The 142428-nt window shown below is 47.3% G+C and overlaps 4 protein-coding genes across 12 annotated transcripts; all 4 read right to left on the reverse strand.

Annotated features, from left to right (window-relative positions):
* Positions 1 to 7297: 7297 nt before the first annotated feature.
* On the reverse strand, positions 7298 to 36244 carry IFT52 (intraflagellar transport 52). Of its 5 annotated transcripts, XM_036826989.1 has the most exons (15): positions 36032 to 36244; positions 33506 to 33630; positions 32744 to 32831; positions 28677 to 28805; position 28574; positions 28312 to 28387; positions 27189 to 27260; positions 24404 to 24530; positions 20983 to 21069; positions 19619 to 19687; positions 16699 to 16853; positions 12714 to 12801; positions 11620 to 11728; positions 9363 to 9508; positions 7298 to 7568 (listed from the first exon to the last, which is right to left on the reverse strand). In XM_036826989.1, the coding sequence occupies exons 1-15, from the start codon at positions 36050 to 36052 to the stop codon at positions 7521 to 7523; spliced, it is 1341 nt and encodes a 446-aa protein (XP_036682884.1). In that variant the 5' UTR covers positions 36053 to 36244; the 3' UTR covers positions 7298 to 7520. The 5 variants fall into 5 exon arrangements, with proteins under 5 accessions (XP_036682884.1, XP_036682880.1, XP_036682881.1 ...); XM_036826985.1 differs by lacking the exon at position 28574 and having other exon boundaries at positions 36032 to 36233; XM_036826986.1 differs by lacking the exons at positions 28312 to 28387; position 28574 and having other exon boundaries at positions 36032 to 36234.
* A 2000-nt stretch (positions 36245 to 38244) lies between these two features.
* On the reverse strand, positions 38245 to 59734 carry SGK2 (serum/glucocorticoid regulated kinase 2). 2 transcript variants are annotated; one of them, XM_036827297.1, is made up of 15 exons: positions 59587 to 59734; positions 54045 to 54290; positions 52840 to 52899; positions 52252 to 52301; positions 51686 to 51743; positions 51395 to 51478; positions 49976 to 50107; positions 48784 to 48896; positions 48451 to 48487; positions 47317 to 47403; positions 44779 to 44874; positions 43956 to 44111; positions 41735 to 41824; positions 40138 to 40343; positions 38245 to 38342 (listed from the first exon to the last, which is right to left on the reverse strand). In XM_036827297.1, exons 3-14 carry the CDS (start codon positions 52873 to 52875, stop codon positions 40179 to 40181), a joined length of 1104 nt encoding a protein of 367 aa, XP_036683192.1. In that variant the 5' UTR covers positions 52876 to 52899; positions 54045 to 54290; positions 59587 to 59734; the 3' UTR covers positions 38245 to 38342; positions 40138 to 40178. The 2 variants fall into 2 exon arrangements, with proteins under 2 accessions (XP_036683192.1, XP_036683191.1); XM_036827296.1 differs by lacking the exons at positions 52840 to 52899; positions 54045 to 54290; positions 59587 to 59734 and adding an exon at positions 52478 to 52581.
* An 8814-nt stretch (positions 59735 to 68548) lies between these two features.
* On the reverse strand, positions 68549 to 101284 carry L3MBTL1 (L3MBTL histone methyl-lysine binding protein 1). 4 transcript variants are annotated; one of them, XM_036827530.1, is made up of 21 exons: positions 101149 to 101284; positions 100751 to 100977; positions 100277 to 100418; positions 99802 to 99955; positions 99538 to 99670; positions 98783 to 98867; positions 90408 to 90496; positions 89810 to 89914; positions 88833 to 88968; positions 88402 to 88493; positions 86997 to 87148; positions 84534 to 84610; positions 83885 to 83970; positions 83591 to 83701; positions 82999 to 83113; positions 82107 to 82206; positions 81401 to 81598; positions 81261 to 81310; positions 76662 to 76819; positions 76147 to 76209; positions 68549 to 69375 (listed from the first exon to the last, which is right to left on the reverse strand). In XM_036827530.1, the coding sequence occupies exons 1-21, from the start codon at positions 101282 to 101284 to the stop codon at positions 69313 to 69315; spliced, it is 2472 nt and encodes an 823-aa protein (XP_036683425.1). In that variant the 3' UTR covers positions 68549 to 69312. The 4 variants fall into 4 exon arrangements, with proteins under 4 accessions (XP_036683425.1, XP_036683424.1, XP_036683423.1 ...); XM_036827529.1 differs by having other exon boundaries at positions 68549 to 71306; XM_036827528.1 differs by having other exon boundaries at positions 68549 to 71342.
* A 14569-nt stretch (positions 101285 to 115853) lies between these two features.
* SRSF6 (serine and arginine rich splicing factor 6) lies at positions 115854 to 121696 on the reverse strand. Its single transcript, XM_036825831.1, has 6 exons — positions 121439 to 121696; positions 121065 to 121213; positions 119647 to 119771; positions 119292 to 119500; positions 118960 to 119043; positions 115854 to 118861 (listed from the first exon to the last, which is right to left on the reverse strand). The coding sequence occupies exons 1-6, from the start codon at positions 121543 to 121545 to the stop codon at positions 118498 to 118500; spliced, it is 1038 nt and encodes a 345-aa protein (XP_036681726.1). The 5' UTR covers positions 121546 to 121696; the 3' UTR covers positions 115854 to 118497.
* Between the last annotated feature and the right edge of the window lie 20732 nt (positions 121697 to 142428).

Here is a 142428-nt window from a genome sequence, read left to right on the forward strand (position 1 = left end):
ATTTTCCATTTAATGCTCATCACTATGAGAGGCAGGTATCAATCAATAAGCTCCCCATTCTAAAGATAAGGAAACTGAGGCACACAGGTGTTAAGTTGCCATGATCACACAGCTAGTGGGCAGGTGGCTTGAAGCAAAGCACCCATACTTTGAAATGTAAATTGAGAGTACAGTTTGTGAAAATATGTTGAAATGATTGAGGCTGGGCTGCACCTCAAAGGAGCTAGTCATCAGGAGACAATTCAACATCTATACTCTCCAGAACCTCACCAGCTGATAGGAGAGACAATGAGTAAAAAGAAAATTAGATCTATCAGGGTGAAGATAAAGGCAGGGGCTGTGGGTATCAACCAAAGGGGTCACTGAAGGCTCTTCAAAGCTGGGTGATTTAGGAATCTGCAAGGTGGCCAGAGGGAAAAGCCAGTGCATGTCAAGGAGAGAAATATTAGGAAGTACTCAGACTGCCCAGAGTTGAAGTCATTTTTTTCTTTGACTTTAAAAAAAATTTTTTATTGGGAGTATAGTTTCTGCTGTACAGCAAAATGAATCAGTTATGCATATATCCACTCTTTTTAGATTTCCTTCCCATTTAGGTCACCACAGAGCACTGAGTAGAGTTGAGTTGAAGTCATTTTTGATTCTTCTCTCACATCACTTATCTGACCCATCTGCAAATCCTATTGGCTCTACCCTCAAACTCTACCTTCAAAATACACCCATTGGCAAAGCACACGAAAAGATGCTCAATACTATTTCATTTGGGAAATACAAATTTACAACCACAATGAGATTTACACACCTATTAAAATCGCTGACTAAAAAGACTAATCACGTCAAATGTTGAAGGTGGGGAGTAATCAGACTTCTCAAATACTGCTGGTGGAATGTGAAATTGTACAACCACTATGAAAACAGCACAGCAGTTTCTTAAAAACATATACACCTACCATATGACCCAGCCATATGGAGCCAAGAAAAATGAATGCACATGTTCACACAGAGCCTTTTACATACTTTTATTTGTAATAGCCCCTAACTGGAAACACCCCAAATGTCCATCAACAGGTAACTGGATAAACAAATTATAGATATAAAACAAATATATCCACTCTGACAATAAAAAGGAATTACTTATACAATGTGAATCTCAAAATAATTATGCTGAAAGAAGACAAAGAGTACACACTGTGTGATTCCATTTACACACGACTCCAGAAATTGCAAACCAATCAACGGTGACAGAACCAATCTAAAGTGACAATGGTTGTAGAGAAAGGATGACAAAGGGACACGAGGAAGTTTTGGGGGAGTGATGGATATGTTCCATTTGCATGACTCTAGGGGTCCCTCTTCAATCACTGGGAGAAGTGTGGGGTCATTGACCACAGAACAGGGCAATCAACCCTGCGTGGGCTTGTCTAGACTCATGCCCACCCTAGCTGTGTCCTCATTTATGCAATCGCAAAGAGTGAGAATTTGGTTTCTTAGAAACCTTCTGGGAATTCTCTGGCGGTCCAGTGGTTAGGACTCCGCGCTTCCACTTCGCGGGGCACGGGTTCCATCCCTGGTCAATCAGGGAACTAATGCAAATCTCTTGCATTCCTGATGAGGGGGATGAGACTCCAAGAGAAGAACCAGGATCCTGGGCTGCTTTAATACACACACCACGTCCAGCCCACACCTCTGACTTCATATCCTGGGCCTTCTGGGGCATCAGCTTTCACAAACACTTAGAGTTCTTCCTTTTGTAACATGGCCACTTGCAGTTCAGCAATCAAGCTGGAAGGAGTCGCGGACTAAGGAGTTAGGGCACAAATTCAGGGAGGGAACGGACGACGGACACCAAGACCTAGTCGAGAGGCGGGTGGAAACCACCTGCACGGCCCAGCCAGGCCAGGTCCCGCGGCCGCACTTGAAGGTAACATCACCCACCTCTGTGAAGATGGAGAGGGAAAATCAGGCCTTGGAGTCCACCTGGAAGTCTCTCGCCGCCCACAGTGACCAGGGACAAGAGACGTGACCTGTTTCGAGGGGGTCCAACTAGTGAATAAAGGCCGAAGATCCCAGGCCGTCTGACCACAGGGCCCGCGCCTCCGCCCACAGAGGGCCCACTTCCAGGCGCGCGCTCCGGCTCAGGCTCCGCGCGAGGCATCGCGGGAGTCGCACCGCCTGACGTCACTATAGGGCGCGGGCTTAGGGTCAGGTTGGAACTCGGCTGCTGGGCTGTGGAACTCCCGCAGAGTTTCCCCGCGACCCGGGTTCGCACGCTGACCCCGTCGGCCCCGCGCCCTCTGAGCCATACTCCCTGGGAGCCATACTCCCTGGGAGCCTGATCGTGAGAGGACGGGTGAAAGGCCCAGGGGAGGAGAGGGAGCAGGGCAGGTACGTCGCCGGCCTCCGACACTATGGCGGTCACGGCCCGAAGCCAGGTTGACCCCCTTCTACCTCGAGCCGTCCCTGACTCGCCGTGTGGCTCAGCAAGCCCTGCACAACCCCCTAACACTGCAAGTTTCCTTCACGCTATTTGTCACCGTCAGCGACTCTTAGGAGGTTAATTTCTCTCTCGGGTTGTGAGCTGCAGGAGCGCAACCCTAGGATGAAACATTAGTGGGCTTCGTGTTAAAATTTGGTATAAGCAAGATTTATTACTCTTTTTAAAGTATATATTTCTTCCTGTCTCTTGAAGGCAGCGGAAGAAATTAATAACATTGGTTGCAGAAAGAGGAACTGAATGGCTAAAGAGGGTGAAATTCTCTTTCAACATCCTTCAGCGCCGTGCTTACGTATTACCTAAAATTTTTTAAATTAAAAAAATTTAAAATTCCTTAAGGCATACGTAGCGCTCTAGGACCTTTTACGGGAGAGTTTGAAAACCTCTCATATATGATTTTATGAATAAGAAGTAACTTAGCAAAAGCCACACAATGGATCTATGATCTATCATAAGATACTGCAAGTTTTCCTCCGTGCTCTTGGGGGAGGAGAGACCTTTTGTCACCCATACATCTCTCTCATTATGTTATCACCTCTTAGTTTGTTTTTTTTTTTTTAAGATTTATTTACTTATTATTTATTTTTGGCTGCATAGGGTCTTAGTTGTGGCACACCAGCTCTTCGTTGCGGCCTGCAGGCTTCTCTCTAGCTGGGAGGTGCGGGTTTTCTCTCTAGTTGTGGCACGCAGGCTCCAGAGAGCGTGGGCTCTGTAGTTTGTGGCATGCGGGCTCTCTAGTTGAGGTGTGAGAGCTCAGTACTTGTGGCCCGTGGGCTTAGTTGCCCCACGGCATGTGGGATCTTAGTTCCCCAGGCCAGGGATCGAACTGGCGTCCCCTGCATTGCAAGGTGGATTCTCTACCACTGGGCCACCAGGGAAGTCCCTACTCTTCGTTTTTTTTTTAAATAAATAAATTTATTTATTTATGACTGTGTTGGGTCTTCATTGCCGAGCGTGGGCTTTCTCTAGTTGTGGCACATGGGCTCAGTAGTTGTGGCTTGCGGGCTCTAGAGCTCAGGCTCAGTAGTTGTGGCGCACGGGCTTAATTGCTCTACGGCATGTGGGATCTTCCCGGGCCAGGGATCAAACCCGTGTCCCTTGCATTGGCAGGCAGTTTCTTAACCACTGTGCCACCAGGGAAGCCCTTTCCTCTTCGTTTTGATACTAACATTTCTCTGATGAGAGATTTTTTGAGTTCAACAAATAAAGTCTCCAACAATTTTTTTTTCATTGCTACCTGCTAGGACTGGTACTATCACTTTATTGTTGTTTTGTGTGTATGTGTGTGTGTTTTTTTTAGAGTGAAGTTGAAACACTTGTTCGAGTCAGTTAACTTTTTCATCTCAAGTGGCTTATGTGCCAGAAAAAGGATGTGCACATAGGTGAACAGCATCTGGGATAAAGGGCTCATGTTTGAATTTAAAAACAGCCCTGCTCGTTATCTTAACCAATTGTTTAGACTTAACTTCACTAATAGTGGACCAATCTGACATTATACATAGCATCACCTATGAAATATTCTTGCCAAAAATGTTTAATTCAAAGCTAGCCTTTTATGTCTAACTTCCAGTATGCAGGAAATAAAGGAGATAAAGGGACAAGTTAATAGACATCGGATAAATCTAGAATGTGGGACACCTAATTTAGTCTCTTCAAAAAGTCAATGTCATTTTTAAAAAAAATGGAAAGAAAAAGGAACAAAAGAAAGAGGTAGGGAGCCTGTGTATTGGATTTAAAGAGACTAAAGAGACATCCAATATGTGAAACTTGACTGGATCCTGGATTGAAAAAACATCTATAAAACATTTTGGGGACAGTTGGGAGACATCTGAATAAATATTAAATATTAGATATGATAATGGTGTATTGTAGTTATACAATGATGTATATTAAGGGGTAAAGTATTATAATGTCTGAAATTTAATTTCAGATGTTCAGTAAGAAAAATACACACATGAAGTATATATGGCAATATGTTAACTTTTGAAAGTAGGTGGTGGGTACTGGTGTTTATTGTACTATTCTTACCACTTTTCTGTATGTTTCAAGTTTTTCATAAGAAGTTGGGGAAAAACATACATCCTTGCCACAAGTCACCCATAGATGAAGGGGGAAAGGCGGCTGACGCATGGTAGGACAGGCCTTGCTCCCTCCGAGGAACCTTCTCGAGTCAGGAGTGTGGGGGGAGAACCTCCAGGTTAGCAGGCAGGCAGTGCTCCTCTGGACCTAGGTCTCCCTAGTCCTCTGTGTCCCAGTTGGAAAGTGAAGTTGGATTAGATTCAGATCCAAAAAGTTCCTTCTAAAATTGTAGGTATGGGACTTCTCTGGTGGCGCAGTGGTTAAGAATCCGCCTGCCAATGCAGGGGACATGGATTTGAGCCCTGGTCTGGGAAGATCCTACATGCCGCGGAGCAACTAAGCCTGCGAGCCACAACTACTGAGCTCGCGCGCCACAACTACTGAAGCCCGCGCGCCTAGAGCCCGTGCTTTGCAACAAGAGAAACCACTGCAATGAGAAGCCTGCGCACCGCAAGAGCAGCCCCCGCTCGCCACAACTAAAAGCCCACGCACAGCAATGAAGACCCAACGCAGCCAAAAATAAATAAATAAATAAAGTAAATTTATAAAAAGATAAAAAATAAAATTGTAGATACAAAGAACAGAGTAGTGGTTACCAGAGGGGAAGAGGCAGGGGGGAGGGCAAAATGGATAAAAGGGATAAACTGTGTGGTGACAGATGGAAACTAAAGTTTTGGTGGTGAGCACATTGTAGGAAATAGAGAAGTAGAAATGTAATGTACACATGAAACATAGAATGTTATACACCAGTGTTACCTCAATAAAAAATAAAATTGTAGTTATCTATTGCTGCGTAACAGTTTACTCCAAATTAATGGCTTAAAACTGCCATTTTATTATGTTCATAGATTCTGCGGGTCAGGAACTCAGGAAGGTCAGAGCAGGGACAGCTTGTCTCTGCTCCATGATGTCTGGGAACTCAACTAGGACAACTCAGAAGACTAGGGGTGACTTCATGTTTGGAGTCCTCTTCATTCACGTGTTTAGCAGGTGATGATCGTATAGGTTGGGACCTCGGGCTGCTGGCCAGAACATCTATACATGGCATATCCACGTAGCCCATCCAGGTGGCCGCAGACTTGTATGGAGGCTCCGAGTGCCCCAAGTGAACCAGGCAGAAGCTGTATAGCCTTCTATGACCTAGCCTCAGAAGTCACAGTGTCAGTAACATACTGCCAGATTGAGAGGGAGGGAACAGATCTCACCTCTCAATGGCAGGAGAACCAAAACTACAGTGTAAGAGAAGAGCACATGGGATGGGAGGTAATGGTTGAGCACGTTTTTGGAATGTATTCCAAATACATTACCATGACACTCCCTGCTGTTCCACAGCTGCTTGTTCTCAGCTGGCCCCCAGGTTCTGCCCTTTGAGCAAAGTGGCCTCCTCCATCCCTAACACTGTTCTGGCTTGGCTACTCTGAATAAGCCCTGCACTAGGGCTTCAGTGTGAGAGAATGGAAGCCTACAGAGCTTTAACATGAATAAATCATTTGAAATTCAGGATGTGACTTGAGCCTTTCTTCCCAAGGTTTTAAATTTCCAAAAATGTATAAAATAGATAACTAATGAGAACCTACTATATAGCACAGGGAACTCTACTGAATGCTCTGTGGTGACCTAAATGGGAAGGAAATCTAAAAAAGAGGAGATATATGTATACGTATAACTATTCACTTGGCTGTACAGCAGAAACTAACACAACACTGTAAAGCAACTATACTCCAATAAAAATTTTTAAAAATGAACTTCCAAAAATGTTAATTCCTCGACAGACTATTTTCCTGGCTTCAATTATCAACTCCATGTGAACCACTCAGATCTTGAGACTGGACATCTTTCCTAAGCCTTAGTTAGGTATTTCTAGCTATTTACTGGTTATTACCACTTGCACGAATTGCCATTGTCTCAACTGGTTCTTATGCTCTGAAACAGCTCGCCCTTCAGAATCCCCGTCTTCCAAAAACTCCACCACTGTCCCAGGCAATCAGGCTCAAAATCTTGCCAACCTGACCTCTAACGCCCAGACCAAATCTATTTCAGAATGCCACCTTTCCTACAACAGCATCTTAAATCCAAGCTCTCATTACTTTTACTTCCTCTTGGAGTTATACGACACTCTCCCTAAGGGCCTTCCTTCCAAAGTTCTATCTTTACAGAACCCACCAGCTAAGCTATTCCCATTGCACCATATCCCTTACACACTGGCAGTGGTTCTGCAATCTTCTATCTGGCTTTCAGGCTTTCCCCAAAGCTGGTTCCCAGTGTATCCAGTACATTTACACAATGCACAAATGCTGTTCATTTCCACATCAACTGCTCCATTCAAGCAGGTACAGTCTCTCCCATTGTCCTTGGGACAGATGATCACATTTTGCCCTGCATTATAACCTAAAATGATGATAGAACTGAGTGGTTCAGGAGCTCAGAGGAGAGGGACAAAGTGTGGGTGAAGGCAACAGCCTCCAAATGGTTGTGCCTGTGTGCAGCTGGGAGATGAAGGAGTGAGTGAGCTATGTAAGAAAGATACCTATCAACTATTTTACCTTTCTCATTAGGTACAGTGGGGCAAACAGACAGTGGGTTAAGTTTGTTTTCTATCCTTTTGAGCTAGTCCAAAAGCTGTACAGTATTCATAAGCTTGAGAGTTACTTATGCTTCTGATAAAAGAGACTCAAATCTAGAACTGGAGTCGAAAGAAAAGACTTCAATGAGAGACTGATGCATAAGTTTAAAAAGTACAGATTCAAACAGATTTAATTTAAAAAATGGAACATATCTTACAGAAGTTAGAAATGTTATCCCTCTCTGGGCACTATAGAAGATGCACAGACCTTCCACAGCTCATAGAAGAAAGACTGTATAGACAATTTTGATAAAGAATTGAGGGACAATTCAAAAAGTTTATAAAGAGAGAATCAGGAGGCAGAAAATGCTGGAAGAGGCTTGGTCCTCAGAAATTGTTCTGGAATGCTGTTTCACTTGTATCAACATCATGTTCCTGGATGAGGGAATAAGATATAGAATTTTAGAATTTCAGTTCAAAACCTGAAATGTGAATTCTTTGTTGTTTTGGACTTTGATTAGAGATTCTAAATCATCATTAATTGGGACACATAGGTAATCTCTGGGCTTTAAGGCTAAATCCAGCCCAAGGATTAAGTTTTCACGACCGGGACAGGGCTTTGACCACAGCCCACCACCCACCGTGAGGAGTGGGGAGCAAATACATTTGAAGGTACTGATGCAGACACCACACCAGACTTCTTACCTTGGCCTTAGGGGCCTGACCCTGCCTTGCCACCAAGGTAAGTACTGTTGGGAATCTACCTGGCCCCCATCCCACATTTCAGTGCTGAGCAAGTATACCAACACCTTGCCTCTGAGTTGCTTTCCTGGTACTGATCTCAGAGCACTCTAATTGCCCAGATGTTCCTGTCTCGCTCACTGCACGTAGCTCAGGCAGACAGCAAGGACTGCATTCACTGCCACAGACCTGACATCTAGCACCGTGCCGGCACATACGAGGCGTATATTATAGTATGAGTACCCAGAAGAGCCAGACCCCGCCAGTAGGGGCTCAGATCCTAATCAGTCTTTCTGTTCAGCATCTAAAATCCTGTGTGTGTGTGTATGAAAAATGGACTTTCTCTTTATACTGTTTTATAGTCCTTTCCCCCCACCCCATTTACTCTATCATGAATGTCTTCCTAAGTCCTTAAACATCCTTCTAAACATTCTTAATCTTATGGATGCACCCTACATACTTAACTAGTTCCCTACTGATGAAAGTTTTTCTTCTATTAAAACAATGCTTCACTGAGCATCCTGACTGGTAAATCTACACACATTCAGGAATATATATATATATTTTGGCCATGCCACACGGCATGCAGGATCTTAGTTCCCCACCCAGGGATTGAATCTGTGCCCCCTGCAGTGGAAGTGTGGAGTCCTAACCACTGGACCACCAGGGAAATCCCAGGATTATATTATTAAGACAAATTCTAAGCATTAGAATTGCTGGGTCAAAGGTATACATATATATATTTAGGGCTTCTGAACGATATTATAAAAAATATCTCCATAAAAGTGGAACCAGCTTATTCTCTCATCAGTAGTATATAAATGAATGCCCAGTTACCAACCTTGGTTGGACATTTAATTTTAGAAATCCTGTCCAGGGATAGGCAAGATGAAGGCCAGGCATAATTTTTAAGTTCTTGGTCCTCAGCCCTGGGCAAGAGGATTTCTAACATAAGGTGCTGACCTCACGTCCTGCTGCTCCATCCTTAGTTCAGTTATCTCCAGCCACACAGGCATTACTGCTGTCCCTCAAACAAGCCAGGCAGAGCCCAGCCTTAGGGACTCTGCACAGGTCTTGTCTCTGCCTGGGATACTTGTCCCCCAGCTATCTCCATGGCCAACTCCCTCAACACCTTCAAGTCTTTGCTCCCATGTCAGCTTTGTAGTGTGGCCTATCCTGACCACCCTATTTAATATCACCACATTCAGCACACTGATCCCTCTGACCCTGCTCTACTTTTTAATAGCGCTTATCATCTCCTAGCATCCTATGCGATTTACTTATATATTACGTTTATTGTTTACTGTCTCCTCCAGCTAGATATACGTCCCATAAGTGCACGGAACATCGTCTGTTTTGTTCACCTAGTAGATAGTGAAATGCCTGCAGAATGAATGAATGAATGGCATGGAACATGAGAAGTCCAGTTTACGGATGATATCACCACTGGAAGGACTCCCACTTGAGTGGGCCTTCTGGGTTCTGTACCTGGTTCAATTTCTTGAATTCCACCACTTGGAAGAAGATGTGCTCGAGGATATGTTTGGCATCTTGCTGGTCCTTTGGTAGTTTATTGGTGACTCCAAGGATGTCACCACACTTCCTGATGTAGAATTCCAGGTCTTCTTCAGTACCTAAGCACAGTTGGGGCAGTTAGATTCACCCTTGACTCTGCCCTTCCCCAAGTACAGACTCACCGTGGTTTGGGTATCCCTTTCGGGTTCCTACATCTCTCAAGATCACTCACCTCTCCCTTGGGTAATGTGACCAAAGGACTTAAACAGTGACAAACTGTAGAGATCTCTGATGTGATGTTTTTGTAAATTAGGACAAAAGTGTGACACTCCTAATTAGAATGAAGCCAGCCAGGTTCTGGCTCGCTATTACCAGATCTGGCATTCCTACATTACAAAGAACAGGAGCAACCAGCGGGGAATCAAATTACCATTCTCTGATTGCCGCAAGGATCATTCTGTGAAGGACATATGGGTATTTTATTTTATTTATATTATTTATTAAAAAAAATTTTTTTGGCCGCACCGTGCAGCTTGCAGGATCTCAGTTCCCTGACCAGGGATCGAACCCGCGCCCCTAGCAGTGGAAGCGTGAAGTCTTAACCACTGTATTGCCAGGGAAGTCCCAGGGGTATTTTAAATAGCATTTATTATAGCAATATTATAGGAAAGGAAATAAAAGAAAGAAAAAATCATCCATAATTCTCTGTGTAACCATCCCCAGCCCTGTATCAAGGATGGACAGCCATTACTGCCCTACTTACACTATTTTCTTTTCCAGTAATTTCTTTTCTTCCCCTCTGATTTGCATTTTTAAAGTTATGATAGAAATGATCTCTCACTCTAGCTCTACCCCCACCAATACTTCCTAGGGTAATTACTGCCATGTATGCCTACATGTCTACATATGTGTAAAAAAACGGGATCAAACTATAACAGTTCTGTAAGTTGCCGTCATCATTTAACGATGTAACATGGACATTCCATGTTAAAGCTTATGCTCCACATCTTTCTTTTAACAGATGTATAATATTCCACTTTGTCTCATTTTTTTAAAACCAATTCTCCTACTGATGGACTATTAGACTGTTGTCTATTTTTTGAATACTACAATTAATATCTCTATATCTTTTCTGTTATGCATTTCTACTAGGATTTCTGCAGGATAAACTGCTAGAAACAGAAACACAGGGTCAAAGGGTCTGATCCTTCACAGGTCTATTACTCCCACTGGACTAATTACTAGGTCTTGCTAATTTCGGATTGCCTAGGCCTACCACAATGCCTGGCATGGAACAGAGATGCAGTAAAGGTGTCTGACATTGAACTATTTTCATTTTTGCACATTCCTTTCTGGTCTTCGAGCACATACAGATGTTCACATAGTTCACATAGGGATCCTACTCTAAGTACAGTTTTATATCTTGCTTTCTTCATTTAGGAATCTCAGTGTCACCCCCTGGCCTTTGTAACCCTCTTTTGTAATGACTACATACTGTTCCACTGATTGAATGTGGTGCAATTTACTACCATTTCCCTGTGAGTGAACACTAAGGCTATTCCCAATTGTATTTTATTTTTTAATAAGTAACGTCGTAGTCATCTGTGTACCTTCATTTATCTCCCTAGGTTAGATTCCCAGGAGTGGGGTCACTGCCTCAATTTTATGTCTCTGAGTCCACGTGTGCAGGCCCACCTGCTGTGCTGGAGGAAGGGCATGTCAGGAGGGGCACGGGGCCGAGAGTCAGGAGCACCACTCACCCTGCAGCTGTGCGGCCCGGAGCCTCATTTCCTCACCCACAGGTCAGGGTGGGCACACTTGACTCTCTCTAGAATCCCTTCCAATCTGAAGTCTCTGTAATTCTCTTGACCCTGACTGAATTTTTTTATTCAACGGCTCCTGTGACCAATGGCCTAGATTTGCTAAGAGGCAGCCAGAGTCAGAATTCATCCTGGGGTCACCCAACAGGTCAGAACTAAAGACACACAGGAATTAAAGCTGAGACCCTGGCCTCTGCTTGGCACCATGCTCTAGCTCACTGAGCTAACTGACCCCTAGGGAAACAAGCCACATCATTCACATGAAATAAACAAAAATTGTGCTTTTATACTTCCATTCATATTCTGTTCTCCCTAAGCAAACTCTAAGCTTTCTTTCACGGCAAATCTCAGAAATTCACAATTTAATAAAACTCACAAAAGAAAACAAACAAGAATTTGACCACACTCACACTTATTGGTGATCTGAGCAAGCCGGGCCTTCTCAGAGGAGAACGTCTCATCTAAGTCAAACAGCTCCAGTGGAGGGGGTGATAATTCCCTGAAACTAGGAGGGAAAACCTAAAAGGCAATAAGGTCTTTCATGAAAGAGCACATCCAAAGCCATAACTGATGGTAAGGAGACATAAGGAAAATGAGACGGTGAACCGCCCAGCGCCCATCACCTCCTTCCGCCCTAACCCATGAGACCACAACAAGCAAGACGGCGGCCCAGTGCAAGCAACCCAGCAGAACCAGCTCCAAGCACACCGCCAAACTCGCCAAGCTGATGTACCAGCGCCCATTAACTCATGCAAGGACACACAGCTTGGGGCTTATCCGGCTTATTTGCATTTTGTGCAAATTTGTGTTGAACATTTGATTGCATGAGTCGTTTCTCATCTGATGATGAGTTCTTCAGGGACAGAAATTGGGGAAACAGATGTAGATTAATGTAGGAAGTGCTGAACTTATAGCCAGAATTCGCAGGTATGAAGCAGTGGTGTGCTGATAAATGTTGAGCTATCACTCAAAACAAGAGGCCTGATCTGTAGCATTTGTCATTTCCTGTTTTGTAAACACTTCCACTGTGGCCGATTTTCAGGTTACCAATGTGAAGCCAACTGGCTCATAACATTCCAGAATGTGGTGGGATAAGACAATTTTGAAGGCGAGTGGAGCTCACGCTGGACTGGAATGTTGAAAAATAACCTATAGACACATGACTGTCCCCTGGGCTCTTAGAACTGTGCTGTGAATCTAAGTGCCTGTTGCCTGGAGAGCTCAAAGCTTTCTAGCACAAAGCTCTTCCTCCTTTTCAGCCAGGAATTCTCATACATGCCCTTCAACCCCACAAGATAGGAAATGTTTAACAGCCAGAGAGGCCCACACCCTTGATTCCTCAGTTGGGAACTACACCAAATGGAAGTCCCTGTAGAATACTAACATGTTTGGTCTCTATGCATGTTTCAAGCCAGAGAAACATGACCCCATGAGGAGGCCAGCTCCACACGAGGCCAGCAACAGCGGGGCTCTGCGGCAGGATGCCCCCCACACACCCACTCACCGCTGGCTGAAGCGCTGGCAGCGGCGTCTCAAACTGAGGTTGGATGAGCTGGAGCGGTTCACGTTTCACGTTTAGCTGCTCGTGAGCCCTGTGTTAAGAAGAAGATAAACAAGCAGGAATCAAGATGAGACACTGATGCAAAGCACGTCTAATTGATCGCACGGTGCTCGTCTCCAGCGATCAGGAGGCTCAGCACTTTGGCAAAAAAAATAAAAATCACACAAAATGTATTGTTACATGTAATGTAACGATCCTTTCAGGAATCTTCTCTACTGCAACAGACAGTGTGACTTTATTGAGAACTGAAAGGGAAAGTTCATTCAAGTTTCCTATCGGGCTTCTCCTAAATAGGCTTTTAATTTTTACTCACTGGACACCGTGAATCTTGTAACTCACTGTGTCTCCTTATTTGTTTTCACCATCAAGAGACAGGAGTCAAATCTGAAGTCTGCTTCTGGCGACTGAACAGATCCACAGGATATGCACTTCTGTGTGCTCATTCACTCCACAAACATCTACTGAACACCTACTGTGTACCAGGCAGTTTTATCTGCCAGGAGTACAGCAGCAGGGGAAAAAAGAGACCAAGGCAGGCCCTCATGGGACTGACATTCTAGCGGAAGAGAGACACACAATAAACAAAAGCCAAGATGCCAGGGATTAATAAGCATTAGGAAGAAAAGCCAATCAGGAGAGAGGGACAGACAGGGAAGGGGCAGGGAGTGGGGCTTTGCCAGAGCAGCCCTGCGTGAGGGGAGGGGCAGGTCAGGCAGTCTCCCTCAGAGGCGTCCCAGGCAGAGGCCAGAGCAAGGAGAAGGGGGAAAGGGGAGAGAGACATTTTCACGGAACAGCAGGGCAGCCAGAGCAGCTGTGGCGGAGTGAGAACGGCACGAAGAAGTTAATGGAGTCAAGGGCTGACCTTCCCCCACGGTAGTTTTTTTATTGCGGCTTCCCCTTTGCCTCCGTTCTCCCAAACCTTAATTTGACCTTTTGCATCGGGGTATAGATTGTACAAGCTCTGTGACCTCCTCTGGGAATGAGGCAAATTAAAATATACTCACTCACCCAACTTAAATTGTGTGCTCATTTGTGGCCTTTCAAAATTCATCTAAGCAAGCAAATGCCAAGGGGTGTGGACAAAGTTCATGCCCGTTTCTTTGTAGGGGTGCTTTCAGAAAGGAGACAGGTCTATGACCGCAGAAAGACGGCTAGCTGAGCTTATGCCGTCACCATCTCCACTAGTTCCAGATGCTTGGGGAGAGTCTTTCCTAGCAATGAGCAGATGATCCCCATGGAGAGAAGAGAAATAACTTTCCTTGAGCATCTACCACATGCCACGTGCTGTGCCTGACCCTGTGCGAGGCACTTATTTAATGTAATCCTCAAAACAGCCCTGGACAGTGGGTGTAATCTCTGAAGAGGAAACAGAGGTATAGAGTTGAAGTAGCTCCCCAAGGTCATGTGCTCAGGAAGCAACAAAGGCAAGATCAGAACTCAGACCTGGCTAATCCCTGCCAACCAGAAGCCCCGTGACTCAGTCTACCCAGACGGCAGAATTAGAGGCAGTTCTAAGCTAAAGGTCCTAGTACCCACACACAAAGAACCCTGCTGCCAAGTCCTAGCCTTGGTCATTCTAGCCATGATATTCTGTTTTCTGTCCCTAGATAGAGCTGACTGTGCTGAAGCCCTGTGTAAGTAATAAAATGAATTCCATTAAGTCTTCCCTTTCTCCACTCGGCTCACCACCTGCCCAGATCTTCTTCCTTCTAGTGGCCAACATGTACTTGATGGGGGTGGGGAATGGGTGGAGAAGCTAATCTTAAAAGCAAGCAAAACCTAATTCAGAAAGATGATCAATATGGGGAAAGGGGAAGAATAAATGCCATTGCTATACACAAGTCTGTGAAATGGGGCTGCTCTATATTCCAGAATACTCTGGCCTGACCTTTGGTGGTGCATTTTCACTGCCCATGTCTCACTCTCCATCCCACCATGAACTCTGAGGGCAGGGACGCCACACTGTTTGTCTCTACCTCACACCCCACAGGCATCAACAGAGACCGGCTGGACAAATGAAGTCACTTCAGAGCAATACCCTACAGCTGACATACATATTTAATGACGAATGCAATTTTTACTCAAAAAGAAAAACTGCATTCAAAAGTTGTTACATGTGAATAAAAATACCTCAGAGCTCCACACAGAAACTGTAAACCAGTAACTCCTGCCCTTTGCTGTGGTATGAAAGACAAATACAATCAAAAGAGCCGTCCAAGCCTCTGAAACATCCACCACCTGACTCTGCCGACACTAAAATAGCAGACAGTTCCAAGCAATCTCTCATTCAACACCGAAGAATGGTCGCGATGGCCTGGTCCACCTGCATCGGGGGAGAAGCGAGTCAAAACGGCAGCAGCCGGTTAGACTGGAAGCAGCCAGTGGAGCGGCCTGATGGAACCTCTGTTATTCCAAGAAAAGCCCTGAGTTAGAAGGAGAGCGTCGGAGCTCAAAACCAAGCAAATGAAGAGCCAAATGTGCAGCCAGGATTTACAACCTGGCTGTCACCTGCAGGCTGCAGGTGCTGAGGGGGTGACAGAGATGCCCTGGCGGCTCTGGGGATGTCAGTGTTGCTCTCTTTTTTTAGAGACTAACTTCCTACAGTAATAAATCTCCAGATAATTTCTTCCCAGGTTCAGGGTTAAGATTGGCTGGATTCAAATTCAGGTGCCACCGAAAACTAGCCGTGTGACCTTAAGCAACTCACTTATCTTCTCTGTGCCTCAGTGTCCTCATATGTAAAACAGGGAGAATAACTGTATTATGATTATTACATGATAAAGCAACGTACATAAAAAAATTAACATGGTGCTTGTTAGGAGGCAAGGCTAAATGCAGTTCAAATGGCAACTAGGAATGAACTTCCCTGCCTGGACATACCCTGCCTTTGCTCAGAAAGCAACCTCCCTGCAGAATGTTCTCTCCCAACACCCCAAACCATCTCCTGAAATCCTCTCACCCCTTAAAGTGCACCACCCATCAGAGGGCCAAGCAGACACAAGTCACCCAGAAATGTTTTCTGAAATCCTCAATGCCTGGCTAAAACGGCCCCTCTCTTTCTTAAAGCCTTCCCTGCTCACCCGTCAGAATCGAATTCTCTTTCCTCATGATGCCATGGCCTCCAGTTTTACATTTCACATTTAGCACTAGATTAACCTTGCATCACAGCTTTTGTCTGTCTCCTCCATAAAACCATACACTTTAGGTACGGTGCTCAGCACAGCCAGAGCTCTATGAGTGCTTGATGACCTTGAACATAAGTACAGGGCCAGGACGTTAGACAATCATCTGTACTGTGCCTTCAGCCTTTGGTTTATCCAGATGTAGATCCTGTGCCAGGCCAGAGATGCTCAAAAATGTTAGTCCCTGCCCGTTGTTAGGGATGCAGAACAACACCAACAAAGCCGGCAGGAAACAGAGTCAAGGACTGGACTGAAAGACACTCAGGCCTGGCTCGAGATCCCTGCTCCCACCGTGGGAGAATCCTTTCCCTCTCTAAACCTCAGTTTCCTCAGCTGGAAGTGAGGCAGGTAACTCAGAGGACCACTGAAAGTATTAAATGAAGGCACAGTGTGGAGTGCTCACAGGGTGACTGCCCACCTTGGTTTACTGAGGGGGGTCTCTGGGACGTGGGACTCTCTGTGCTCAGACCAGGAATGTCCTGGGCAAACCGGAACAAGTTGGTTTCTCTAAATGTCCAATACAGAGCCTGGAGCACAGCAGGAGCTGACAACTGCTGGCAGTTTCCTCTGTAGCAAGCCCCGCCCCAAACTCCCAGCTGTTTTGGCCAACCTCATCACAGGTCTAGGTCTGAGAACACGTTTTGCACACCGCACTTGCCGTGCCCCTAACTCCCGCCCCCAGGCTAGTGTTTTCAAACCGAACACCCAGTGGAATGCAGAGCAGCTGAGAGAGCCGAGGTACTGACTTGATGACCTTGGGGAGGGAAGTGGTATCCAGCTGGTAAACGGACAGGTCGAAGAGGGTGGTGAAGTCCCGAGGGTTCTCATCGCCCTCCTGGAGACACACTCGCAGCCGCTCGGACAGGGTGGCCGTGTCGGGCAGCATCGTGTAGTCGGAAATCTGAAAGCCACAAGAGGGTTCCTTTCAGCAGAGCAGGGGCAAGAATCTACTCTGTCCGGTCTCCAGCGCCTCAGGTCTAAATCTGCAACATTTCTACTCTCTTGCTAAGACATCTCACTGTTCATGATCACTGACAGCTAAACCTTAAATAAGCCACTCTCGGTGGAGAGAAGGACAAAGGTCACCTGGGTAATCCCCAACGCTGACAAAACCCAGCTCTGCAATGATTCATGCTGGTCCGCACACAGCTGAATATGGCTGGAGAAACGCACAACCCTGCTGACTGGTCTCCTTTTCATTACACACTGATCTTGAGTGCTCAGCCATCAGTTAAATTCTCAAGTTCATTCCCTTTTCCCATTCTCGTAGGCAACACTTTCCTTCTGTCACTTCAACCATCTAATGTGATTTTCTACCTCTTAATTTTAGCTGATGACCTTATTTTCTACATCAGTGAGAAAACCGACACAATCATAAAAGAAAGTCCACAAGCTCCCATTTCAACATCTATCCTCTCTCCACCCACTAGCATCTGGGTCATACACTCTGCTTTCTCTCCTGTCCTGTGTACAAACCACCTGTGACCCCAGCACAGGCAACCCCTCCTTGGACACTAGACCCCAGCCCTTCTCACCTAGCCGAGGACATGCCTGCAGCACTGCTGAGAACCCTTAATGATGACATGTGCTGTCTGTTGGTAACAGTAAAAGACCAGGAAAACCTAAATGACCATCAATAGGAGACTGGTTAAATATACCACAGTACAAATAATGGAAAATTCAGTTTTCAAAAAACAAAACAAAGAACAAGCAAAAGAAAGCTCTTTATGAATAAGTGTGGAAAAACCTCCAAGACATACTGGTAATTGTAAAAAGCAAGGTGCTAGACAGTGTATATACAAAGCGTACATAGCACCATTTGGGTAAAACAAGGGGGAAGGAGAGCATACACACATGCATATTTGCTTATCTCTATATAAAGTATCTCTGGAAGAACATACAAGAAACTGCTAAGACTGCTGTCACTGGGGAGGGGAACCAGGTGGCTGGGCAAAGACAGAAGGAAGACTGTTCATTGTGCATGCTTTTGAATTCCAAACTATGTGAAGGTATTACCTAGTCGAGCAATAAATTTAAGTTTAAATAAATGCATGCTGGCAAACAGGAGTTTGTGTATTCCTAATTTCCCTTTGAACTGCATTTAGCCTTGACTTCTAACAGGCCAACTTGGTGATAGTTTTAAAAACTGGTCTCTGAAGTCACCCAAACATACTGTTCCACATTCTCCAGAAGCCAGCCACTTGGGATAACGTGCCTGAGCGTGACGGAAATGAGACGTCAAGACAACAGGCTCACTTTTCTCTATATCCCAAGCGTCGAAAACTCCCCCAATTCTCAAACTTTTTTTTTAGACAAGAAACAAGGGAGAAGCATCAACAGATAAATGCCCTTCCTAGCACTATTTGGCTGTTGTAGAGGCTTCAACCCTCTAATAGGACAGGGATGAAGGTGAGAGCAGTAACAAGGGCGCTGACTATGGCAGAACATACACCCGGGTCACGGCACAGAGATAAGTATGGGCCCAGCAATCCCAAAGGCCCCGTGGTTGATTCTTAGCTCCGCACAGAAGCCTGCTACAAAATCCTAGTTCAGAACAAATAGCAAGGCCTTAGATGTCCAGACAGAAACATAAAAAGAGTGCTCCCCAGGGAGATCAGCTCGGTGCTTTTGTGACCACCTAGAGGGGTGGGATAAGGAGGGTGGGAGGGAGACGCAAGAGGGACCTGCTACCCATCGCCAAGAAATCATTTTCCTGACATTTCAGAGTTTAAGAAACACAGAACTAAAGGAAGAACGAGTAGACTTTGAATTAGGAGACCTGGGTTTGAGTCCCAGCTCTGTAATTGCTTGCTCTTTGGGCATATTACAATCCTGCAGAATTTCAGTTTCCTCATCTGTAAAATGAGAATAAGACCATCTACCTCCCAGGGCTGTGGTGAGGTTTAAACAAGATGATTTATGTGGAAGCATGTGATATACAGTGCTTGGTAGATAATAAATACAAGAGTTTTTTAAAAGTCTTGACAGATATATAGCCCTTTTTACAGCCTTTAGTTTAACAAGTAAATTTACATCTATTCATTTAGGCCTCACAATTATCCTGTGAGACAAAGAACACAGGTATTAGTGTCCCCAAAACTAATGAGAAAACTAAGATGAAAAAGGTCAGAAATAACCTGCTTAAGGTCCCAGGGCTCATGGCGGAGCGGGACCTAGAATGTAGTTTCTGGTTCCTAGTCCAGTGCTGGTCTCACCACTCTGCTTTGTCTGATAAGTATTATCATAATGCCCTTAGGATTGTTATTCCTAAAGGCAACAAAATGAGGGTTTAAAACTTAAATTCTGATGATCTTTGTTTCTTCATGAAAAAATTATTTTCATATCCTTCATATTTTAGAAAGAAGTACTTCTCTAAAGACACTGACTCTGAAAGTTTGGGCCAGAGAGCATACATTAAATTCCAATTATTACATATACAGAGAGAGGCTCCCACCCCATTGAATCCTACAACGAATTATATAATTCATTGATTTATTATTTTTTTACAATGTGGCCTTCGTCTCGCCAAAAAGCATCACTTCTTGCCATCTGTCTAACAGATAAAGTAAGAGACAGATATTCCTTTGGAACTGTTAGAAGTGGTGCTGAGAAGCTGGACCCAGTCTTCATTTCAAAGTTTTTTTTTAATGATTCATAACCTCCTACCTCTGGGTCCTCAGCATCAATCTGGTTTAGGTGGATGTCTCCTGTTGTGAGCCACTGGAAAACAACATCCTAAATTTAAAAAAATAAACACAGAATTACCCATTTGGTTATTTGAGAATGCTGAGGGCAGGACTAGAGAATTAAACCAATCAAGAAAATGATAAGGGAAAGAGAATACAACCAGTGATTTGAAAAAGGGAAGCCACCCTTATCTTGTGAAATCATATGAAAACCTGCAAAGTTTTCCTTACCCTAGTGCCATTTTTATTACTGGAAATTTATCATTTATCTTAGGGCACTCTAACCTTTAATCACCAGCCAGAATTTATTAAAATTTGTTCACTGTTCTGAAACAATCCCTGTGTAATGTGCTGATGACAGTCTGGACTTAAAAAGTACAATATAACAAGATGCCCCCAGAATGTGATAAAGACGTTGGAACTTCATGTAGATTCTACAGAAACAAGATCCTTTTTTTTTTTGGCCGCAACTCACAGCTTGTGGGATCTTAGTTCCCCAACCAGGGATTGAAACCAACCCCTTGGCAGTGAAAGTGCAGAGTCCTAACCACCGGACCACCAGGGAATCCCAGAAACGAGATCTTAAATCAATCTCTCACTAAGACAATAACGCTTAAGGCTGAAGGAACTTATTTCATTAATGAGAAAGCTCAGCGGGACCTTCTCCCTCTGGTTGAGTGAGTCACCGGCATCACGCCAACATCCAGCTCTGGCCTGCACCCTGTCACCCTTCACAGGACATGTTTCCTTTGCACTTGCCATGCCTTTCCCTCCTTCCCCGCCTCAATCAGGGACAGTCCTATCATAACTCCTCCTAAATCCCACTCGTGCTGGCCAGCCCCTCCCCCCACTCACACCTTCCCTGCCTTCATTCGGGTCCTTGTTCCTCCTCTGCCAGCCTCCTAACTGGCTCCAAATTGCCCTCTCCCTTCCATCTTCTGCACTCACAGATCTGACTATGCCCAAGGCTGCTGGACACTCTACGAGGGCTCCCCGTGGCTTTTCGAAGAAAGTTTGAGTTCCTAGGCTCTATACGGGAGGCCCTGCTTGGGTCTGCTCCTCCCCACTTCTCCAGGGTGGCTCCCAGCCCGGGGTGGTGTGCTTAGAAACGCTCCCCACGTCCTTCTGGATTTACTTCTCCGTCTCTCACATTCTCTCTCAGGGTCCTATATACTTTTTCAGAGCAGAGACTATGCCTGACTCATCTTTGTATCCTTAGTGCCTGGTGTATAACGGGTTCTGAATAGCTGGTTTTAAATGACTAGATGAACTCAGCAGTATTTTTTTTTTTTAATGACAGGAAAATCATACATATTATTCATTAGATAAAAGAGAAGAGCTTACCATGATTTTGCTGTTTTCTTCTTTATCCAAATATGGGTCACTGAACATGTGACAGGAGCCAAGCACTGCCAGTTTCCCACCTTGGCTCTGTTGATGACAAAGCAGTGTCAGATATTCAGATCCCAAAATGTACCACGTGCATCTCAGTCCCTAAACACTTATCATTACAACTATGTGAGCAAATGTCTTATATACTAAGAAGTGCCAATTCACATGGGCATTTTAATGGTCTAGAAATGTCAATTATGATAACAACTATATTCCAACCTGCTTCTCAATTTAGACACTTCTATACCCTTCAGTTTGACTTTAATAGAAAGCAGTGTGAATTGGTTCGACAGTATTTTCCCATTGTTAGCGAAATTATAAATGAAAATCATAATCTTAAAGGAAAAAACAGACAAATCCACAGATAATCTGTAAAGATTTAGACATCTATGAATACCAAAAAACAATATTTAAGATCCAAACAGAAAACTAAGCCACAAGCACGAAAAGTTCACAAAAGAAACAACTGGTTAATAATAAAAACTTTAATATTAGTAATTAAAAAAAATCAAAACAAAGTACTTTTTCCTATCAGATTAATAAGAAAAAAATGACTATAAACAGTGTTGGTCAGGTTTAGTGAAGTAACTTCTTTGACACAATGTTGCTGAAACTGTCAACAAATGCAACAAAGCAGTATAAAATATACCAAAAACTCTGCACAACTTTATAGTCATAATCACAAAAGATTAGAAACAAATCCAAATGTTCACCCACAGAAATATGGTTAAGAATAATGGAACCTCCCCCAGTTGTTAAATTATATATTAGAAAGGTTTCTCAGTAATATGGGAAAATGCTTCTGTCATAACATTAGTTTAAAAAAAAGTGTACCATCAATTGTACAGCTATTGGAGTTTAAAGCCTGTGAGGCAAGTAAACAAAAATGAGGCACAAGCAAAAGTGGGAGAAAATGATCAAAACGTCAGCCTGGGCTGCCTCAGAGTAGTGCATCTCTGCATTTAAAAATTTTTCTACAATGAGCATATATTATTTTTGTAATGAGAAAAAAAACAGTGCAATATTAAAAACACAAAATGAAATCAGATTTTCTAGCAACATGACATACAGAGAACAGGCACAACTGCAACCACACTGGGAAAGAATGACACCTAAGCAGAGCTGTTGAGCTACAAATGCACAAATTCTGTAAATAAAACAAAATTTGCAAAACAAACTCTGACCTGTCCCACATTAAAAGCAAATGCTTCAGAGGAAAAATAATATGATTACTATACCATAACCACTGCAAACAGACAGGTTACTGAGAATAGGAAGTGAATTGGGTGGAATTCTATAGAAATAGCAGGGACGTGACTGAATGAACTGGGCTGTGATTTGAATCCCTGTAGGTGAGTAAATACCTACACCTCTACTCACAGTCAGATTTATATTATCTTTTCCTTAGTATACAGTTGACCCTTGAACAACATGGGTTTGAACTGCATGGGTCCACTTACTAGCGAATTTTTTTCAATAGTAAAGAGTACTGTACTACACGATCCGTGGTTGGTTGAATTCGCAGATGCACAACCGCACATCCAGAGGACTGACTGTAACACACGATTTTCCACTGTGTGGAGGGCTGGTACCTCAAACCCCTGCATTGCTCAAGAGTCAACTGTATTTTCTTTTCCCTACCTCATTTATTTCAAATAGATTATACATTGTCTTTTAATCCTTTTATTCTGTCCTGACTGATTCTACCATTGTTTTCAGCTTCCTTTTCCAGCATCTGTCTATAATTTGTTCCAATTAAATAAGAGTATGTCTACTCAAGGACCAATTTGCTCCTTCAATGTTAATGAGTCTATCCCAGTAAACCAAAGACCTAGAAAGGACCATGATAAGCTCAACGAAGGCAACGGCCCTGGGCAAGGAGGCAGAACGCTCTGGTGCTAGCCTGGCCCTGCTATGGGTTCCAGACGGAGGCTCTCCCTGGGATCACTGCTTCATCTCACCAACAAGAGTGACAGGCAACAACCTCTCTGAAAGACTGTGTTTATAAGGCAGGACTGAAAGTCTATCAGGAGGAGAAAATGGGCTTTAAATAGCTAGGCAATGAGCACATGATAATCTCATGAATTCTAGAAGAATCACCACACTTAGCACAGAATTCTGTACCCAACAGATGCTCCATAAAAATCCACTGATTAAGCCAGGTAAAATCTCTGTGCACAGTTAAAAAATCAAATAATTATAACAGTTCTAGTATTATACTACCAGAGGCCCCTTAAGGTGGTGTCTCATTACTTCTGTGCCTATAAACATTTAATGTAAACAGTTATTTCCACATGTTGAATCATTTAATAACATGTTAATTTGGTTTTTTTTGGCCGTGCCGTGGGGCATGCGGGATCTTAGTTCCCGGACCAGGGATCGAACCCATGCCCCTTGCAGTGGAAGCACAGAGTCTTAATCACTAGACAACCAGGGAAGTCCAATAACACTTTAATTTTAAAACAGTATTTCCTGCTGTTTAGGAGAGACTAACTACCATTAATAAGCTATACCAATTTTGTCTAATATCATCTTTCAAACACAGCATAGACATTTATTTATTCCTAATAAAAATGACATCAGAGCTTTTAAATATGAGAGGGAAAAGTAATACTTAGGTCCCACAAAAAAAAATAGAATCATGTGTAGCTAGAGACATGTGTAATCTCTGGAGAAAAACTGAGAGGTCAGCTGGTGAATTCCAAGTCTTGGTAGACAGATGAAGGTGAATTCAGCAAACATGAATTAAAAGGCAGTGGATATGTGGTGTGATAATGAGAACGGCTGTGTCCTCTGGGACCACCTGTTCCCACATTTTGTGGGGTTTCCAGGATGAGAACTGAACAACTAGTCTTCTGGTATGTTTTCCTGGGATACACTAAAACACCAGCAGCACAATTCTGTGCATTGTGGATAGGTTGCTAAACTCAACCTTTCCTCTGAATGGATTCTCTTACACTGAAGGTGAGAGCTGATAGTCAGAGCAGTTATACTACAGTAGCCTTATGCTACAGTGGAAAGGCTTTGGATCTAGAAATAAAGAGCTAGGTATAGTCTTTGACTCCATCAAGACTGGACAATCCACTGTTTCCCATAAGTAAAATGTAGTTAATTGAAAATCCTACTTCACAGGACTATTGTGAAGACCATATGAGAAATACGGGAGTTCCCTGGTGGTCCAGTGGTTAGGACTCCGAGCTTCCACTGCAGGGGGCATGAGTTCAATCCCCAGTCGGGGAACTAAGATCCCATATAGTGGCGCAGCTGAAAAAAAAAAGAGAAAATATATGAAACCCCCATGGAATACTAAAGTAGTTCTTACTATCTCAGGAAAAAAAATTACATATCCACCCTTATCTAAGAAAGGCTGTACCTTCGAGTGATAGAAAGCCAGGATGGGTCTGTTAAGTGGGAAACAGACAGAGCCTGTGGACAGAACAGCCACTGCTGGTTTCATGACACTCAATGTGGCACCAAAAGGATAGACAAAGGTGAGAGCCCTGAAAGAAATAAAGAAATATTCAAGGTTTTTTTTAACGAATAAAAAATTTTTGAAGATTATCTCAGTGTTTCTTGAGCAAGTCACAATCAAACAGAAAATATTCTGTAAGCTTTGGTTTGTTAACTTAAAATTAGTATCACTCTAGCTACAGGTTTAATAAAGTATTTTTTTTTTTTTTTTAAGATTTATTTATTTTTTATTGATTGATTGATTGCTATGTTGGGTCTTCGTTTCTGTGTTAGGGCTTTCTCTAGTTGTGGCAAGCGGGGGCCACTCTTCATCGCGGTGCGCGGGCCTCTCACCATCGTGGCCTCTCTTGCTGCGGAGCACAGGCTCCAGACGCGCAGGCTCAGTAGTTGTGGCTCACGGGCCCAGTTGCTCCGCGGCATGTGGGATCTTCCCAGACCAGGGCTCGAACCCGTGTCCCCTGCATTAGCAGGCAGATTCTCAACCACTGCGCCACCAGGGAAGCCCTAATAAAGTATTTTAAGAAATGTGAGTATAGGGCTTCCCTGGTGGCGCAGCGGTTGAGAATCTGCCTGCCAATGCAGGGGACACGGGTTCGAGCCCTGGTCTGGGAAGATCCCACATGCTGCGGAGCAACTGGGCCCGTGAGCCACAACTACTGAGCCTGCGCGTCTGGAGCCTGTGCTCCGCAACAGGAGAGGCCGCGATAGTGAGAGGCCCGCGCACCGCGATGAAGAGTGGCCCCCGCTTGCCGCAACTAGAGAAAGCCCTTGCACGGAAACGAAGACCTAACACAGCCAAAAATAAATAAATAAAAATAAAGGAATTCCTTTAAAAAAAAAAAAGTCTTCTGTACTCTAAGATTACAAAACATTCACCTATAGTTTCTTTTAGTGCTTTTTATGGTTTCATTTTTAATATTTAAAGATTTAATCCATCTGAGATATATTTTGGGGTGTGGCATGAAAATGGAAATGTTTTTCCAAATGATTAGCCAAAATTATACCACTCATTCTCCAATAATTTGAAATCTCACTTTAACTATAAACTAATAACCCCTACCTTCCACATATTTTGGATCTGATTCTAATTTTTTAATTTATTTTTCACTATTTCTGTATTAGTATCACATTATTCTAACTACTAGAGCTTTGTAATATGCTTTAATTATATAAAAACATTCAACTTCTATGGGGCAAAATACCCAATGTAAAAAGGTAAACTGGGAAAAACATTTGCAAACACATGGAGGTCTTATAAGCGAATAAGAAAAGACTAACCATCAATAGAAAAACAGGCAATAAAAGCAGTGAGCAGGAAATTCACAGAATAAATACAATCAGCCAGTAGACTTTAAACGCCACCCCATTCATAATAATCAAAGAATTGGGGCTTCCCTGGTGGCGCAGTGGTTAAGAATCCGCCTGCCAACGCAGGGGACACGGGTTCGAGCTCTGGCCCAGGAAGATCCCACATACCGCGGAGCAACTAATCCCGGGCACCACAACTACTGAGCCTGCGCTCTAGAGCCCGCGTGCCTAGAGCCTGTGCTCCCAACAAGAGAAGCCACCGCAATGAGAAGCCCATGCCCCGCAACGAAGAGTAGCCCCGCTCTCCACAACTAGAAAAAAGCCCACGCACAGCAACGAAGACCCAATGCAGGCAAAAATAAAATAAATAAAAATAAATAAATTTATTTAAACAAAGAAAAAAGAATTGCAAGATAAAATAAAGTGGTATCATTTTCAACAGAATATTCCATGCTGGCAAGAGAGGGAAAAGGGGCATGTTCATAGGGACTGTAAATGTTACAAAAGCCTGGAGGGTGACTTGGCAATGCATCACATTTGGCAATCATCAACTGGAAGACCTTTGACCCAGAAATTTGAATGCTAAGAATCTGGCCTACTAAGATATTAGCGTTAAGTGCACAAAGTGTACATACAAAGACGTTCACTTTGTACTTTGTTATTTATAAGAAATATAAAACTGTTTATAATAACAGTAAGGAAAAGAAGTTAAGAGTACAGGCCCTAGAGCAGACTGCCTAGGTTTGAAACTCAGTTCTGACACTTACTAGTCAAGTGAGCTTGGGCAATTAAACTGTTATCTTGTCAACAACCTTATAGGTTGTTGTGAGGATTAAATGAGGTAATAATACATGCCTGTGACATAGTAAGTGCTCAATAAATGTTAGGTGGTATTATTAAAGCAGAATATTATAAACTACCTAAATGTTCAATAATAGGAGATTGATTAGATTAGGATACATCCAGTTTAATCCAGTCATAAAAAGGATAAAGTACCTAACTCTATTTTTATATATGAAAAAAAATCAAAAAATCTAAATACCATTTTTTTTTTTTTTGGCCACACAGTGAGGCATGCAGGATCTTAGTTCCCTGACCAGGGATTGAACCCATGCCCCCTGCAGTGGAAGCACGGAGTCCTAACCGCTGGACCGCCAGGGAATTCCCAAAAAAAATCTAAATACTGTTAAGAAGGATTATCTTTGGGAGAGGGGCATGGATTTACACCGGAGGGCTTCTATTTTCTTCCTTTGAACTGATCAATCTGGTTTTGGTGAGAATTACTTTTGTAATCAGAAATGAAAATGCTTCGCTTTGAAAAAGAAACTCTTCAAATGGCAAATACGTCCTCTTCAGGTGGCCTCAGAAAATACACTCACTGGGCATTGTTTCCACTGCTCTCCTCTTCAATGATCCCAGGCACGGCCTTCCCTGCAGCTCGGCTAATTTCCCTTGAAGAAAAAAATTAAAATCTAGTAACAAAAAAATTAGGAATTTCACAATCCATTCATTAATAGTAACTATGAATTAGATATAAGGACTGTGCCGACTTGTTCAAAATACCATTCTTAAAAATCAAATAAAGGTACTCCTACACACCTACATCTCTTTTGGGAAGCCTGCAAAAGTTAACATGAAAATATAAGAATCAATTCCTCTTTCTTGAGTCCTGAGGGAAAGGTCCAAATATGTACTAGACCCGCATTCTAGTCCTGTGTTCTAGACTCTCTATCTTCAGACCCAGCAGAGTACCTGGCAAGTTCAAGTGTGGAATGAATCATTTGGAATATAGGGAAAAGCTCCTAGAAGGTCCCTGTTGTTGCCCCCTCATGCATTCATTTCTCACTTTCTCAAAGCTCTTAATTTATGTTTTAGGATCCAATGGATGAGAAAAAACTGACTTCATCCTAGGTTCCAGGGGTGGAGAATATGACATAACTGTGCCACCAGGGCATTCTATGCCCTCTGTCACAGCAAACCCCAGGTCTACTATTGCTGGGAATGCTGGACCAAGGCATATGCTCTTGCCCTAAATGGTGTGGCATGAGGATACAAATTTGGGAACTATTAAAACTAGTCAGCTCCCCCCCACAGGAGAGCAGAGCCAAGAGAACTGCAGAGAAATGGAACTGGAGCCCTGATGACCTTACGAATATTATAGTCAATCCATACCCAAAGCCTGCCCTAGTTCTCGACTTTTCAATGACATGAATCAATAAAGTCTCTGTATTGTTTAATCCCATCCGAATAGGGTTTTCTTTACTTGCAACTGAATATATTCTAACCGTCAAAAAGGTGATGTGGAGTAAGGTTTCAAAAGATGGGAGGAATGTAATTTGATGGATGAGAAGTAATATAATAAAATAAACTATGATATAATAAATTTTTTTAAAAAGGCAAGAAAGGAAAAAGGGCCAGAGAAAACAATGTGTGAGAAGGGAAGAGTCACGTAGGAAAGAGGAGAGTCATTGGCAAAGTCATTTCTGTTTTCAATATGCTTACCTATTCAAGACTCCATTGGAAACTAGAGCTTCTTTAGGATGGAAATACTTATAATATACATTTCTAACCACAGCATCTTTAAGGGAAAAAGAGAGGAAGGTGCTTCTTAGATTAGAAGTAAGTTTGATATTATAGACACATACAAATTTTGACCTGAAGGAATCCTGGAACTATATTCCAATCTCTCTCATTTTATAAATGGAAGAAGCCTAGCACTAGAAAATTCAGACTGCCGGTGAGGCCAGAATCCTGGACCATGCACCCTCACAGCCCAGGGCTTTTTCCATTGTACTATTAGGCCCAGAGGACTACGATATAATAATAACAAGAAATTACTGCCTCTATTAAAACAACAATATAATTACCATTATAACCATGATTCCATATTCTTCTAGGAGAAAGTTAATGTTGGTGTCAAATCTGGATTCCCCACCCTCTCCTAGCATCACAAGGATATCTCCACCGCCATCAAGGTACTTCTTCAGGACTTCAAACTACACAAGAAAAAGAAACAATCTATGAATATATCTCGAAGACTTTTGTCCAAACTACTATGAATAAGACCTTAACTAGGGACTTCCCTGGTGCACAGTGGTTAAGAATCCGCCTGCCAATGCAGGGGACATGGGTTCGAGCCCTGGTCCGAGAAGATCCCACATGCCGCGGAGCAACTAAGCCCATGCACCACAACTACTGAGCCCGCGCGCCACAACTACTGAAGCCCACGTGCCCTAGAGCCCGTGCTCTGCAACAAGAGAAGTCACCGCAATGAGAAGCCTGTGCACCGCAATGAAGAGGCAGCCCCCGCCTGCTGCAACTAGAGAAGCTTGCACGCAGCAACGAAGACCCAACACAGACAAAAAAAAAAAAAAAGACCTTAGCTAGATGAAAAAGAAACAACTTCAAATCTATAAAGGCACTTAAATGTAAATCTATATTAAGATAATATAAAATTTACTCTCTATGTAGGATTTCCACACTTGTCTTTAGTATAAAGCTCCAAAATACTCAAACTGAAATGACATTTTCCAAGTTGACTATCTGGACAGCAAACCAAAAGTGGAACACTATTAGCTAAAGGAAGCTCAAAGGTCTCCTCCAATCGGCAGCATCCCTGGTCTTTACCTACTAGATCCCAGTTGTACCTGCCCTCTCTGGACAATCAAAAATGTCTCCAGATGTTGCCAAATGTCCCCTGGGGTTGGGGGAGGGGGTGTGGAGTGAGCAAAACAACCCCTGTTTGAAAACTATTGATAGAGATCATACCTTTTCCTCACTGCCAGCCACGGATATCAGGATAAAGGCATTTCATACCACCTCTCAGGGAGGAATTCTGTTCAAGTCACTGACTGATCAAACCACATAAGAAAGGCATGTTGTCTACCTATCTCTTGGAAAGCTCTCTTGCTTTCACAAAGCTGGGGACAGAAGAAAATCTAGGGCTGATTTTGTTGACCTAGCCTAAGAACACCTGGGGTGGGCGGTCTAGACCAACAGTCTCTCAACTTTCTTCAAGCACCCCATCAGAAAAAAATTTGAATGTGCGCTCCAATATGTATAGAAAGTATGTGTATTTATATCATTACAAAATATACTCCCCGGGGAATTCCCTGGCAGTCCAGTGGTTAGGACTCTGTGCTTTCACTGCCGAGGGCCCGGGTTTAATCCCTGGTTGGGGAACTAAGATCCCGCAAGCCGAGCAGCGTGGCCAAAAACAAAACAAAACAAAAACTCCCAAAAGGACATTTTTAAGGATAATAAAGATATGAATAATTTCCTTCTGGCACCCCAGGGGTTCATCACATGCATCCCGCTTGGGAAACCACTGTCCCAAAGGAGCTCTGCTACAGCACGGCCCTCTTGCTCTTGCACACAACCTGGATTTGCTTCTCTCCCCTAAATATAGAAAATACAGTGCAACAATTAACATCGCCAAGATGGCTTGCTCCCAAATGAGACAAAACTTCACAGATTCTGGACTCCACACAATAGGCTGTCCCATTCATGGTGATTCTATATACTTAGATTTATATTTAGCCTTTGTTTCAAAATGGCAAATGTAAAGAAGTGTTCTAAGTGTATGTAAGCTCAAGGATTAACACACTAAAACGTACATATTCTTCTAGAGTATATATGTCCATACATTTACAATTTGAAGTTCATATATTTTTTTAAATAAATCATCTCCCTTTAATATAGTTAGAGCATCAACTTTTTTTTTTAAATGGTGATGAGTTAATATATTATCTATGTTTTCAATTCAGTATGATAAAGGGGCGTTTGTAATAAGGTGGCCCTTGATCTGACGGGGTTGGGAAGCATGGCGTGGGCTGCCGGAGGTAACTGAATACCACCACTGAGCGAGCGTGATGAGTCAGTGCAGGTGAAGTGGGAAACAGGGGAAGACTCTGAATTCAGCCTCACCTCTAGCTTGATTCTTGCATCTAATGTCAGACATATGATGTCTGTTCTGTCACAGAAGTTTCTGGAGGACAGCGTCAAAGAGGGATCACATAGCCCTTGAGGTGTGAACTGACCCTTTACGAGTCCTCAGAGACCAGCAGCGATGACCGGGAAAGCGGTGATCTCTGCCCTGGATGAAGACCTCTGCTGACCACTGGGATCAGCCCAGTGGAAGCATAAAAACACAAGAGGATGTTGGTTCTTAGGAAGAAGCTAAACGCTTTTCTCCCTTTCCTTCCCGCCTCACTCCAACTCTAAAGAGAAAACATGGTGCCAGGGGCTGGTCTGGTGAGAGAACATTAGGCTCAAGTTCCAAAGAACAAAATCTGCCTCTCAAGGGACCCTTGTCTTTTGGAAGCCACTGCTTCCCATCCCTGAAAGCCTGGAAAAAGGTTTGGCCTGGCGCTCATCTCCTCTTGGGAAAAGGCCCAGGCATGGGTCTCTGGCCCTCTCTCTGGATGCCCTGGCTTTCCTGAGGCTGCTTGCTCCTTGGCCCAGACGGGGACACCTCTCTTTCCTCCCTAGGTGGAGAAGGGAGGTGGAAGAGAAACTATCGGAGTGTGGGACCAAAGCCCAACAGTATTCCTTTGCAGGCCACTGCCCGCTGTGTGTACTTTCCGAGGGGTCTCATGGGGTAGGAGTGGCTGGTCACCTCCACATTCCCAGTGATAATTCCCGCTCCTCCTCTCAATTAACCTGATTAAATAGTTATGTCTCCCTCCATGCCCCTCCCAGATGAGAGGGTGGCCTTGCAGTCAGGTTGAGAAAAAAAGGACAACAGGAATGCTCCCCTGTGGACCCCTCCCCGTGGCCTCACCCGAAGTAAGAGAAGGAGACCTTGGACACCTAAGTCTAAGGACCACACTGGCCCCGCCCTGCCTCTACTCCCTCCCTCCTCCCCACAACCCTCCCTGAACACCAAGCACTTCCAAGTCTCTGTGAGAGAGGCTCTTGCTATGTTCTGGGTTTTTTGCTTTTTTAACTGTGGTAAAATATACATAACATACAATTTACCCTCTTAACTACTTTTAAGTGTACAGTTCAGTAAAGTTAAGTACATTCACAATACTGTACAAACAATCTACAGAACTCTTCACCTTGCAGAACAAAAACTTCATACCCATTACAAAATAACTCCGTCTCCCTCCTCCCTCTAGGTCCTGGCAACTACCACTTTAACTTTCTCTCTATGAATTTGATTACTCTAAGTACACCATATGAATGGTACCATACAGCGTTTGTCCTTTTGTAATTGGCTTATTTCACTTAGCATAATGTCCTCAAGATTCATGCATGTCGCGGCAAGTACCGGAACTGCCTTCTTTCTTAAGACGGAAATAATTCATTGATGTATTGATCCCATTTTCTTTATCATCTGTTGGTGGACACCTGCGTTGCTTCTACCTTTTGGCTATTGTGAATAATGCTGCGATGAACATGGGTGTACAAACACCTCTTTGAGACCCTGCTTTCCATTCTTTTGAATATATATCCAGAAGTGGGATTGCTGGATCATATAATTCTATTTTTAATTTTTTGAGGAACCGCCATACTGTTTCCCATAGTGGCTGCACCATTTTACCTTTCCACCAATAGTGCACAAGGGTTCCAATTTCTCCACATCTTTGCCAACACTTGTTATTTTTGTTTGGGTTTTACACTTAACGATTCTTTGTCTATCCATGAAATAGAATAAAAAACAGCTTAATTTTAAATGGAATTTTCCTATTTTTAAAGCAAAAACATGGCAAAGAAGTATGGTTAATATTGAGTTAGCCTGCACTATGTGTCTGGCACTTAACATGCATTAACTCAGTTAATCATCACAACAACTCCATGATGAAGAAAGAGATGAAGTGACCACCTTAAGGCAACACAGTTAAGTGGTGAAGAGGGATTTAAGCCCGGGATTTCAGAGCCCATGCTCCTAACTACCTCACTACATTTCTTCTTTATGGATATTTCTTACCTCAGCTGCAGTAAATTTTTCCCTTGGCCCCGCTGTAATCCACAGTTTCACCCCAGTTAGCTTCTCAGATGTAATTTCATCTTTTAAGCTAGAAATATGATTTTAAAAGCAAGTGTTAGATCCATTATTTAAACCAATTTATGAGCTATTTTAGCGTCTAGACTGTATGGAATCAGAGGCTACAGAGGCACAGAAATGAAGGGATTTAGAGGTACCTGGTCCAGCCTCTCTCCCAAAGTGAGAATCCCCTCTAATAGGTCTGCCCCAGAGTCATCAGCCTGTGCTCAAGCACTACCTATAAGCCAAGGTGTCCAAATTAAACCACACTAGAGCGTAAAGAAGTCCTCCAACTACTAATTCAATCAGCTCTACCATTAGCTTGTATGATTACATATCCTTTACCTATTAAGAAAAACCACACACACACACACACACACACACACACACGGATATTTTCATTTTTCCTTTCCCTAAACTGAAGTCCTGACCAAGTTAAAATATGGAGAAAGCCTCTAACCTCTTAAAAACTTACATATGTATAACTGGAATAATTACTTGATTTGTGATTTGGGGGACCACTTAATATTATGCTAATTGCCAATTTTTGAAAGATATGTTTTAATAATAATTTATTTCTGAACGACCTTTAAATGGAACTCCTCCCACCTAAACAATCTATTTTACGTAAGAAAATAAAGACTTTTCAGTGTTATCAGCAGGCTGTTATCATCACTTAGAAGGGAAAACAATTCACTCGGTCACCTCTGAATCTTCCAATTACTCCGAAGTCTTTTCTGCATGGATTTATAGCCATTGCTGGTGGTAAATACTTCCTTTTTGTATGCATTGAAAAGAATGGTGCTCCGAAGCTCTTTCTCCATGGTCACCTTATGGAAAAAAGAAGGGATCAGAAAAAAGGGAAACAATAAACAATATTCCAAAAGAAAGACCCTAAAAGGAACCAATAGTCTACTTCTTATAATTCATTAAGAAAAGGTGGGCTTCCCTGGTGGCGCAGTGGTTAAGAATCCGCCTGCCAATGCAGGGGACACGGGTTCAAGCCCTGGTGTGGGAAGATCCCACATGCCGCGGAGCAACTAAGCCAGTGCGCCACAACTACTGAGCCTGTGCTCTAGAGCCCACGAGCCACAACTACTGAAGCCCGCGCGCCTAGAGCCTGTGCTCCACAACAAGAGAAGCCACCTCAATGAGAAGCCCGCGCAACTCAACGAAGAGTAGCCCCCACTCAGTGCAACTAGGAAAGCCCGCGCACAGCAACGAAGACCCCAACGCAGCCAAAAAATAAAACAAACACACAAATTAATTAAATAAATCTATTTTTAAAAAGGTGCACAGCTGCAACTTAGCTACAATTTCCCTACAATTCAAAGGCTGAAAGTGAAATGAATAATCACGGCTGCAGGAAACCCAAGGCAACCCTGGGTTTCCCATCAGCCACTTCCATGGCCCTGCCTGCCATCACACCATGTTTCCAACCTGACTCCTCACTGCTAACTACTGTTAAATGTGGGGTATAGTTTTTCTAATTCTTTTTATACATATGGTAACTTATAGTTTTATTTACTAAACAGGACCATATGCACTATTCTGCAACACACTTTTTTCACCTAACCTGTATCTTTCACATCTTTCCATGTCACTATATATGGATCTACCACTTTTCTTTTTTAAACTGCTGCACAGCATTCCATTTTATGGATGTACTGAAATTTACGTAACCACTCATATACTGATTGACATGTTTTTTTCCCAAAATTTTTGCTAGTAAAAGAATACTACAAACATCATCTCTGAACATGATTTTTCGTGCACTTTGCATATCTATAGAATTCCTACCTGTTGAATGGCTAAGTAAATTATTTCCAAATTGCCCTCCAAAAAATTGTACTTTTACTTCCACTAATGCTAATACATTTCTGTTTCCACGCAATCCTATTTTTAATTTTTTTAATCTTTGCTAATAAGATAGGCAAAAAAAATCCTTATTATTTTAATTTGCACTTTGAAATTAGTGAGATGGCCATCTTTCACTGTTTATATTGGCCACTTGTATTTCTTCTGATTTTCTTGTTCATATACTCTGCTATTGGGTTTAAAATTTTTCTAATTGATCATTAAATAAATACTTCCATAAGTTTATTTGTCTTTAGACTTAGCTGCTGGTAGTTTTTTTTGGTTTAGTTTGCTTGAATTTTGCAGGCCACACAGAAAGTTTTAAATTTTATAGAGTTGAAAGCATTAATCTTTTCCTTTCTGGCTTCTGGATTGCGTGACATATTTAGAAGAGTTTTTACCATGCTAAGATTATAAATACATCCAACAATGCTTTCTCCTAGTACTTTTATGATGTCAAAATTTTTAAGACTTAAATTTTAGTCCATTTGGACTTTATTTTGGTGCTTTAATTTTGTTATTGTTTTAATTACTAGCAAGCTGCCTGACACCAATCCATCCTTTCTATGCTAATTTAAAATACCACCTTGCCTATATAATAAATCCCTAAAAACTGAATTTTATTATGAATTCTATATATTCTATCTGCCTGTAAGTTCCTGCCCAGTTCCATACTATTTTAATTACTACAGCTTTATAATATGTATGTTATAATACTTGGTGGTGCTGATACGAGCTAATCTCTCTTATTACTCTTAAGTTTTAGAATTTTTCTCGTTAGTCCCACATACTTATTTTTTAAGTTGAACTTTAAAATCATTTTGTCAGGTTAAAAAAAAAATTCCCCCATGATCCCACCACAGCTATCTTTTCATGTTCCATTCCATCCATGCCCATGCTTATTTTCACAGTGTACATACAACATTGTATTCTGCTTTCTGATTAGGTTAGTGGTTGCGTGGTTATGCCATAATAAACTCAATCTTCATGAGCATCTTTTCAATTTTTTGCCATCGTAGACCCTACGGAAATGTACATATTTCTGCTTCTGCCATTAATTATTTTTGCCGTAGGACAGATTCCTAAGAGCAGGATTCCTAGAAAAAGGGACTAGGATGTCACGTTATGGTTTCTTGTCCAGTGCTCTTTCATACTCAGCAGGATGACTAAACATCTCCCAGCCAAAGGCGAGTTAGATTCGAGCCCGGTCTGAGGTCCGGGATCCGGGCCTATATCTGCGCCCCTCCTTTTACTTTACCCTAGAGGACCTCGATTTTCTCTAAGACGGGCCCAGCGGCCTCGAGGACAGTCCGGCGAGGCCCTCGCCAATTCCCAACGCCTCGGCCGGCCCACCACGGTCGGAGTCCGTCTTACCTGAGGCCCAGTGACCACCATCTTCACCTGACACCGCCCAGCATCCCGCGGCCAGGTATCCAAGGCCGCTTAGCAACTGCGGAGGCGAAGCTGCGCGCTGGAAGGGCGTGGACCCGGGCGTAGATCTACCTCCGGAGCGACGTGATGACGAGAGGACGGAAGAGGCCGATTTACCTAGCTAGCGAGGAGGAAGAAGTATGGGTGGGGGCAGGGGGCGGGACTAATGTGGGACTGTACCATTATTTTAGATGAGGGGTAAATCCAAATAGAATGTGGATTAACTTTAGGCCAAAGATAAACTCATTTCATTTTCTCCTTTAATACCCAGTCTCATTAAAGTCTGATAAAAATGATAGGCCCCAAGGGCCCAAACTTCGCCCCACCCTGAGGGAGGAGACTAGTGGAGGTTTCCGGCGGAGAGTGCGGAAGGCACAGACTTGATCCCAAGGGCGCAGGCGCAGAGCGGTGGCCCGACGCGGGGCGGAGCTTTGCGGCTGCGGCCGTGTGCCGGTGTAGCCCTGTTGAGAACGTGGGACTCTAGGCCCGGCGCGCTTTATAGGAGGGTTTCAGCGCCCTGGGAGGCCGGGGAGGACCTCCAGGAGGAGGGTGGGCAGGTTTAGTGGTGAGGGTGGGAATATGAGATAGTTCTTTCTGTTTGATTAGCCCCGCATCTCTGAGCGCAACAGTGCCACGCCCAGGATGTGGCGGTGAACCAGCCTCTGGGTATCCCCTGGCGGCGAGTTAGACCTGACCAGATTCTACCAAAAAATAAAAATATAAACTGTTTTAAGGGAGCTGTGAGAGGCCGAAGCTGGGCAGACAGGGGTCCCCGTTGAGCAGAAAAGTGAGAGAAGAATGGTTCATTAAGGCAAGGGTTGGGGAAGGGCATTTGGGCAGAAGGAACTGCTTATGCGGAAGAGCCATCGCCAAGTACGGTTTGCCCTACTGTCGCCGTGAAAATGAGAAACCAGACGCCGGTAACCACAAACAGGCAGCCCTTCTCCCCAGGGGAGGGCTCAGTGCCTGCCCTGAGGGAGCGTGGACGTGTGTGCAATGCAGCTGTCTCGCCGGCTCAAACCGATGAGAGCAGAGACTTTAGAATTTTTGTTACAGTCTTCAGCGGGTACAGAGTAGTCGGAGTTTTAGGGTCTTAAAACACACTACTCCTGTTGCTTTTTCACAACTACTGTGACTGCAAAGTGAAAAAGTGAGGAAGAAGGTGATTGTGATTTCTCTTCCTGAGGATGCTGTCTTTTGGTACCAAATTGGGTGAATACAGTTTGCAGTCAGTCTTTGCCAGAAGACCAAAAAAGTAGCTGCCCAGAGCACTTCTTCCACTATTGGAGGTTGTAGACGGAGCAGGGGCCTTAGAATCAGCTGCCACCAAGTTCAGTTCCTGGCTGTGCCTTGTACCATCTGGGTGGCCTTGGGCAAGTTGCTTACTATCTCTGAGTGAAAGTTTCTTACCTGTAAAGTAAAGTTAATAATTTCTAAATGCTGGCTTATTGTGAGGATTGTAGATAATGCATATGCAGCTAAGAATGTGCTCAATAAACCGAGGTGTGAACATATCTGTTCTGATATTGAACAGATCAATTCAAGATTCATAATTTTTCATTTTTATTTTCTATCCTGGTGAAAATTTCGTGATTTTACAGTCTTAGAGCAGATAGAACCATTACGTGTTTCACAACCCGTAGCAGGTTGTATACTTTGACAATACTATCACATTTCTGACAACTACGCTCTGTTGCTTTTTGCTTTGGGAAGTTGGGGGGATTTTGGTCTCTCCCTCATCACAGTTCACATTTGTCTATTAGCAGACGCTATTAAGATGGAAATCAAATCATAGTGTTTCTCTCAGAATTCACAGCACATATCAAAGGATAATAGTAGCTCTTCTTGACTCAGCTTTTTTTTTTTTTTTTTTTAATTTTATTTATTTATTTATGGCTGTGTTGGGTCTTCGTTTCTGTGCAAGGGCTTTCTCTAGTTGCGGCGAGCGGGGGCCACTCTTCATTGCGGTGCGCGGGCCTCTCACTATTGCAGCCTCTCTTGTTGCGGAGCACAGGCTCCAGACGCGCAGGCTCAGTAATTGTGGCTCATGGGCCCAGTTGCTCCGCGGCATGTGGGATCTTCCCAGACCAGGGCTCGAACCCGTGTCCCCTGCATTGGCAGGCAGATGCTCAACCACTGAGTCACCAGGGAAGCCCCTTGACTCAGCTTTGATCCCCAGTAGGCCAGTGTCAGTGTCATTGGTGTGTTTTCCATGGTCTTCCAGCTTCATCCCCCATAATTCCTGGGGCGGGGGCTGGGTAAACAAAAAGGTAAAGCAAAGAGTCGGACTGAGTTAAGAGGAAAAGGCAGTAAAATCACCAGCACACACTGATGTTAAGAAAGTTCTCTTGTTCACAAATCAGAAAGCTAATAAGACCACCATGAAGTAGGTGATGAACCACAAGCTTGTGAAAAAGACTTTTGTTGCACTGAAATAAGGCAGCAAGATCCATCAGGCAAGTGCAGGGTGTCCTGGACTCACGGGGTGTTATATGCTCACATTCTGTCCAATCAGAATTGCTTTTAGAAATGGCTAATCACCAGGACTGTACCAGCCCCAGCCTGGGCTCCCTATGGCCCTAGACCTGCCAAACATACAGAGGCATGTGAGGTAGAGCACAGCATGAACTTGGCAGCCAGGCTCAGACGATGAGCGTCCAATTGAATGCCTCCTCTTCAAGACCCTGTTTCCCATAACCCAGCTTGGCTCTCCTTAGAGATTTTGAAAGTCATTCTGCTTGGATCTAACAGAATGAGAGGCAGACCAGCACAAAGGTTACCTGTGAGAGCCCCGGAGTCAGCTTATATGGCTCCAAGTCCCAGCTCTGGCCCTTATTAGCTATGTGACCTCCAGGCAAGGTACAACTTCTCTGACTCTGTTTCTTCATTGGTAAAAAGGGGATAGTTCCTACCTTGGGGTTGTTTTGATGAAAACTGAGACTTGAAAAAGTCTAGCACAGAAACTGGTTCAGCATAGGCAGATGTTCTCAAGATGACTTTGACCAGTTAAGCAAAAAAGGAGTGGTTAACAGGATCAGAATCTCTCAAAATCATTGGGAAAACTAGAGAATAAGACTCAAGGATTCCCAGGAATGACAGGAATGATGCTGCAGCACTGATCTGATGAGGAAACTGATGCTGCCAATAAGTACCAATTGCTATATCGTTGCCACTTCTACACCAGGAACTCAGTTTTGTGGGTGTTGTTACCGCAGCTACCACATGAAAGAGAGCTCCCAGTTCCTTCCTTGAGTCAAAAATCTGGCACAGGTGCATCCTGAGGCCACATGCCTGGCCCGAGCCGCAGGGGGGGCTGGGAAAGTTAGTATCTAGTATTTTGAGCTACTGTAAGTGGAGGTAGTTATTGCCTCTCATTATGGCTCATAAAACAGGAGATTCCCTGAATATAGGAAGAGGTTCAGATGCCAGGCAGACAAACCTAACAAATGTGCAATCCACCCACCCAAAGAAAGACATCATCGACATAGAAAAATAAGAGGGTGTTGGGTGATACCCTATAGGCTTGTTACATCTCCGTCATTTTACACGTTGAGATCAAAATCCAAACACCAAGAGACCCTCTGGTAAAGAGGTGCTGGTTGCCTACCCAACACTTTCCCCTTCTCTCTTAGTGTTGGAACCCCTGTGTTATTGTGGGGAGTAATGTGCCCGGTTAATCAGACATATATCCCAACCTCCATTACAGGTAGGGTGGATGGCTACTGAGATGCAAGCAGAAGTCATTGGGTGGGGCTGCTGGGGAAGCTCTATAAAGGTGCCCTTTTGCCATTTCCTCCTTTTTCCCTGCCCAGCACACAGAAGCAGTGGTTAGAGCTCCAGCACCATCTTATGATAATATAATAATCCTAATAGTAGAAGCCACTTGCCAAGGACGGCAGAGCAGAAATACAGAAAGCCTCTGATGACCTGTCATACCAGCCCTGGACCACCTAACATCACCCTTATTTTATGGGCTGGGAAAAAAAAAATCTTATTTAAGCTATTGTTACTCTGGGTCTCTGTGACTAGCAGCTGAAGGTAATTCTTACAGATACAAGCTGGCTTCAGTGGTTTCACAGGTGCTTCTCTTCTAGCAATCTAAGACGGCATCATCCTCCGGTGCATAGGAAAATCCCAGGAAGGCACTTGAGGCCCCAGAACTGCTGGCCATAGTGTCGGGAGTGCAGCCAATGGACTTTGACACAGCTTCTTGGGTGAACTCTGGGTCAAAGTGTTTCAAGTCAGCAGGTCCTGCCTGTGAATATAAGCCAATGATAAGAAGGGAACACTGGGGTCAGAGCTGCCAAAGGAGCCCACAGCCATGAGAGAGACGTTAGTGATGCCCTCTGAGTGCCCCAGGGGCATCCTTACTTAATTGTCACTTATCCATGCATTTACATTGGTCATTGTATTCCATGAGGTCCAATAACAATCTATCAATTCCTCCATCCCCCACCCCAGCACCCTACCTGCTCCACACCAACCCCCCAGACGCTGCTGGTAGGAAGTAGATTGTGACATGAATGCAGTATAAATCAAGGACATAAAACATGTGCACAACAGATACAGTACAGAGAACAAACTAGTGGTTCCCAGAGGGGAGAGGGGTGGGAGGAAGGGCAAAATAGGTGAAGGGGATTAAGAGGTACAAACTACTAGGTATAAAATAAATAAGTTACAAGGATATAATGGACAGCACAGGGAATATTGTAATATTTTATAATAACTTCGTATGGAGTATAATGTATAAAATTATCAAATTACTATGTTGTACACCTGAAACTAATATAATACTGTAAGTCAACTATATCTCAATAATAAATAAATAAATAAAAATACATTCACATTCTTTGACTTGGTAATTCCCCAATTGGAATCCATCTTAAGGAAATAATCACAACTGTGGGCATAGATATACACTTAAAGCTATTCATCAGTCCATTATGATAAAGAAAAAATGGTAATAACCTAAAGTTCACCATTAGGAATGTGGTAGAATAAATTATGTTGCCAACATAGGGCTGAAATATTATACAGTCACTTAAAATCATACTTATAATGTCTTATATGACTTAGTAAATAATGACATAGTTTTTAGCAAAAAGAAAGAGGGGAGAGATGATATTTATATATATGAAGTGTGACCTATGTAAAAAACATAGAAAAGACTTGAAGGAAACATGCCAGTGGTGCTTTCTCTTGGTAGCGAGATATAAGCTTTTTCTCCTTGATGCTTTAAACATCTGTTTTACACACTTTCTAGAAAGAGTACATGCCATTTTTATTATCAGGAAAAAGCTAACATAGAAAGAAAATCTTTACAGGGCTTCTCTCTGTCTGGGTGTGCTCCATGACACAGTGCTTTAAAAACTGTAAAGAGCTCTGCGACGAGGGTTATTGGTGCTAAAAGTAAAGAAGTGGCAGCCTGGCTCCTCACACAGAGCTCAACTGGCAGTCAGGACTTCTGGGCTCTAGACCCAATTCTGCCTCTAACTTATGGGGTGGCCTTGGACAACTCATTGAGCCTCTTGGACCCTTGGTTCTCCCATCTGTAGAAAGAGAGCGGGCTCAGATACCCTCCCCAGATACCCTCCAAGCTTCCATCAGCCCTGGGAATCCAGAATCTAGAATGTGAAGACCTCTTACCACATTTGGGTTGAAGGGTGGAGTCAGCCTCTTGTGGTACAAGTCGTCCCAGTTTATGGGGCTGAAGAATACATGGTTCTTTATCTCAAGCTGCAGGAAGAAGGTACTGATCAGAAGTAGCCCTTTCCATTGGCGTTCCCACCCCACCTCACATGCCTCGGAGCTCCAACTCTATTGGCAACTGGTTGTCAAGCCCTAAACTCTTCACTAGGAAGGTAACTTGCCGTTCTGGCTGGTTTCCTGGGACAAAGGATTGTCTGCAGTTAGACTTCTCCCCTTCGCCATTATCTCGAACTCCAGCCTTCTCCTCGTAGCAGTTGTTTATTCCACAGCTATTTACTGAGCACCTACTCTGTACCATACTAGGCTGTAGAGGTATGTCAACAAGACAGCAGAACCTGCTCTTGGGGGCCCCGGGGGATCTTGGGGACCCCCTGTCCCCCATTCTGCTTCAGTGCATCCTGACTCTTCCAGAATTCTAACCAGAGAAATAGAGCAAATCGACTCACTAAGGAAGATTTGGGAAATAAAGCCCCAAGAAAAGCTGCAGTTTCCCAAAGATCCAGAATTTAGGATTCAGCCCTGGGCGTGATTCACTTCTCTCCTAATCCAAACCAGTGGTGGCACGAACTTCCACCTGTTCCAGCAGGACCCTCTCTCTATCTGTGTTTCTCAAAGAATGATTCTCTGGCTCCATATCAAAACCCCCCGGGGGGTTGCTAAAAAGCCAGATCCAAACTATTTCCAGACGAACACCCAAGAAACTGGTAACACTCATTGCCCCCAAATTGAGAAAACTCAGTGGCTGGAGGGACTTTTTCTGAATATCCTTTGGATTTTGATCTATGGGAATGTATACCTTATTTTAAAAATCATACATATTTTTTAAGATGCAAATTTCCTCTGGGAAGGAGGGGACCTGTCTTCATGAAAGCCCTGTTCTTTAAGCTGTCCAGGGATGGGTAGGCAAATGCCCTAAATGTTGTTACACTTCACAGTATCTTGCATATAGGGCAGTTTGTACAAACACTTAAAAAGCACTACGTGGGCTTCCCTGGTGGCGCAGTGGTTAAGAATCTGCCTGCCAATGCAGGGGACACGGGTTCGAGCCCTGGTCTGGGAAGATCCCACGTGCCGCGGAGCAACTGAGCCCATGAGTCACAACTACTGAGCCTGCGCGTCTGGAGCCTGTGCTGCGCAACGGGAGAGGCTGCGACAGTGAGAGGCCCGCGCGCCGCGATGAAGAGTGGCCCCCGCTCGCCGCAACTAGAGAAAGCCCTAGCACAGAAACGAAGACCCAACACAGCCAAAAATAAATAAATTAATTAAAAAAAAAAAAAAGGAAAAAGCACTACGTGCCAGACACTAGCCTAAGTGTTTGTATATATTATTTAATCTTCATAAGAGCTCTGAACTGGGTGCTGTTATTACAGATGGGGAGACAGGCGCACAGAGAGAGGTTAGCCACGTGCCCAGGCTCCTGCACCTAGTAATTGGTAGAGGGGGGATCTGAACCCACGTAGTCTGTCTCACAATCCATGCATCTCAACTTCTACGCTAGAAGAGCAAACTTCTAGGGAGCATGCACAGTTGGGAAAAATTATGGACCATAAGATACAAAAAGGCCAAAAACCAACTGCCACTTCTGAGGTGCTGGGAGAAAAAGCAGGATATCGGGCATGAGCCCTGCACACAACACCACCAAGGGGGTGGGCAGATCACCTAAGCCACCCCTCCTGCCCAACCCACAGATCTGCCCCTACTCTCACCCCATTTAAGGAACGAGTCCACCCTCCTCAGAGAGCAAGCAAGGGCACCTGTTACTTTCTTTTGCCCCCTCGTGCTATATAGCACAAGTCCCAAGAAAGCCTTGCCTGAATTCCTGTCTGGCCTCTTATCGTTTTGTCATACTCTGTAATAATTTGTGTTTGTTTGTCTGCCTTCCCCTCATAAACTTAATAAGGGCAGAGGCCCAGTCTAACGAATCCCTAGCATTTAGCTCAATGCCTGGCACATAGTAGGTGCTCCATAAATACTGGTTGAATAAAAGTGTTCGAATGAAGGAAATAAGTATGCAGCAGCAGCTGTGAATCTCCAAATGTGTGAATTAGCAGTGCCTGGTTTTAGAAAACAGCTGGATGCATGTCACTGCTTCTGGGTTGCCTCTGCAGGAAGCTGAGAGCCCCACGAGGGGCCAGTGTTCCGCTGGCAGGTCACTTACAAAGTCTGTTTTGGAGCCCAGCCGCTGCCTCTGGTCCTTGTGAAGAAGGGCTTGCAGGAGGTCGCAGGCGGCCACTGTCAGGCCCCCAGGGATCCGTAGCGGCTGGCTCAGAATGTTCTCATACATCTGGGACACATCTTGGCTGTAGAAGGGCGGCTGGTGAGAGAGAGACGGGAGGATCATCCATGCTAAAGTGGGCACGGTTCTCAGGGACACTTGGAGCAAAGTGGGCAGCTGGAAGGCTTCAGCCAGACCTGTGTCTGTGCGATGGCTCACGTGGCAGATTGGAGCGAGACAGAGACCTAAGGGCATCCAGCACCGCGGACAGGCTGTTGGGAAGGCCGAGAAGTCTCTCCCTACCAGTGTGAGGCTTGTGGATCCCCCAGGTGCCTCCTCTATCCCATGTCCCTCAATCCAGCTTGTGCAACGACTTTGCACTTTGCAAAGTTAACAGTTTCCTGTCATTTCATCCCAGCCTCACAACCATCCTTTGAGACAGGTTGTAATTTTTCAGATGAGAAGAGCAGGCAGCCTAGGATTGGGTCCAGGGGCTGGTCCCACAACCTCCCAGCACTGTGACCTTTCTGGGTCTCAGTTTCCTTGTCAGGAGGCACCACAGGAGTAACATGTGAGACGGTATGTTGTAAAGTGCGGAACTGACTTTATTGAAAAAATATATCTAATCCTTGTATTCACTTTGGCAACATCTTTTTTCAGCTTGGAGAGGAGTGATGGCTCATTCAGTTCCTCAAGGAGCCTGAGGAGGCCACACAAGGGACAGATCCACCCCCATCTCTTCCAGAGTCCGCTACACCCCACTCACCAGGCCGTGCAGCATCTCGTAGAGAACGGCCCCCAAGGACCACCAGTCCACTGCCCGATCATAAGGCTCTTTACGAAGCACTTCTGGAGCCAGGTACTGTTGAGGGGAAATACATTTATCTGAAAGACACTCAGCCTCCGTCTCCCCATTTGTAAGCAAGGCACTTGGAGGAAAAGCTCAACAGCGGTTGATCCTGCTGTGTTATTTACTTGTCTGTGCATATGTTTATTCAGCATCCATTTGTCAAAGACCTGATTTGCGTGGGGCTCTTTGCCAGTGTGCTAGGGACATAGAGGAGATCAGGCAGGACTGCCCTGTACAGTTGTATGTGTTGTGCACCACACAAAAGTACCAGCCTAAGGGGTAAAGGGGGCTGCAAGCCTGGCTATGATCAACTTACCAAGCCATAACCCTAGTATAGGGGTGCATCTGACAACTGACATATATTTATTTATTTTAAAAATTTATTTATTTATTATTTATGGCCATGTTGGGTTTTTGTTGCTGTGCAGGCTTTCTCTAGCTGCAGTAAGTGGGGGCTACTCTTTGCTGCGGTGCGTGAGCTTCTCATTGCGGTGGCTTCTCCTGTTGTGGAGCACGGACTCTAGGTGCACGGGCTTCAGTAGTTGTGGCACGTGGGCTTAGTTGTTACGCGGCATGTGGGATCTTCCCGGACCAGGGCTCGAACCCATGTCCCCTGCATTGGCAGGTGGATTCTTAACCACTGTGCCACCAGGGAAGTCCCAACTGACATATATTTAAAGGGGAATTTTTTGGGCATTTTTCTGCCCAAAGTGGGTGCCTTTATCGAATTTGCTCAAAAGCATCCAATCAGTGTCTTGGGACTAGGAAAGCCCTGGGAATACTCATGGGGCAGTGGGAAGACTAACGGATAAAGTGTAAGTCAGTGTGGCACATGCTTGCACTGGAAATCTTAGTAACAGATGAATGGAAAGGAGTCAGGAAAGAGGAGGTGGCGCTTGAGTTCCTCCTGACAGCTGAATGTGTGCCTTGTATCTGTGCCTTGCGCAAGGAGAGAACCTGAGGCAGAGCTGTGCTTCCTGCCAAACCCGAGGGCTTGGTGGCCTCTTAGCCTGGTGTCTCTGCCACTGAGGGAAGGGGTCTCAGCAACAGACAAAGCCACTTCGGGAGACTGTGCGTATGGAGAGGGGCAGGGAATTACGCAGACCTGAGCCCTACTGGGTGTGTGGTCACAAGCAGGTCATTGAACCTCCTAGAACCTTGGTTTCCTCATCCACATAATGGGACTGCAGAATCCCTCCCTAGGGGCTGTGTTAAGGACACATGCTAACATACGTGTTACCCCTTGAACAATGGGAGCAACTGTGGTTACTCCTGTCTGTGCTCCCGGCACCATGGCAGTGGCTGAGTCATGGAAGAGACTTGTCAGGGCCACGTGTCTCCGACACCATCCAAGGTGCCGTATCCCCTGCTCCTCGCCCCAGCAGTGTCCAAGGAAGGGTCGGCTGGGCTTTTAGGCTTTGGGAGGCCAGTTCTGTCCGTGGACGCCCTGCCATACCCAAACACAGACAATAGCTCCTGCTTAGAGAGGCCGTCTGTCCATCAGCTCCCCTAAAACCAAACTGAGGAGACAGCTGAAATCTGAGACCCAGATTTTCAAGCGCATGGAGAAAAACAAAAGCTAAATTCCTGTCCCATGCCAGTTTGGGAGGACTTGCCAGCCCTTCACAGCCTCAGTCCCCCACCCCCAATCCAGACATCTGTCCAAGCAGCTGGGAAACCCTTTGGGCCCAAGGTCCAAGGAGTTTAAGGAGTTTAAGGAAAGGTTTTTAACCCCAAAGCTGCAGGGAGGCCTTGGCAGGACAGAGAGATGTATGTGAATTACTGCTGAGACTCACAAATTTTAACCCTCCAGGATCTTGGTGGCTGGAAGAAGGAGGTAGACCAGTGTCTTTACCCTTGCAAACCTCGATCTTAACTGTCAGGCCAGGGCCTCCTGTGGCACATGGACTTCACCCTGTAGGGCAGTGCTGTCCAATACAGTAGCCACTAGCCACGCATGGCTGCCGAACATTTGAAATGTGGCTGATCTGAGCTGAGAGGGACCATAAGTATAAAAGGCACACCAGGTCAAAGACTTAGTTAGAAAAAAAAGAATAAAATATTTCAACAATTTTATGTTGATTGTATGTTGACATGATACTATTTTGCCTGTGCTGGGTTAAATAAAATATATTACTAAAATTGATTTCTCCTCTTTCTTTTTTCTTTTTAAATGTGGTTGCTGGAAATTTTTAAATTGCATATATGGTTTGCATTTCTGTTTCTATTTCTATCGGACAGCACTGCTGCAGAGTTTCACCAGCCGGGTCCCAGCAGCCCCTAGAGCTGTTGCCCCCATGACACGGAGGAGGGAACCAAGGCTGAGTGTACAGCCAGCTCGGGGAAGTGCTTGGGTGGAAGAAGTGAGTCCCTCTGGTATAACCTGGTGGCCCTAATCAGGAGCTGTGGCCTCATCCACTCCCAGCCTTGCCCCTCCCAGGAGGTTTAGCTTACCTCGGGGGTGCCACAAAACGTGGACGTGGTCTCCTCGGGCTCTACACCTTCCTTGCAGAGGCCAAAATCCGTCAGCACCACGTGTCCCTATAGAGGAGGGAGGGCAGGGGTGGGAGGGTGGTCTGAGCCAAAGGTATACCCAGGTCTATCCCCAAAGCCTGGATGCCACATCTGGGGCAGCGACCGTGGGGTCTGATGTCCCTGGCAAAGGCACGGGCTGGCGGCTCCACTCAGAGACTCAGTGCTTCTAACCTGGATCCTAAGAGCAGCAGAGGGGCCAGGTGGGGAGATGGCATTGCACTGTCTATCCCCAGCTCATCACAAACTCAGATCAACAACCTACAACAGCAGCAGTTCCAGAATGTTCTCGCTGGAGGGGCGTAGTGGCAGCAGCCCCCTTAACAGAGGGCTGGGGACCCAGCAAGCACGCCTTGTGGCAGCTGAGCGAGAGGGTGGTTGGTAGAGCAGTGAGTGGATGCTGTGGGGCTCTGTCCAGATCCCCCCTTTAGGAGCTGTCCCGCCCATCCCCCCACGCTGGGCCATTGCCCTCATCCAAAGTCATGCCCCCTCTCAAGGGGCAATCCCCATCCAATGACTGGTCAATGTAGGGGCACAGATGCCCAGCCTCCTTGCCTCAGTTTGGAACAGTTCTGAAGAGCCATCCCAGCTCAGACCCACCCCACCCCTGTCAGATCAGCTGAGGAGGCCTCACTTGCAACCACAGGGCAGGTGAGCTTCTTCCTCTGCCCAGCCCTGCCTCCTCACCCCCTTAAACGTGGATCTCTTGAGAGCGTTCCCCAGGAGACTTCTGCACCCAGTGCTCCATCTCAGAGTCTATTTCCAGGGAACGCAGTCTATGACACGGAAGGACTACAAAATCCTCGAGCCTCCACAGGGCTCCACCCCTGCCCCCCACCCCGTATACACATACATGCACATGGATACGTAGCCACGTGTACACATAACGCACATGTGTGTACATATATGCAGGTACGTGTGTACACAGGCATAGGCACACATGCGCACACATACTTGAATGCGTCCCTAGCCACATGCACGCATGCACAATGTGTGCACACACACTCATGGGCACACAGCACACACGCGCACGCGCACACACACATACCCACCAACCTGGCAGTCCAAAAGAATGTTCTCTGGTTTCAGGTCCCTGCAGAAAATGAGAGAAAAGGGCGCTGTGATGTCACAGCTGCTTAGTGACGTGAGCTGGGGACCGGGGTCCTGCAAGAGGACTGTTCATGGAGACGCAGAGATGCACAGGGAGAGCCCGAGGAGGATGGGCGCTCAATCCCAGGAAGGAGGAGGCTTCCCCCTCGCTGGCGGGCCCTCCTCCTCAGACAGAGGACCAAGTTCACCAGGATTTCAGCAGGATCTGGGGGTCCATACAACGCCTGGCTGTTGGGGCAGAAGGGCCAGGCCTAGCTCTGAGCCACAGGCAGGCCTCACCTGTAAATGATGTTGAGGGAGTGCAGGTAGCCAATGGCGCTGGCCACCTCGGCGGCGTAAAACCGGGCCCGGGGCTCCAGGAACCGGCGCTCCCGCTGCAGGTGGAAGAAGAGCTGGAGGGGGAGGAGACATGTGAGTGGGTTCCTGGGGGGCTCCAGCTCCTCGAGTGTGGGGTGGGGGACAGCTGGCCAAGTGACCCACTCTCTAAGCTGCAATGTCCTCATACAAAGAAGGGCATGCTGGCCCCTGCCCCACAGAGCGGGCAAGGTGTCAGCAGGAAAGATGAATTAGCAGGGATGGAGCACCTACTGAGTTTCAGGCTCCAGCCAAATCCTTTCACGTCTCTAATCTCCTTTCATCTTCCTGACTACCTTCCAGGTATCAAGTAGGAGGCCAGTTTCACAGAAAAGGAAACTGGAAGAGTCAGAGCAGTCAGGTGACTTGCCCAAGGTCACGTACTGTAATTGGCAGAGATGTGATGTGAACCTGGGTGTGTCAAAGATGTGCTTTTCCTCCAACCCAGGTGATAAAATGATTATGATGGTCAAACTGAGCCTGGATTAGATCTGCTCCCGGGCCAGTTGCTTTGGTCCATTTGGCTGGCAAAGAAAGCCCTTTACCTCCACCAGGGAATTTAGGGATGCAGGACAAAAACTTCCCTCTTGGCATCAGGCTAAAGAGCATGAGGTCACACAGGTTAAATCTGGGGTCACTGAGAAGGGCCATCTTGTCATCTTGCTCAGAGAGGCAGAAGAGGGAGCCCAGCTTATCCCAGCTGTGCTTCTGGGTCACCAGGTGGCCTCAGATCATTCCCACAGGGACTGGTCACTCCCATGCAGTGGTCTTTGGTGTAAGATGGGGGCATTAGAAATACTGACCACAGAGCTCCTCTAACGTTGACTTTTCCCAGGTCCACTGAAGGGATTCTGGGCAGCTCTGCGTGGAAGTCAAGTAATGATAACGGCTGGGAGTTAGATAGACCCGCCTTCAAATCCTGACTCTGCCTGGCACAGGCTGAGCGGCCTTGAGCAAGTGAGTTAGCTGCCCAAGCCTCGGTTTTTTCAGCTGCAGAATGGGTCTGTTGTAAGGATGAGGGGAGATTGTTCCAGAACCTGGGGCACCATGAGCATGTGGGATGGAAAGCTCCTGCTGAGAGCCGGGCAGGGAAGGCGCCAGGTGGACCTATACCCACCTCTCCCCCGTTGACATAGTCCAGCACAAAGTAGAGTTTCTCCGGCGTCTGGAAGGAGTAGCGCAGGCCCACGAGGAAGGGGTGGCACATGTTCTTCAGGAGCACGCTGCGCTCCGCCATGATATGGCTCTGCTGCAGAGTCACACAGACGGGCCGTGTCACCGCCTACGCGCCCACCCCACCCAGGACCTTCTCGTGCCCCTGCTCAAACACCCACCGTGGCTCCTCACTGCCCTGAAAGCCAAGCCCAGGCTCCTTGCTTAGCTAGCATCCAGGACTCTGTGTGGTCCACCTCATCCCCGACCAGTCCACGTGGGTGCACCTCCAGCCCTGGATCCAAATGCCCCGCCCGCCTCCCTGGGACAGTAAGCAAAGCTATGTGAATACCGCATAAATGAGTCCCAAGGACAATCCTGCAGAGGGAAGAAGCTGAGCGCTATCCACATTCAGCCTTGATTGCTGTTCCCCTGCCAGGATGCCATTGTCAGACCATCAGAATCCTATCTTCAAGGCCAGCTGCAAGGCCACCTCCTTCATCTTTCTGAAGGACACCTGCCCTTCGATGTCCTTGTTAGCATTAATTCCCTCTCCTGAGTCCTCCAACTTGACATTCAGTTCTCTCTCAGGGCCCGCTCTGTCCTTCTCATGGCGTTGGTGTTAAGAGACTCAAGTCAGGGCTTCCCTGGTGGCGCAGTGGTTAAGAACCCGCCTGCCAGTGCAAGGGACACGGGTTCGAGCCCTGGTCCGCGAAGATCCCACATGCCGCAGAGCAACTAAGCCCGTGCGCCACAACTACTGAGCCTGAGCTCTAGAGCCCGCAAGCCACAACTACTGAGCCCACGTGCCACAACTACTGAAGCCTGCATGCCTAGAGCCCGTGCTCCACAACAAGAGAAGCCACGACAATGAGAAGCCTGCTCACCGTAACTAAAGAAAGCCCACGCGCAGCAACGAAGACCCAATACAGCCAAAAATAAATAAACAAATAAATAAATTAATTAAAAAAAAAAAAAGAGCCCTTCTCTTAAAAAAAAAAAAAAAATAGAGACTCAAGTCAGCAGAAGTATCTAGAACTCCCAGATGGCTGGAGCTTGAAGGGCCTTTGGAGAGCCTGAAGTGTGACCCCCACGTTGCACAGATGGGGAGGCTGGCACCTGACAGAGCAGAGGACTGGTCCACCATGGAGCCCTGAATCTTTAGGGGAAGGCAAAGGGCCGGGCCGGGTCCCCTGCAGGCCCTTGGGGTAAGGCGGCTAGCCTGCCTTCCTGGGGAAGGGTCAGCATCCTGGGCACCACCCGGCCCCCCTGCTGGGCCACCTCTGTGCCCAGAGTTGGGACCCATCTTTGGAAGCCACCTGAGGCTGGGGGCGGGGGGCCGTCAAGAAGCAGAGAGGAGATGCCTGGGTCCAAGCCCTGGTACCTCTTTCTTCTTTAAGATGGACTTTTTCTGTAGCACCTTCACTGCGTAGAACATCCCGTCGGACTTGTGCTTGGCCAGTAGGACCTGAGCAGAAAGACGAATGCAGAACCCGTGGGTGACTACTCCTCCCGGCTTTGTATTTCTTGGTGGCAGCGCAGGCCTCCAGCCCCTGCCCTGCGCCCATGATTCTGCAGGTTGTAAGCTCCCTCTCTGCATGTGCAAGTAACAGCAGGGGGCAGAAGAGGCCGGAGAAGGGGAGACCCAGGCCTTCCATGCTCACGGGTCACTCACCTTCCCGTAGTTTCCTTTGCCAATGACTTTGAGGAAGTCGAAGTCGGTGGGCCGGGCACTGGGGGACGAGGGAGGAACACGGGTCAGCATTTGCAAGCTTGGGAAACTTGATGCTTTAGTTCAAATCAGAGCTTCTTTTTAACTTTGAAGCTGGAGAAGGCAGGGAGCTTTCTAAGAACGCCATGTTCTCCCAGCCAAGAGGGTCTTATATAAGACTGGCCCCTGCCCCTGGGGATCTCACAATCAAGTAAAAGCAGACAAGGTCGGGAGAAAACCAGACGCAACAGCATAGAAGGCAAAGGAATCTGACCTCCAAAGACTGAGAAGGGCCTGGAGGGTGGGGAGCTGCTAGTAATGCAGACTTTGGGGGGATACTTCAGCCACAGGGCTCATCATGGGCAGAGGCTGGGGAATTAGTGGGAGATGAAGCTAGGGGCCGGTCCTAGGCCCAGATGGCAGAGGATCTTGACGCTGGACCAGAGAATTGGATTATATTCCCAAGGTTAGGGGGGAGCCAGGTATGAGGGGAGCCAGGGAGGAAAGTTATATGAGAGATGAGAACTCACTTTGGGTTGGCCGAAGGCCCCAGGTTGATATTCCCATTGGCCCTTGGGGGCTAAAGACATTTAAAGAAAGAAGTGATTAAAATCAGAGGGTCCCTACTCCTTGGCCCCCTCTCTTTCCCCTGGTCCAAGCCCTGCTCCTTTTCCAATATCTCTACTAAGCTTCTTCCCTCCCTCCCTTCCTCCCTTCCTTCTTTTCATCCACCTGCCAACCCACCCACCATCTCACCTGCTTCACACAACAGCCTTGGGAGGCTGCTGGCCGTTGTACCAAATGTGAGCGTGAGGAAACTGAAGCCCAGAGAAGAGCCATCCAAGGACTTCCAGGATACCCCACTGGCATGAGAACGCAGGTGTCCTCAGGTCCAATCCCATGATTTTCCACCCCATTTACTTCTTGAAACCCTTGCCCAAGTCTCTTCTCTCTTTACCCTGCAAACGGCCCAGTTCTGTGGGCTCACAGTGATCCCTGTGGGCACCCCCAGTCCTGGGACCGCCCACCGGCTGACTGGGACTTCCAGGGATTTCCTCAGCCTTGGGAAGAAGTGAGCCCCCCTCTGGTGGTGGGTGGGGGAACCAAGACCCACTCACCTGCAGACTGGGGGTCCCAGCCAGGCTAGAGTCCATCTTGTAACAGTGATCAGGTGGGCTCTGGGGACACAAGGAGAAGCAGGATGAGAGAGCTGATGTTGGAGAATTAGTGTCACCTGTCTGGGGCCTTAGGCACCGCTGCCCTCTCCACCCTTCCCCAACCCAGACACCTGCCCGAGGCCAGTAACCCCTGCGTGGGACAATAAATGATATCCCCTGGACCCAGCCTCTCCCATCAAACGTCTCAGGAGGGAGAGAGGGAGGATGGTCAGGGGTGGCCCCTCCTAGGCTGAGTCTTTTCAAGGTTTGAGGACAGCCAGGGCAGCAAGATCCTTGTGAGTCAGGGCAACTCTGGATATCTGGGATGGCCAAGGCTGGAAGGACTCTTGCAGAGCATGAAGTCTGAACCCTTCCCCCCATTTCACTGGGGGGGAGTCTGAGGCCCAGAAAGGGACTTGCCTAGGGTCCCACAGCTTGTGAGGGGCAGGCTGGGCTCCCGCAGATCCCATACAGGCATGTTGCAACCCTGGATCCCTGTGGACAGCCCCGGGCTGGGCTCTGTGCTGACTATTATCTCTCTGCCACAGAGACTTCCGCCTAATGTCCCTGGAAGGGCAGCTGCCCTGGGGACCCTGGGCCAGAGCCATGGACAGACCCACTGACCTATGTTTCTTTGAGATGAAACAGTGGAGAGTGTGACCAACGGTCTATGTGGCCAGGAGCATATGTCTTCCCTGCCCCCAGCCTGCAGGGTGGAGGAGGCCGGTATGTCCAGGCCCTGGCTCAGCGTGCCCAGGACCCCATAGCCCTATCCCTGCTTGGAAGATCAAGGCCAAGAACCGAGATCTCACCTGGGAACCCAGTTGCTCGTGCGGGCTGCTGGGCACTGTACATCACAGGACCACAGCTTTGGCCTACTGTGGGACATGGGCTGCAGTAGAGACCACCCGTCTTTACAAAGGGATCCCTGGAGCAATCACCCCCTGGCCTTCCTGGGAGCTGAGAAAGTGACCACAGGGGAAGCGAGGGAATGGCCCAGCCCTGTGAAGCCCTGAGAGAGTGAGCCACAGAACTGCCCAGGTAGGGAGTGCGGCCTGGCTTCAGCCAGGGCCCCGTGCCTGTGCTCCCGCAGGCAGCCCACACGCCCCCCTGGCCTGGCCCTGACAGCCCCTCTGCCAGGCCCCGGCCTCCCCAGCCCCACGTACCTGCGCAGCCTGAGGAGAGGCCGCTGGGAGAACCAGTGGTTGGAGCCGGAGGATGGGCAGCGGACAAGAGAGCCTCTCTCTGTTCTCCCAACAAGGGCCGAAGTGTCTGTGCCTGGCGCCGGCCCGGCCCCGGCACCCAGCTCGGAACTCCCAGCCGCAGCAAGGGGGCTGTTGATGTCACGTGGGAGCCAGCGGGGCTTAAGAAGGGACCGAAGACCTCTGTTCCCTCGGGGACATCGCCTCCCCCTGGGGGGTGTGCGTGGAATGTGGTGAGCGACAGCTGCCGGAGAGCCCGGGTGACGCTGGGGCTTGTTAGAATGCGTGTGAGCGTGTGGGGCAAGGAGTGTGTGTGCAGGTGTTTCGTGCAGAAATGTGTGTCCGTGTGTCTGTCTGTCTGGTGTATCAGTGTGTCCCTGTATGTCAGGGTATTTGTGCATCAGTGTGACCACGTTTGTATAATTTTGTCGGTGTGTCTGTACATCTGTGACTCTCTGTTCTCACTGTGTGGAGATGTGCTTCAATGAGTCTCTGTGTAGTGTAGTGTGTGGACATGGCAGTGTGTACCTCTATATATGTTAACGTGCTGTGTTTATGTGTGTAAGTGTGAGTCTGTGTGATACCTGTGTGTGACAGTCGTCATTGTGAGTCTGTGTTCATATCGGTGTATATCAGTAAATTGTGTGTGTGTGTTGTATGTGTGTGTGTGTGTGTGTGTGTGTGTGTGTAGGGGGCCTGTCTGTGAGGAGACATGTTCCCCCGGGCCTACCAAGGCCTGGTGCAGACCATCTAGGGCTGAAGATGAGGTTCCAGAGACCTCACCGTGGCAGCCGAGAGCCCTTTGCCTCCCAAGAACCTTCAGGTGTTTCAGCGCCTGGGTGTCTGGTTCAGTCAGCGTGGCCTTGGTCTTTGCTGAACACCTGGCCCTTTGGGCCTTTCCCTGCCGGCCCTCCGGGGCTCTGGCTGCTGTCTCCAGGGCAGGGCTGGTTGGCTGTGTAAGAGCCAGGAAGCAGGGTCCCGGTGGCACCCTGGTGCATGAAGGCCTTGCTGCCTGGTGCGATAATCAGGTACTCATAGGGTCCCTTCCTCTCTCTCACAGAGGTTATATGGGGTGTTCTGGGGAATGAAGCAGTTGACAGGGCCTGACACAGCTCCTGCCCTTCTGGAACTTTCTGTGTGGTTACCACATGCCACACCCAGACCTCTGTAGTTCACCACAGGGTGGATATCTGTGCAGCTGGGGCCGAGGGGGTTGGTCAGGGAGGGACCTAAGCCCAGTGGCCTTGGGGGTTCTCTGTGGGCTCCGAAGTGGGGGTGTCATACAAGGAAAACCCAAGAACTGTATCAGAGCTCTCCATTTTTTAAGAACAGAAATGTTGAACCAATACACAGATGGACAGGATATCATGTTGGCAAAACAAATGCCCAGAACGAGGACATTTCTTTTCAATGACAAGACACTGATGCAGCCTTCATTTAGGAGCACTGCTTAGAACAGGAAAACAATAATGAAAATAATAATAACCTCAGTGTCCCACCGTAGGGCGCTTCAGAATACCCGCCGGCTGTAATAGCTCCCTCTCTGGAACTTACATCCCTCTTGAGAGACTGCCCCACTGCTATGTTCCCTTCTCAGTTAAAGTCCTTGAAAGAGTTGTCTGGACTTAGTCCCCTCTCCTCCTCCTTTTCTCTCTTGAACCCATTCCAAAGAGGCTGTCATCCCAACATGCCTCCAAAAGAGTGGACCAATGACCTCCTGTGCCAGAGCCAGCGATGGATTCTTTGTCCTCGTCTAAGTCAGTGTCTCTGAGGACATAACCTGCTTTTCACAGCTGGCTTGAGGATCTCCCGGTTTCCCTCCTGTCTCGTGGATTGCTCCTTCTTCAGATCTTCCACTGGATTCCCCTCTTTTTTACCCTGAAACACTGGCCCGGCCTCTATCTATACTTGTTCCCCAGTTGACCACAGCCAGTTTAATGGTTTTAAGTGTCGACTAAACGCCACAATTTCCAAACTCATCTCTCTAGTTCTGCTTCTCTCCTGACTCTGGCTTCTCCGACACTTCACTAGTTAGATGCCTAGAGGCGCTTCACTCTTAACGTGTCCAGAACGAAAGTCTTGACCTTGATTCCTTCCACTCTGCCCCAGACTGCTCCTCCCTCTGACATCCATCTCAGTAATGGTACTACCACCTACTCAAAAGTTCAAGCCACCAACTCGGAATTCATTCTAGAAACTCTGCACCCTCATCCCTCCTCCATTCCACCGTGAAATCCCATTAGACTCCACCTTCAAAATATATCCAGAAACTACTGCAACCTGTCCTGAGCCACCATCATCACTTGCGTGGATTATTGCCCTAGCATCCCTACTGTGTCCCTATTTCTTTTTTTTTTTTTATTAATTTTTATTGGAGTAGAGTTGCTTTACAATGTTGGGTTTGTTTCTGCTCTACAGCAAAGTGAATCAGTTATATGTATACATATATCCCCTCCTTTTTGGATTTCCTTCCCATTCAGGTCAGCACAGATCATTGAGTAGAGTTCCCTGTGCTATACAGTAGGTTCTCATTACTTATCTATTTTATACATAGTAGTGTATATATGTCAATCCCAATCTCCCATTTCATCCCACCCTTCTCTTCCCTCCTTGTTATCCATAAGTTTGTTCTCTACATTTGTAATTCTGTTTCTGCTTTGCCAATAAGTTCATCTGTACTATTTTTCTAGATTCCACATATAAGCGATATTACACAATGTTTGTTTTTCTCTTTCGGACTTACTTCACTCTGTATGACACTCTCTAGGTCCATCCACATCTCTGCAAATGACACTATATCGTTCCTTTTTATGGCTGAGTAATATTCCATTGTATATATGCCTGTGTCCCTATTTCTATCTTGAGCCTCTACAATCTTTCTTCACCAAAGCCAGAGTGACTCTTTAAAACTGGAAATCAGATCACGTGACTTTGTTGCTCAAAAACTCCATTGTTCTTCCCACCGCACTTAGGATTCAGATCCAAAGTCTTTACCACGGTCAACAAGATTCCACCTGAGCCGGCTCCCATCTCCATCTCCACCTAGGTCTCCAGGCCCTCCCTCTCACTACGCTAGAAACTTTTTGCTGTTCCTCAAACACACAGAGCGCCCTCTAGCCTCCTGTCCCTTGCACTTATGTTTCCATCTGCTTAGAATATTCTTCCCCCAGATGTCTGCATGGCTGGCTTCCACTAACATCACAGAGGTCTCTGCTCAAATGTCACCTCTCAGAGAGGACTTTTCTGATTGTGCATAACTGATTGTCCCGGTTTGTCTCGGACTTAGGGGTTTCCTGGGATGTGATACTTTCAGTGCTTAAACCAGTACAGTCCTGGGCAAACCAGGATGGTTGGCCACACTGCAATACAAGTCCCACCGGTTCCCCATCCACATTTTCTGCTTTATATTTTACTTTGTAACACATCACTCTCTGACACCTTATCCTGCAACTCTTTAATTGTTTATTTTCTGTCTTGAACTAGAACATCGGCTCTGCAAGGGCAAAGACTTTTCTTGTTCACTGTTGAATCTCCAGCATCTAGGTCAGAACCTGGAATACGGTTGGTGCTCAGTACCTATTTGACTAATGAATCAAGGGATGAACTGATAAGATAAATTATAGTACATACATAAAATGGAAAATTACCCAGCTAAAAAATGGTATACAAGGGCTTCCCTGGTGGTACAGTGGTTAAGAATCCTCCTGCCAATGCAGGGGACACAGGTTCGAGCCCTGGTCTGGGAAGATCCCACATGCTGTGGAGCAACTAAACCCGTGCGCCACAGCTACTGAGCCTGTACTCTAGAGCCTGCGAGCCACAACTACTGAAGCCCGTGCGCCTAGAGCCCATGCTCCGCAACAAGAGAAGCCACTGCAATGAGAAGCCTGCGCACCGCAATGAAGAGGAGCCCCTGCTCACTACAACTAGAGAAAGCCCGCGTGCAGCAACGAAAACCCAACACAGCCAAAAATAAATAAATAAAATAAATAAATTTAGTTTAAAAATGGTATACAAGCCTATGTGAATCAAAACAGGAACATACATGTGACACAAGGTCAAGGCAAAAAGCAGGTTTCCAAATGGTAGGTGACCAGGAATACCATCTTTGTAAAGAAAGTAAAGACATGCACATAACCACCAAAAAAACGGCTGGAGGGACATGACCCAAGGTGACAGTGGGTTAGGTTCTTTTTTATCTTTGTACCACTGTGTAAAAATTCTCGAAGTGTTGCTGTTCACTTAATACTTAGGTACTAAGTCCTGGTGGGAGCTTTGACATGCTTGCTGCCCCCAAACACACTCTCCCATCCCCTTGACTGTGACTCCCACACCTGAGCAAACTCTCAGCATCTTTCTCTCCTAGTACCACTGCCCTATGATTTTTCTGGCCAGAGGCTGAATGAACATCGATACTTTTTCCCCGACTCTTCAGACCTACAGAGACCCCTGCAAACTCCCGGGGGGGTGGGGTGGGTAGTCCAAGCTCCTCCGTGAACCCTCCAGCCTGTTCCTCCCCCTAACTTGCCCCAGCCTAGACTTGCATCCCTCTGCCCCATCACTACACTGACCTGCCCCCATCTCCCTGGACCTGCTGAATGCGGTGGGAGTGCGGGTGGTGTCACACAGCTCCCTCTTGTTGGAACACTCCCCTGACCAATCTGGTCTGCTCAGATAACCTTTGCATCTGTCCTCACTCGCCTTCTCCAGAAGCCCCGCCAGACCACCCCCAGTGCCATGAACCCTAGCTCCCTTCCTTGTGCCCACTTCTGTTATTACACTGTCTTCACTCTACTGTCATTTATTCCTTTACAAGCCTGCCTGCCCAGTGCCTAGCAATGACATACCAATGACAGTGCATACCAACTGGGCCTTATTCTGTTCCTGCAGTGCCATGGGTTAGGAACTATCATCATTGCTGTTTTAAAGAGGAGGAAACAGGCATGGAGAGGCAAAGTGACTTGACTGAGACATCTAGGTAGTAAATGATATAACTGGGTTTTGAACCCAGGCAGTCTGACTCCAAAGCCCATGGCCTGGAATTTCAGGAAGAAGTTAGGAATTTAGAAAAGAAAGGAATGAAGTTAGTGGGAAGGAAGTTAGGATTAAATGGGTTAGTTAGGAAGGAAGAAAATTAGGCAGCTGAGAAGGCAGAGAATTAGTTGAGAGGGAAGGAAGGAAAGGAGCAAAGAAGGGATGGAGGGGGACTTCCCCGGTGGTCCAGTGGTTAAGACTCCACGCTTCCACTGCAGGGGGTTTGGGTTCGATCTCTGATCGGGGAACTAAAGATCCCACAAAAAAAAAAAAAAGAAAAAAGAAGAAGAAGAAGGAAGGGAGGAGGGAAATGATAGAAAAAATGAAGGAAGGGAGTTAGCAAGGAGGGTGTTAGGAAGGAAAGGAAGTCAATAGGGTAGTTAGAAAGGAAATTAGCCAGGTAACTAGTTCCCCAGTTTGGTAGACCAACAGGCCGGCCGGCAGGTGCCCTGCTCACGGCTGAGCCGCTCACCTGAGAACGCTGGATCCCAGCTCAGGTCCTGGGCAGCAGCCCCGTGCCCAGCTCTGCCTTCCGGCCTCTCTGCATGGTCCCTCTGACCTGAAACCCAACCCTGACTTGCCGAACAACCTTCCTGGTCAGGAGCGACCTGTCACCCACTCGCTCAGGCTCCCAAACCAGCTGAAGTTCAACCTCCCAGCCCTGCTGGCTGGGAACCGGCTGCAGGGCTTTCCGGTTACTAATTAACCGCTGGACCTGAATCACGACGCTGGCTGCTCCCACTGGCTCCTCCACGGGGCCCTGCCCTGGGGACCCTTTTGAAAAAGGCACAGCACAGCTTAAGTTGTGTGACCTTGGGCAAGCGACTCCAGCTCCCTGAGCCTCATGTGAATCGGTGATGACGGTGTGTGTTCTGCCTTACGGGGAGGAGCTCTGAAGTCCCTTTAACACTGTCACATTTCACTCTCTGAAATCTTCCCTCCGCCGCCCTCCACCGATCCCCGCCTCCAATTCCAGCTCAAATGCTGACTCTCCCACATAGCCTTCCCTGATTCCATCAGCGGAGTCACTTTCCCTTTCTCTTAGAACCTGGAGAACTGACCATGGAAAGGGCTTGTCTTGCACAGCTCTCCCTGATGGGGACCACCCGCCTCTGGGATTAGCCCAATCGTGGATCCATCCAGGGAGGGGCAGCTCATTCCCTCCGGAGCCAGCCTCATCACCTGATACCTCTGGCACTCTCTTGTGTTGAGCCAAAGCCGGGGCACAGAGCTCACCTGGTCTTGCACTGCCTGGGCACCGTCCTGGGAGGAGAACCATGGCTGAGCTGAGACCCATGCCCCGCTCTGCCTTTTGGAGAACTGAGGCTCAGGCACCGGGGCTCAGCTCGCCCCAGGCTTTCTCCTGCTTGATCTGAAGCTGCCCAGACCAAGGGTTCTAACTCAGGGCAGGGGTAGGGCCTGGCCTGCTGGACAGGTGAGAAAACCTCCGCCCAGTGCCCCCTTCTTAGCAGGCAACTCAAGAGTCTGATTTCCGTGCTGCCTCCTTCGCTGCCTTTTTATTAAAATGTCAATAACTTCCCAGTCATCCTAGTGCCTTAGAAACTGGCTGCTCTAACGTGCTCTGGAGGAACCCTGCACACCTCATTCCTGGCCTCCGCCAACACACAGTGGCAGGTGTCTGGCTCCTGCCCTGACAGAAGTGGCGGCTGGCCAAGGGCACCAAGCAAACCAGGGCAGAGCCCCGGGTCCTGCCCCTTTCCGGACAGAGCTGCCCCTGCTCTGCCAAGCTCCTCCTCCCCTACATCCCTCCTCCCACACACTCGCAAAACCAGTTTAAAAAAAAAAAAAAAAACAACCCACATAATGGTGTTGCATAAACTGTAGGGAAGAATTCCAACATACGGAAGACCTTGAAATAAACAGTGAAAGCTTCTCCTCCAACCCACCTTCAATCTCATTGCCAGGGGTAACTGCTGTTAACGAAATGGTGATTCTCCTTCCAGACTTTTGTCTGCGCCCCCATCTACATATCACATCCATTTTCCCCCCAGAAAAATGGGCCGTACTATACATATTGTTCACCAACTCACTTTTTTTCCCTCACACACAGCTTTCCATGTCAACACATACAACATTTTAAAAAACATCTGTATCACATTGTATACTGTGGGATTAGTTTCTCATTCCTATTTCCTATTCACTGTTCCTTTGCTGATGGACATTCAAACTGTTACCAAAATCGCAGTAATTCTAAGCGAGGCCGCAGAGAACATCTTCGTGTTAATATCCTGTGACCTTGGGCAAGTGTTTCTGTCTGATAAACTCCTGCAAGTGGGAGTGCTGGGTTAATTTTGACCTATCTACTAAATTAGTGTAACGAGCTGTACCAACTGACATGGCTATCGGCAGTGCTTAAACTTGCCCTTTCCCCTCAAAATGCTGCAGAAAATAGCCAAGGCCACCCCTGCCCTGATGCCACTGCAGTAATGCAATCCCTCCCCATCTTCATCTTCCTTCTTCTTTCCCCTTCCAATCTCCCTGTCTCTTCTCTCTCAGCTGGCTGGATTCTGTAGTTTGGGTGTGAAGGTCAAAGATTCGTTCTCAGGGATGAGAAGGGGAAACGAGAGCCTGAACCAATAGGAACCCACCTCTGTGAATATTCCCTCCACCTTGACATTCCTCAGCCCACTTTTCTGTGCTTTATCTGGCCCCCTGTCCCTACTCCCACCAATACCCCCACTTGCACACACCCTCTCACACCTGCAGATTCATCCATAGGCAGAGGGAATAACAGGCATTGGACTGAAAAACCTGTTACCCACGTGGGCTGGGCGCAGGATGCCAACATTGTTCACACACAGGCCAGAGATGAGCCCCCCAGTTTTCTCTTAGGAAAAAAGATTTTTAGGGCTTCCCTGGTGGCGCAGTGGTTGAGAATCTGCCTGCCAATGCAGGGCACATGGGTTCGGGCCCTGGTCTGGGAGGATCCCACATGCCGCGGAGCAGCTGGGCCCGTGAGCCACAATTACTGAGCCTGCGCGTCTGGAGCCTGTGCTCCGCAACAAGACAGGCCGCGACAGTGAGAGGCCCACGCACCGCGATGAAGAGTGGCCCCTGCTTGCCACAACTAGAGAAAGCCCTCGCACAGAAACGAAGACCCAACACAGCCATAAATAAATACATAAATAAATAAATAATTTTAAAAAAAAAAAAAAAAGATTTTTAGAAAGTGATAAATGTACAAAATTTAAAAAATCGAGCTGGACTATGAGGTGGATAATGAAAAACTTCAGTTCCTTGTCTCATTCCTCATCGACAAGGAATGCACTTTAGCTGCTTCCTTTGGTAATTACCTCCACGTGTCTAAATAGCATGATTATACTGCGATTCCTCCATCTGTCATTTTTAGAAATTCTCAAGTGGCTTCCTTCTTTTTCTTTTTCTTTTTTTTAACACCTTTATTGGAGTATAATTGCTTTACAATGCTGTGTTAGTTTCTGCTGTATAACATAGTGAATCAGCTATACATTTACATATATCCCCAGATCTCCTCCCTCTTGCGTCTCCCTCCCACCCTCCCTATCCCACCCCTCTAGGTGGTCACAAAGCACTGAGCTGATTTCCCTGTGCTATGCAGCTGCTTCCCACTAGCTATCTATTTTACATTTGGTAGTGTATATATGTCCATGCCACTCTCTCACTTCCTTCTTACAATATTTAGATCTTGCTCATCCAAATACACACTTCTGCTTTTCCTAAAGTTAATTAGTAACTGCCTCATTCGATGGCTTGAAATACTGAACATATACCTCTGTATACATACACACACGTATATAATTCTCTCTCAAACTCTCTGATAGAGTTGAAAATAGCCTCCTAATACAATAATATATCGATTTCAGTTTGTTTGGTTGTTTTATTCTCATCCTTCCTGGAGACTTTCATCCTTCTGTTCTCATCTGGGCAGCTGCTCAGTTGTCAACTTGGCCCTTCCTTTCCCATCACTCTAGAAATTCCCTTCGTCCTTCTCCTTTTTTTTTTTTAATTAACTTAACTTAAATTTTTTTGGCCATGCCGCGTGGCATGCAGGATCTTAGTTCCCCGACCAGGGATCGAACCTGTACCCCCTGCAGTGGAAGCACAGAGTCTTAACCACTGGACCGCCAGGGAAGTCCCCTTTTTGTCCCTCTCCTTGTTGGAGGTCCTATTTCCTGGATCCTATGTTGTCCTCTTTTTTTTTTTAACATCTTTATTGGAGTATAATTGCTTTACAATGGTGTGTTAGTTTCTGCTTTATAACAAAGTGAATCAGCTATACATATACATATATCCCCATATCTCCTCCCTCTTGTATCTCCCTCCCACCCTCCCTATCCCGCCCCTCTAGGTGGTCACAAAGCACCGAGCTGATCTCCCTGTGCTATGCGGCTGCTTCCCACTAGCTATCTATTTTACATTTGGTAGTATATATAAGTCCATGCCAGTCTGTCACTTCGTCCCAGCTTACCCTTCCCCCTCCCCGTGTCCTCAAGTCCACTCTCTACATCTGCGTCTTTATTCCTGTCCTGTCCCTAGGTTCTTCAGAACCATTTTTTTTTTTTTAGATCCCATATATATGTGTTAGCATATGGTGTTTATTTTTCTCTCTCTGTGTCCTCTTTTTTTTTTTAATCTTTAAAATTGTGGTCAAATCTATATAAATAAAATTTGCCATTTTAACCATTATGAAGTGGACAATTCAGTACCATTAAGTCCTTTCACAGTGTTGTACAACCACCATCATTATCTATTTCCAAAACTTTTTCATCACCCCAAAGAGAAACTCTGTAGCTACTAAGCAGTAACTCCCAATTCCCCCTTCACCACAGCCCCTGGTAACCTCTAATCTACTTTCTGTCTCTATTGCCTATTCTAGATACTTCATATAAGTGGAATCATACAATATTTGTCCTTTTGTACCTGGCTTATATCACTTAGCAAAATGTTCATCCATGTTGCTTAGTCCATTTTATGGTTGAATAATATTCCATTGTATGTATGGATATACCACTTTTTGTCCACCTATTCATCTATATTTTGTCTACCTATTCATCTATCAGTGGACACTTGGGTTGTTTCTACCTTTTGGCCATTGTGAATAATGCTTCAATGAACACTGGCATACAAATAATCTGTTTTCAAATCTTTTAGGTGTATATCTAGGAGTGAAATTGCTGGGTAATATGGTAATTCTATACTTAGCTTTTTGAGGAACCAAACTTCTCCTTGAAGAGCCAAAGTTTTCATGGTGGCTGCACCATTTTACATTCCAACCAGAAGTTTCTCCGCATCCTTGCCAACAATTATTATTTTCCTTTTTTTTTTTCCATTAAGGCATCCTAGTGAATGTGACATGGTATCTCATTGTGGTTTTGATTTGCATTTTTCCAATGACTAATGATGTTGAACATCTTCTCATGTGTTTATTAGCCATTTGTGTCAATGTATCTTCTTTGGAGAAATGTCTAGTCAAGTCCTCTGCCACTTTTTATTTGGGTTGCTTGTCTTTTTGTTGTTTAGTTTTAGGAATTCTTTATATATTCTGGATATTAAACTCTTGTCAGATATAAAATTTGCACCTATTCTCTCCCTACAGGTTTTCTTCTCACTTTTTTGATAATGTCCTTTGATAGACAAAAGTTTTTAATTTTTAAAAATAAATTTATTTATCTATATATTTTTGGCTGTGTTGGGTCTTCGTTGCTGTGCACGGGCTTCCTCTAGTTGAGGCGAGCGGGGGCTACTCTTTGTTGTGCTGTGCGGGCTTATTGTGGTGGCTTCTTTTGTTGCGGAGCATGGGCTCTAGGCACGCGGGCTTCAGTAGTTGTGGCTCGTGGGCTCTGGAGCACAGGCTCAGTAGTTGTGGTACACAGGCTTAGTTGCTCCGCGGCATGTGGGATCTTCCCGGACCGGGGCTCGAACCTGCCTCCTGCATTGGCAGGCAGATTCTTAACCACTGCGCCACCAGGGAAGTCCCAAAAGTTTTTAATTTTGATGAAGTTCAACTTATCTATTTTTTTTCTTTTGTTGCTTGTGCTTTTGGTGTCACATCTAGAATCCATTGTCAATTCCAAGGTCATAAAGATTTACCTTTATGCTTTCTTCTAAGGGTTTTATGGTTTTAGCTCTTACATTTGGGTCATCGATCCATTTTGAGTTCATTTTTTTTTTTATATAGTGTAAGGTAGGCATCCAACTTCACTTTTTTCACATGTGGAAATCCTATTGTCCTGTTCTTATCCCTACTGAATGGACCTGACACTCTTATCAAAAATCAATTGGCCAGGGACTTCCCTGGTGGCACAGTGGTTAAGAATCCGCCTGCCAATGCAGGGGACACGGGTTCGAGCCCTGGTCCAGGAAGATCCCACATGCCGTGGAGCAACTAAGCCCGTGCGCCACAACTACTGAGCCTGAGTGCCACAACTACTGAAGCCCATGCACCTAGAGCCCATGCTCCACAACAAGAGAAGCCACTGCAATGAGAAGCCTGCGCACTGCAACGAAGAGTAGCCCCCGCTCACTGCAACTAGAGAAAGCCCGCGCACAGCAACGAAGACCCAACGCGGCCCAAAATAAATAAATAAATAAATAAATATTAAAAAAAAATTCAATTGGCTGGGGGACTTCCCTGGTGGCGCAGTGGTTAAGAATCCGCCTGCCAATGCAGGGGACACGGGTTCGAGCCCTGGTCCAGGAAGATGTCACATGCCTCGAAGCAACTAAGCCTGTGCACCACAAAAACAGAGCCTGCACTCTAGAACCCGCGAGCCACAACTACTGAGCCCACGTGCCACAACTACTGAAGCCCACGCGCCTAGAGCCCATGCTCCACAACAAGAGAAGCCACCACAATGAGAAGCCCACGCACCGCAGTGAAGAGTATCCCCCACTCACTGCAACTAGAGAAAGCCTGCACCCAGCAACAAAGACCCAATGCAGCCAAAAAAAAAAAAAAAAAAAATTGGCTGGGGCTTCCGTGGTGGTGCAGTGGTTAAGAATCCGCCTGCTAATGCAGGGGACATGGGTTTGAGCCCTGGTCCGGGAAGATCCCACATACTGCAGAGGAACTAAGCCCGTGTGCCACAACTACTGAGCCTGCGCGCCTAGAGCCCATGCTCTGCAACGAGAAGCCACTGCAATGAGAAGCCCGTGCACTGCAACGAAGAGTAGCCCCCGCGTGCCGCAAGTAGAGAAAGTCTGCACGCTGCAACTAGAGAAAGCCCGCATGCTGCAACTAGAGAAAGCCCGCATGCAGCAACGAAGACCCAACACAGCCAAAAATAAAAATAAATAAATTTATTAAAAAAATCAATTGGCCATAAATGTATGGGTTTATTTCTGGACTCAAAGTTCTATTCAATTGGTCTTTAGTTCTGCCCTATGTCAGTATCATACATTTTGATTACATTATCTTTGCAGTCAGTTTTGAAATCACGAAATCTGAGTCTTCCAACTTTGTTCCTTTTCAAGATTGTTTTGGCTTTTGGGAGCCCCTTGCAATTCCATACAAACATGAGAATCAGATTTTACATTCCTGCAAAAAAGGCCATTGGAATTTTGATAGGGTTTGCACCGACCCTATAGATCACTTTGGGTAGTATTGACGTCTTAATATTAAGTCTTCCTACCCATGAATATTAATTCTTTCCATTTGTCATGTTGAGGAAGTTCCCTTCTATTCCTAGTTTTCTGACAGTTTTTATTGTGAAAAGGTGTTGAATTTTTGTCAGATGCCTTTTCTGCATCAATTGAGATGATCATATGTTTTCTCCCTTCATTCTAGTAACGTGGCGTGTTATAGAGATTGGTTTTCTTATGTTGAAAAGACATATCCTTGCATTCCTGGGATCTTCCTCCTTTTTTATATACTCTCTCATTTTGATGGAACACACCCTCCAGTGGCTTCCTGAGGAAAGGTGCATAGGAGGTAAAAGTCTGAAACCTTGTATGTTTGAAAATGTTCTGCTTTCATATTCGACCGATAGCTTGGCTGGGTACAGAATTCTAGGGTAGAAATAATTCTCCTTTGGAATTGTGAAGACATTACTCCTTTCTCTTGCTTCCAGCATAGCTATTGAGACGTTCAGTGCTACTGTAATTCATGTTCCTTTGGATGTGACCTGTCTTATTCCCTCTGGAAGCTTTTAGATCTTCTCTTTGTTCTCATTATTCTGACATCTCACCGTAATGAGGCTTGGTGTCATTCCTTTTACATCCATTGTGCTGGGCATTCAGTGTGATTTTTTAATTTGTCTCTCTGTGAAATTTCCTTTTTTTTTTTTTTAAGTTTGTTTTTGTTTCATATAATTTGTTTTCTCTGTTCTCTCTTAACGACATTCCTGTTAGTTGTATATTGGACTTCTAGTTAGTCTTCTAATTTTCTTATTCTCTCCCATTTTCATCTTTTTTTATTCCACTTTTGTGGCAATATCAACTTTATCTTTCAACCCTTGTATTGAATTATCTCTGCAATCATATTTGAAATTTCCAAAAGTCCTTACTTGTCACTCAATGTTTCTTTTCCTTTTATAGCAGCCATGGTTGGTAGACGATTAACTTTGGACAAATGGAAGGATCAGTTATTCCACTATGATAGTAGGAAAGAAGGAAGGATGGATGTAGGTAGGAGGAGACTGGAAGATGAGGTGGCTGGAAGGTGGGGTACTCCTTCTGATGACCCCCATTTTCTCTATGACATAGATGGTGAGGACATCTATTGAGACAACTAGGAAGGTGATGGGGTAGGAGGTTTGAGGAGCATGAAAATGGAAGTCAAACCTAAGCCACCACCCGCCCCCCAAATTCCAGTTGCTTCCTGGGCAGCCTTAAGGGTTTACATTGAAGCCAGAGATCATCAGTCAACCATGGCAACAATCTACTCGGTAAGATAAGTTCCTGGTTAAGGTGTGGAGAAGATGGGCTCTTGGACAGCTCCATGGTTGGTATTCTAGCCAAGTAGTCTGGCTACAGCAGTGGGGCAAAGGAATTAAGGATGTTGACAGAAAGGGGTTGATGTGATTGAATATTTCTGCCACTTTCCCATCAGCTCATACTATCTCTGGGAACCTTAACAAATTCTAACTGTTCAGCTTGACATTTCCCCACCCCAAAATTTGAGGTTATTTTAAAAACCGGAGGCTTTATTGAATTTTCTGCCCTTGACCATTTATAAACTGTCAAGGCTCAGGCCATTTTCATGCTGTTTTCAGGGGGTTCCCATTGTTTACATTTCTCAGTGTTGACAAGTATCCCCATTTATCTTTATCCTTTGTTTTTTATCTTTAAAATAGAATAAAAATCAGGTTCTTTCGGACCCCTAACAGCAAACAGAATGCTTTATTCTCTTCAGTAATGGCACAATATTCATTTTGTGTTCTCTGGATGTTGGATCATGAAAAGAGAAACAGACTCTGATAGCAAATCATCCCGTTCTTCAGGTTTATTTATGTTGTTTCAATACACTGACAAAATACACCACATTTTGTTTGTTACTTTTTCTCTCTCAAGAGTCAAGAGTGACTTTATCTTTAACCAGCGGATTCTCTTAAAGAACAGGCACATGTGCGTGCACACACAAACACGCGCACACACACACACACACTCTCACGAGGCAAGTACAAAAAACATTAACTCCACCAAAGTGCATGTGAATGAAAGTGCAAACAGGCTTCATTTTTGAACTCTGGGATCATTCTCCTGCTTCATATATTAAACAGAAAGCGTCTCACTGCCCTAGGCCAGGGCTGGGCAAGGGCTGGGAGAGGCTGCTGGGGGCCAAAGGGTATGTGGTTCCTGCTGCTGGAGAGCAGGGCGGAGGGCACAGGGCAGCGGTGCCAACTCCCTCCCCTCACCCCTCACCACACGCGCCCAGGTCAAGGTGCAATGATCTCATTTGGGGAAGGGATAGGGGTGAAGGGGCAGCGGGGTGGACAGAAGGCAGATTTCTTTCCCCCTTTTTTATGATTTGGTTTCTTTCCAGAGTTTGATGTTGGCGCAGACAGTGCTGAGGTCTCCAAGTTCGGAGGCCTGGGGGCCCTTTTCTCCAAGGCCCTTGGTCCACCCTGTCTCTCCTGTAGACAAGCATTGGGATGGTGGTGGACAGGCCCACATGGCACAGCCGTCCCAGCTGCGCTCCTTAGAAGCGGAGAGGCCCCACAGCACAGCTGTGTGTACTTGCTGTCTTCTCACACCAGAGTCAACGAGCATCTCTCCCCAGTTTCACAAGGAGCAGACGAGGCCACGGAGCTGGTGGGTTGTACTGCCACCCAAGCAACCAAGAGAGAGAGGCTCAGCTCGCTCCTCCTTACTCCTGGCCGAGGGGGCCCCAGTGCAGCCTCTGTAAACCCAACCACCAGCCCGAGGCAGGGCCTGGCCGAGCCCTTCCAGGAAGGTAGGGCCTCTGAGGACCGTCTGCAGCCCTGCGGCAGCTCAGCTGGGGGAGCTGAATGGCTGCCCTGGCCAAGCTGCCTCTGTGAGAGAAGGTCCCCTCCTGGACTGGGGCAGGAACTCAACAGAGCTTTGGGTTTCCCAAAGACAAAGCTTCATATTTTAACAATAATAGCCCTTGACATTTTTCCCAGCACCGGGCCTCACACCTGCACCCCGTCAAACACTTCCAAGAGTGCCCTACACGCACCCGCACATACACATCACATGATGGACAGCAGGGGTCTGGGGAAGGCCCCTGGCTCCACAGGAGCTTGGCGGTGGCGCCTCACCTCCACGTGTGGGGCTGGCCCTTGCCGTGGCCTCTGCCCCGGCCCCTGTAGGCTGGGAGGCGGGCTTGGCAGTGGCTCAGTGGAGGCTAGGCCCCCTCTTGGATAGAAAGGTCAAAGTCCCAGAGCCCTGGCAGGCACCCGGCTGGCAGTGCAAGACAGATGGAGAGTGGTAAGAGAGGCTTAAGGGACATGGAGACTTCGAAGATAGAATTCACCTTCTTCCCAACTCCCAGCTTCAAGGGGTGTTTGTAAGACTCCCCAAGAGCAAGACATTTAAGGGACAGGTTGAATGTGATGCCATGGGGTGTATGTGCCAGGCAGAGTGCTACATCCCCACGGCGGGAGGCCTGGCAGGCATAGGGCCCTTACCCCCCGGGCAACACGTTGGCTGAGACCCATGGCTGCAGAGGAAGGATGCTCTACCCAGCTTTGAAAGCCACCATGCCTGCCGGACTGCCCTGCTGGCCCAAGGCCCGAGGTTATCTCATGTACCCTGGGGCTGGCCTCGGCTACCTAGCCAGCCAGGGTGCCTCCTCTTTATACTTGACACAGAAGGGGTGTAGGGGGGACATCGTGGAACCTTAACCTCTGCTACAGAAGTTAAACAGGTTCTAACCACCCACTCTACTGGAAACAGGACGGGGCATGGGACACTAAAATACCAAGTGGTCCAGAACTGGGCGTGTTGAAGAAGGCATTCTGGCTCAGAATCCCCCACTTCCAGGCAAAAAAGAGAAAGGCAGCCAAAGCCTCCCAATGGATCCTATGAAGACATATCTCTGGGGCTCACCCATCTAAGGGGGAAGAGCCAGCGGGGTCTGGCTGGGCCGTGCCCAGGAAACCAGGCAGCAGAATGTGGGCAGCAAAACCAGCAGACAGAAAGAGGGGAGGTGTCTTTTTGAATAAATACATTTTTGGCAGGGTCGCTTCCTGATAGGAGGAAAGGGAACAAGGAAGCAAGAGCGCAGAGAGATCCAAAGAGAAAAGGGCCTCAGACTGGAGGACTCCTGTTCTACCAGACTGTTCTTAACGGCTGAAAGACCCTTTGGTGATGAAACAAGTCGCTGGAGATGCGGGGCCGCCATGGGTGGGGCACCTTCAAACTTCTCCATCAGTGGTGCTCCCCCCGCCCAGTCTCACCCTCACCGGTGTGCCCACTGGCAGATGAGCTCTAGGACTCGGGGGCCAGGACTCCATCCTCCCCAGGGCTCCTCTGCTTCCCTGTACCTTGTACAAGGCAGGCCCAGAGAGAAGGACCACCCCTGATAAGGGATAGAGGGTGGCAGGGGCACGGATGGGGTGTGAGGAACTCAAGCCGGGAAGGAAGCAGCAGCTGCAGAGGGAGATATTTAAGAGACCAGCCCTGAGCCAGTCACTTTAAGGTGTCATCGGCGTTTTTGAACATGAGAATGGCGTTATAGATCTTCAAGGCTGGGCCCAGCTTGACACTCATGATCTTCACAATGTCCGCCTGTGTCAGCAAAAGGAAGGCCTCGCCGTCAATCATCTGAGGAGTTGCGGGAGGGAGGTGGAAAGTGGAGAAGGTGGAGAGGGTCACGGGGAAGGAGGGTGTGTGCGTGGGGAGTGGAGAGGGAGAAAGAAAATAGGAGTAAAGGACAGATGGGGGAAAGGGAAACAGGAGGGCGGGGGAGAGGGAGGAGAAAGGACAAGGGAGGGAGGAAGGAAAAAAGGAAGACAGCAATGGGGAGAGAGAAGGAAAGAAAGATATCCACTGGTTTCCCCACGTCCACACACACACACATGCACACGCAGGCACACACGCGCTCTCTCTCTCTCTTTCTGCTGGCTGGTCTGGATTTCAGTATGTGTTTACATAATGTTCTCCGAGTCCTCACTGACAGCCGCTTCAGAATACCTGCTGTTGCTGTCCCCACATAAGGATCAATCTTGGCACTGCGAATAGTAAATAAGCAGACACCGAGGGCATTCCCACGTGCTGCAGGCTGAGCGCTACCATGTTACCTATGAGCTATTCTTGAGAAGGAAGGGGGGGGGGTGGGGAAGGAAGAGAGGAAGAGAGAAAAAAAGAGATTAAATCTGAATCTAACCAACCTCTGCACCTGACGTCCAGTTTATAAGAAACACAGGGGAGAGTAGACCTAGTTAAACAACACCACGAAGAAGCAGTGAGACAGATCCAGAAGTTCACATTCACCAAGACTGTTTCCAATGTCGCAAAAAAATAAAAAAAAAAAAGAAGTAAAAAAAAGAGAGGAAACTATTCTAGAATAGAAGATATTTAAGAGACATAACAACCCAAACCAACTGTGTGGACCTTGCTTGGGTCCTGGCTCAAAAACACCAACTGCAAAAGATTCTCTGGGCGCGAGCAGGGAAATTTGAATACAGGCTGGGTATTAGGTGATATAAAGGAGCTACTGTCCGCTTGTTCAGTGGGGTAACAAGGCTGTGGTGATGCGGAGAAAGACTTTAGTTTTTAGAGATGCGTGCTGAAGTACTCAGGGGTGAAATGTCATGATGGCCATTACCTACTTAAAACTACTTCACCTGGGACTTCCCTGGTGGCGCAGTGGTTAAGAATCCGCCTGCCAATGCAGGGGACATGGCTTTGAGCCCTGGTCCGGGAGGATCCCACATGCCGTGGAGCAACTAAGCCCACGAGCCACAACTACTGAAGCCCGTGAGCCTAGAGCCCGTGCTCCACAACAAGAGAAGCCACCGCGATGAGAAGCCCACGCACCACAACGAAGAGCAGCCCCTGCTCGCCGCAACTAGAGAAAGCCCGCGCGCAGCAACGAAGACCCAACGCAGCCATAAATAAATAAATAAATAAAATAAATTACCTTTCTTAAAAAAAAAACCAAAAACTGCTTCATCTAAAAATAGGTGAAGCAAATAATTGTTAATTCTCCGGGATAGGGAGATGGGTAGGGAAAGGGAGGGGAGAAGCCCGTTGCGGAGGAGGGAAAGAGATGCAGAGAGCCAGGGAGGGAGATGGGGCTAGGGGTGTGGTATGGTGAGCACAAGGGCCTTTCCTCTCAGCGGGTGGGCCTGGCTGGGCTGCGGAGCCTCTGGGCAGGAGGGCCATGTGGCTCCTGGTCCCACCATTTGGCTTGATGAATCCCCTCCTCTGGGTACTGGGACCCTTTTTTTGAAAAGGTATCATCCCTCCTATGCTCCCTCCTTAAGAATCATGGCAAACAAAACACTTCTATGGTGTTTCTTATGTTCTTAAAGAAACATAAGCGTTTAAACATAAACATCTTTCTTATGTTCCAACACTGTTCTTAAACACTTTTCGTATATTAACTGATTTAATAATTCTCACAACACCCCTCTTAAGCAGTACCAGTATTAACTACCCCCATTTTACAGGTGAGGAAACTGAGGCAGAAAGACTAAGGAATTTGCCCTCATCACATGACGCTGGACCAGGCACACAGCAGACATCAATAATTATTTGCTGAGTAAATTAAACAAATACATGAGAGCTACAATAAAGGTGACAAGGGGAGGAATGGGCAGACTTTTCTTAGGCCCATCAGTGCCAACCACCAGACTGAACAGACTATCCCTAAGACCATCTATCCGATATGCCCATCTATCTATCTACCCATCTATCTAATTTCTCACTCATGAAGCATCCCTCTAATGAATGGTCTGTGTCCTGGCTGGGAAGAATCGTGACTCATGTCCCTGAAAGCATCAGTTCAGCCAGAGAAAGCCCATTCCTTGGAGCATGGTCCTCCCTGGGGAAATGGATGACATGGACCAGATCCCGGAGAAGGTAATCCTCAGACCCTGTAAAGGTCCTCCTCCACCCTGAGACTCTGTTTGATGCTGGTGGGCCACCAGCACACCTTCCCCACTTTTGCCATTGTTTTTTTGTTTCACAGATCATGCTGAACTGAGTTACACAGCAGATGTTCCTGGGAGAGACAGACCTTTTCCTAAAAAGGGGAGGATGCCCAAGGATCAAACTCTGGGGTGATTCCACAGCTGGCTAAACCACTGCACTCAAAGAGCGTTGATTTGTGACCTGTTGTCACCTACAGGAAGATCTCTAATGGGTGTCACGTGCTTCTGCTCTGTCTCGTTAAACACGTGCGGTGAAGACTTGGTGGAAGACACAGAAAGCTTAGTTTTCAAATGTACAAGTTGTTTAAGGCTGGAAAGCCCTATGAATATCAGAGATGACAGAATCAAGATTTAAAACAATGAGACTATGAAACCAACGAGAGAACATTTAATAGGGATAAATGTAAAGTTTTACATTAGGCTAAAAAAAAAACCAAAAAAACCCCAGTGGTACAAGTAACACACTGGAAAATTTGGTTAGACTATAATAGATAATTGACAGAAAAGGCACTTGGGGGACTTTTTGATGAACTCCAAACTGGTGTGATGTGGCTGTAATAAAGCTAGTGCAAACTTAAGTTTTGCCAACAAAAACATAGGGTTCAAATCTGGAGAAGGAGAAAACAATGCAAATGCCCACTAACAGAACTGTGGGATTTTCTTAAAACAGAGCACTGCTCAGAAATAAAAAGGAGCTAATGACTGGTGTACACTCTAACATGGATGAACCTCCAAAACATTACACTGAAAAGAGACAGACGCAAAAGAGTACGTGCTGTATGATTCCACCTATATGAAGTTCAAGAACAGGTAAAACTAATTTATGGTGCTAGAAATTAGAACAGTGGTTGCCTATGAGAGCTGACGAAAGGGGCCAGGAAAGAACTTTCTGGTATGATGGAAATGTTTTATATCTTGATTGACATATTGGGTTCAGGGTGTATACAGTTCACAAAACTTGTAGAATTGTACTTTTAAGATGTGTGCATTTCACTCCATGCATATTTTACCTCCATTAAGAAAACAAAACATCTAGGTGTCAGTTCATAGGTTGTAACAAAGGTCCCACTCTGGTGGGGGTGCTGATAATGGGGGAGGCTGTGCATGTGTAGGGAGCAGGGGGTACGTGGGAACTCTCTGTACCTTCCTCTCAATTTTCCTTGAACCTAAAACTGCTCTAAAAAAAATAGTCTTTTTAAAAACAAAAGCATCAGACATACAGGGGAGCGGCAGCCCAGTGTGTTCTGTGTTGGTCAGACGGCATCTGAAACTCGGGGCATAGACACGTTCCGATAAGAAGATCATCAACCCAGAAGGCAAGCACCCAGAGTGGGGAGGAGTTTGGGAGCGCCACCACCCAAGGGTCAATGAAGAAACTGGCTGTGTTGGGCCTGGATAAAGAGATTCTTCCAGGGAAAGAGGAATATACTTCTTTCTCCTGGGCACCTGACCTGGAGGTGGCATCTATGGGGAGCTGAAACTACGCTCTCTTGGGTTAAGGGGGGTATGTGTATTCTTTGGAAGGAAGACCTAAACAAACTGAAAGGTCCCTTCCAATTTCAAACTCTACGAATTAGGAGAGTCATGATAAAGCTCTTTATTTAAGGACAACTACACATTGAAAGCCAGAAACACCATGGATTGAGCTCTCCCTGTAACAGGCATGTGGCTATAGTGATGTGATTTGTATATTACTCTACAGCATTGGTATATAATAATATAGATGCTGATGATATAGTTACACTAGACATTCTGGTACAGTGATCCACTCATCATTTCCAGTGCTCACATGGCCCTGCAAGATAGTCATCATTATACCCATTTTATCTCTATTTTTTTGGCCATGCTGCATGGCTTATGGGATCTCAGTTCTCCAACCAGGGATTGATCCTGGGCCATGACAGTAAAAGCGCCGAATCCTAACCACTAGACCACCAGGGAACTCCCCATCTCTATCTCACGGATGAGAAGATGCAGACTCAAAAGAGCTCCAACCAGCAGAACTAGGATTCAAATCCACCTGTCCACAAAACTAGTGGTCTTTCCTACAGCTCACTGCTTCTCAACTTTGGTAAGCTTTTGGGTCTTAATTTTAAGTGTGTGTTAGGATCCTTGCAGTAAATGGCAATAGCTGTGCCAGTCAAAATACACTTTAACTGACTGCCATTGAGGAAGCTAAGTTTGGAAAACAAAAGTTCGAGCAGAGAGCACAACTTTTGTTGTGAATGGAATCCTGTTTCCAGGATGGTTTCCCTTCCTGAGGACGGTCTGAACAGAGGGTTTGGTTCCCAAGCTGGGCCATGGTGCGTACCAGATTTTTCCCAAAGACTTGGGTCACTATGACTGGTCCCCCCAGGTGGGACGACAGAGGGCCCTCTCTAGCTGGGGGCAGTGCTGGGGAGGGCTCCTGCGTCCTGCCATCTCAATGATGGTGACCCTCCTCTGTCCCCACCCTGCGCTTTGCACCTTACCTCATCTTTGAAGAGCCGCGCTTGGTCCTCACAACCTGTCAGTGTCTGAACAAAGCCGAAGACCTTGGAAACCAAAGGAGACATGTTGCCAAGGGGACGGGGCTCGGGAGAGGAGGGAGGAGGCGGGCCTACCCGGCCTTGGTGCCTCCTGGGCTCTGACAGTGTTGCTTTTTCTTGTCAGCCTAAGAGGATCTTGCATCTCCGTGCTGCTGGGTGAGCGAGGTGAGGCCCCTTGCTCCCGAGGCCCAGGCCTGAGCCTGTCTCTCCTACCGGACCAGCAGCATGCCCTCCTCCCCATCCACCAGGATGGGCCTATCAAACAGTCCCTCAGTGCCCCCCACCTCACCCCGAGCCACCCCACCTGCCCCCACTGAGCAGCTGGGAGGGACTGTGGACCGCAGGAGGTTGAGTCAGGAGCGGTGTGGGGCTCTGCCTGACAGGGGCCTTTCCTGAGCCCTCCTGCCAGGGTGCGGTGAGGGCAAAGTAGAGGAGGCGGAAGAGGGAGGGGCCCTCACCTCATTGATGGTCCACTTGGCGACTGTCGAGGCCGAGATGCCTGCCACTCCCGGCAGGAGCCTGCAGTGCTGCTCCCAGCACGCTGACAGCGACCGGTCGGGGTGGGCCGACAGGGCCGACATGAAGAGGGACTGGTGCATGACGTCAGTGGTCAGTGCTGGAAGGCAGAGTCAGAGGCTGGCGGCCAAGGCCGAAGGCTAACCTGGTCCCCGAAGCCCGCTCATCCCCAGGCCACCTGAGAGACTGGCTGGCAGAGTGGGCAGGACCACGGCCCCTTTCGGGCAGCCCTGCAGAGCCAAGAGGGTGATCCAGATCTCCTGACTCCTCATCCAGTGCTCGCCCCTTGGGGTAAAGTGGGTTCCTCACGTTACAGACTGTGTAGAATGACCCCACCCCCATCCTTCTGAGGCTGCATCACCCTGGGCCCTTCGAGCATGCTCTTCTCTCCTGGATCCGTTGCAGCATCCCAGAAACACCACTCCCTAGACACCTTGCATCAAAACGGCCCCCAACATCCAAGCAACCTCAGCCCGGACATCAAAAGTCCATCCTGTTTGCCCTCCTTTTCCTAAGTCCTTTTGGGCCCCCATTCTTGCAACCTCAGGGGGATCCTGTTTGAGAATCAGGATCAGCCTGCCCAGTCTGACACGCACCCCCTAACGGCTGCCTCTGTCTCAAGCTCCACTCCTCCCCACTACGTCCCCAGCCGGGTCTAGTTCATTCTCTGCATACCAGACCCCAGTCTACTCAGGCACATCTGGGGTGACCCCTGACCCACTCGCCATGCTGCCTGTCCCTCTGCTTCCTGATCTGTTCCTGGAACCCCTGGCTCCCGACTCCAGCCTCCAAGCGGCTCTTCGATTTGGTGAGTGACCCTGTTCTACCTGGCTTCCTCTTTGGCCAGGCTTGGTGGCTGTCTGCTTGGACTTCATCTACTTCTGGCCGCTCTGGCAAACCTGGCCCCTACCCGCCTTACCTGCCTTGGATGGACCACATGGCCACTGTCCCATGGGGCTTGCCCTGCCTCTGCCCAGAATCCAAGACAGCCGGCTCTATCCTGTTCAGGTGCTAATTCTAGACTCTCGTGAACGTGGTCCCCCACTGCCCTCCCCTTGCAGGCCCTCCCTGCTCATCACATTGTCCTTGCATCCCTCCTCTTCGCTTCAGCCTTTCACCCTGACTCTTGCACCTCACAATCACCCTCAGAGCCTCTGGGATCCCGTTTCCAGCCCCACTGACTGTTCTGTAACTCGGCCCGCCTGCTGCCTCTCTGCTCATCAGCCCAAACCCAGGCACCTGCCCACACCCTGAAGCGCACCACCCTTCAGCACCACCAGGGAGCCTGCAACTGCTGCACAGCCCAGCCAGCTCTCTCAGGACCCGTTTGGGGTGCACCCCGGATCTCCCGTGACAGCTACTGCCACCAGCGCTTCATCTACCTGCCCTCGGGTCTGGCCTCCCGTCCACCCAGGTGCCCCTCTTTGAAGCCCTGTGTCTGGTGCTCCATGTACGCTGGCGAGGAATCTGGGAGCTGTGCTGCTCCCTATCTTTCTTCCCCAGAGCACAGGACAGGAGCTTTTGCAGGCACCCGTGATATCTTATCTAACTGCAAAACATCTAGCTGCAGGTCAGAAACAGCTCCTCTTGTTCTTTTTTTTTTTTTTTTTTTGGCTTAAAAGCAACAGAAATGTATTCCTCACGGTACTACAGGCTGGAAGTCCCAGATCAAGGCACCAGCAGATTCGATATCTGGTGAAGGTCTGCTTCCTGACCCACAGGCTGCCATCTTCTGTGTCTTCACATGGCAGAAGGGGCAAGGGGTCTCTTATAAGGGCACTAATCCCATTCATGAGGGCTCCATCCTCATGACCTAATCACCTCCCAAAGGCCCCACCCCAAATACCGTGACACTGGGGATTAGGTTTCAACATATGAATTTTGGGGGGATACAAACGTTCAGTCTACAGCACTATTATTATTGGAGGTTAATAATGGTGTGCTGAATAGGCACTGTGGAAAGGCAGGGGAACCACGGTGAGGGGGTGTGGGCAGTGGGGGTAATGCAGTATAATAGAAAACACAAACTGGACTCAGAATCAGGAAATGGGGTTAGTTCCTTACTAACTTGCTCTTTAGTCCTGGGCAGGTCATTTAACATGGGCCTCAGTTTCTCCATCTATAAATAAACTGGTTGGGTAAGGAAATCACTGCGGTTTCCTCATCCTTTCCAACAGCGGACACTCATGGGGCGTGAATGGCCCTGTGAACAGAGTGAGCACAGCTGAGACCTGTCCTCTCCAGGCAGCCTCCCCCAGGGAGCTGTTTCCCAGCAAACCCACAGGGAGGAGGTCTACCCACGGATGCATGAGAAGTCTCCGGAACGAAATCCAGAGTGACAAGTGTCCCCTCTGGGAGAGCCAGCCGGTGGAATGGGGAGCCCTGCCCAGAGGTCAGAGGCCTGGGTTCTGTCCCCTACCCTGTCCCTGAAGTGCCTCAGGCCTTGGGTGAGTCCTTCCCAGTCCAATCTGGGCCACAGCCTCAGTCTGTGGAAAGAGTTCTCAGGATAATTCTGGAATGAACACAGTACGCAAGAGCCCTCTGGCAGTCAGAACATGGAAGCCGACAAGGTGTACCAGGACGGGATAGAAGAGGTGCCCACGGCAGTCCCATCTCTGAAAGTCCCCACTCTGAGGGCCGGGAGGCAGGCCAAGACCCGCCTCACTCAGGCCTGAGGCTGCGGGAATTGCCTTCTGCTTCTACCAAGAGGAAACAGTATGGAATACTGTTTCCTCTTGTATGGAATACAAGAGGAAACAGTATGGAATAGCAGCAAGAGGGAGTCAGGCAAGACATCAGGACTAATAATTCCTGCAGGTTATCAAGCACTTCACATGGACCACCTCATTTAAGCCTCTCACCACCTTTTAAGATTGGCACTATTATTATTAGCGTTTTACAGATGAGGAAGCTGAGGCTCAGAGAGGTGGCTTCACCTGCTCAAGATCTCACAGCATGTAAAAGGCAGTCTGCCTTGAGGTTGTGCTTTAAATCTCTGTGCTAATACTGACCGGGTTACAGAGACTGTTCCTGAAGAACTGGAAAAGCCTGGGTCCTGCCCAGAAATTGTGCATTGATCCAGGTGATTTCTCAAGGTCTCTTCTTGCCTTAAAGTGATGTGCATTCAGGGAATTCCTGGGCTGTCCAGTGGTTAGGACTCTGTGCTTCCACTGCAGAGGGCCAAGGTTCGATCCCTGGTCGGGGAACTAAGATCCCGCGTGCCCCCAGGCGTGGCCAAAAAAATTATCTATCTAACAAAAAAAATGATGCGCATTCAACTCAACTGAAACAAGATCCCCAGCATCCCTGCTGTGTATCAGGACCTGTGCCAGCGGCTGAAGATATAGATGAATTCATCATGCAGTGGAGGGCTCGGGTCACCTTGTCCCTCCCCTTGGATCCATGGGCTGAGCTGTGTCCCATGCCCCTTAAAATTGATATGTTAAAGCTCTAATCTCCAGTATCTCAGAATGTGACTGTATTTGGAGAAAGGGCCTTTAAAGAGGTGATTAAGTTAAAATGAGGCTGATAAGGTGGACCTTAATCCAATCTGTCTGGTATCCTTATAAGAAAAGGAAATTTGGAGACATGGAGAGACCCTGGGGGCACACAGGCATAGAGCAAAGACCATGTGGGACACAAGCAGGAAGGTGGTTGTCTGTACGCCAAGGAGAGAGGCCTCAGAAGAAACCAAACCTGTTGATCCTTTGAGCTTGGACCTCCAGCCTCCAGAAGTGTGAGAAAGTACACTTCTGTTGAAGCCACCCAGTCTGTGGTACTTGGCTGTTGCAGCCAATCTAAGACAAAGGAGGTGGAAAAGTGAACTGACGTGTGGGTCAGATAATTTACGTCTGTTGTACCAGCAGCGATAGCAGAAGTCAGACCCGAGTTTGAAGCCCAGCTCAGCCCCTTAAGAGGCGAGTGACCTTGGGCAAATGACCTCACTCTACCAACCTCCCACTCCTCTTCTCTCAGGAGAGAACGACATCTACGTTACAGACCACTTGTGAGAGTCAGCAATGGTATAGGTAAAGCATCTGAAATGGTGCTAGGCCCATAGTAGGTGCTCAATAAACGGCAAAGTAGCCACTATTATTTCAGGTAATTGACACCGGAAATGCAGCTATTATTCATGTTTTCAAATGAGGAAACTGAAGCTCAGAGATGTTAATTAAGTAGCTCAAGGCCACACAGCTAGAAAGTGACAGCCATGGCCTCCCTCCCTGGAAGCCTAGATTAAGAAAAGCAGAGTTGGAGGCATCATCCCACCTCACAGTGAACCAGAAGTCCAGAGAGGCTCTGCGCCTTTCCCGCAAACTCACAGCAAAACCAGGGATGAAAAGGGGCTGGAATCGGAGGTCGCTCAAGGCCCCACCCTGTGGTCTTGCCACTGCTCTGTATCCCCAAGTATCTCGAATGCAGAGGTGGCCTGCCTGCCAGCTTCTCTGGCTCTGGGCACCCCTGGTGACTGCTCCCACCAATTACTAAGTACTCATTGTGAATGCGGCGGAGGACACAGGAATAAATGACCCAGGACTCACTCGGGAAATCTTCCTGTGGGATCTTCTGATACTTTGGAGGGCGTCCGATCCTGGAGAGAGAGGGACCAGGTCCGTGGCAGGGAATCAGGGCCTGGCCTGGCCCAGGAGGACTCGAGGCCCTGCACCCTTGCCCTCCGCACCGGCTGTGATGGCGAGGCTTCTTCCTTAGGGAGAAGCCCGAGAGGTTCCTCTTACGGGCCAAGGCCTCCGTGTCGGACAGCTCTGCCTTCAGCCGGCTCTGGTTCCTCTCGGCCAGTGGGCAGCCCGAGAGGCAATGGTGGGCTGTGAACTTGCCTGTGACGTGGCCAGAGCCATCACAACCAGGAGTGGGGCACTTTCTGGAGAAGAAGAAGGCTTAAGATGGGCTGAATCTGATTGTTCCCACTTAGCTCTTCCCAACCCTGGCCCCATTAGGAGAGCGGCTGGGTGGACCCTGGTCGGCCACCCCTAGTGGGTATAAAACAGACCCTCTCAGGCTTCCCTGGTGGCACAGTGGTTAAGAATCTGCCTGCCAATGCAGAGGACACGGGTTCGAGCCCTGGTCTGGGAAGATCTCACATGCCGCGGAGCAACTAAGCCCGTGAGCCACAACTACTGAGCCTGCGCGTGTAGAGCCTGTGCTCCACAACAAGAGAGGCCACGACAATGAGAAGCCCGCGCACCACGATGAAGAGTAGCCCCCGCTCGCCACAACTAGAGAAAGCCCGCGCACAGTAACGAAGACCCAACACAGCCAAAAATAAATAAATAAAATAAATGAATTAAACAAACAAACAAACAAACAAAAAACAGACCCTCTCTGAGCAACAGTGCCCGAGGGTCTCTTAGCAGGAGCCCTTCACTCACCGGTGGTGAAAGCTGTACTTGGAGGTCCTGGTCTGTGGCAGACTTCGACAGCTGAGAGGGGGACAGCCCCCAGGGGAGGCAGAGCTGGGTTCTCTGGGTCCTGGAGGGGCAGGAAGAAAAGGGTCAGCACAGGGCCCTAGGGGTGGGCGAGGGGCTGGGAGAGGAGTCATGCAGGGCAGGGAGGTCAGCACTAGGAACCAGTTCCCCAGGTACAAGGGGCCCTGAACCAGGCTGGGACACCGCTTCCTGGATGGATATGGATGTCAGCCCCTCTTGGGGGATGAGGGCTTGGCTCTCATATACTTTGTGGAAACCTGCAGGCCATACTCTCTGAAAGGAGCAGAACCCTTGGGGAGATCAACTCAGAGCCGGTGTGGGCACAGCTGCCCCCGGAAGCCACATCAGGCAGATTTTCATGTTATTCTTGTTTCTCAGTTTTACCCCCAAGACTTTGGTGACGTTTTTTAGGCTCTGCCCATGTGCAGAGAACAATCAAGAAGAATCAACACCACACGTGAAACAGATGTGGGTGACCTCTAACCCCTGCCTGCTGAGGGGACCAGGATTTGATTTAGGGAGCCACATTGCCTTAGCAAACACAGCGCATGCTCTGTGTGGCTCTGCTACTCGCTGAGAGAACTCCCCAGGGGTACAACTACCTCCTAAGCATATGCTCCCAAGTGAGCTTGGCCCTTCACACCTCCAGCCCCAAACCCAGCGAAACTGGGGAGGCCAGAAGCACTGCTATGTGTAGCAGAGACCCCCGGGGTGGGGAGGATGAGGGACCCCAGAGCTCACTGTGGGCATGCTATAGAAGGGGGAGGGGTGCCAGAGCTCGGGGGCAGGGTCGGACATCAGGAGGAGAGGGTCAGAGTGCCCTAGGGGTACACACGGAGAGGAGGCTGCAGGGGATGCCCTGTCTTGGAGCACCAGCCCGCGGGGTGGAGGTCAGGGTGGTCGGCATCGATCCAGAAGTCATAGGCGTGACTCCAGCCATCAAAGTGGAGCTGGGGAGGAAAGGCCCTTGGAGGTCAGGTGTTCCTCGTGGAGCCCTGCTCAGCCGGGAGGTCCTCCAGGCTCCAGGAGGCTCTCCCCATCCCTGGGGACTGTCAGAAGCAAGATCCTGGATTGGAAGAACCAAGGGGCCAACCCCACAGTAATCTGTCTTGGCCACCACACTTCCCAAGGGTTTCACCCTTTAAGTTACTGGCATCTCCCATCAGTCTTTGGATAGGACAAGGATTATTAGGCCCATTTTATAGGCTCAGAGAGGGGACGTGACTTCTCCAGACTCACAAAAGTAAGTCACAGATGAGGCCAGACTGAGACCCAAGATCTTCGGCCTCAAGTTTAGAGCTCTCTTCCCTGCAACGCACAGCCTCCCTCAAGTCTGGCTCATGCCATGCCCTTGACCTCAACTCAGCCTACAGAAGTCCTGCCCAATTGGCCTGTCCACTCTCCCAGCCCGAGGGGCCCAGAGCCACCTTTATCCGATGGTCCTCCACATCCTCCACGCTGGCCACACGAATTAGGGCTGGGTTCCTGCGGTCCACGGCCTCCAGTTTCATGTTGACCAGGAAGCTGTGCGGGGGTCGCTGCAGGGGGACAGCGGCCTTCAGGCCAAGGCCCAGCTCAGCAGAGCTGAATCCCCAAGAGGGGAGCCCAGGTGCTGTGCCTGGGGAAACCACAGCCAAAGGGGGAGGCCAGGGCCCCATCCTGGCTGGCCGAGGGCTCCTCGCCTTCCCGAGCTCAGCTCGGGGTGGGGAGAGATGACTCACCACCTTGAAGGCCCAGGCGGGCACAGCAGAGGCCCCAGTTTCTTCCAGATATTTCTCCCAACAGAAGCTGTCAGGGTCTGGGTAGTCTGGAGGAGAGGATGAGCGCAATGTCTAGGCACCCAGGTGTACTGGGGGAGCTCTCCCCTCCAAGCAGGACCAGGGGCATGGAAAGGACAAAGGCCCGTGGAGAGAAGTCCCCCGGCATCACCACAGCCTGCTCCTTGCAGAGGGCTCCTGAGGCAGAGGGGTGCCAGGCAGAAGCAAGCACACCACCTCACAGTTCACAGGGCTTTCTGGGAACCCTGGCCCCCAGCCCCCTCCTCAGCTATGTTGCTCCAGCCCCAGTCCCATCTGAACCCCTACTGCATGTGGGCCAGCGTAACACCCCGACAGGGAAGGATACACTTTCTTTGCTCTGGACTCCTGCTCCCTTGCTGAGGTGGGGGGTCATCTAACTTTCTTCCCTTCAACCTTAACAGAGTCAGGGTTTGACAGGCCTCTCCTAAGATCAGAGGGTTCTCAACTCCCAGGCAAAGAATCTAAGGCTCCAGGCCACATTTGTCCCCTCACCCTGCCCCCTAAAGACCCAGCTAATGAGATACTGGTAAGGGACCAGGGAGAGGGGGGTTGGCTCAGGCTGCAGGGTCACCTTGTGGAGGGGTGAGGGGCTTTCCTTGCTTCTGGCACCAGCCCACCGGGTGGATGTAGGGGCTGCTGGGATCACACCTGAAACGCAAGAATTATTCACTGTCCCAAGAATCAATCTTGTGAAAATGACTCTACTACCCAAAGCAATCTACAGATTCAATGCAATCCCTATCAAATTACCAATGGCATTTTTTACAGAACTAGAACAAAAAATCTTAAAATTCGTATGGAGACACAAAAGACCCCGAATAGCCAAAGCAGTCTTGAGGGAAAAAAAGAGAGCTGGAGGAATCAGACTCCCTGACTTCAGACTATACTACAAAGCTACAGTAATCAAGACAATATGGTACTGGCACAAAAACAGAAATACAGATCGATGGAACAGGATAGAAAGCCCAGAGATAAACCCACGCACCTATGGTCAACTAATCTATGACAAAGGAGGCAAAGATATACAATGGAGAAAAGACAGTCTCTTCAGTAAGTGGTGCTGGGAAAACTGGACAGCTACATGTAAAAGAATGAAATTAGAATACTCCCTAACACCATACACAAAAATAAACTCAAAATGGATTAGAGACCTAAATGTAAGACCAGACACTATAAAACTCAGAGGAAAACATAGGAAGAACACTCTTTGACATAAATCACATCAAGATCTTTTTTGATCCACCTCCTAGAGTAATGGAAATAAGAGCAAAAATAAACAAATGGGACCTAATGAAACTTAAAAACTTTTGCAAAGCAAAGGAAACTACAAACAAGACAAAAAGACAACCCTCAGAATGGGAGAAAATATTTGCAAATGAATCAATGGACAAAGGATTAATCTCCAAAATATATAAACAGCTCATGCAGCTCAATATTAAAAAAACAAACAACCCAATCCAAAAATGGGCAGAAGACCTAAACAGACATTTCTCCAAAGAAGACAGATGGTCAAGAAGCACGTGAAAAGCTGATCAGCATCACTAATTATTAGAGAAATGCAAATCAAAACTACAATGAGGTATCACCTCACACCAGTTAGAATGGGCATCATCAGAAAATCTACAAACAACGAATGCTGGAGAGGGTGTGGAGAAAAGGGAACCCTCTTGCACTGTTGGTGGGAATGTAAATTGATACAGCCACTATGGAGAACAGTATGGAGGTTCCTTAAAAAACTAAAAATAGAATTACCATATGACCCAGCAATCCCACTACTGGGCATATACCCAGAGAAAACCATAATTCAAAAAGACACATGCGGGACTTCCCTGGTGGCACAGTGGTTAAGAATCCGCCTGCCAATGCAGGAGACACAGGTTCGAGCCCTGGTCCGGGAAGATCCCACATGCCGCGGAGCAACTAAGCCCGTGCGCCACAACTACTGAGCCTGCGCTCTAGAGCCCGCGAGCCACAACTACTGAGCCCACGTGCCACAACTACTGAAGCCCACGCGCCTAGAGCCTGTGCTCTGCAACAAGAGAAGCCACTGCAATGAAGAGTAGCCCCCGCTTGCTGCAACTAAAGAAAGCCCGCACGCAGCAACAAAGACCCAACACAGCCAAAAATAAATAAAAAAAAAAAAAAAAAAAAAGACACATGCACTCCAGTGTTCGTTGCAGCACTATTTACAATAGCCAGATCATGGAAGCCACCTAAATGCCCATCAACAGACGAATGGATAAAGGTGATGTGGCACATATATACAATGGAATATTACTCAGCCATAAAAAGGAACGAAATTGGGTCATTTGTAGAGACGTGGATGGATCTAGAGACTGTCATACAGAGTGAAGTAAGTCAGAAAGAGAAAAACAAATATCATATATTAACGCATATATGTGGAACCTAGAAAAATGGTACAGATGAACCGGTTTGCAGGGCAGAAATAGAGACACAGATGTAGAGAACAAACGTATGGACACCAAGGGGGGAAGTGGCAGGGTGGGGGCGGTGGTGGGATGAATTGGGAGATTGGGATTGACATGTATACACTGATATGTATAAAATGGATAACTAATAAGAACCTGCTGTATAAAAAAATAAATAAAATTAAATTTAAAAAAAAAAGAATTATTCACTGTCCCAGATGAAACTTCGAGGTCCTAAATCTGCTGTCCTATGAGATCACGGCGACAGGGCACACCCTCATGTTACTTCTGAGTGAGAGTGAGACAGATGAGGTGAGACAGTCAGAAAATTCCAACAGTAACTAAAAACTCTAATAGCACCTTAATATCTCAGGGACAATCATGGGTCACAGGGGTTTGCTCATCTTAACCTTGGTACTTTTAGATGAAATATTTAATTGCCATCATAATTAATAAATGATGTAGATCAAATCCACAGGGCAGTCAATTGTCCCCCGAGCAATACGTCAGGGCTGGGCTGGGTCTACGTGAAGCCTCCCGCCCCCGCCATCCCCTCCCCACCCCCGTCCCCACCCCCCAGGGCCAAGTCTGGGTCCTCCCACTACCAGTAGTCATAAGTGTCATCCCAGTTGTCAAAGTGCACCAGGAAGCGGCTGTCCACCACGTCGGTCACACTGGCCACGCAGATCAGGGATGGGTTCATGCGGTCCACGGCCTCCAGCTTCATGCCCACCTGGAAGCCCAGGGGTGGGGGACTCTGGGGGCAAGAAGAGGGGCTGCCACGGCCAGGCCCAGGCTGGCTTGTGCTGGCCCAGGACCCGCCGGCAAAGGAAGAGGAGTAGGTTCCCTGGGGGTCGTGCCTGGCGGGTGGGCAGGGAGGAGGGCGGGAGAAAGAGGCTGAGAAAGAGGGTCCCTCCAGGGCAGAATCATAAACCCCAGCCCTGAGCCACTCAGGAATTTCTGGCCTCCAAGGGACTCTCAGAGGAAGCCTCACTGTGGCAGAAGATGAGTGACTAACACGAGGCTACACCCTCACCCAAAGAGTCTGCCAGGCTGAGCACAAGCCTCCCCTCCCCAGACAAGCCTGGCCCAGCCTGGGCTGAGGCAGGTGGGTCCACAGCGGGGTGGCGGAGAAAGAGGAGCTGACAGGTGAGGCAGGGAGCGGGGAGGGAGGGCAGGGAGGCACCTGCCACGTGTCAGGCATAAACTCCAAAAGCCATCACCTCCCTCAATCTTTACCACAGCCCTAGGGAGATGGGTATTATCACCCCCATTTTATAAATTAAGTGACTTGCCCAGGACCACAAAGCTGGTCAACGGTGGGGACAGGACTTAAACAGTTTGATTTAAAAATCTGCATCCTCCGTCACAATAGCTGGTAGAAGCCCACCGGTCACATGGGAACCTGTAAGTATGATCTCTGGGGCTGGACTGGGGCTGGGGGTACCTGCCCATTCCTGGACAGCATGGCACAGCCCCTGGCCCACGGGGGCCCTGGACTTTCCATATGGTAACAGTTGTACTGGGAGTTCCCTATATATCTCTCAAACCTTTTGCTTGGGATTAGGAGATATTTTAGCTGCGGGATAAAGTTGCCGGCTGCCTTGAACAGAGAGAAAGACAGGGGGTGAGTGTTGGAACCAAATGGGAAAGCCTCAATGTTGGTCAAAAGGAAGGAAAAAGCCACTCCCAGAATAGAGGCTTGGACCTGACACCAAGAACTGCAGAGAAACCCAAGCCTAAAAGAAGAATGACACCTCAGTGCCCAGGCTCGGAGGGGGATGTGCGGAGGAGAGGATTTCAGCGGTAGGGAGGAGGGAGGGAACTGGGGGAACCCCGTAATCGGCTTCCTCCTCTGGCCCTGCCCAGTGGACCCCTCCCATCTGGTGAGGACCAGAGCCCAGCTGGGGGCACCAGTAGATGAGTGCTTGTCTGCTGAGTCAGAGAGCCTGGCCGGCTGCAGTGACTCTATCCTGGGAGGCACATGTCTGCTTGCTCAGGGGCACTCACGTGGCTCTGGCTCACAAACAGGTGCTTGGGGGCAGCCTGGGTTCTTGTGCTGCGCAGGTAATGGCTCCAGCTGAACTCCTCCTCCTTGTAACCTAGGCCCCTCGGGGGGGAAGAACAGAGCACCGTGCAGACAGAGGCTGGGCCACGGCGTGCGCACCCCACACTGAAGCAGCAGAATCAGGCAGGCCTGAGGACCCCACAGGCCTCGAGAACCTGCCCAGGGAACCCCTGACGAAGCAGGACACAACCTAGGTGGGCGTCCGCTCAAAGGGCAAGGGCAAAGCAGAAGCCCTGGGGCCGAGGCATAGCAGGATGAGATGCAGAGAGGCTGACTGTGCAATGGGAACAGGGAAGGAGGTACCACCAGCAAGGGGTGGGGGCAGGTCTGGGAGGCTCACTGCCTCACTGGCACCAACCCAGCTAGGCCTTACCTTTGGGGGGCTGCAGCTTGTGCCCCGTCTTCTCGAACCAGCCAGCGGGATGAATGTCAGGGGAACTGGCATTGATCCAGAAGTCGTGGCACTCGGAATACCCATCGAAGTGCAGACGTAGGCGGTAGCCACACACCTGGCCCCATGAGGGGGAAGCACAGGGACGCCGATGCCAGCAGTTGCCGCGCTCCCCTTCCCTCACCTCTCCTGGCCCGGCCTGGCGTCTCAGGGGCTCCGGTGCTAGCAGGTTCCCCACTCCACCCCTCCTCACCCCCAGGTTTCCCTGCATCCTGCACTTTGCCCCACGCCCTCCCATCCTGCAATGAGGATGGTTCACATACTCATGAGCCCTGAGCTCTGGGCACAAGACAGGTAGATTCTAAGGCACTCTCTGGCCCCTTTGAACCCTGGATAGACTCCCAAGGGCAGTGTCCAAGGCTCAGGCCTGCTCAGGGCCCCCGGGGACCTTTCCTTCTGCTACCTTCTCTCACTGCTCAGACCTCAGCAAGCTGATGGCGGCTCCTTGAGCATGGCGCCCTTGAACGTGGCATTCCACGCCCCAGAGCTTCCGTTGGCTTTGCCTCTTGTGCCCGGAACATCCTATTCATTCACAACTCATCTCTCGAGACTCAGCAACGGAGGCCCTTCGTCTCTGAAGCCGCTCCTGTCCCCTCAGTGCCCCCTGGTCACATCTGTCATCACCCCTGCGGCTGTTGCTGTTTATCTGGCTGACCCCCACACAACTGTGAGCTCCGAAGAAGACAAGGACCTTGCTGGACTCGTGCCACCATCCCCGCACCACCCCGACCCTTCGCCTGCTTTTTGTTCGTTTTTTAGCTTTCTGCGCGTTCCCCTCCCCTTTCTGAGGGCAGTGCAGTGCCCCCCTCATGTGAGTCCGGGCCCTCCGTGCCCCCGGCTGGCTCCTTCAAGCCATCCTGAGAGGCGTCACCAGGGTGGGGGTGCCAGCCTCAGCTCACCTCAGCCACGGTGAGGATGAAGTACATGCTTGGGTGCTGAGGGTCAATGCCTTCCAACTTCATGCCCGGTTTGAAGCCATTCTTGTTATGGGTGACCGCCTGGTACTGTCAACGCACAGATGGGAGAGGGCTCAGCTTCCCTCCAGCCTTACCCTTGCTGAGTGGGCTTGGGGCAAAGGAACTGCCTTTGGGCTCCACCTGCCCAGTACTACCAAAGGGGTAACTTATTTGGGGATCTTTAGTGCAGGGATCCAAAGCAGGACAGACTAGCTCCTAGGTCCCTCGAAAAATGGATGTCAGGGCTCTCTCTTACCCAAGTCATGGAAAGATCAGAATTGATTAGAAAGCACCAGAATTCAAAAGTCTGCAGGCCCAGTGATGGGTGAGCCTGGGTCCCACTCCCCTATTTCTTCCCACCGAGGAAGCCCCTTTCGGTGAGCCTTTTTCTACTCGGGGCCCCTAACGAGTCTTTCCACCTTCCGTTCTGCAAGTCCTTTGAGGGATGTCAGACGCAGAAAACACCAGAAGGCCTGAGTTTGGTGGTGAGTCCCTGGGCTGGGAAGACAAGCTCTTACTAGGAGGAAAGTATGTGACTCACGTCCTGGAAGAGGCTGACGGGGGCAGTGATGGCCTCCTGCTCCTCAAGGTAGGATTCCCACGACCAGCCTTCCTTCTTCTCCCCTGAGGCTGTGGGCAGGAGACAGACAGGCTGACCCCTGGGCTGCTCCTCAAATACTATCTTCCAACCCCACTCTACCTTAACCTCCAAAACACACTTGTGTCTGTGATCGCGTGCTGCCCTCTGGTCCCACTCAGCCATGAGGTGCCGCACACAGCGGGCTGTACCGAATTCTGTCCGTCCCGCCCCACCCCCCGGCCTACTGTCAGCAAAAGCACTTCGGATTAGGGACTGACTAACAGAGGTTACAGAGTCTCAACCACAGAGGGACAAAGCTGTGTGACAAATCCTGAGCCAGAGGACTTAATCACAGCACCACCTAAGCTCACCGGGAAAGAAGAGGAAAAAGAGAGATGGGAGGAAAACATGCAATGAGGAAGAAACAGAAGAGACCACACAGAAAGAAGAAACCCCCTTTTCCCGATTCTTCTTCCTCTGAGCACTGACAGAGTCACATAGAGACAAAATGTATGTACGTGTGCTTGGCGTGCCCACAGAGTAGAGACTGATTCCACACACACACCCCAGACATACACACAGAGTGCACACAAACACACGCTCACCCACACATACTTTGGTCAGAGCCTACAGCCCTCGGAGTCTCCAGGTCCTGGGGAGGGGGGAGCTGAATCCCCCTGTGGGACCTTCAATTTAGCCTGAGATGGAGTCCTGGCCTCCAACACAGAGGCGAAACATCCTTTAAAGATGGGAAAAGCTGGCAACATGTAAGGTAAGCTCCCAACGTCAGCCTGAAAAAATCTGCCACAATCAATTCATATCGCTTGGGTGAATAGCTCCAGCTTCTTCTAGAAATTTCCGTGCCTCAATTTTGTCATCTGTCAAATGCAGATCACTTTGTCTACCAGAGAGGGTCATCAGGAAGAGTAAGTGAGACGCTGTGAGTAAAAGATCCTTATGAAATACTGGATCCTTCCTAGGTCTCCACTAAGTCTGTCTGATCTGGATTCTCGCTCTGCCTAGCTCTGGCTCGCTTGGCTATTGCTCTGGGTCATTCTGCTGTGGAGTGGTTTGTCACTCAGGAAGAAGCTTTTTCCTTAATTGGAACCTACATGGCTCCTAGGAGCTGCCTAAGTTCACCAGTCACTCCACTGAAGCTTGAGATCCCAACCATCTAACCCAGATGGGCCAAAGCAGGTATTTTCTTCACCAACAGATCAACTAAGCCAGGAAACTCTGAGACCTACACCGACACAGCAACCTAGAGCACTGCTCTGCCAACTCCCCTTTGTCCTGAGTGAAACCTGGGTCGCCCCTTAGAATAGCGGTCCCCAACCTTTTTGGCACCAGGGACCAGGTTTCGTGGAAGAGTTTTTCCATGGAGGGGGGCGGAGGCGATGGTTCAGGTGGTAATGCGAGCGATGGGGTCGGGGGTAAGGGGAGCGGCAGATGAAGCTTCACTCGCTTGCCTGCCATTCACCTCCTGCTCTGCAGCCCAGTTCCTAGCAGGCCGAAGACCGGACCAGTACCGATCCACGGCCCGGGGGTTGGGGACCCCTGCCTTAGAACACATCACCCACTATGGTCCCTCAAGAAACTCTCACTGTTGCCACTCGGTCCTCATCTGGACTTACAGTGTAGGGGGAGGGGCAGGGAGGAGGCTTCAGGATGCCAGGCTTATCATCACCTTGCTGTTTCTGGCCACTGGCATTCCACATCATCCTGCATAATACCTGTTTTTTCAAATCACCAGTACTATTTACCAATCCCTTTACAGCACCCAATTCTCTGTGGATGACATCTTTCTTTTTGTCTCACTCTTCCCAAACTATAACACAAGCCAAGGAGCTGATGAGCTGTCAGATTTCTCATCTCAGGCAATTCGGCCCCGCCTTGGCTCTTTAATTCCAAGTTCATTTCTCTTTAGCCATACTCCAACATAGCCAAGCTCTAAGCCCCCCATGCCATAGTAGAGACGTCTGACGTCTTCACCTGACACCCCTCACCCTCCCTTCCTTACCCTCCCATCCTCCCCACCACTTCCCTCCCTGGGCCTTTATTACCTGGATTCTCTCATAGTCATAACGCATAACAAGCACACAGTCTTTACAGCTTACCATCGCCCACCACTTCCTTCTACCTTAACCATTCCTTTTACCATGTAGGGGTACCTCCCATGCACCATGTCTGGTGCCAGAAACTGGGGGTACAGGGATGGTTCAGAGACTTCATATACATGGTCTCCTTTAATCCTAACATTGTCTGGACATGATAGGCAGGGCTGGTGGTAATCCTTTTCACAGATGAGAAAAGAGATTAAATGTAATCCACTAGAGAGAGGCCTGACCACTAAACCTTTTAGTAATGACTAGACTCCCTCCCTGACCAAGCCCCCAGCCTCCTCCAGTTTCATGCATCCTTGTTCCATGGTGAACAACTGGCTGAAACTTTAGGTACATCCCCAAGCTCAAATGAGTCCCAAAGCTCCTGTGCATGTTTGTATAGTTTGTGTACCATACATAGGTGCCCAGCCAAGAGGGTGAATGGGGACTGAAATCTAGCCTGGCTCCTTGCCAGGCCACGTGGCTTAGTCTGCTATGAAGACAGGTTGCCTTTTTCTAATTGGTCTGCTGCGAAGGGGCACCTTTTTATAATTTGCACAAAGGCACCGTATAGGCTGGCTGTAGCACCGATCCTCTCTTGATTTCCAGAAATGCTCCTTTGCTTATTTCTGCTCCCTTAGACTAGACGCCCCTGGCTAGCACTTTCATAGCAAGGTCAGGCTGTCCAAAACCAAACTCCCAACTTCTCTGCCAAAGCTTCTGCCCCTCTCAGTATTCTCTATCCTAGTCAACAGCACCACACCATTCATCCAGTCATGCAAGCTGGAAGCTTGGAAGGGATCCTTTACGTTTCTTTTTTTACTCCCCAGGATTCTTTAGTGCCTGAGTCCTACTGATTCCAACTCCTAGCTATCTCTTGACTATATCTCCACGTCTCCATGTTCTCTGTCCTTCTTGTTTTGAACCTAGTCCTAGAGCCTCTTAATTTACTGTGCCTAAAACTCAATCTATTGCCAGAATATCTCTAAAATAAAAACTGGTTTGTTATGTTTTTGCTTTGAGGTCTTCAATGGCTTTGGATTTCCAATCAAAACCCAAAAATCCAAATACCTTTCCACAAATACAAACCCCCTAGTGAACTAGCCTCATCCTGCATTTCCTTGCCTCTGTGCCTTTGCACATGCTGATCCCTCTGCCTCAGAGATTCTGTCCCCACCCTGTCCCATCCTCCTATCTTTTTCTCATCCTTCAAGACCCAGCCATATCTCTGGTACCTAGCACAGGGTTTTTACACAGAATAGATGCTCACCAAATGTTTGCTAAATGAATGACTAGAAGGATGGATGGATGCATGGATAAGTGGATTGAATTCACCAACCTACCCCGTAGAGCCTTCCTCGATTACATGAGGTGTTTCTTCTTTGAAGGTCCTTTGTATCTACATACCTCTATTACAAAACAGCTCTCTCTGCAGCTAGACTGTGAGCTCTTTGAGGGTTGGTATTGTGTTTTGCTTACTCTGAACTCTTAGCATCTAGCCCAGTGCTTGATACATGGTAGGCACTTAGTGTTTGTTAAACAAAAGCACAACAATGGAAATACTACATATCAAAAACTGTGTGGGGATGTAATGTACAGCACAGTGACTATAGTTAATAACACTGTATTGTAGGGACTTCCCTGGTGGTCCAGTGGTAAAGAACCTGCCTTCCAATGCAGGGGTCCTGGGTTTGATCCCTGGTTGGGGAATTAAGATCCCACATGCCACGGGGCAACTAAGCCCGTGCGCCTCAACAAGCGACCCCGCGTGCCACAAACTACAGAGCCCACGCGCCCTGGAGCCTGCGCGCCACAACTAGAAAGAGAAAACCTGCAAGCCACAACTAGAGAGAAGCCCCATGCCTCAACGAAGAGCCTGCGCCACCATGAAAGATCCCACATGCCTCAACTAAGACCCGACGCAGCCAAAAAAAATGAAGAAAAAAATCAAAACACTGTACTGTATATTTGAAAGTTGCTAAGAGAGTAGATCTCAAAAGCTCTCATTACAAGAAAAAAATTCTAACTATGTGTGGTGATGGGTGTTAACTAGACTTATTGTGGTCATCATTTCACAATATATACAAATATCGAATCATTAGGTTGTACATCTGAAACTAATATCTCAATTAAAAAAAAAAAAAAAAACAAACCTCTGTGAGATGCAGCCAAAGGAGTATTTAGAGGGAAATGACAGCCACAAATGAACATATTAAAAAGAAAGAAGACTGAAATTAATTAAATCTGAAAATTAAAATTAATCTGTCTCATGAAGTTAGAAGAAGAAAAGTATAATAAGCCCAAAGAAAATCAAAGAAAGGAAATAAAAAAGAAAAGACAAATAAAATTAATAAGGCTCTGGCCAGACTGATTAAGAATCTTTGGGAAAAAAAAAAAAAGAATCTTTGGGAGGGGGTAAGGGGAAAGGGGAGATATTGGTCAAAGGATATAAACTTTCAGTTATAAGGTGAATAAATTCTGGGGACCTAATGTATAGCATAGTGATTAGAGTTAATAATGCTGTATTATATACTTGAAAGTGGCTAAGAGAGTAGATCTCAAATGTTCTCACCATAAAAAAGAAATGGTAATTATGTAATGTGAACAGGTAATGCTATGGTGGTGATCATTTTGCAATATATGAATATATCAAATCAACATGTTGTACACCTTAAACTTACACAATGTTGCAAGACAATTATATCTCAATAAAGCTGGGGAAAAAAAAGAAACAAAGAGAGAAGGCACACATAATAATAGGAGAAATTTTAAAAGGGATATCACTACATATCCTGCAGACTTCAAAAAGATAAAAGGGATATTATGAAGAACTTTAACATTCTTTTAACGAATTCCCTTCTTAATCACCCAGTCTTAAGCCTACTTCTACACATTAATGAAATTGCTCTCTTGAGTCACCAGGGCCACTATCCAATGATCTTGTCTTATTACTCAACTCTCTTGATCTCCATGTGCTACCAGCCACCTGTTCCATCTCAGCATTTCCTTCTTGCTGTACTTTCTTCGCTGTATCTTCCACCTCTTCTACTTCCATTACCAGTTTTTCTTTCTCCCACCCTAACCCTGCTCATTAATGGTGGATCCCTAGAAATCAATACAGTACTTCCCTCCCATCTTCTCTCTGGAAGCCTCTTCAGCATGGCTTCAGTTTTTTCAGTAGAGATAATTCCCAAATTAATGGTTCTAGCCAGACCTTCCACTGGAAGGTCAACAGGAAAGACAAAAAAATGTAAAGAGAAGAACAGAACACCATGGTTCAAGAACAACTGATGACAAGCAGTCATCAGGATGCCACCACTGGCTGGGTCTTTTCATTTCAAATTGCTACAGATACATCTCTGTATTTATCTACTTCTTATAGAGCATGGTTTGCCAATTCTTAATCAGTTCATTTTAAGACAGAATGCTTAATGAAGAGCCCATCACTTGTGTTCCAAAAGTATAAGGGATCTATGCCTGGACCAAACTCAAGAGGCTGGGCTCCATAATGCTGTGCTCTACTGTTTATCCAGCCCTCAGTTTCTACGGAGTATAAATGGACTCTTTTCAAAATCTAATGAAAGCCATGGACCACCTCCCCAGGAAAATGAGCAATTCACAGAATTTTGCATGTAAATTTAAGAGGGCACTGCTGCAAGAGGCATACTGATCAATGTCTTGTACTGAATCACACACTTAATATTCACAACTTGTTCCCCAACTCTGCATGGCACTCCTTGTATTTTGATAGGAAATGTGTTTCTTATAGCCAATTTGAAAACGGCAAGGATCTGAATAAATATTTCTCCAAAGAGAATATATAAATGGCCAACAAGCATACGAAAAGATGTTCAACATCATTAGTCGTCAGGGAAATGCAAATCAAAACCACAAGGAGAGGAACTTCCCTGGTGGTGCAGTGGTTAAGAATCTGCCTGCCAAAGCAGGGGACATGGGTTCAAGCCCTGGTCCGGGAAGATCCCACATACCGTGGAGTAACTAAGCCCGTGCACCGCAACTACTGAGCCTGTGCTCTAGAGCCTGTGAGCCACAACTACTGAGCCCACGTGCCACAACTACTGAAGCCCAGGCACCTAGAGCCCGTGCTCCACAACAAGAGAAGACACAGCAATGAGAAGCCCACGCACCGCAACAAAGAGTAGCCCCTGCTCGCCGCAACTAGAGAAAGCCTGCAGGCAGCAACAAAGACCCAACGCAGCCCAAAAATAAATAAATAAATTTAAAAAAAGAAAATGATGCTTCACACAAAACAATTGAAAAGGTGAAGGAAATATATGGGAGAGAAGGCTGAGTGTGTGTACATGAGTTACATGGTTCTAACTCTTAAACTATTGGAACATTACATCAGGACTAGATACGTCAGGTCTTTAGAACATGAATCCAATAGGGTAGTCATCAAACTGCCAAATAGAATGTAGATAAAATACAGATTATCCACACACACAGGACATGCAAGCAGCCCTGCCACCTCCACCCTTACCCCCAGATTCTTCTCCCAAAAGATCCCAAAAATGAGTGGAAAAAGATTTTAGCCATAAATGCAAACTTCTGTCTACTGATAAAGTTTCTTCCCTTGAAAAAAGGCAGAAGGGAGAAAATATCCAGAAACCAATGCCACACTAATGTTCACAGTTGAGATGGTGAAATGTATGAATCAAAAGATAACTTTAGACTGGTCAACAGGACCCAGCTAAAAAAATGCTGGTTTAGGGCTTCCCTGGTGGCGCAGTGGTTGAGAATCTGCCTGCCAACGCGGGGGGACACGGGTTTGAGCCCTGGTCTGGGAAGATCCCACATGCCGCGGCGCGACTAGGCCCGTGAGCCACAATTGCTGAGCCTGAGCGTCTGGAGCCTGTGCTCCGCAACAAGAGAGGCCGCGATAGTGAGAGGCCTGCACACCGCGATGAAGAGTGGCCCCCACTTGCCGCAACTAGAGAAAGCCCTCGCACAGAAACGAAGACCCAACACAGCCATAAATAAATAAAATTAAACAAAACAAAACAAAACAAAAAAACCAAAACTTTAAAAAAAAAAAATGCTGGTTTAAGAATGTATTTCTGGGGAGGGAATTCCCTGGAGACCCAGTGGTTAGGACTCCGTGCTCTCACTGCCGATGGCCCAGCTTCGATCCCTGGTCGGGCAACTAAGATCCCACAAGCCAAGCGGTGCGGCCCCAAGAAACAAAAAAAGAATGTATTTCCTTAAGAAAGACAGAGCAGTTGAGCCAACAGTAGTTAGACACTAACTCCTTCCTCTATTTAAGACTTGAGATGCCATAAACCAATGACAGCTAAGACTTTGGCTTCTGGTGTGACAGCCTCGGGTGAGAGAGAGAGAGCGGTGAAAATCTGGTTTGGCTATGATGGGCAAAATACGGAAGAGGCACTATAGAGTTCAGAGCCCTGAACACAGATTGCGCTCCTCTGTACGGCACTGGATCCATCAAGGCAGAATGATGCCCTAGAACTGACCTCGCTCTCTGGTTCTCTCTGGGACACGAAAGACAGTGACTCATGCAACTGAGCCATGGTCCAAGAGGAAGCACCAACATACAACTCCTCCATTCATCCACTGAACAAACATTTATTGAGAGTGTACTCCACACCAGCCTCTGGACTAAGGACCAGGGATACAAATGCTTAGTAGAAGAGATTCGGTTTTGAGGGAGGAAGACAGACATTGCTACCCAGTATCTAGGTGATTATAAGTGTGACAAATGTTACTTGGCTCCAGTTGGCTGTTGTCACATGGCAATGTGGAGATGGTAACGGAGAAGACCTGAGGGCCAGAGCTAACTATGAATGACCTTTGTTCCATTTTTCTTAGAACTGAAGGGTCAGAATGGGGGCCCAAATAGCAAGGTCAGACCAATGACCAGTACGGACTTGCTCACACCACCAAAGGGAAGCAATACCACATGGTGCCATTAAAGGCTGCTCAAGTCTTTGGATATTGTGAGGCCTACTCACAACTGGATAAAAGAGGATAAACAAACACATGATATAACCCCCAAGAACACACATATACTGATGCACAAACGAAAAACACTGTCTCTCTCTCTCTCTCTCTCTCATTCTCTCTGTCACACACATGCTAACATATGGTCATCTGTATATGTACAACACACCATCACAATGGTAACCCACACTCCCAGCCTCACACTTCCAAAGGTGTATACACACATGAATATAATATATACACAGGCCATCATACCAGGCTGGCTGCTGTTCCACTCCTCACTTTCTGGGGTGCTAGTGGTGGGTTGTCCCTCTGGATCCTTTCCTTCTTCTTGCTTCTCCTGTGGAAGGCAAGCCAGATCCCAGCTTCCTGTCCTCATGGATTGGCGTGAAGCCTCAGCCTCTATTCCTGGCCCCTGCCTAGCTCTCTGGTCACATGGTGTTCTTCCCCAAACAGATGGATATTCTTCTAGGCTACCAGCAGGAACACAGCTCTGGCAGACAGTCCCTTACCACATGGGCACAGACTCACATTAGCACACCCCCCCTAGTTACACAGCCTGACTGCAATTCTCCTCATTCCCAGGTGGGGAAACTGAGGACACAAATACTTGCCCTGTGCCAATTTTGCCTGCCCAGTGGAACTTTCATGCTCTGTCTCTTCCAGCTTCTCTGCAACTAGAGCCCTGTGCTCCCTGGCCTCTGGCTCAGAGATGGGGCTCCAGTGATGAAGCTTTCCATCTGCCTGCACATCTACTTGGTTACTGATTCATGTCAGTGTGACTTAGCCCTGCCACTAGACTGAGATGGGAGCTCTAGAAAAACAGGAGAGTGGTTTATTTCCCTCCAACCAAGTACAGGATCTGACTCAGGATGGGACCCCAAAATATGATGAGTGAGTCATTATGTGTCTTCTCTAGCCCAGCCCCATGATCTGGATTAATGGAGGGGATAGTGGAATTGAGGTATAGCCTCTAGCCTCCCCCTACCCTCCCCATGCCCTCTTCCTACCATGGCCTCCGGCTCCGACTCCTCCTCAGATAGGCTCTGATATTCCCTGTGCTTCCTTTTCTTCATGGGTTTGAGGAGCTCAGAAGCGCTGGTGCAGTTGTTCTGGCCTGAAGAGTTCTCCACTATGACTGACCTGAGGGAGGGGCAGCCTGAGGGAAAGAACTACCCACCCTGCACCATCCACACCCTCTCCTAAGCCCTGAACAGGCGTGGGGCTTTGAGGCCCGAAGGCAGAGAAGAAGAGGTGAATTCCCTCCCCCTTACCGCTCCTGGAACAGCTGGGGGCAGCCATCATTGGAGGCACCAGGATCTGGACCAGCGCCTTGCTGAGGCCCACACGCCTGGCATTGGCAGGTGCCATCATCATCCTCTGGCGGGTCCTGAGGGTTATCTTCTGGAGGGTCCTGGGGGAGGTCTTCTGCAGGGGGCCAAAAGGGTCTCAGGCTTCCCACCCATCACTTCCACACTCAGGCTCCGCCCACCTCGGAGCCCACGCTTGGCCTCCCCTTTGGTCCCCCCACCTTGGGCTCCCCTACCGGACAGCCCCGCCTACTTTCCCTTCCACCCCGCCCCACAGGCCCACAGCCTTCTCCGCCCCAAGACCGACCCGTGGGCGCGGGCACACCTGCAGGCACCCGGGCCACGCCCCCTCGGGCCACGCCCCTGGCCTTGGCTCCTCAGGGAGTTCAGGGCTCCCCCTACTCCCGCAGGGGCCCAGCTTCGGGCCTGGGGCTCCTACCCGGTTGTTGGGGGCCCGCATCGCCACCTCCCGCCAGGGCCTCGCCATCTTCGTATTCGGCCACGCCTTCCCGCCGCAGCTCGGGGCTTGGGGGCTGCTCCGCTCCTACCATGTTCGGCGGTGCGTATTCGCTTATCTGGAACTGGAGTGCGGAGGGTCAGAGGACCACGACTCCTGTACTGGCCCTTGACCCACCCCTAGTCAGCATGGTCCCTCTCCAGCCGCCTCACTGCAAGCCACGCCCCCGGAACCCATTCACCATAAGCCACGCCCCTAGGGCCCCGCAAATGTCTCGTTTGGGTAGGTCTGCACTCCAAGCCACGCCCCCAGAGTCCCTCACTCCAAGCCCCACCCCCAGAATCCTCCCTCTTGGCCAGCTTCCCCACCTTCCGCCTCAGGCCCCGCCTCCAGGCCCGCAGGCCCCGCCCCGCAGCTGCGGCTCTCTGGATCCCCGCAATCCCCACAGATACTGACCCGCAGGCCACTCCTAGAAGGCGGGGCCGCAGCCTCGGTCCACTCCAGGAGCCGCACTGTGCTGGTGCTGGGGCTGGCCGCCGGCCCAGCGCTTAACTGTGGCAGAACGGTGGCGGTGACAGGTACGCTGCCAGCCACTCGCTCCGGGGTGCCCACATGGATCTGCTCCCGCGGAAAGCAGGACACATCCAGGGCACTGCTGGGCAGACCAAGGGTGGCCGAGCTGGCTGCGAACAGATACACGGACAGACACGACACAGATGAGCCTGGTGGCCCTGCCCCAATCCTGCCATGCATGTGTGCAGGCAGGTGAAAAGTATCATCTCCTCCCCAGGACCCACACCTGCTTGGGCAGGTATGTGGCTGCTTCTCTTCCCCAGACCCCTGGCTATGCCCACCTGGAATGATAAAGGCAGCAGCGGGCAGGTGAGAGCCGGAACCTGGGCTGTCTCTGGGCACCAGGTGCACGCTGACCTCCCCTGTGGAGGGCCCCTTCAGTGTCCCCAGCATCTCTATTTCAGCATGCCCCTCCATCCTGGTAGGCCTACAAACGGAACACAGCCCCCAAGGCCATCAGGGAAGTAGGAGGCCTCCTTGAGGAGGGGCTGCCCACCCACAGAGAAAAGCCTCAGTGCTGAGGGGAGTAGGGTGTTTTAGGAGCCCAGCATCAAGTTTGGCTCCTGGGCTCTATCCAGGTCACTCAGGTGAGGGCTCTGGCCAGGCCCTGCACCTCCCCCAGTCTCTGTAAGATGGGCATGTATGATATGAGGGTGCTTTGTAAACTGATGTGCCCACTCTAGGGAGTCTCAGGCAGTGTGTTTCAGGCCAAGGTTCTGTCTGGCCAGCTGTCTCATGGCACAGCCCTGGCCAAGTCCAAACTCCCCTCTTTCTCAACCCCCACCTCCATCCCCAGTAGAATCACTCCCTTCTCCCTCCGGGGATTCAGAGCCTTCAAGTACCAGATTCTCCTTCACTCATACACGTTCATTTTCCTGGGAGATGATCTTTCCTGATCGTGTTCTTTTATGCCCCCTGTCCACCACTCCCTCCAATCCCAAGCACAGAGTAGGTACTCAAACATCTGTTGGAGAAATGTATGCATCTGAAGAGCAAAGAGGTAGTGTATGAGAACGCAGGCAGTGCATGATTTTGCTTTAATAAAGCCAGGGCAGTAGAGACATTTAATAAAGAGTTAGTTGAACAGGTAAGTTTATAGGAAAGAAGACCTAGTGACATAACAAATGTGCTTAATACCTATCATTTACTTAACTCCTAAAATGTGTTGGCCACTGTCCTAGATGTCCTCCCAGCACTGTCCAGTAGAATTTTCTGTGATGATGGAAATGTCCTATACCTATACTGTCCAACACAGTAGCCACTAGCCACATGAGGCTACTCAGCACTTGATATGTGGCTAATGTGTCTGAGGAACTGAATTTTAAATTTCGTTTAACTGTACTTAAATTTAAGTAGCTACCGGGGCTGGCCATAGCTACTGTTTAGCACAGAACAACTTTATAAATTTTCTTTTTTTTTTTTGGCTGCGCAGAACGTGGGATCTTAGTTCCCCAACCAGGGATCGAACCCGTGCCCCCTGCAGTGGAAGCGAGAAGTCTTAACCGCTGGACCACCAGGGAAGTCCCTACATATTCTAATTAGCCTGTCACCTCCACCTCTAAAACACATCTCAGAGTCTGACCACTTCTCCCCATCTCCATCACCACCATGCTAGTCCCAACCACCATCAGCTCTCCTTGGACTTCTGAAATTGCCTCCTAATTCATCTCCCCGCTTCTTCTCCAGGCCCTGCTACAGTCTAGTCTCCACTAAGAGCAATCTTTAACAATGTAAACCAAATCACATAATTTCCCTATCCAAAATTCCCCAAGGTCTCTTGGCTGCCCTTAGAATAAAATCGAAGTGCTTTACGGTATAGAATCCAACCTCTCCCTTCCTCTCTGACCTCATCCTCCACCACCCTTCACCTTGTTCTCTACCCTTGATAGATTCTGGTTTCCTTCTATTGCTTGACAAACGTTCGCACCTCAGAGCCTTTGCCCTTGCTGTTCCTTCCACCTGGAATGCTCTTCCCCAAGCTCTATGTTTGGCTGCCTCCTTCCCCTTCAGCAGGCGTCGGCTCAACGGTCACGTCCCCAGAAGAGGTCTTTCCTGATCACTCAGTTTAAAGCACCACGCCCATCACCCTATCTCACTACTGCTTATCTCATAACTGTGTTGATTTCCTTTATGTCCATCACTCTATATATAATCAATAATGATCTTCATTTATTTATTTGTGTTTGATCAGTTGTCCCCATATAAATGTAAGTTCCACAAGGGCAGAGACTTTATCTGTCTTGTCCACTGCTATATCCCTAGCACTTAGAATAGTCCCTGGCACACAGTATGTACTGTGTTGGATTTCAGTAATTTGAACTTGTTAATAAAAAGCAGTATAGGGGGGCTTCCCTGGTGGCGCAGTGGTTAAGAATCCGCCTGCCAGTGCAGGGGACACGGGTTCAAGCCCTGGTCCAGGAAGATGCCACATGCCACGGAGCAACTAAGCCCATGCGCCACAACTACTGAACCTGTGCTCTAGAGCCCGTGTGCCACAACTACTGAAGCCCGCACGCGTAGAGCCCGTGCTCTGCAACAAGAGAAGCCACTGCAACGAAGAGTAGCCTCCGCTCACCACAACTAGAGAAAGCCCGCGTGCAGCAACGAAGACCCAACGCAGCCAAAAATAAATAAATAAATAAATATATTAAAGAAAAAAAAGCAGTATAGGGAATTCCCTGGCGGTCCAGTGGTTAGGACTCCACGCTTTCTCTGCTGGGGGCCGTGTTTACTCCCTGGTCGGGGAACAAAGATCCCACAAGTTGGCGGTGCAGCCAAAAAAAAAAAAAAAGGAGTGTATGAGTAAGTGATACTTGGTTGCTTTAAGGTGTTAGCAGGGCTTGACAATGGCTTCTGGCATACAGCTTAAAGGAAAGAACATAGATGTAGGCTTAAGACAGACAAGTCAGTTTGAATCTCAGCTCCCCCTTAATACCTGTGATTCTGAGTAAGTAGCTTACCTTCCCTGAGCCTCAGTTTCCTCATGTGTAAAATGAAGGGGGTAATGGTATCTATCTTGAAGGGCTCTGATGAAGATTAAATGGAAAAAATATGTAAAGTCTTGATACCGGCAGGCCTTCAATAAATACCAATTCACTCCCTTTTAACAGAAATTTTGAGGAGCTTGGTAGCTCCAGTAACAAATAAGCTGCTTGCTGGCAAAATCAGCTTGCAATGGTTGCTATCTTTCCCACCCTTCATTCCTCCCTCCTGCTGTTCTTGAGCACTGATTTATCTTCCAGCTTTTCCTCCCTAAAATACAGAGTACATCCTATATAGTATATAGAGAGTGTATATTCAGGTAGGCAAAGGCTTAGACATATAACCTGATTAATTAAGGCAACAGTCAAACCAAGGTTTGTTATCCCCCTTCCCCCCTTAAAAAAAAAATGTTAAAATACAATAGCATTCCCTGAATTTCAAATCCAATTATTTTGTTTTGCACAGCTGACATAGTTGTACCATTTTAAGTTCTTTTAAATAGAGTTAACCATTTTATGCAAAACATTGGCAGTCATTAGGAGTGAATATGGTTACTCCTGAAAGAATTCCATTCCGTCTGAAAGCCTATCATATATTTCAGGTCTATGAAGGGAGGGTGGTTGAGAGAGCTGCCCTTCTGTTCAGGTTTCTGCCCTTTTTTCAGCAGACATTGGAGGGCCAACTAGGTAGCAGCATCCTTCTGTGCCCTGCGAATAGTCTCAAACAAGAGAAAGTGCTCTCATGAAGCCTACATTCTAGAAATAAGGGATAAAGTTAAGGCTGGAGTTATAATTTAAAAACCATCCTGTACAGACGGGAGGGAAAAATTATAGAACCGAGTATAAAGAAAAAGGTGGGAGCCTTGGAGCTCACCAAAATTTATAGGTTGGGAAGAGGAAGAAGATCTAGCCAAAGAGACTGAGAAGGAGCTTGCAATGAGATCAAAGGGCAACCAGAAGCATCTGGGCTCCTGGAGGGATTTCTGGAAGAAAGTTTTCTAGAAAGTGGGACTGCTCAGTGGTGTTCAATGCCACTGACAGATCAAGTCAGATGAGAGCTGAGCGTTGACCATTTTAGCAATAAAGAAATCACCAGAAATCTTGACAAGTGCCATTTCAGAGGAGCTGTGGACACAAAAAGTTGATCAGAGTGGGTTCTAGAGAGATTAGTTCAATATTTATTGAGCATCTACTATGTGCCAGGCACTGTTCTAAGCAATGCAGATTTGTAATGAACAAAACAGACAAAAACTTCTATCATGGAGTCTGCATTCTAGTGGGGAAACTGACAGTAAGAATTGGTCCTTGTAGGGAGATGGGAGAAAAGGTAGTGGAAACAACAGGACTAACAACTCTTTCAACGAGTTGTGTTGGGAAGGAGAACATGGATGTGGGGGATGGTATTTGGAGAGTGATGAGTTCTCAGGGAAGGGGGAGTTTGTTTTGTTTTTTTGTTTTTTAAATAGAAGATGCTACAGCATGTTTGTAGTTGATGAAAATGAGCCTATAAAGGAAGAAACTGACAGAGCAGGGGAAAAAGAATAATTCTAGAAGACGTCCTTGACAGTGCAGGAGGGGAAAGGATCCAGGGCACCTGTGATGTTTGGGACCCATCGCATGCGGCTGTGGGCTCCTGGCTAGCAGCACCAACTGTGTGTGTGTTTTTCCCCAGCTGGACCATTAACTTTTCTGAGACCTGGAACTACCTTCTCTGTGATTTGAATTCACTTCTCTACCACTACCAGCCCCCAAATTCGCAGCTCACACAGAATTTTCATAAGCTTTGTCCCTCTAGGCCCACACAGCAACACAACCAGTCTGACATGGCTCCCAGGCCTGAGCCAGATGCCAGGAATCCATCCACTCCCCCGCTGTAGCTTGGTCATACCTTCAGAACCCCACTTCTGTGGCCTCTGCACGTGCTGATCCTTCTGCTTGGTACCTTACCAGATCCCATATGTCTGGAAAATTCCTGATCATCCTTCAAGATCCAGCTTGATACCTCTTCTGTGAAAGGCCCAGAATCCACCCCCCAAAACAAAGTTCATCGCTCCCTCTACTGTTCTCCACTACACCACAATCTAACTATGCATTAACTTGTGTCTTCTCCTGGGACAGAACAAAGCACCAAAGGGCCTGATCCAGAGCCTGCACCCACAAATAGTCAGTGAATGAATGAAAGAGAGATGGGAGTAAAGAGTGATCAATAACATAAGAAGAAACACATATTTCTGAAATCCATAAATGGCTTAGCCATTCTTGCCTTAGGGGCTAGAATACTATTTCCTCCTTCTGTGTCTCTCAGAGCCTGGAAGAGGAGGGGATAGAGTGGGAGGCCCGGGCTACTGCGAAGGTTGTCACTGGCAGCCCTCAGCTGTCAGCTCCTCTCTGAACTGCCCTCAGCCAGGGGAAGCAAGTGCCCTCTCCGGGAAGCGGCCATCCGCCCACTAGTTGATACGGGGTATGAAGGCCCCGCCCCCTTGCCTCAATTTGGGACATCTCTGCAGGGCCATCTTCCCTCCAGAACTTCCCTTGGGACAGGCGGAGGCCTCTGTTAAGACTACATCAGCAGTTCAACTTCTTCCTCCGCCCAGCCAACCTGCTGTCTTCACTCCCCTACAGGTGATATTCCCAAGGGCACCCCGATAAACCTACACTCAAACCTCCCTCTCAGAGTCTGTTTCCAGGGAACCCGACCTAAAACAACCGTTGGATTCCCAACCCAGATTAGTGTCTAGCACATAGCAGATGCTCAATAAATATTTATTGAGTGAATGTGTCCGTGTTTATTTTCTCTTGGACTGTCTGCCAAGGCTTCCCCCACCCCTTGCCCGTCAAGGCCTCACATACAACAGACCCTCAATAAATGCCCTCGCTCTAGGTGTTGGGGGTGGCGAGCTACCGCCCCAGACAGATACCCCCAATACACACTCTGAGCCCCAGCGAGACTGAGCGCCGCAAACTTGGGGCCTCGGCCCCGCCCCCCGCTGCAGCTGCGGCCAGAACGCGGGAGGGATGCATGCGGGCTCCAGGGTACCCGCCCCCGGGGACTAGTGTAGACGGCGGCGGGCGGGGCAGTCACTGACCAGTCAGCCCCGAAGAACGGTTACTTTTTAAAACGCCAAAATGGCGGAATTCTTTTTATTCTTTCCCTTTATGGCAAAATAATAATAATAATTCAATTTTCCGTTATAACAATTGGAAATGAACGGTAGGAAAGAGAAAGTTTGCCAAATGACCCATTTCAAGAAAACCAAAGCCCCGCCCTCTACACCCTCTCTTCTATTAATGAACAACTCTTAATTGACTGCATTTCTCTAAAAACCAAGCCGCCTCCCTCCGCACCCTCCCGATCGCCGCCAGCAGCAGCACGGCGGACGCGCTCGCCTTGCCCTCGAGCCCCGCACCCGCCCAGACCCCCTTGCACTCAGGCTCCCCGAACCTCCTCCTGGGTCCGTGCACCCCGCCGGAGGCGCTCTGGAGGAGCAACGCCCCGCGGCCGCAGACCCGAGCACTCGCTTTGCCGGGCGGGGTCGGGCGGCGCGGCGCCCCGCACCCGGGGTCCTTACCTGCAAGGCCCGCGTGCGGCCGCCCAGCGCCGAGCTACTGTCCGAGCCCCGTGCGGTGCGCGCCTGCGCGCACAGGGGGGCGGGCCCGCCTCCCCGCAGGACGCGGAGCGCAGACCGCGCGCGGAGCCCGTTTGGGGGACGCCGGCCGGGGGTTCTCCTGCCAGGCCCCAACTGCGTGGGCCTAATGTCCCCTAGCCCCGGGGTCGGATTGCTGCGCGGGCGGGGCGGGTCGAGATTCTCCCTGTCGCCCACCCCCTGCCTCACAGCTAGCAGCGCGCAGCGGGGCGCGGGGACCACGGCGCCGGAAGAGAGAGCCTGGTGGGCCCCTGAGCTGAGTGGTCAGTGACAAAAGACCAGGCTGCATGCACCCCGTACGCACCCCGGCCGGGTCGCTGCGCTATCCAACGCCTTCCCACGGCGCCTGCTCCTCACCTGAGGAAGGAGAGCCAAGGAACGTCAGAAAACCGTCTCAGGGCGGGCGAAGGGCCGTGCGACCAGAAGAAAGGAGCCCCCCGCGAGGTGCGGGTTCCGATCCTGGCCCTGATGGCCTAAAGGGCAGCATCAGCCGCGCCTGCGTTTGGATGACCACGTTGCCATTGGCTGCTGCTGTGACCTGGGGCATATCACTTTATCCTCCTGGTCCTCCATTTCTCCGTTTGTAAAGACTATAACCTACTTCATGGCATAGGGTTTTTGTTTTGGGGTTTTTTGTTTGTGTGTTTTGTTTTGTTTTGAATAATGGGTTCCCGTGGTGGTGTTGCCTTGCGCAAATCATTGCCTGTCTGTGCTTCGATTTCCTTGGTTGATCTAACTAGTCAAATCTCCCTGTTACTGGTTCTTGTAGCACAAAAATGCCTCTAAACGTTCGGCAGCTGTAACTTCACATAGATTTGTGTTATTGGAGAGGTTAAGAGACTGCAAGCTCCGAGAGGGAAGGAAACACACTAGTTTGTGTATCCCCAGCACCTAGCACAGAGCTGGACACTTGAGTGGGTGCTCAATAAACGTTTGTTGACTGACTAATGATGTACTGCATGCAGATGAAAACAGGGCAACTCTTGGTACAGTTGAGTTGTGCCCCACACCCACATTAGTGATTTAATCTAACCTCTTATTTTACAGAAAAGGATATTGAGGTCCATCTGGCCTAAGGTCATGGCCACAGGTCAGACCTCCAGGCTCCTGATTTCCAGTGCAGATGAGAAAAGAGTTCCTAATTAATTGTAGGCAAATTCCCCTAATTGTTGTGATCATCAGGTTTAAATTTATGCAGACTTTATTCTGGTTGCCACACCAACGCATTACATGTGTCCTTCCTCGCTGCAGTGTCAATTTTTAATCACAACTCGTATTATTGGGAACAGGATTACATCAGTTGAGGATGCTGGTTGCCATAACAATGGAAGTCTCTTTATACACACCAACATACACACCATCCACTCATTTTTCTCTCATTTCTACCCAGACTGTGCTTGTTCTAGATTCCAAAAGGTTTATTTTAGGTATTCAGAAGATTAAAAGAAAGTGACAGAACTACACAAACACATAACTTCTCAATAAGGAATGCGTCTTTTAGACTAGTGGAATCTGAGCTAGTGGGACGCAGGAATAAACAATGAATGTGGGTGTGAGTTGCCGATATATTATTTTTTTCTGCTCGTTAACAGTATTTTGGTGGTCTTGATACCTTTGGTGGGCTTGCTTGCCTCCACACCTTCAGGGATGGAGAGCTCCTCCCAAGTGGATGTGTTTGGGGAAGGTTCTGCCTCTGATATAGCCAGAGTTTGCTCCGCTGGTCCAATCTGCCCTCAGGAGAAAGTGATCAAGTCCAATTCTTCCCTCAAGAGACAGCCCCCTCTTCTACAAGTTAATAGCCCCCAGTGTCTTCTCCAAGTTAACCCCCTACCCAAGAGTGGACCCAAAACTTTTTGAAATGTTGATGAATAGAAGCACAGAGCAAACTGTTGTTTGTGAGCAGCCCACACCTTTCTGTTCCTACAGGAGATTTAAAATTCACCATTGGGGCAGTCCATGTATTTTAGGAAAATCATCAGGATGTGCCCTTTTTGTAAGTGGGAAAACACTTCTGGTTTCAGCGGTATGGCACATTTTGCTAATAGGGAGCATTTTGTAGCATAGACACCCCAAAATCCTGGATAAAATATTACAAGGAAGGAAGTAGGCAAGCCAAGAAGGAAGGAGAGTAAATTCATGGCTGAACTTGAAAGAAAGGGAAGTCAGCAGGAGTCAGAAACAAAGATGGAAACAGAGCAACCAGGGGGTGGCCTGATGTCTCTCTTGTCCTGGAGGTGGTTGTTGGATAGGGATTTGGATTTCATCACACACATAGTGATGGGAGATGGGATCTTGGGTCCATGTGGTGCTGGGAGTTGAAACTGAATCCCCTGTATAAAGACTGGATACCCCTGACCTAGGGGTCCCACGGTGGAAAAGGCAGGGGAGGTGCAAGTTTCCAAATATGATTAGCTTCAGGTCCTGCTTTCCCCCTGGACATAGGTGTATGGGTGTATGTTTTCCAAAGCATCAGAAACTGACAAAATTTATATTTGGCTTTGGGAATTGAAGCTTATATTTGCAACCACTAGGTAAATTTGTCTCAGTGAGGGCCAGAGCCTCGGCTATTTCCATTACCCCAACCCTGCTAAATATCTGAATCTTGTTCTCAACATACTGATAGAATTCATGTCTCATGATGCTACTGAAAAACCCAATGGGTGGGCTTCCCTGGTGGCGCAGTGGTTAAGAATCTGCCTGCCAATGCAGGGGACATGGGTTCGAGTCCTGGTCCGGGAAGATCCCACATGCCATGGAGCAACTAAGCCCATGCACAACTACTGAGCCTGCGCTCTAGAGCCCACGAGCCACAACTACTGAGCTTGCGTGCCACAACTACTGAAGCCTGCACACCTAGAGCCCATGCTCCGCAACAAGAGAAGCCACTGCAATGAGAAGCCAGCTCACCACAACAAAGAGTAGCCCCTGCTCGCCGCAACTAGAGAAAGCCCGTACGCAGCAACGAAGACCCAACGCAGCCAAAAAAATAAAATATATTTAAAAAAACATTAAAAAAAAAACCAATGGGAAAAAAAATCACTGGATTAAGCTTATTTTTTTTAACTTTTTGGTTGCGTTGGGTCTTCGTTGCTGCGTACGGGCTTTCTCTAGTTGCGGAGAGCAGGGGCTACTCTTTGTTGTGGTGAGCTGGCTTCTCATTGTGGTGGCTTCTCTTGTTGCGGAGCACGGGATCTAGGCGCGTGGGCTTCAGTAGTTGCAGCACACAGACTCAGTAGTTGCGGCACGTGGGCCTAGAGCACACAGGCTTCAGTAGTTGCAGCGCACTGGTTCAGCAGTTGTGGCTCACAGGCTCTAGAGCACAGGCTCAGTAGTTGTGGCACACGGGCTTAGTTGCTCCGCGGCATGTGGGATCTTCCCGGACCAGGGCTTGAATCCGTGTCCCCTGCATTGGCAGGCGGATTCTTAACCACTGCACCACCAGGGAAGTCCTTACTAGTTTTTAATTGGTGCTGAACAAATGACCACAAAGTTAGTGGCTTATAACAATACAAAATAATTATCTTGTAGTTCTGGAGGTCAGAAATCCAAAATGGTGGTGCTGAACTCTTTTATCTTTTGCTTGTCCCTGGAACTCTTTATCTCTCCTTCAAATTTAAATGATAGACTTGCTGGGTAGAGTATTCTTGGTTGTAGGTTTTCTTTTCATCACTTTAAATATATCACACCACTCCCTCCTGACCTGCAGTTTCTGCTGAAAAGTCAGCTGATAGCCTTATGGGTGTTCCATTCTACTTCCCTTGCTACTTTTAAGATTCTCTCTTTGCCATTTTAATTACAATGTATTTTGGTGTGAACCTCTTGGATTGATCTTGTTTGGGATTATCTTTGCTTCCTAGATCTGGATGTCCGTGTCCTTTCCCAGGTTAGGGTAGTGTTCAACTATTATTTCTTCAAACACATTCTCTGCCCCTTTCTCTTCTTCTCAGACTTAGTACATCTGATGTTGACCCAGAGGTCTCTTGAACTATCGTCACTTTTAAAAATTCTTTTTTTCTGTTCAGCTTGGGTGATTTCCACTACTCTGTCTTCCAATTCACCGATCTGTTGCTCCATATCATCTAATCTACTGTTGATTCTTTCTAGTGTATTTTTATTATTGCATTCCTCAGCTCCGTTTGGTTCTTCTTTATATTTTCTAACTCTTTGTTAAACTCCTCCCAGTGTTCATCCATTCTTCTGCTGAGCTGGTTGAGCATCTCTATGATCATTACCTTGAATTCTTTATTGGGTAGATTGCTTATCTCCACTTTGCTTAGCTCTTCTTTTGGAGTTTCGTCTTGTTCCTTTGTTTGGAACATATTCCTGTGTCTCCTTATTTTGCCTAAATCTCTATTTTTATTTCTTTGTATTAGGTAGATCAGTTACATTTCCCTTGCTTGGAGAAGTGGACTTATTAGATGTCCTATGGGGCCCAGCAGCACACTCCCCCCTGGTTACCAGTGCTATATGCTCTAGGGGTGCCCCCATGTGGGCTCTGTGGCCCTTCTGTTGTGGCAGGACTGATTACTGTGGGTGCAGTGGTAGGTGAGGCTGACCCCTGGGCCACAGTTGGCTGTGGGGCTGGGGTGTTTTGGGACTGATGCTGGCCTGCTGGTTGGTGGGTTACCACCTGGCACTAATAGGCCACAGGGAGGACTCCAAAATGGTGCTTGCCAGCACCAGTGACCTCATGGTAGAACGAGCTCCCCCAAATGGCTGCCACCCATTTCTGTATGCCCCAGGGGGAGTCCCACTTGCCTCCTGCCTCTCTGGGAAGCTCTCCAAGGTCAGCAAGTGGGTCTGACTCAGGCTCCTGAGAATAAAGCAACAACCAGGGCTACTGGGAGAAATGTCTGATTGCAGGTTTGGGACTAGATATATGAGCCTGGAAATCCTATACCAGAAAGCAAAAAAGCTGCTAAGATTATTAGGGTTGTTTCAAAAGAACTCAGGAAGCAACTTAAATTGACTCCCACTGATCAAAGATAGGATAAAGCAACATCAAAAAGAACTGCAGTGGGTTGAAAAAGTTTTAAAATCAAGGGTTCATGGATTAACGGATTTTGACAAAGATCTTGATAAAGATCAATGGCTGCCAATATGAACAACAAGAGATGAATCAGAGTCTTATAAAAAGCCTCCAGAATAATGGGTCTCAAATTTGAGCGTGCCCCAGACTCACCTGGAAGGCTTGTTAAAACACCTATGGCTGGGCTCCACCTACAGTTTGATTCAGTGAGTCTGCGGTGGGGCTTGAGAAATTGCATTTCTAACAAGTTCCCAGGTGATGCTGATGTTACTGTTTCAGGAACCACACTTCCAGAACCACTGCTCTAGGTTTATTAGTTCACAGGGAATGCAGGGGACAGAACATGCTAAAGTATGCCATGAGAATGCAATCAGCAAAATCAAGACCAGGAAACTACTCAATTGTGACCTTCAAGAAATACATTGCAAAAACAAAAAACAAAAAAACTCCAAATACATTGCAAGGAAAAAAAACTGGAGGCCCTATAGATAAATGGGACTTAAGATGTCTTTTTAGAGGTATATATTGAACCATCTTCAGCTGAAATATCTAGGATTTCCTTCAAAAGTTATCTACAGAGAAAGTGGATAGGCATATAGATATTGTTAAAGCCGGGTGAGTGCACAGGAGGTCCATCACACTATTCTCTAGCCGGTGTTTGAACTTTTGCATAAAAGTAGCAGCAATATATTTAAATAGTACACGCAAGGGTGTCCGTGAATGACTGGAAAGGGGTAGTGACATTTCTAATACTTGGGCACCATATTCAGCAACTCTGTTTTACCTTTTTCTCACCTGGCTAGAACAACATTAAGGTTTGACTATTCTAATCATGGAAATTTTTATTTTATCTGTGGCTGCACCGCTCGGTGTGCAGGATCTTAGTTCCCCGACCGGGGATCGAACCCGAGCCCTTGGCAGTGAAAGCGCGGAGTCCTTAACCACTGGACCGCCAGGGAGTCCCCTGGAATGGTTTACAACACAGGCAGCTACTATTTCACAAGTGGCTGTGCCAGCTGCTCTGATGATCGCACTCACTGCCTACAACGTGGGAAGACACTGTTTCATAGCTGAGGACAGTTTTCTTTCTATTGCACATTCCTCTTATCTATGTAAAAGTCACCTCCAGCTCTCTTTCTCGGCCCTTGGCCAAGGGAACCACTGTCCTGGTTTCCACAATAATGGAGTACAAATTGATGCCATCAAAGCTCTCCCTTCAGCAACTTTGTCAGACTCCAAAAGGATTCCTTCCCCTCCTAAAACCCAAACACCCCTTCTTTAGATCTGACATTTAAAACAGTCTAACCCCCACAGAAAGCACCCCGACAGAATGCCAATGAACAAAACTTAGAAAATCAACAAATGTTAATAGTGGGTGACAGTTTGATAGGAACTGGGTATTTAATAGGCTCTGGTTATCTCCCACAAATTATTGACTATAAACGGAAAAAGCTACTTCATAAGTGATTCAGGTTATTATCACAATGTGCCACTAGATTTGATGCACTAAGGACAGTCTCATTCTTGTGATATTTCTGCCAAAACTGCAATCGTGAGGAGACATCAGACAAACCCAAATTGAGAAAACTTCTACAAAATATCCATTCTTTACTCTTCAAAAATGGCAAGGTCAAGAAAGGCCAAGGACCTGTTCCAGTTTAAAAGAGACTAAATAAAATCATGACAACTAAATGCAGCAAATGATCCTGGGCCAATGGAAAAAAAAGTATAAGGAATGTTATTAGACAACTGACAAAATATAAATACTGTGGATGAGACAAGATTATATCAAAGCTATTTTCCTGGTTTTGATAGGCAGACACTATAGTTATACGAGAATGTCCCTGGAAATACACAAAATTTTAGGGATAAAACAGAAGGATGTAACTTACCTTTCAGAGGGTTTAGGAAAAAACAGCGTAAATGAAACAAAATATTATTGGTGAATGGCAAAGGGTATGTAATTTTTTGTACTATATTGCAAGTTTTTCCTAATTTTGAAATTTTATCAAAATAACTATAAAAGAAGCCTGCTCATTCATGCCTCTTCAGTGCTTTTCACTAAGAGGAATTGAGTATCTGAAATAGATATTGACACTTTAGGGCTGTTAAGAACTGAACCAGGATTTAAATCCTGCCTCTGTTAACAACTTCCCAAACAAATACCATACCTTTCTCAGTAATGATCTCAAAAATGGGTGCAAGTTTCTGGATGTTAACAATAACATAAATTACACGTGAGAGTTTCTTAGTAGAAGGTATAATACTTAAATATCACTTGACTTTGTAAAATTCAGATGAGCTATGATCAAACTACCTGGGAAACATTAATTTTACCAGGTTTGCATCTCCAGAAAGATGCATAAGAAACTAGTAATCCTGGCTTCCTCCAAGGGGTCAAGGATGGAATTTACTGTTTATTAACTTTTTGTATTTACCTTCTGATTTTTGAACCATGATTCCTTTCTATTCACTTTATCACTTTATTAAGTACTATGCTGGGGGCCCATCTGTGAAGTTGTTATAAGACAGCCAGGCAAATCTAAACAAGCTATTTAGGATCTAAAAGACCAATTACACAACTGCAAATACACATCCTTTTAGTGAATGGAAGCATACATGGTGTTAGGGACACAAAGATGTATCTTGTTCAAGATGTGGTTGCTGCCTCAGAAAGCTCAATATTTTGGGACTTCCCCGGCGGTCCAGTGGTTAGGACACCTCGCTTTCACTGCTGAGGCTGCGGGTTCGATCCCTGGCTGGGAAACTGAGATCCCGCAAGCCGCACAGCTTGGCCAAAACAAAAAAGCAAGTCGCAGAACACACTCATGCTATGAATAGCTTACTGAAGCACATAGGAATTACGACTGGAGAAGCCTGGTTAAATACAGTGTTAGAGCTCCCTAGTTTATCTGAGTAATTGTCACAGAAAATGTTCAAACTGCTACAAGGTAACAATGGGTAAATTCTATGTGAAAACTAAAGCAGGGCAATAGGAGAGACTTACCATGTTTAGTCCTTCGTAACAGCATAGTTACTTATTATGGTATTGTTCTAAGTACTTCTCACATATTAACCTTTCATCTTCACCACCCATGAGGGGTTATCCCTACCAGTTTGCAGATGACACCGAAGCACGAATGTTAAGTACCTGCCCCAGTTAAACCATCTACTATGTAGATCCTAACCTCATGTTTCTGAGGAGCTGAAAACAAGACCTTTTCTCATACTCAAATCAGGAATGAAACTTGCCAATGGCAACTCCAATTCAAAAAACCGTCTGCCAAATACTTGGCACTAAGTGGGAATACACAATAAACTCAAAACAAGCCTTTCCCTCAGTGAACATTTTATTGAAGCAATAAAGCACAAAGCAGGTTAACAAAGTGGGAGAAAGAAGATACCAAGAGAAAAGATGGTAACAACACAGGAGTGGAACGTTAAGTCACAGGAGCAGGAAGGACTCGAACTGGCCATAAAGGCACTACGGCATGTCAACACACTACCACGTAAAAGAAAGGGGGATCCAGTCATCATTCACTTCTATTTTGCTCTCCACCAGGTTAATACTCCATTTAGCCACAGAGGAACATGTGGCAAGTTGTAGAGACTCAAATTCTACTTAAAAGTTAGCAAGGAACTAAACATTTCACTGGTCAAGTGGGCCAGTGTTATAAATACAGTGGTTTAGCACGTCCAATGATGTAGGTCCACAGGTGTGGGACAGGAACCAGAATTTTAATAAGTTGGCCTTCGCTGCTAAATTCTTATGGGTGCAGACATTTACCTATACAGTTACCCACGGGGTGGGGGGCAGCTAACAATGCAAACAAACCTATTACCATGCGATGGAATTATCGACACAAGAAAGCCCAGTTGAAGGATGCTGCATACTTTTAGAAAGCCTAATTTCACATTTTAGTACTCCCCTCTTTCATTTTAAAAGCCTTCGTTCTTTCGCTGAAAACAAGAGAACTTTGGTCAAAGCCAATTCTTAAAAGTAACTTGTCCTTAAACGTAATTTGAAAGGCAGTGGAGGCTTGCTTCCTCATGTAAGAGTCCTAACTTTTGTTCTTTCAAACAGGCAAAACAATGAACTATAATTACAGATACCAGTTTCTTCTCTCAAAATCTGAAGTTTATATTGAAAAAAAAAAAAACCCAAACAAACCATATTTCTTATAAACATCTAAAAAAAAAATATCAAAAGCATTAAAGAAAATAAGGTCTTGGAAGAAGCATCAACCTTCTGGGGCACTATGTTCCTAAGATTAGGCTCTAAGATTTCGTAACAGGAAGCCCAGAAATTATTAGAACAAGTCTTTCTACATGAGCAAACACTAGCAGTTACAGTGTCATTTTGGCATCTAGGCCTTTGACTCAACCTTTTCCACGCTGTCTCAATTTTATTAGGCTTGGCTTCTGGATTATCTAAACCTACAAACCAACTCTAGATTATGATGCTTTCTAGTCCCCCCTGCAGCACAATGAGTGGTACCCACCACACCCTAACACTACCCAGCCCTTAACACCTTATATAGAGTGACAGCTCCCAGGAAGATGTTAAAGCTGAGCCATATAACCTACATCTTGATTTCAGACTAAGATTAATGAGTGCTTTTAATGAAATTACCTTATTTAAAGAATCTGGAGAAAGAGAGATATATATATAAGGTAATTCATTTCTCAAACTGCAATCTCAACTACCTAGGCTTAACGGATGTATGGACTAATTGGTAACCCAGTAACTCCTACAAATTTGCAGTATTATCAAATTTGGTTTCCACAGTATTCACTACCCTTCATGATGAAGTACAAAAGTTTAGGGTTAACCCGTTTAAATTTTTTCCAAGCCAACCACATAAAGTTTTACAAGGATGATCTAACCAATTATCACAGAACCCCACTAACTAAAGGGGACTGACTGTTAGGTGGAATTTTACTTTAATCAGTAAAACTGATTTATCAAGCGATCTGTTTTAAGTGCCTGTTAAGGATCTTTCAGTAGAAGATGAAATATTTGCTTTTCCATTTTGAATAACACCAAATTTCTGATCAAAGAAAGGTTACTTCCATTTTTACATAACAAACATTAAAGACCACGGAACCTTATTCTAACAAAACACTAATTATAACGACCACTTCCAGAAAGTGGGATTACCAGGCTAGATAAGATCCCAAGTAACAGGAACTATTTTTTGAAGAGTTCAATCAAGTTAAGTTTGAAAAAGGTTTCATTATTTAAAAAATCTATTAATTTAGGCAAAACTGTATAACAGATCAACTATAAAATCTTTTATTTTTAACTTAACTTGTTTAAGGGGCCAATATGACGTTGGCAAATTTGAATAACAGGACAAAATAATGTTATCCAAATTGAATAATTTATTGCTGGTCTGAGACTTGCCTTGTTTTACACTTAAGTAGAATTTACATTATTTCCACAGATAGCAGATAATCAATATTTAAAGGAATTTCAGAGTGACCTATTCAATAAGGCAATCATCTTGGTAGCAAACTTTTATTGAAATCTTACATAACTCAAGCTTTATAAAAAGCCAACATAATTGGAAATTGGGTTCTCCCTCTAAAGCCTTAAGTGTTCAAAGCTTGAAACGGTTAATTTAAAATTAAGCAAACAAATATAACAATGACAGAAACCCTTGCAGCAGATCCTGCTGAAATACTTAAAAAAAAAATCTAAATGAGCTTAATCTTTACAAAAGTTATTTTAGCTCAAAAGCTATAAAATCAAAGTTATCTTAATTCTACAAAGGGAGAGGATCTTTGACTTCATGCCATTTCTTTAGAACCTCATCTTTTTCATCAAATTTGGCTACAAATCCAATTTTTGTATGCCCCTGTTTTCGGGAGATTCTTCTTGCAGAAGAGGCCAAGTACAAATGTGGAAGAGTAACTGCCTAAGCAAGTAGGAAAGTGTTCCGTAATAGTGTGCAAAGAATGTAGAGTTCTGGATTAATCTCTGGAACTCGATCTGGATCGTGACCTTGACTTTGAATGAGATCTAGAATGGGATCTTGAAGCTCTTTTTGGTGGAGGGGACACAGAACGGGCCTTTGAGGGTGGAGCAGGTAGGGGTGAATTGGAACGAGACTGGCTCCTTGACCTGGATTTTGACTTTATATCACCTTTCCCATTTTCTTTGGGGGAACGAGATCGAGAACGAGACCTGCTTCGAGACTTCTCATATTCATCCTTCGATCTGCTCCGAGAGCGCGAACGGGAGCCTCGATCAGACTTAGGTTTAGATTTGCTTTTTGATCTAGATTTCCTGCCTTTTGAACGAGAACGTGATCGACCTTTGCTCCGAGACCTGGATCTAGACAATAAAAGCCAGATTTTTTTTCAGTACCTTGCCAAACATATAAGCACTCTATAAAGTATGTAATTCAGAAAAACACTCAAAGACACATTTACCGGGAGCGACTTTTTGAGATACTTCGAGATCTACTGCGGCTGCTCCTACGACTCCTACTTCGTGACCTTCTTCTAGACCGTGACCTGTAACAAGAAACGTGACAATAAATCAATAACTCTTTATCTCAAGACGTCTTGACGTGAATGTTTGAACAATTTATGAAAAACAGACAAACCAACAAAAAAACCTTAATTGCTCCAATGATGCAACAAAAGAAACTAAGAACTGACCTAATTTCAATTAAGCAGCAATTGAAATACTGCTGTTTGAATTTTCCTTTATTTGTGGCAAATACTGTTTCCTCTCTTCTCCACATCCTTCAATAAGTTACCTTGATCTGCTTCCAGAATAAGACCGCCTGTGGCTTGTTCGTGGTTTATCTTCAATTAGTCTAATATTTCTCCCATTGATTTCCGTACCATCCAGCTTATCCAAAGCACGCTTCATGTCAGAGTAGGAGCGAAACTCAATGACGCCTTCATTTGTGCGTTCTTTGTGAGCATCCGCATAGGTTACTTCACCTGCTTGTCTCATGAAATCCTAAAAGAGCAACAAGACTGGTCAGACCCAGAAATCTAAAGAAAAAACTATGCGTTAAATCCGATTCTCAGAAATAAAAGAGCAATACAAAACCCTACCTTTTAACCATTAGTCATATCTTTTTTATCTCACATTATAGCACTTACCTTTAAATCTTGCCAACTGCAACGACTAGAAAGATTTTCTACAATAAGCCTGAATTCTGTGCGTACAGGTGGTCCATATTTGTCTCTGCCAGAGGTTCTCCGACTGCTGTATCCACCTCCACCACCTTTATCACATGAAGAGAACAATTAGATGCTTTGTAATGATAGGGATACATGTTTTTGAAAGTTAGTACAAACATATCAACTTTTATTTACTGGAGTAGGACTTTGCTACTATATTGCTAAACCTTTGATACAGTTGTGATTTGCCATAAATTAAATTAAGGGCAAGTCAAATAGACTAAATCCAACTAAACTCTCCTACATTCTGTTAGAAAGTGACTGCTCCTTTATTCAATTTACCTCGCTAAGTTTTATTTTACAGAACATTGTAAAATATAAAACTTAACTGATTACATGCATTTCTACATTTTACAAAAATGTTTACTAGTTACACTAAGTACTTACATCACAGTGTGAGGTTTTTGGTGGTGGTTTGGCCACAAAACACGCAAGGTAACAGTCACCTAGTTCAGATTAACCAGTTTTGTCTAACCCTTGGAATCCTCACCATCACCCTGCGTCTAATGGCAAAAGGCTGCTGTCGTCATGGCTTCCGGTAAGGTCAGCCAAAGGGTCATAGGGCAAGGGTCACACAATGTATGGAAAAGCCAAGGCCAATCAGGAAAGGCAGTCATCTTAGCCTCAGTGGACACAGCCTCAGCCCCATTGGTCACTTTCAAATTGAAACATCAAGGACTTGTTAAAAAGTTTGAATTCAACATGCAACAATTTCAACATCAAACATTTAACATAACCAAAAATCCCCCCACCTCCTCCCAATAACATGCCCCAACTAGTTCAAATACAGCATAAAGCTCACTTAAATCTACTTTGTGGTAGACTACCACATTACTTCTAAAGAATATTTCCTTTGGCCCCCGCCAATTTGAATAACACTAAAACCTACTCTTAAAACCCCACCCCCTTTCCCGCCCCGACCCCACCTCCACCCCAGCCTGTCCCCAAACTTCTAGGCTAAATCATTCACATTCCCAACTAATGCACTGACAGGTAAGTAAGGGGCATGCAACAAATACAGCCATCCCTCACTTCCTCCGTAGGCAGAGCCCACGACAGTGCTGACGGGGGCCCAGCACGTCAGTCCCTCCCAACTTAGCAACCCCGCCCCCAAACACCCAAACCCTGGCTAAGCAAAACCCACCACCCAATCCCCGCGCTCCGGCGTCCCGTGTCTTCCCCGGGCAGGCGCGAAGGCAGCGGGCCCCGGGGACACCCGAGTCAAACGACCCCGGCCACCGCGCCTGCCCGGCTGGGAGGCCCCACCCCGCCCCCCCTAAGCCTGCGCCCGCCCCCCGGGGTCCCAAGGACGCGGAGCGCGCGGGGGTGGGACTCACTGCGGCTTCCGTAGCTGTAGCCGTCACGATCGCGGCGCGGGCCCCGGGCGTGCTCCACGATCACGCGCTCGCCGCAGAGCTCCTTGCCGTTCAGCTCGTAAACGGCGTCGTCGGCGTCGCGGGAGTCCTCGAACTCCACGAAGCCGTACCTGGGGGGCGGTGCGAGGGCGGGAGACCGGCGGGAGTCGTTAGGCCGGGGGCGCGCGCGTGCGCGCCCCCGCTCCCCCCGCGCGCTCCCACAGCCCCGCGCCGCCGCCATCTTGGCGGCCCTGCCACGCGGCGCGGCGGCCTTGGTCGTCTCCTCCTTCCGACGGGCCCTGCCGCCGCAGGCCCGGGGCGCTGCGGGCGGACGTGGGCACCCAGTACCGACTCACCCATTTTTAAGGTCTATTTCGAGAAGGCGGCCATAGCCACTGAAAAAGCGCTGGATGTCCTTCTCCCGGACGTTGTAGCTCAGGCGTCCTATGTAGACGCGCGGCATGTCCGCGGCGGGCGAGGGGCCCGAGGGCTGGCTGTCAAACGGCGGACCGCAAGGCAGAAGCCGCGGTGCGGGTGCGGGGACAGCGAGGGCCCGGACACACACCACCCACCGCAGCGGCGGCCGAGTCCAGCCACACAATGGTGCGCGCGCGCCTGGGCTACGCTATAAGGGCGGGCGGCTGGGGGTGGGGCCCAGCGTGTGGCGTCAGCGCGCTGCACCTACCCTCCCGCGCTTTAATCCGGAGCGCTGGGCGCGAGGGTGACTTGCGAGTTCTTCGCCCGCCAAGTTTCGGGGAAGTGAGGTTCTACCAGCTCATCGAATTTTCTCCACACATCCTTGTAAACGTCGTATTCTGTCTCCAGCCGCGGACTTGTTTTCTAATTTGTACTTAAAATAAAAAAACGAACCGTTCCTCTGTGTGATCTCTCCGGGACTGGCGCTAGGAGAATCCCTTTTTTCATTGGTTCTCGAGGTTGTCATAATAGTCCTCCGCGGTCTCCGATTGGTCCCGGGAAACGAGGCTCGAAATTTCTCCGCGGGTCGTTCGGCTCACGCTCGGCTGGTGGGGAAGGTGCCTTCGGCCACAGTCGATTAGGTGCCTTTTTCCACAGCGTCCGAGGTTTGCGCTCCGAGGTCGTGGGGGCCCGGCCGGGCGCGCACAGCCCTGCTGGCTTCTATCCCTCTTGGTCTCACAGCCGTCATCGTGGTCTCACTTCACCGCCTCCCTGTACGTCCACCTCTCCTTCCATGGGTCTTTCTTGGAGCACTGGCACCTGGAGTCACCTATAGATTGAGGTGTATATGGCAGTCCCACGCTCGCTGTAATTGCCGACGAAAGGAGCAGGGCCAAGGCCTCTGGCCCAAGAAAGTTGAGCAAGACCTGGCAGTCCTGCCACAGAGGTACGCTCATTTTCTCCCCACTGTGGAGAGTCTGTTGTCCCAACGCGATCCCTTCCCCCATTGGTTTGGAAGGCATCTTATCTATGTGGCAGAAACGCACATTTTGGAGTCTATCACTAGAGATGCCAGTTAAAGCAGGAGAACTAGATGAAAACCACAGAGGAATAAGTTTAAGTGGAGAGCAGAAGACCCTGGAGTCCTCTGAAACTTCAGTTCAGGAAAAGGTGCTGGGAAGAAGTGACCAGAGAGGTGGGAAAAAGAGCTGGAGGGCATGGTGTCACACAAGCTGAGAGGAAATGGTATCACGGAGATAATACTGGCTGTTTAGGTATCTCCGTATATTCCAGCTCTTCGTGAGCGGGGCAGCCTTGATATTCTACAGCTTCTGGTTGAAAGGGGGCGATTTTGCCCCCACCAGGGGACATTTGGCAAAGTCTGGGGGTCTGTTGGCTGTCACGACTAGGGGAGGGGGAGTGTTAATAACTGGCATCTGATGGTAGAGGCTACACTGTGCTTAAAGTTAGATAAGTAAAATATATAGGTGGATCTTAAAAAAATTGTGTGTGTGGCATATAGTAATTAGGGAAAGAAGAATTAATGGGATAACATTTTTTTTCACTCATTGAATTGTCAATATTTTAAAGTTTGTTAAAATTCATTGTTGGAGGGGAATTCCCTGGCTGTCCAGTGGTTAGGACTCCATGCTTTCACTGCCTTAGGGCCCAGGTTCGATCTCTGGTTGGGGAACTAAGATCCCAAAAGCCACGCAAAAATTCATTGTTGGCAAGAGGTGAACCAGGAAATGCCACTCTGAACATTCCTTTTGGGAGGGTAATGGGGTGGTACTTAGTAAGAAGCATATGGGGAGTGGGGTGTTGCCTCCTCTCTCCTTTCAGTTCATTTGCCCAAAGAGAAAGATGCAGCTGACGTTGTCCTCCACACTCTCTCACCTCTCTTTCTCCAGAGCCCAGTGACTACTCCTTTTTTTTTTTTTTTTTTTTTTCTGGTTGCACCGCGCAGCAGCATGCAGGATCTTAGTTCCCCGACCAGGGATTGAAACCATGTCCCCTGCAGTGGAAGCACGGTGTCCTAACCACTAGACCGCCAGGGAAGTACCGCCCACTGGCTACTCTTAACTCTTAACAAAAAATTTGAATTGCCTAAGAGGAAACAGTCTCAAAATAGCTTCATTGAAGGGAGTGTTGGGCCATCAGCTTTCTGTGGAGTCTTGCTGATAATCTAACTCACCTCTGTTGATATTTTGGAAGAACAACTCAAAGGAGAAATGATGGATGTACAGCATGTGGTGATGTCTGAAGTGTCTATAAACATGGTGGCAGATAAAGATCACTGCTCATTTGAAAGTTGTGGAGCGCTGACAGGAGTCTGTCAGAAAGAGAGGGAGAGGAGCCTCAATCTGATACAGAAGAGAGTTAATAACTTCAAATCCATAATTACCCAGATTATAAAGTACAGTCTGGAGCAGGGCATAGTTGTGATTTTCAGTCCAGTGGGTATTCTTACTTTTGGAAACCACAAGTATTTCCCAAGCTTTGAAGTGATGTAAGCTGGATTCTGATAGGCTGTCTTATGTTTGAAAAATTTATCATTCCAGAGGCTGTCAATTTGAATGGATTTTGGGAAAACGTGGCAACTCAAGAGGGTGGAGTGCAATGACTGTGGCAAACTATGGCCCCAGGCCAAATCAGGCCTGCTTTCGGGTTTTGTAAATAAAGTTCTATTAGAGCACCGCCACACCCTCTTACTTACCTAGTGTCTGCTTTTAAGCCACAACAGCGGTATTGAGTAGCAGAGACTGCCCGCAAAGCCTAAGATATACACTAGTTGGTTCTTCACAGAAAAAGTTTGCCTACCCCTGGTCCATGTTAGGGACTTGTAAAGATGCCTGTGGTATGTTGTTAAATGAGAAAGGCTAGTTTTAATATATGCATGATCCTATTCTTATAAACAACAACAATCACCCCAAGCCTCAACCCTATATATGAACATATATGTGTATAAGGGTTGGGTTTGTGGTTGTCTTTGAGCATCCGTGGGGGTGAGTCCTACCCAATCATGTCCCTGCTAATCCTCTCCTAGCATTCCTTACTCCTCCTCCCACTTGCTTCTTACTGTGCCTTGAATGTGCCAGGCTCCCACCCACCACAGGGCCTTTGCCCTGACCGTCTCCCCGTATCTGGAGCTCTCTTTTCCAATGGTTTGTTCCCTCATTTCTGGTTTCTGCTCAAAATCACCTTATCACTCCTCTAACCACTCACTTTATTTTATTTTTCCCCAGTTTTATTGAGATAGTATTGACATATAATACATGTAAGTTTAAGATGTAAAATGTGATGATTTGATACATGTATACGTTGCAAAATGATTACCACAATAAGGTTAGTTAACACCTCCATCCCCTCACTTAGTAACCATTTTTGGGGGGTGTGTGTGGTGATAATTTTTAAAGTCTACTCTCTTAACAACTTTCAAGTTGTTAATACAGTATTGTTAATTATTAATTATAGTCACCATGCTGTATATGAGATTCTCCAGAACTTATTCATCTTAGAGCTGGGAGTTTGTAACGTTTGACCTACATCTCCCAATTTCTCCCACTCCCCAGCCCCTGTCAACCAGTATTCTACTCTGTTTCTATAAGTTCGACTTTTTTGGATTCTGTGTATAAGTGCGAACACGCAGTATTTGTCTTTCTCTGTCTGACTTACTTGGCTTAGTATAATGCACTCAAGGTCCACCTATGTTGTAGCCAAAGGCAGGGTTTCCTTCTTTTTTATGGCTGAATAACGTTCCATTGAGTGTGTGTATATATCACATCCCTCACTTTTTTTTTTTTTTTTTGGCCACGCAGTGAGGCACGTAGGATCTTAATTCCCTGACCCAGGGATCGAATCTGCGCCCCCTACAGTGGAAGTGCGGAGTTTTAACCACTGGACTGCCAGGGAAGTCCCTCCCCACGTTTTCTTTTTTTTTTTTTAAATTAATTAATTTTATTTATTTTTGGCTGTGTTGGGTCTTCGTTTCTGTGCAAGGGCTTTCTCTAGTTGCTGCAAGCGGGGGCCACTCTTCATCGCGGTGCGCGGGCCTCTCATTATCGCGGCCTCTCTTGTTGCGGAGCACAGGCTCCAGACACGCAGGCTCAGTAGTTGTGGCTCACGGGCCTAGTTGCTCCGCGGCATGTGGGATCTTCCCAGACCAGGGCTCGAACCCGTGTCCCCTGCATTGGCAGGCAGATTCTCAACCACTGCGCCACCAGGGAAGCCCCCCCCACGTTTTCTTTATCCGTTCTTTCATTGATGAACACTTAAGTTGTTTCTATGTGTTGGCTACTGTGAATAACGCTGCAGTGAACATGAGAGTACAGTTATCTCTTTGAGACAGCACTTTCATTTCTTTTGGATATACTGTATACCCAGAAGTGGAATTGCTGGATCATATAATAAGTCTATTTTTAATTTTTTAAAGAACCTCCACATTGTTTCCATAGTGGCTGCACCAATTTACACTCCCACCTTCTCCCCGCATCCTCACTTTTTGATCATAGCTATTCCGACAGGTGTGAGGTGATATGGTGATCATCCACTTTAAAACAGCATCCCTCCCTGTACTTTCTTACCCTGTTGTATTTTTCTTTATCAAACTTTGACCACGTGACATGTATTTATTTACTCTCTCCCCACCCCCACTAGAGCATAAGTGTCATTAGCACAGGGATGTCGTCTGTCTCTTCACTGCTGTATCCCCAGTATGGAGGAAAGTGCCAGGCCCACAGTAAGTGCTCAGCGTGGTAATTGTTCAGAGCCCAGGAAATGAGGCTCTCCATCCAGCAGATACCCGCACTGAAGGGCTCATTGGGACATGCTGGTGGGATGGAATCTTCCTCCTTCTGGCTCGTGCTCACCCACTCGTGTTGCCCATACACTCACCCCCTCTGAGGGCTGAGAGGTGTGCAGAGATGTCCACTCCAGATCCCACACTTCCTCCACCCAAACTTATCTAGACAGAGAGAGAAGGCTGGGGTGGCTATGGAGACGCCAGAATTCTCATACATTGTCAGTAGGAATGCAAATTAATACAGTTGCTTTGGAAGACTGGTTGGTAGGGTCTACTAAAGGTGAAAGCTGCTAGTGTTACCCCATGACCTAACAGCTCCACACCCAACAGAACCATGTACGTATGCTCTCCTTAGGGAACGTGCTATAAATTCATAGCAGCATAATGTGTAGCAGCCCCCAAATTGGAAATCACTCAGATGCCATCAACAGGAGAATGGACAAATCAGTTGTGGTTTATTCACACAGCAACGAGAAGGAATCACAACCATACACAGCAAAATCAGTGGCTCTCACAACGATGTAACCCTCTAAGCAAGATGCACGGGAATCCATACTCTATGATTCCATGTATGTAAAACTGAAAAAAACAACCAAAACTCGGCTATGGTGTTAGAAGTTAGGACCAGGAGTCCGGGGAGTGACTAGAGAGGAGGCTTCTGGGATTCTGGTCATATTTTGTTTCTTGAGCTGGGTGCTAGTTACACAGTGTACTCTGTTTGTGAGAATTCATTAAGCTGTATGCTTATGATTTGTGTACCTTGCTGTATGTGTGTGGTACTTCAATGGAAAATTAAAAAAAAAAAAGATAATAAATCTCTCGCAAAGAAAATTGTAACTTACTTGACCTGGAGCCCTCTGGGTCCTGCTGGGGACTAAAGGTCTACTGAGGACTTGATTCATAGTTTTTGCCCATGAATGTTGATTTGAATCCATTAGTTACTGTGTTTGCTTCCAAATGGTTTTCTGTAGCTAATTGCTCCTTGGCTGGGAAGATGTGGCTCTGTCGCCACCTGGTGGCTATTTGTTATTACAGTGGTAGATAAATTCCACCTGCTGCCTCGTCCATGCCTCTTGCAGCTCAGTGACAAGGTCTTTGAAGGTCCCTGAATCCAAATCTTCTAATTGTCAAGCCCTTACCCAGAGGTTTTCTGGCCCTTACTTGAACACCTCCCCTGATGGAGAGTTCACTGCCTAACTGGGCAGCCAAGTCCATTCTTGGACATCTTGCACTGTGATTAAATTCTTTGTAGAAAGTAAAAATGTTGCTGCCTTGAACTGTCTACCCACTGGTTCTGACTGTGCCTCCGAGGCTGTTCAATAACCACATCTGTTTCCCACACATAGGTCTTTCAGATGTTTGGGGGCAGCACACAGACCTTCTCCCTGTTCATGCCCCCTCTTTTGGCTAAATGTCTACAGTTTCCGCCAAATCTTTCCTGGGGCCCTCTTTCAAGTCCATTTGTCACCTTGGCTGCTGGCTGCTCGTGTGTTGAGACTCATCTGTGGTCCTCTTCAGGTGCGGCCCTAAGATCCAAGCTCGCCCCCTTGGGCTTGTCTGGACGTGCCCATTGCTGCTGCCGCCATACTGTTCTCTGGGCCAGTTAAGAGCTGTGGCCGCTGTTGGCATAGGTGGTGGTTGCTGTCTCATTCCTCACTCAGCCCTGCCTCTCGTGCTGTGCGGAACCAAACGGGGATCGAGAAGCTCCTGGAATAGCCCACTGTGGCAAAAAATGTTTGTCTTGTGAATGGATGGAAATCCAGCGCTCATAGGCAGGTGGACTCAGAATCATTGCTCCAATTTCTGGGGCAGCCGGGAGGCAGAAGTGCCGATGAGAAAGATCCGAGTTGGCCATGTGTCAGGTGAAGAGCACGAGGCCGTGGAGGAAATCCGAAAAGAATGACTACAGAACCCACAGCAGACTTCAGCCAGTGCTGTGGGCTCCAAGCCTGTCAGAGTCCCATGAGAGGCAATGCTGGGTCCCCTCACAGATGTTCCCCGGGGCTGCTGCATGTAGGTTTCTGTTCTTCCACCTGGCACTGAGCTTGGCTTTCAGACATTTTACCTGTCATTAGTTCCACATGCTGTTATTTGGAAAAATTTAAGCTGAAGCTGATTGCCTTGTCAGTGCTCATGCTTATCACTACAGCTCTTACCCTGGCAGCAAAAGCTGCATCGCATGGTGACCCTCTAACGTCGTAGGGCAGAGAAGTTGAGTGGAACATGCTGGAGAGCATCCAGGGGTGTGCCCGGCACATGAAATCCACTTCCTAGCAGAGGGAGGGGAAGTAAGTCTTTTTAAAGGCGTCTTGCATGGTCCCGGCACTCTGCGAGGCTCAGGGGACATAACCGGTGTGAAAAAAGACCCACTCAGGCCCTCCAAAAACTAGTCCCAAAGCAGTGATCCTTGGACATTGGCAAGCATGATTTCAGCTCAAAGCTATGCAGGCTCTATCCCTCAGAGCCGGGGTCAGTGGGTATGGGGCAGAGCCTGGGAATCTGCATGTTTAACATCCTCCTGCGTGATTGTAAAGCAGATGGTCAAGTGACCATGCTCGGGAAATACTGGCCTGGGGTCTTACTACTCAAAGTGTGGTCTGTGGACCTCCCTCCCATCAGCATTCCCCGAGAGCGTGTTAGACAGGCAAGATCTCAGACCCCACCCCAGACCTACTGAATCATAACAGGCATTTTAACAAGATTCCCGGGGGATTCGTGTGCACATTCAAGTTTGAGAAGCATTGCCAGTGCAAGGTGCAAGGGAGTCGTTCTTTTGACCCTACTTGTGTATTATTTTTATAAGAGGAAGAGTGTATTCATGCATTACTTAGTAATTAAAATAAATGAATGAAAATCTTTGCCAAAACTGGGAAAATCTTGTACGTGAATGTTCACAGCAGCTCTGCCCATAATAGCCCCAAACTACAAACAGCCCAGGTGAATGGCTAAACAGATTCACAAAATAGAATACTACTCAGCAATAAAAAGGAACAATGCAGATTAATGCATTATACAATGTGGAAGGAGCCGGACTCAAAAATCTACATGCTGTGTGAATTCACTTATATGATGTTCTGGAAAAGGCAGAACTAAAGGGACAGGTTGTGGGGCTTGGTGTTTGGAGGGGGAGGATTGACTGCAGAGGGGCAGGAAGGAACTTTCTGGAGTGAGGGAAGTGTTCCATGTCATGACTGTGGTGGTGTGTACACAAACATATGCATTTACCAAAACTCATTGAAATGGATGCTTAAAATGGGTGTATTTGTATGTAGATTATATATCAGTAAAAATGATTAAAAAAAAAAAAAGACACGTAACAAGACCAAGACCATCAAGTGCTTCGTACCAACTGTACTGTTTCCAGAGAGCCTAGGTTAAGCCTCTCCGCATTGCCCTGCACCCCACCCCGCATACCTGAGTTTCCTACTCATCCTGCCAAAAATGAGAACTGGCCCTCCAGGCCTGAAGGGGGCGCTGTGTCCTGCAGTGTCTCACTGTAATAGTCCACTAGGGGACTTTCCTGGTGGCGCAGTGGTTGAGAACTCGGGGTTCGAGCCCTGGTCCGGGAAGATCCCAAATGCTGCGGAGTCCCCTGAGGACTCTGGGAGCCAGTGCAGAGCACACACCGCAGACTGGCGAAGAGAATGGCCTTTGCGCAACTGCGAGGTTTCGCAGCGGTACATCAGCTGGCCAGCCGTGTTGGAGGAGGGCTGCTTCCAGGAGCGTTCACTCCCTGCCACTTCCAGCTTGCCCAAGTGGCCAACTGTCTCCTACAGCCAGAAGTCAAGCCCTGGGGCAGAGAGGCGCAGGTGTTGCCAGCACTGCAACCTTGGCTGTGGAGGTGAGTGTCGAGAAGACGAAGCAGCTAGCTCGGCATCTGCCACGGGCATGTCGGGCATGTCGACTTACCTCCCCTTGCAATTCTGTTTTCAAAGCATCTTCCCCTGATAAGAATGGATTGATGTACGGATTCTTGTGAACTGAGCTGGGCGCTTTTGTCATGCAGCACACCCCAGTTCCCCCACCCCTTCCCTGCCTTCACCAGCTCCACCTTGACATGCCAACCCCAATGATTGTTGCTCTGCCCTTCTCATAAAAGTTCAATAATAAAACCAGTAAAAATAATTACTCGGCGCCTCAGATTTTGGATACCAGCTGGAGAAAAGCATGATACAAGGCTGGAGACCAGATGGGCTTCAGCTCTAGGAGCAGCCTGGCAGATGTCTGGAGGAGGGGAGGGTAGAGGTCAGGGGACTGGCCCAGTGGCCCACTCCTGGTAGGGGTTGTGGGCTGTTTCAAGAGTGAATGTCAGTGTTTCAAAACTTTGGCCACCAATGTTTTGGATGTGACTTGGAGGAGTGCCTAGAAGGAAAGGGTGGAGGGCTTTGGAATTATCCAGATTTCACCTTTCTGGCAGTGTGCCAAGTCATCTTGTGCCTCTGAGCCTTATTCCTCATCTGTAGAATGGACATAACTACAGGATGAAGTCGTGGAGTTGAGTTGAGAAGTAATTAAGATGGTGCATCTGCAGGGCACAGCCTGGTAGACCAGGTGTCAGCAAACGTTTTCTGTAAAGGGTGAGGCAGTGCATACTTTGGCTTTGTGGGCTAAATCTCTGTTGCGCCTACTCCGATCTGCCCTTCTAAGGCTCAAGCCCCCGGCGCTGACCCCTAGGGTAGGGAATGGGCAGAATGGGGAGGTTTTTATTTTTCTCTCTTAGAGGGAAGTAATGTTTCCTACTCACCTTTGTCCTCCTTTGGGCTCAGCATAGGGCCTGGTGCATAGTAGGTGCTCAGGAAAAACAGCATATAACACTGGGAAGAGAATGGCCTTTGGAGTCAAACAGACCTGGGTCCAAATCCTGTGACCTGTGTTAAAGAAAAAAATTATTCACCACCCGTGTTAAAAAACGGGAAAGCAGACTCAGTTCAGGGGGGAAAATTGAGATAAGTGTAAGGACTACTGCAATGGGGTTTTGTGGTAGGGAGAGAGATTTAGCTCAACTCTGAATACAATAAGGAAAACAAGTAATTTATAGCCAAAGAGCATGGTGTGTCGGGTTGACAGATGGAAAATTATCAAGAGGAAACATCAGGAGTAAGGGGCGATTCTGGTTAAACCAACCTAACAGGATTCTTGCTGAAGGCAGGCCAGGGTGATTTGTCGTCACCTGGGGGATGGTAGAAGATGAGGAACCTGATCAGATATTGACTGTGATCAGATATCAAGGGTGGGGAACTCTAGTGAAACCAACTTAGCAGGATTCCTGCAAAAATTGTACATATTAGCAGAGATGAACACAGAAGCTTCGAAATCAGGCCCTAGCTGGGAAGAGAGTTCAGAGGTTAAAGTTTGGTCAAGGAGAGATTCTTTGTCACCTAAGCTAACATACTTCCCTTCTCTGAGCCTCTTCATCTGTAAAATGGGCGTGATAATCTACCTACTGCATAAGGTTGTTGCAAGTGTGAATGGAGATCATGGGAAAAAGCGTGGATGCTGAAAAAATTTTTCCTAAAAATGAAGCATAAAGTCTCCACCTTCCATGATTTTTGACTCAACCCCTTAGTCCCCCTGGATTGCGGGTCATTTCTTGTCTTTAGTCTTCACCAATAGCCCTCTCTGGCCGCTCTTGGGCTCTGTGGGTGGGTGGGAGATGGAACCATGGGAGAGGAGAGGTTGTCTGTAAAGAGGGTGACGGGGAGAGTCATGCTTCCTGTTATGAATTCAGGGCCAGGCTGGCAGTAACAGCAGACAATCAGTTTCTGCCCCAAGGGCTCAGTGTTGGCTATGAAAAATTAATGGCCAGGAAAGGTGTCTGCCAATTATTTTTCCACTCAAGGTGCAGAGATTACAGAAACACAGTGGAGCCCATTTCAGATCCAGGCCTCCCAGCGCTGGCTGGCAAATACCCCCCTACTGACTTCCCTCCCGGGAGAGTGTGGAAGTCAGGGGTCTCTCTTCGGGGGCAGGCTCAGACTTCCAAGTATATGCAGAACATTCCATGATTCCGCAGAGAAGAGGGTAAGGGAAGAAAGGACACACGTGGATCTTGAAGCAGGCTCTGAGACGAGGATTTGAGTCCATGGAGTTTATTTGGGAGGCGATCCTGGGAAACACCAGGAGGGAAGGGAAGTGAGGTGGGGAAGGGAAGTGAGATGGGGAAGGGGCAGAGCTTAGGGGTGTATTATCAAGCCAGTTACATTGTGGACAATGGAGCTTAATCTCACCTGGGGACTCTGGAAATGGTGTAGCATATACACTTCAAAATTACCCCATTGGAGGGTGAAGGAGTGGGGGTATTTACACTCTTGTGGATCATTATTGGTTGAGGGCTGCTGCAGGGGTGTTAATTACCCAGTGCCTCTGGCCTGTTTCACTTGGTGGCCAAGACAGTCCTCAGGCAGGAAATGCAGGTGTTGGCAGCTGGCATGCCTTGAAATGGTAAGGCCTGGTGAATTCGAGCCAGGCACCCATAGAGACCTACTGTGGTCCAGGCCCTTAACATCTGCCATCTCATTTAACCTCTGCATATATCCAAGACTGAATCTTAGTTTACCTCCTCTTCTCAATCCTACTCTTTAGGGCTGGGACTAGGGTGCGGGGAGTGAGGCCTTCGTGCCAGGCTCAACATTTAAGGGGGCACCGAAAAACATGGCCATCAAATAATATTTTAACGCAATATTTAAAAAAAAAAAGGAATGAAGCGGGGGGGTGGGATGAATTGGGAGACTGGGGTTGACGTATATCCAGTAATATGTATAAAATAGATAGCTAGTAAGAGCCTGCTGTATAGCACAGGGAACTCTACCTCACTTCACCATACAGTAGAAACTAACACAACATTGTTAAACAGCTATGCCCCAATTAAAAAAAAAAAGGAATAAATGCAAAAAAAATCCACAATGAAAAAGATATCAGAATTTTAAATCTAGACAGGATCAGTAACAGTGCCAAGCCATACTGAAGCCTGAGGCAAAGGAAAAATCAGTAGTACTGATCTTGTTCATCATGGATTTTTTTTTGGCATTCATTTTGATTAAAAAAATATTGCACTAGAACATTATTTGTCTTGATTACTGAGTTTTTGGCATGCCCTTGTATCTGGTGCCCGAGGCAGTACCTCATTCGTCTCACCTTTGTCCTGGTCCTGTTGCAGCCTCTTTGTCATCCCCATGTTGGTAGGTTGCACTCAGTCCACTCAGGGGCTCAAGCCAGAAAGCTGGGCTCCTCTGTGGCCCCTCTCCTTCCCATTACTCATCTTTCAGTCCTACCTCCGAGCATCTCTCAAGTCTATCCTCCTTTCTCCATCTCCTTTGCCACCACTCCTCCACAATGAGGCCCCCCCTTTGTGGGCTCCCTTTGGCAGACAGGAACAGCTTCTTGGATTTCCCTGTAGGCTCTGCTGTGCACTACAACACTCACGTCAGTGTTTCCAGCAGACACAAGAGCGCCTCTTTCTCTGCCCCTCTCATTTCCTTCCCTTCCCCAAGTCCTCCCACATCTGTGTAAGTCCTTACAATATGAAACATCTTATTCCCATAGCACTTGCAGAGGCTCTAATTTCTGTGACTAAATCCTGATGGCTACCCCACCTTTCTCCACCATCTTAGCTGCTCCAGGTGGGCATGGGGGTATCCTGAGGCACAGTCTCCTCTTAGAGCCTCAACAAAGCAAAACTCCTGATCTGTCCTTATCCCCTTACCTACTGGGATTGCTAGTTTCTTACCTTCCCATTTTGGAGTGAGAGAAGTAGGGGCACTGGGTCCCTGAGGCCGAGTCAATGTCTTTCTCCTATTCGCATTGTTTCCAAGTCTCCCTCCTTCCTTGGGTCCACCTCCAGCTCTAGAAGAGATCACCTTCTTCTCGTGGGGTGGGCACTTTCCTGACCTCTTTTCCTGAATCCCATCTCCTGATTTCTCATAATAAACTCCAGATTTAGGCTTTGCCCTTGATATGTAAAAAGAAGATTCTGGAATTAAGAAACTATTTTTTTTTCCTCCCATGGCCAGATTTTAAGACTACCGTCTCTAGACAGACTCAAAGCCAAACTATGACCTCTTTATTTCAGGTGGTGTCTGCACTCCTTTTAAGGTAATAAATGTCCTTGATTGAATGGGGCGGGGGTGGGGTGGGGTGAAGGGACACACAACATCATGATTCATGGGGATGCAAAATAGGTGGATCCATTTGATAGTTTCAAAAACATTATCCCCTTTACGCAGTGAAATGAGTCCCCGAGTTCCCAGTATCTTTGCCCCCCTCTGGGCATTCACTGTTTCAGGAGAGTTCCAGCAAGTTCTCCTGTTTAGCATTACTTCCCCACATCAGAGCCATATTTGTCTTGGGCACATGGATGGCTTCTTTGCTCACTTATTTATGTCCTGAGTGGACAAATAGGCTTCTTGAACCGTTGGTGGTATAATCCAAACTTTGGGTGGGCATTTGCATAAGGAAAAGAGAGACCTGGATTCCATTCCTGGTCCTGTCTGGGTCTAAAGTCCTTGAGTGGAAAATTGGGAAAATAGTACCCCCCCCCCCATATGGGTTGTTGGAAGGACCAAACAAGATAATGGGTGTACAGTGAAGCTTTACATAGCAGCTGGCACAGACTGAGTGTTCTCTTGGTATCTCTTTCCTTTCCTCCTCTACCTCCCTGTCTCCCCAACTTCCTGCCATCCCCTGCCCTCTGAGCTGAGCCTCCCTGTACCAGAACTCTGGGCTTCTGTACACAGAGCTTGGTACTGTATCTGTTAACCTGCTCAGCAAAGCTCATCCAGCTCTCAAGCACCAGCCCATCCCCTTGCTGTTCAGTAATGGGGTGATTAGGCATAAGTGGGCTGCAGCTCCCCAAATGACTAATTATTATTATTATTATTTTAATTAATTTATTTTATTTATTTATTTTTGGCTGCATTGGGTCTTTGTTGCTGTGTGTGGGCTTTCTCTAGTTGCAGCGAGTGGGGGCTACTCTTCATTGCGGTGCACGGGCTTCTCATTGCAGTGGCTTCTCTTGTTGCGGAACACGGGCTCTAGGCATGCGGGCTCAGTAGTTGTGGCTCGCGGGCTCTAGAGCGCAGGCTCAGTAGTTGTGGCGCACAGGCTTAGTTGCTCTGTGGCATGTGGGATCTTCCCAGACGAAGGCTCGAACCCGTGTCCCCTTCATTGGCAGGTGGATTCTTAACCACTGTGCAACCAGGGAAGCCCCCCAAATGACTAGTTATTAATGCAACTTTCTCAGAAAAGAGGTGTGTTGGTTCCCCAGGTGTGAATGACCTTGGAGCTGAAGATTCCCCCAATGCCATTTGATTATTTGACCATTGTCATTATTGTACACACACACACACTCAGTCATGTGTTTAGGGTCCTGCGTCTTGGCATCTGGGAATCTTGGTTCAGCAGAAGTGTTGGGTTAAGGGACATGGGTGGGGGGAGCAGAAGAGGGGCCAGATGTCCATCTAGGTACCTACAGGTCCCCCCCACCCCCAGGTCTACTCACTAGTCCAGCCCTCCTAGCCTGGGGCTTACTTTGTGTCACACCTATTCTGACTGTTGTGCACACAAGGGTGGATGGGACAGAGTCCTGCAAAGCCCAGAGTGGAATGGCCCAGGCTGACCTCTTAGGTCCTGAATTTCTCCTCCCCTCTCTCCTCTGTGCTCCAGTCACAGTGACCTCCTTTTGATGACTAGAATGTATCCACCACTTTTCCTCCTCGGACCCCCATCACCTGCCCTGCTGGTCCCTCCTGTTCTTCCTCCTTCTCCCCTCTCTTCCTGTGGCTGGCTTCTCATCCTCCAGGTCTTAGCTCACATGTCACGTCTTTGGGGGAACTCCCCCTGGACCACCATATCTAAAGAAAGTCCCCCTAAATTTATTTTTCACAGCACCTCACTTGCTTCCTTCACAGCATCTATTTAAGTTATTTTAACCCTTTTATTTTTTTTGAACGTGCTGTGCAGCGTGTGGGATCTTAGTTCCTCAGCCAGGGATTGAACCTGCGCCCGCGGCAGTGAAAACGCGGAGTCCTAACCACTGGACTGCTAGGGAATTCCCTATTTTAACCCATTTTTAATTTGCTTTCCTGTCCCCTCCACCAGATTGTACAGTCCATGAGAGCCATTTTTGTTTTGTTTCCTACACGATCCCCAGCACCTAGATAGTGCTGGTACTAGTAGGTGCTTAATAAATATTTGTGGAAGAGCAATCCTCACTTCCCCTTTCCATTTTATTGTCTTAAACACATTTTGCAGTCAGCCCAGTGGGCCGCCTGGTTGACACACCTTGGAAATCATTTCTGGGGCCAAGTCTCCTTCTCTTTCTTTAGAAGCGGCTGGGTTTGGATCCTCCAGCATGTAATGCCTGAGCCTCCATGAGGCACGCATCGCCAAGAGTAACCCCAGCAGGCTGCCTTCTTTCCAGGAAGCTCCTCTCCCTACATCTGGTGAGGGAAAGTCAGGGAGTAGGAACTAGTCTTTACTGAGAACTTACAATGTGATAGCTCTGTGAACTTGGGCAAATTCATCTCTATGCAGTTTTCCCATCTCTAAAATCGGATTAACAGTAATGCAGGATTTCTCAACCTCAGCACTGTTGACACCTGGGGCTAGATGATTCTACGTTGAGTTTTGTGTGTGTGTCCTGTGCATTGTAGGATGTGTAGCAGCATCTACCCACTAGATGCCAGTAGCAAACCCAGTTACGACAATCAAGAATGTCTCCAGATATGGCCAACTGTATCTAGGGGGTGAAAATCCCCCCTCCCCCCACCCCATTGAGAACCACTCCAATCATATCTACCTTACAGGATCGTTGGTAGATTAAATGATATAAGTCATGTTATGTGCTTATGAATATACCAGGCACAGAGTAAGGATTTAATGTATATATATATTTTTTTAATTTATTTATTTTATTATTTATTTATTTAGGTTGCGTTGGGTCTTTTGTTGCTGCGCACGGGCTTTCTCTAGTTGCGGTGAGTGGGGGCTACTCTTCGTTGCAGTGCACAGGCTTCTCATTGCAATGGCTTCTCTTGTTGCGGAGCACGGGCTCTAGGCACACGGGCTTCAGTAGTTGTGGCTCATGGGCTTAGTTGCTCCGCAGCATGTGGGATCTTCCCGGACCAGGGCTCGAACCCATGTTCCCTGCATTGGCAGGCGGATTCTTAACCACTGCGCCACCAGGGAAGCCCTAATGTATATTTTTAAAATCTATTATTGTTATTATTAACATCATCATACCGGAGGCCACAGAGGGTTTTAGGAAAGAGAGGTACATACAGGGAGGGAGGCAGGCAGGCCCAGGAAAATCCACTTCTGTGCCCACGGTGTGCTGGAACCATCTTGTCCCTGCTTCTAATTGTTAAATTTTTAGGAAATTTGCAAACCAGTCTTTAAACACAGCCATCCTCGAAATTGGCAGTGTTAGGAGTATTTACACCGTGGGAATCAGCAAATGCTGCGTAGAGCTTTATTTTCCAGGAACCACTTGGCTGCCACAGTGCTTCTTTATTAGCATATTAAGTGACAAGATCTTGTCATGGGCCTGATAACTTACTGACATTTTGAAATGGTGGTGAACATAGATGGCATTTTGAGATACCAGCAACAACTGTAATAGGATATGAAAATATCGATGATTTCTGTTGGTGACAAAGTCACAGGTACTGATTTGTTGCCCGCATTTATATTAGAAGGAAGTACTACAAAAAATTAGCCCCTGATGAAAGGCAAAGCTGTTATTAGAAGAAAATAATATAACAGAAGATCCACTTATTGTTGGATTTCAGGAGGATTTCTTAAAGATGCAACAACCACAAAATATGATGGGCAAAGTTACATTTGACCACATCAAAAATCAAGGCTCAGTTCATTGGAAGACACCATAGACAGAGAACAATGAGGGACATATTAGGGGAAGATCATTTGCAATGTTAAAAACACAGATTAATACCTGTAACAGCACATCTCAATCCCATCATATGTGATGTTCCCTTTTAAAAATTTTTTGTAACCACCTTATATTACCCTGAAATAAAAATTTATAGATTATATTACCTACTGTACAAATAATTATAAATAATTATTGTAATGTCCTAATTGTTAAAAGAAATAAAAGGGAAATAGTTTATAATAATGATAATAAAAAGAAGGAAGTACTAAATTGCAGTTAGAAGTGGGAGAAAATAAAGAGGTAGTTTTTTTTCAGCCACAGACCCCCACCCCCCCACCCCCAAATTCTATCTGCCCCATTTAAGAACCTCTGCTCTAGTGGACACATTCAGTGGTGCAGTATAAATGAACCTGGGCCATAGAATCAGACAGACCTGAGCTTGAATCCTGAGACGGCCAGGTATTTAGCTGGACTTGTCTTAGTGTCCTGAATCTCTAAATGGGAATTGGAACCTCAGGGGTTGTGGAAATTAAAGGATGTATTAAAGTGCTTTAAGAAGGGCCTGGCACCCAGTGGAGGGTGTGTGTGTGTGTGTGTGTGTGTGTTGGAGGGGGGCTTTATAACATGCCTCACACACCCCCAGGTGTCCGCGGAGACCTCCTAGTTAGAGCGGCAGAGGTAGTGACACCTCTCACCCCAGATGGCGCTCCTGGTTCATCTTTGTTTTTAGTTTCTGTCTGGACAAAAAATTTGCGATGTGTACACTGGGCAGAACAAATAGAATTATTACTCGCTTTTCACAAATTGTGTAGTGGATTTCACATACTGTCATGCTTGATTTTCCACCGTGTTTCACACTGTTACAAAATTTTTTTTCCTTCCTTTGGGACAGTGGGGCATGTGTCCCAGTGGGGAGGGGGCGTCGTGCTTCCCCTCCTCGCTCCCTCCTTGCCTTCCCGCGGCACAGGGAGGGAAGAACTACACTGTCTTCCTTCCTCAGCCTGGGAGCTTCATTATTCCTTGGCACAGGACCATTTTTCCAGCTCATTAGAACCTGGAGCTAAGATAAAGGAGGGCAGAGCCACTAGGTAGCAATTTATATGTAAATGTGGAAGCTTCCAAAAAAAAGAATGGGCTAGTGTTCTTTAGGAGCATTCAAGTTGGGACTTTTCTGGAAAGCGGACACACACAAGCCCTGTAATCTCACCCACCCCTCTGCCAGGCTCAGGGTATGAGGCCAAGGTTACACAGTAAGTGACAGATGAGGCCAGCTCTAAAAGCATAGGTGGACCCCAAAGGCAGTGTGCGGCCACTTTACGGGGTACCTCTAAGGGCAGGAGGCCCCTCTGACCAGCCTGCAGCCTCATAGTTTCCTCACTTCAGTTTTTTCCAGCCTGTTCAGGCTCATCTTTTGGCTTGGGAGTTTGGAGCTGTCCGCTGAAAAAAAAATGCACAACCTAAAAGTTGAGAATTATGTTTTATTTGGCAGGCAAAACTGAGGACTTAAGCCTGGAAAACAGCCTCTCAGATAGCTCTGAGGGACTGAAGAGGCAAGGGAGAAGCCAGAATATATAGGAGTTTTGCAACAAAAAACAGGTAGTTGGAACATCTAAAGATTACTGTTCATTAAAGAAAACCAGACATCTCAAGTTAATGAATTTAGTGCTTTTTCTGTGTATGGGAAGATGCAAGAGTCTTCGCTCATTGAAATCATTCCTTTGATATGCACCTTAACTATCTAGGGCCAGAATCCTGCTTTTCTCCATCCTGAATCCCCTCAGGGTGCACCATCCGGGGCCCCTGCAGTGGCTGCTGGCTTGGTGATCGCAACATCCTTTGTTTACTGATGTGGCAGGTGATATTTTTCATCCACAGAGCTGAGGGGAAAGGTGTATCATACACTCCACAAATGAGATTTAATTAAACAATTATTGTACCCAGCACTGTGCTGTGTATGTGTGGAGGACGGTCACTAGCAAAGGAGCCCTCTGGGCTTGGTCCCAAGCTCCAATATTCAGGTGTCAGGAATTAAAATGGAGGCGACTCAGGAGAAGGCCAGAGCGGAGCCTTTTCCTTAAAGCCAGAGAAAAGTGGCTTCATCCCCACTCCAGCTGTCCTTCCCTGTGATCAGTAGCCTCCAACCTGCCCATTGCTCAACCTCTTGACAGTGTCAGAGGGACAAGGGAGAGAGGGCAGGCTGTCGCTCTAGGAGAAGCAGGCTCCGCCCTCTTACATCTTTAGCCACCTGGCAGGTAGTTTTCTCAGGCAGGAAACACATGGCTCGCCTCTGCGAAGTGTCCATTTCTTCAGTCTGTGCCATAGACTAGCTTAGCGCCCTAGACCTTCACCCTGGCCCACAGCAATATTCTCCCTCCTTAGGTGTGGGATGAAGACAGAAGCCAGGGGCTGGAGGCGAGGTGTGCTGGGGGAGGCTGAGCATATCCTTAAACCAACAGCTCATGATTAAGAGTTTGATTCTGGTTTTAAGAGCATTGGGAAAGCCTCAAGGAAGTGACGTGGTCAGATTTGTGGTTTAGAAAGATCTCCCTGGTTTCCGTGGGGAATGAGTGAGAGGCAGTGGACAGAAAGACGAGTTTCAGGCTGCTTCATTCATTTTATTTATTTATTTACTTTAAAAATTATTATTATTTAAAAAAAATAACATTCTTTTTTTTAAAATTTTTATTTATTTATTTATTTTTGGCTGCGTTGGGTCTTCGTTGCTGCATGCAGGCTTCCTCTAGTTGTGGTGAGCGGGGGCTACTCTTCATTGTGGTGCGCGGGCTTCTCATGCGGTGGCTTCTCTTGTTGCGGAGCACGGGCTCCAGTAGTTGCAGCATGCAGGCTCAGTAGTTGTGGCTCGTGGGCTCTAGAGCTCAGGCTCAGTAGTTGTGGTGCACGGCCTTAGTTATTCCACGGCATGTGGGATCTTCCCGGACCAGGGCTCGAACCCTTGTCCCCTGCATTGACAGTTGGATTCTTAACCACTTCACCACCAGGGCAGTCCCTGCTTCAGTCATTTTAGAAGAGAGGTACGGTGCCTGAACCATAGTGGTAGTGGAGGGGCTGGGCCGATAAGAGGCTGGATTTGATAGAGACCCAGGAGGTAGAATTGATAACACTGGGTGATTGATTGGCTGCGGGGGTGAGAGCGAGTGAGTGATGATACTCAAGCTGATGGCTTGAGCAACTGGGTGGGCGGTGATGTCTGCAGTTTCCTTAGGCTGGACTTGCAGGAGGAGAAGCAGTAGGTTTGGGGGGAAAGATGATGAGGTTTGTTTTGGCCAGGCCGAGTCTGATGAACCGGTGGGACTTCCAGATAGAGATGTCTGGTTGGAGCACAAGAGAGAAGCTTGGGAGATATTAGCAGCTAGATGGTAATTAAATTGAGAAAAGGAAGGGTCTGAGGACAAAATCCAGAGGGCAATAATGGGAAGGGTGGGGAGAGGAAGATGATTTCACAAAGCTGACAGGAGAAATGATGGCAGAGAGGCAGGGGTGGGGACCAGGGTGTTGTGGAAGTTGATGGAAAAGAGTATTTCAGGGAGACAGAATCGACAAAGTGAAATACTGGAGAGAGGTCAAATAAGATAAGGACTGAGCCAGAATGGGGTTGGAGCGGGGTTGAGGGGTGAATCGGAGCTGAGGATGTGGAAACACTGTGGACGACTCCTTCCTTCCCTCTGCCCCTCCATTCCTTCTGACAAAGAGAAGGAAATAAGAGTCACCTAGGAATCCTACCACCCTGGCGTGACTGACCATTTTCAACATTTTAGTTCTATGCATCTCTTCAGGTACCACTCATGGCATACGTGTAGACACTTTAACTTAAATGGGATGATACACATGCTGTTTTTATCATAGATTTCCCCGCTTAACCCTGCATCAGCACTCAACCCCTTATCTTAGCCTCTCTCTATAAGCTGTGTTAACAATTTAAAATACGTTCTTCCATATTTTTCTCTTTACATATATAATCCCATACAGGGTATGTGTGTGTGTGTGATATTTTTTTTAACATCTTTATTGGAGTACAATTGCTTTACAATGGTGTGTTAGTTTCTGCTGTATAACAAAATGAATCAGGTGTACATAAACATATATCCCCGTATCTCCTCAATAGGATCATATTCACACTTGCTTTTCTCCCTTAACAATGCCTCAGTGAAATTCCTTTAAACTCTCTGGAGGAGCTCTGATTCAGCTTTTTCATGGCCATGTAGTAGACCATGGCATGG

This window comes from Balaenoptera musculus, chromosome 15, assembly GCF_009873245.2.
Source record: "Balaenoptera musculus isolate JJ_BM4_2016_0621 chromosome 15, mBalMus1.pri.v3, whole genome shotgun sequence".
Classification (NCBI taxonomy): Eukaryota; Metazoa; Chordata; class Mammalia; order Artiodactyla; family Balaenopteridae; genus Balaenoptera; species Balaenoptera musculus.

Bases quoted from the DNA above. Each gene is read 5' to 3' on its own strand.
- L3MBTL1 (XM_036827528.1), bottom strand. From the start codon at position 101,284: ATGGAGGGGCATGCTGAAATAGAGATGCTGGGGACACTGAAGGGGCCC. The intron at 89,915-90,407 runs GTGAGTCACATA...GTGCGTTGACAG, and splicing joins CCGTCAGCCTCTTCCAGGAC to TACCAGGCGGTCACCCATAA. The intron at 83,114-83,590 runs GTGGCTCTGGGC...TTTCCTCCCCAG, and splicing joins TGGAGGACCATCGGATAAAG to CTCCACTTTGATGGCTGGAG.
- SGK2 (XM_036827296.1), bottom strand. From the start codon at position 52,561: ATGGCTCTTCTCTGGGCTTCAGTTTCCTCACGCTCACATTTGGTACAA. The intron at 50,108-51,394 runs GTACCAGGGCTT...GTGACTCTGCAG, and splicing joins CCATCTTAAAGAAGAAAGAG to CAGAGCCATATCATGGCGGA. The intron at 47,404-48,450 runs GTTGGTGGGTAT...CCTCCTCTATAG, and splicing joins ACATTCTTTTGGACTGCCAG to GGACACGTGGTGCTGACGGA.
- IFT52 (XM_036826989.1), bottom strand. From the start codon at position 36,052: ATGGTGGTCACTGGGCCTCAG. The intron at 21,070-24,403 runs GTACAGCCTTTC...TGTCATCAACAG, and splicing joins TGGCTTTCTATCACTCGAAG to AGCCAAGGTGGGAAACTGGC. The intron at 12,802-16,698 runs GTCAGTACCTCG...TTCTTAACACAG, and splicing joins TCCCTCCCCAAGGTCATCAA to GGCTCACGAGCAGCTAAACG.
- SRSF6 (XM_036825831.1), bottom strand. From the start codon at position 121,545: ATGCCGCGCGTCTACATAGGACGCCTGAGCTACAACGTCCGGGAGAAG. The intron at 119,772-121,064 runs GTGAGTCCCACC...CATGTGATAAAG, and splicing joins CTACAGCTACGGAAGCCGCA to GTGGTGGAGGTGGATACAGC. The intron at 119,501-119,646 runs GTAAGTGCTATA...TTGCTCTTTTAG, and splicing joins GCAGTTGGCAAGATTTAAAG to GATTTCATGAGACAAGCAGG.